This window comes from Staurois parvus, unplaced genomic scaffold, assembly GCF_062004578.1.
Source record: "Staurois parvus isolate SC_StPar_1 unplaced genomic scaffold, SC_StPar_1.0 ptg000014l, whole genome shotgun sequence".
NCBI lineage: Eukaryota > Metazoa > Chordata > Amphibia > Anura > Ranidae > Staurois > Staurois parvus.
In genome coordinates this window covers 14,540,801-14,653,848 of record NW_028317810.1, presented here as the reverse complement: position 1 = coordinate 14,653,848, position 113,048 = coordinate 14,540,801, and the positions used below count along the sequence as shown (strand labels likewise).

At 39.6% G+C, this 113,048-nt stretch overlaps 1 protein-coding gene across 4 annotated transcripts; it reads right to left on the bottom strand.

The window, feature by feature from the left end:
• Window positions 1-9,669: 9,669 nt before the first annotated feature.
• Window positions 9,670-103,447, bottom strand: AIFM3 (AIF family member 3). 4 transcript variants are annotated; one of them, XM_089677645.1, is made up of 22 exons: window positions 103,176-103,447; window positions 81,472-81,697; window positions 75,283-75,496; window positions 72,155-72,264; window positions 70,849-70,958; window positions 69,869-69,913; window positions 68,260-68,356; window positions 68,066-68,178; window positions 66,562-66,648; window positions 64,461-64,552; window positions 59,078-59,208; window positions 53,375-53,490; window positions 52,171-52,242; window positions 50,564-50,627; window positions 47,235-47,311; window positions 32,981-33,098; window positions 32,014-32,112; window positions 31,422-31,497; window positions 28,327-28,386; window positions 22,338-22,442; window positions 20,437-20,457; window positions 9,670-16,746 (listed from the first exon to the last, which is right to left on the bottom strand). In XM_089677645.1, the coding sequence occupies exons 2-22, from the start codon at window positions 81,500-81,502 to the stop codon at window positions 16,707-16,709; spliced, it is 1,878 nt and encodes a 625-aa protein (XP_089533771.1). In that variant the 5' UTR covers window positions 81,503-81,697; window positions 103,176-103,447; the 3' UTR covers window positions 9,670-16,706. The 4 variants fall into 4 exon arrangements, with proteins under 4 accessions (XP_089533771.1, XP_089533777.1, XP_089533784.1 ...); XM_089677651.1 differs by lacking the exon at window positions 20,437-20,457; XM_089677658.1 differs by lacking the exon at window positions 28,327-28,386 and having other exon boundaries at window positions 103,176-103,446.
• Between the last annotated feature and the right edge of the window lie 9,601 nt (window positions 103,448-113,048).

Below are 113,048 nucleotides of genomic sequence, written 5' to 3'. Positions count from 1 at the left end.
ATTCAATAAGCATGGTGCTTTATTACACTGGTAAAAATGGTCAAATGGATCACATAACAGTTCACTAAGTGCATAGTAGCAGTGGCCTCACCTTACAGGAAGCCTGCTTTCCAAGACAACTTCAGTGAAGAAAAATGCATCCGAGGGGCACTGGGAATTCGATGTGAGTTCACACAAAGCAGTGAAAGGACAAAAACATTTGGAGAGCCCACTTGCCCAGGCCAGGCTGCCCAGAACCTACAGGGCTGCCCTCCAGTAGATAGCCCAGCAGGCCACCAGAAAAAAGTATGCACCAATAGAAGGAGTACCAGACCAAAGAATAAAAAAGAGTCCAAATAAATGTATTCATCTATACTAAAAAAAAATCTAACATGATTTTGTAGTCAGAAGAAACTCCCTCTTCATTAGGGGTCAGAAGAAAGGGCCTGATTGTAGCCGTAAAGAAAGGGGTTTCTTCTGAATACCGAAATGCATTTGCTGGTTTTTAGTATAAGCTAAATCATATATTTGGACTCTTTTATCCTCTGGCCTGGCAATCCTTCCATTGGTGCATGCTTTTTTCCAAGACAACTTGGCCTCTCTCTTCTTGCCTGACCCACTGTCACCTAGCAGGATCTACTGAAGATCCTATTTTAAAGGCTTCAGGGAATTTGGTGAGAATCGCCTCCAAACCTGTGATACCACTGGACTTATATTGAACTGTAGTATAGTAATTCCTTCTTCAACCAGAGATTCCTGCTTTGGGTGGAGAGAGGAGGGTGCCTGTGATTATACTGCTTAGAAATGTAAAATTGGAAGTGGTCAACCTTACGTGATGCACAGATTGGCCAGTTCACCCAGATTTTTGTTTAGAGTACCCTATTTGTTGAAAGCTTTTTCACAGAACACCAAGCTCACTTGTCTCTAGATCTACAGCTTTTTGGGAGGGAGTTCAGACACAAAGTAAACTTTATAAAGATTTTACCTTTAGTGTTTTTAAAACATATAAAAGCTGAAAGTAATTCTAACCATTAGTATGCAAATCAAATATGCTTTCAGGTGCATTCAGCTTGTAGGCAAGATCGGTTTGAGATACTTTTGAGATCCTTCACGTTTGCTTCTGAACTTTTTCTAAACCGCAGTTCTCCCCCTGCTAAATTGGTTTTGAATTCCCATTGCATTGTATGGGGGGGACAAGCAGTTCTAACAAAAACAATAGTTTGTGTATAAAAGACAAAACTCATTTCAATTACTCATGTATCTAATTAAAAACTAATGAACACACAGTGAATTGTTGGTAATGCTATATTTTATTGACATTTCAAAAATACATTTAAAGATAATGTCTCAATTTATTCCTATATAGACATAAAAATTCAAAGCTATAGGCACATTCTAATGGAACCTTCACATAGAACATAACAGGTATGTTGCCGTTGTTCCAAGCCTGTTAATTATGCTAATTATTTTATTGTTATAACTAAAGGTAACTCTCTGTCCTGAAATAAATATTTCCTGTGCCCAGACTATGAACATTAAGGCATATTCTTCTGACAAGCAGTAAGATATCTCTAAATCAAGTCCTCACTAACCTGTGTATTGGCAGGTACTGTGAGGCAATTCATCATCAAAGATCACAACAGAGGCACTAAATTAAAAAATATGCTCACCTCCCTTTATCTTCTATGGCTTTTAATATAAACAAACACCATATGCTTTTTAGAAACTCCACTTTGGAATGTTGAAGGATAAATTGCTCCACGGCTCTTTTAGCTACTGAGGTCAGTGAGGGCTTGTTTTAAGGCTCCTTTACTGTGTGTTATGTATTTGTAAATACTTTCATGTGCAAAGTCTGTGTACTTGATGCACTTTAAGCTGAGATTCTAACCCTATTCTAAAAATGATAGGTGCCTGTGTCTCATGTTGATACCCTGACTCCAGTTTGCAATAAAAGACAAGTATGTACCAAGCAAAGCCAGAGTGAGGACACTCACTGATCTGCACACTTGTGTCAAGTTAACAACTCACCAGTGAATCAGCATAATGGTCAAGCAACTACTTTTTTTGAAGGAGATCAGCAATGGCAGTCTAGGTATTTCTCATAAAAATCTCTTCTAACAGTGATGCCACTCAAGTACTAAAATATTTTCTCTTCTCAGTAGCACAATCACACAAATTCAGCACTCTGTGGGGTATATTTACTAAAACGTGTTCATTCATCATCGGGTGCAACTGTGCATGGTAGACAATCACCCTATAACTTAATAAAACCTGGAAGCTGGTTTCTATGCAGATCTGCACCAGATTTTGCACTCTCTGGCTTTAGTAAATAACTGTGTGTCTATATCTTAAAAAAGATATCTGATTTTTTTTAACCCCTCCCCTGTTCCCTTCCCCATTTGTTTTTCATTTTTTTATATTTCCCATTAGGGGAATGCAGTATTTATGATCTAGAATTGTGACATTCTAGAATAAAGCTTTCTATATTCTAAGCAATATTTTACAATCTGTGAATATAATTGATTTTCTTACTATCTCTGTTCCTATTGAAACAGGAACAGGATGTATTATCCCAAATGAGAACAGAGGCACCAAAAAAAATGATAGCTTTCCCTATTCAAAATAATCCATACATATCCACTATTTAAAGGTCCTCTAATCTTGTTATCATGAAATTGTTTCTGTGTTTTTTTATGCCTCCTTGTAATGTCCTCCATGAGCTCCCAAACTCTTTTTCCCCCACTCAATTCCATATGTTTGAATCAATGCACTCTGCTTGCAGTCATGTGCACTACTCTATGTACACTACAAATCCCATAGTCCATAGTCCATCCTGGGAGTGAGAAAGAAAGGGTGGCTACGTTCACCTATACAGTGGGACCATGGACAATGAACATAGGCACCCTCTAACAGGAAGCTGGATCTCCGCAGCAAAAAAAAAAAAAGAATTTGGAGATTTGGAGGAGGTTAAGAGCAACTGAATGTATTTTTTTAAGTTAAAAATGCATACTTTACTGAAGTTTTTAAAACCTGAATTTATTGCCACTTTTAGGTGTTAGAGGAACACTGTGAAATAATGAATGTCAGATATTGGTGTTACAAATGAGTCATTTGTTTCCCACATTTTATTTTCACAGCACCAAAATTCTTGCAGAGAATTACAGGGTATGTGTTCACCATGCACATCCATACCCATGGGAAGTCTATAATGTTCCTAGCACAGACACACACATACATTCTAGGACACTTCAAAACCTAACTCCATGTTTTCGTGAACTTTAAATCATTTGTTTGGACCAAGGTGCTCCAAATTAGCTATTTCCTTCACTAACACATGCAGTGTGCGCTGTATAAATTGTATGTGGCATCAGCTACATAAAGTATACTAAAACTTCATGGTGCAACATCTGGTGCAGCTCTGAATAGAAACCAATCAGCTTCCAGGTTTTAGTGTCAAAACTTAAAGTGGTAGTAAACTCTTCTATAATAATCCTACCTACAGGTAAGCTTTATTGCACCGTTTAGGAGATGTTAGCTCCTTTTCGATAGCTGATGCATGCGCTCTGAAGGGTGAAGATGGAAGCCCCAGGGAGCCGTGACAGCACTCCGCTGGAGGGCTTCATTTTAAGGTAAATTCTTCATAATCTGCTAATATGCAATGCATACTAGCACATTATGCCTTTACCTTGCAGGGGATTTTTTTTCTTTTCTTTTTTTTTTTTTCTGGATACAGTTTACTACTGCTTTAGTTGAACAAGCTGAAATTAGTAGCTGATTGGCTACCATACATAGCTGCACCAGATTCAGAGTGCTCAATTTTTAGTAAATCTCCCCCTGTGTTCCTGCAGCAGTATGTGAACTTTCTATCCCAATCTTCTATCCCAAAGTGGAGTTGCTTAGTCTTTGACAGGAGCTTCCTCTGGTTGGCTGAGGTGGAGATCATGACAACATCATCAACTTGCCTTTATACCTCAGTCAAATAGAAAAACACAGTGTTGTATATTATAGGTAGCTGAGGCCACATACAGTTTATCAGTTTATACAGTGCTGCAGCCAATGCATGCATTATCGAAGGAACTACTTTGTTTGGACCAGCATGATCCAAAGAAACTATTTAAGGTTCACGAAAACTTTAAGTTGGGCTTTAAACACAAATCAGATAATCCTTTTGGAATATGATAAGAAAATTGGAGTACACACACGATACCTAATACAAATATTAGTACAGCACTTCCATTTCATGCAGATGGGGTCAGTCTAAATTTGGAAATGCAATGCTAAACACCGGGGTTGATTTACTACTGGACTGGACTGGAGAATGCAATATCTGGTGCAGATGTGCATGGTAGCCAATCAGCTTCTAACTTCAGCTTGTTCAATTACTGTAAGCTTTGACAAAAAAAAAACTGGAATCTGATTGGTTTCTATGCAGAGCTGCACCTGATTTTTCCCAGTCTGGTTTTAGTAAATGAACCCCATTGTGCCTATCCAGACTGAGGATTAGGAGAAATTGTTTCTCTTAGACTAATGCCATTTTCTCCTTGACGCTAAACTGAGTGGTTCAGGTCAACTTGTCACAAGTCGTGTGAAAATAACCACATTTACCTGAGCGACAGCCCGAGGCTCTAATTACTTTCTCAAGTGAGGGCAAGGTTATACAACATTTTCCAAGCTTTGTTCACTGAGCTTATCATCTGTGTATCCTTGCAGTATAAAAGCTAATGAGACACTCTCTGATCCTGTCAGATAGGCATTAGATATTTTTTGGAAACAACTGTCATTTGACAGCATTGCAGGCATCACAGTAAGGCATCACATATGAAAAGCTTTTCCATCATTAACGTTTTATGATCTTACATTTGTATCTAACCTGTAGCTAGTTTATTAAAAAGGTGTATGACATTCAGTTAACATGGTTTTGAAAGAGAGAGATGGACAGGATTGCAACTTCTGTTTTAAAGGTTTAAATTGCTGTTTCTGTTGACAGTGTCCCCATTGTGGACCTTGCTCTTAGTTTTGGTCCCAAGGACAGGAGGTAAGAGAAAATGCCTACAATAGGGTCACAGACAGGAAAGGAAATACAAAAAACATTGAAATATGGCAGGAGGATGACAGAAAAAGACCAAGTGGTCCATCAAGAATGGTCTTTTTTTAGTATACTGGGGAAAGGTTTTTAGAGCTGTATATCTGCATATGGGGAGTCATTTCCTCAATTCCTGTCCTACAGATTAGTTATTTTATTTATTTTCCATTACTTCCACCTAGTAATCCTGAGAATAGCATATTCCTTTTCATTGCATGGATACGCTTTGGTATGGGGGCAGCCATGCTTTTTGACTAGACTGGACTTCAAATACATCTATCTTTGTTCATCTCCATTACATGGCCGTTGAGGGGATTTTTTTTATTACAAAAGAAAGATAAGGTGACAGTGACAAGGACATCACCAGGTATTTATCTGTACTTGCTAAAAATTTTCTCAGACTGAAAAATAAAAATGAATGCTGCAGCCACATCTTGACTAATAAAGTGCAATGTGTTTTTTTTTTTTCGGTTTTGATATGCTCTAATATTTTTTTGCAAATGTGCACATTATATTTAGTTAACAATAACAACGTTTTACTTGATTTTTTTTGCTTCTTTTTTAAATAAAGCCATATAATATAAACTAGTTCATAACCATAAATGTATACTTTAAGGACCAGTGACAAACTAGTCAAAAATTTAAATTGTGTAGGTGGTAATAAACCTCCTTTTTGGAATAAGCAACAAACATTGCATAACAGATGACTACTATTCTGGCTAACATTTTCTTTTAAAACCAAACTCTAAGTAGATTTAAAAAAAAACACACATTTATACAGGTATGTTTTCATAAAAAGTGAGAATTTAGAGAGATTTTACTTGGCGTTTCAAATTTTGCACAGCAGAGCTCAAACTGGAATAAAGGAGAAGAAACACACGTAACCAATCAGGTATGCTGAAAAGCTTGTGTGCTAACAAGGGACATGCTGACACAAGGAAAGTACAGAGAAATTAAAAGAAGGGCTCATCAGCCTGTTGCTTCTCCTTAACTGTCAAGTAAAAAGTTGGGGGGAGTTACAAAACCTAGTTGTTCTTTATAAATGCAGTAGAGAAAAGTCTGAGCAATGAATGTACAGAAATGTAAAGTGGAACTTCAGTCTCTCAATCAACATTGACTATTTTTAATCCTTATGGTGCTAGCATTAGTAATGGAGTATGGAGTATTGAGACATGGATGGATTAGTGAGTTTGCGTTGAATATTAACTGCTTCCTGACCACCCTATAATAGCACTACTGCTACAGGATGGCAGGGCTTTGCAAAATCATGTGTATATATATATATATATATATATATATATATATATACGTGATTTTGTATTTCCGGGTAGGGAGCCTGTGCGCACCGCCCTACCCATGCGCCATTGGTGGCTACAGCTGTTAATCACCAGGTCACATCCAGGAGATACCCCCGCCGCCACCCAGTGATCGCTGAGGAACACTGACAGAGGAGAGGTCTGTATGTAAACCATACAGCTGTCTCCCCTGTCAGCACCAGTGTGCTGCTTTGTTTTGCTCTGCATAGCAGAGCAATATAAAGCAGCATGCTTACACAGTAAACACACACAGACAAAATAGTAAAACAGCACACAGTTAACCCCAGATGTTAACCCTTTCCTGCCTAGTGTCATTAATACAGTGTCAGTGCTTTTTATTATCACTGTATTAGTGTCACTGGGGATGTCAGTGGCAGTTAGTCAGTTCTCCCCAGTGTCAGAATGCCCACCACAGTCCCACTATAAGTTGCTGATTGCCGCCATTACTAATATAAAACATTTTTTTTAAACTCCAGTATATATATCGCCATTTGTAGACGCTATAACTTTCACATAAACCAAATAATTTATACGTATTGGGATTTTTTTTAAGCAAAGATATGTAGCAGAATACATTTTGGCTTAAAGTTATGATGAAATTTGATTTTTTAAATTTTTTTACTGGATATGTTTTATAGCAAAAAGTAAAAAATATTGTTTTTTTTTTCAAAATTGTCAGTCTTTTTTTGTTTATAGCGCAAAAACTAAAAATCGCAGAGGCAATCAAATACCACTGAAAGAAAGCTCTATTGGTGGGAAAAAAGGGCATAAATTCATTTGGGTGCAGCATTGCATGACTGCGCAATTGTCAGTTAAATAACGCAGCACCGTATCGCAAAAAATGGCCTGGTCAGGAAAGGGGGTAAATCCTCTGGAGGGCAAGTGGTTAAAAATGAATTAAATAAAATTTTTGGTTTGTGTTGCTAAGATACAGTGTAGCTCTACTTTAAATACTTTGTTAGGTGGCCAGATCAGGACTTATGTAATTGGGTCAAGAGATTCTGGGGCCTGGGGGGAGGGGCCTTACCATGGCGCCATGAGGAGTAGGAGCTCCAGATGCCCCAGTCTGGTGCGGTGTCAAATCCCACGGGGACCCCAAGTGCGGGCGGCCCTGGTGGGGCCGATGAGGGGTGCCGGTGGTGACGGGTGCTGACTGGAGGAGCCCTTGGGAGAGTGGCGGTGGTCTGAGAGGAGTGCTGGACTCCCTGGATGCCAACAGACTGGGAGCTGAAGGCTGCGGTGCCAGAGGAGAGGGGGATGCTGAGAACGTCCATGTGCCCGACCATGTGACCATGTGACCACCCATGTGACAGCCCAGGGGACTATGGCGGCAATTTTGAATGTGACAAATTGTCCTAAAGGAATAGGAGAGCAGTGAGACAGCAGTGAGACCCTGAAACACCCCAGGCCATTTTCACACATATAGTTCCCCCATATTGGTCCACCTGGACCCTCCTGGGACCTAATTTGGAGGCATCTGTGGGGACTGAAAATGCAGCAGAATTGAACAATCCTATACGGTCGGCATGGAAGGTAGTGGTGAGTTGCCATAGTTGATGGCAGGGCATTTAATCCTTTCTTGTTCCTGATATAATTGTTGCAATCTAAAATTCACCTGTGCGCTGGGGGGTGGGACTATATGAGGATTACATGAGGCGGGGTGTTTAGTGGTTGGCTGAACTGGCTAGATTATTACTACTTCCAAAGTAACACAATAGAGGTGGTAAAAGCCATCAGAAGAAAGGAAAAAAGGGTCTTTCCTTCTAACAGTAAATCCTTAAACGAAATGAAGAGTAGATCTGTTAAAGTAGGGGGGATAAAAAAAAAAGTACAATAAGAAAAACATGCCTCTGCAGGAGAAAAGCCTAAAGACCCAAACAACAGAGAAACAGCATGAAGGAATTAAAAAAGTATGATGGAGATCAAGCTAGATTGTCAGTTGCGATACTGGATAATCAGACAAAAGAATTTATAAACATGGAAAGTGTAAGAGAACAAGGAAGTATGGAACAGCAAGGAGACATGTCACAAATACCTACAAAAACTGAGATGGCGGAAATGTTCGTGAAACTAGAGATGTCCATGAAAAGTGAGATGAGGACTTTATGCAATGATTTGGGTTGGATACTAACTCGAGTTAAAGAAGTAGAGGGGAAAAAGGAGGCATACACGCAATTAATCAATAAATTAGAAATGCAAGTGGAAGTGATGCATAAAGAACAGAGAAAGCTCTTTAAAGTGGAAAACCAGGAGAATCGCAATAGAAGAAATAACTTAGAGATCAGGGGTCTACCAGAAGAAGAGGAACAGGAAGAGGACTTATGGGAGAAAATAAATAGAGTGTGTAATCCAATAATGGGAAGATCAGCAACAGAAAAGTTAAAAATTGAGAGAGTACATAGGATTATATGGCCAAAAGGAATACCGGCGGAAAGTCCCAGAGACGTGATAGTTCGATTTCATCATTTCGAAGACAGAGAGAGAATATGGAAAAGTTTATGTGACTTTACCTAAATAAAATATGATGAAACAAACTTGCATATTTTTGCGGACATTGCTCCAGAGACACTGGCTAGAAGAACTTTGAAGCCGTTGTTGGAGCATATGAGAAAGAAAAAAGTTTTATATAACTGGGGCTTTCCAGCATGCTTAATCGGGTGGAAAGATGGAAAATCGGCAAGGCTGAGGTTCCCAGAAGATCTCAATGACTTCTGCGAGAAATTAGACTTACAGAAAATAGATCTTGAAGGATGGTCAGAGGGGCTTGTAGAAAGTAGAAGGCAGGGATTAGGAAAATGGCAGTGGGTATCTAAGAAGAAGTAGGGGGGTGTGGTGTGGGGGCAGGGGACTGGATGGTGAGGGTTGGAGATAGAGACCCTTTTTTTTCTTCTCTCTCTTTCTCCTTTCCCTCCGACCCTCCACGGCCGTACCATGGTTCCCTTGCCCCCGGTCTCTTCTTTCCCAGCTTCAGATAATGGGTGGGAGGGACGGATGTGGATGGTAGGAGCTAAGGATTGGGGTCGGTGTGCATGTTCTGAGTCTCACCCCATACTAGGAATCGCTAGTGGTAATATTTCACAACAGATTCCAGGGCAATATGTAGGTGTAAAAAGATGTAGCCAATATATATATATATATATATATACAGTGGGGCAAAAAAGTATTTAGTCGGCCACCAATTGTGCAAGTTCTCCCACTTAAAAAGATGAGAGAGGCCTGTAATCGGCATCATAGGTAGACCTCAACTATGAGAGACAAAATGAGAAAAAACATCCAGACAATCACATTGGCTGATTTGGAAAGAATTTATTTGCAAATTATGGTGGAAAATAAATATTTGGTCAATATCAAAAGTTCATCTCAATACTTTGTAATTTATCCTTTGTTGGCAATGATAGAGGTCAAATGTTTCCTGTAAGTCTTCACAAGGTTGGCACACACTGTTGCTGGTATGTTGGCCCATTCCTCCATGCAGATCTCCTCTAGAGCAGTGATGTTTTGGGGCTGTCACTGGGCAACATGGACTTTCAACTCCCTCCAAAGGTTTTTTATGGGGTTGAGATCCGGAGACTGGCTAGGCCACTCCAGGACCTTGAAATGCTTCTTACGAAGCCACTCCTTCGTTGCCCAGGCGGTATGTTTGGGATCATTGTCATGTTGGAAGACCCAGCCACGTTTCATCTTTAATGCCCTTGCTGATGGAAGGAGGTTTGCACTCAAAATCTCACGATACATGGCCCCATTCATTCTGTCCTGTACATGGATCAGTCGTCCTGGGCACAATTGGTGGCTGACTAAATACTTTTTTGCCCCACTGTATAACCCACGATACAAATGTTAAGTTATACACAAAGTAGTACGCAACATAGTACTATGCAGACTCTCCAGTTAAAAGGACTAAAGGGGTAGCAATTGGGTTTTCAAAAAATGTGAGTTTTATCCTGGAGGGAAGAATGGAGGACCCAGAGGGCTGATTTCTATTTCTGAGGGGAAAATTACAAGGATTTGAATATACACTAGTCAATATCTATTGCCCGAATAAAAATCCAGTAACATTTTTGGAGGGTGTGTTAAGGAAACTTTCTAAATTTAAAAAGGGTAGTTTGGTTGTGGCTGGAGATTTAAATCTGTGTTTGGACCCTCAGCTAGATGTGTCATCTTGTACGCAGAGAGAGGAGGGTAAGAAATGCAAAATTATTGAAGAGATTATTATATCAGTGTCAATTTACCGAGTAAAACATCCAAGAGAAAGAGATTACACCTTCTTCTCCCCGGTACATGGATCGTATTCACGACTAGGTTATATAATGATCGAACATAGACAATTGGAGTCATTGGTTAGTGCCAACATAGAGGTTACGTATATTTCTGATCATGCTTCTGTCACAATCAGACTACGGGTAGGAGAGGATAATGATAAAATAACTATGTGGAGATTAAATGAGATGCTTAGACAGGATTCTGAATTAGAAAAAAGGTTACGGCAGGAAATTGAGCAAATTTTTGAGCTCAGTGAGACTGAGGAGGTGTCGGTGGCCACAATCTGGGAGGCACCTAAAGCATATATCAGAGGAATATTGATTTTGATGGGAGCAGAAAAGAAGAGAGAACGAGGGAAAAAAATAAAGACGGGGATGGAGGAGCTCTACAAGTTAAAACAGTCACACAAAAAGAAGACAGGTACAGACATATATCAGAAGATAATTATTAAGAGAGAATAATTAAAAGATCTTATGGAACAGGAGTCGAGAAGGATATTCAACAGGGTCTCAAAAGAAAGATATCAGTGGGGGAATAGACCTGGGAAATACTTGATGAAGAAACTAAAGGAAAAGAAATCCAAAAACTTTATAGAAAAAAATTAAAGATGACAAAGAAGAAATGGTGTACGCCCCCACTGATATCATTAATAGGTTCCAAAAATATTATAGCTGGCTATACGATGTGAGCCCCAGAAACCAAAAAGAAACGGAGGAGGAAAAGAAGAAAAATAGACAGAAATATTTAAATGAAGTGGAGTTGCCAAGAATAGCAGAAGAAAAATGAAGAGGCCCTAGAGAGACCTAATACCCTGGAGGAAATCACCTTGGTCATAAAAAATACGGCTAAAGGAAAGAGCCCTGGCCCGGACGGATATACTGTGGGTTATTATAAAAAAAGTTAGAGATCTCCTAGTCCCTAAAATGTGTGTTTATATGAATGCAATAGGGGAGGGGCTGGAAATAAGGGAGGAGCCATTGCAGGCACATGAAACGATTATACTTAAAGAAGGGAAATATAGCACACGGTGTGCCAGTTACAGACCCATATCCCTACTAAACACTGACACCAAATTGTACACTAAGGTATTGGCAACCAGACTGAAGGAGTTGATGCCGGAGTGGATACACCTGGATCAGGTAGGATTCATTCCGGGAAGAGAAGGTAGGGGCAATGGGCTGAGATCATTGCTGCTCCTACAAAGAGTAAAAAGAGAGAAACTGCCGACATCATTCCTGTCAATTGATGCTGAAAAGGCTTTTAACAGGTTTAACTGGGGTTTCATGATTAATACGCTAGAGGTCTTAGGAGGGCCTAAAATGTTAAAGTGGATAAAAGGGCTTTATAGAGTTCCATCTGTGGCAGTTAAGGTCAACGGATCCCTCTCTCAATTCTTTAAAATGTATAATGGAACCAGACAAGGATGCCCACTTTCTCCTTTATTATTTGTTTTATCCCTGGAACCTGTCCTGGAGAGGGTAAGAAAATGTGTAGACATAGCAGGAATAAAGATAGGGGAAGTGGAGCATATGGTGGCAGTATACACAGACGACATGTTGTTCTATATTGTAAATCCTAGAATAACATTGCCTAATTTAATGAGCCTATTAAAACAGTATGGTGAGCTATCAAATCTGAAAATAAACCCTTTAAAGTCACAAATCTTAAACATCAATATACCAAAAGTTGAGAAGCCGAGTCTACAAAAAGACTTTCCATTTACTTGGAGGGAAAAGGAAATAGGCTACTTGAGAATAAAACTAACTCCTTAAATAAAAGCCCTGTACCAAGAAAATCATATCCTATTAGTAAACAAAATAAAAGAGGAGCTGGGGAGATTGTCAAAGGGTGGCACTTCCTGGATAGGTCGTATAAACCTGGTAAAGATGGTGATAGTACCAAAAATCCTGTATAAGTTTCACTTGCTCCCAGTACATCTACCAGGATCTTTCTTCGGGATAATAAAGAAGATGATACTTAAGTTTATCTGGGCAAATAAGAAACTGAGAATTAGGTGTGAGGTATTGTGTAGGGAAAAAGGGAATGGGGGTTTGGGTATGCCAAATGTTAAGAAATATTATCAAGAGGTGATATCACAAATAATAGACTGGATATTTCATTCACTAGGGAAAGGTTGGGTGAATATGGAAGGGATTCTGACGAAGGCACAGTTAGGGAAGATGGTTTGGGTACCACATAAATTCCGCACATTAGATGTGAATATTAGTCCACTGACAAAGAAAGTTTTGTGTTTGGGATAGAATGTATAAGCAAATGGAATGATTATGATTTCCTTGGTGGGAACAGAGTATTTCCCCCCCAGGGAAGGATATTATTTCTGAGAAATGGATTAAAGATCAGAATGCACGTTTGAAAGATATACTGAATAAGGGGAAATTGCATTTTTCTGACTTAAAGAAAAAAAAAATATTTTTCACATTAGATGAGTTGCGGTATGGCCAATCAGGTAATTTTTTTTCAATGTTCCCACAACCACTGAGGACGTCGGAGGATCTGTATCCATTTGAAAAACTGTTGAATGTAACTATAGTTCCTTAACAAGACACCTCCAGGATTTCTAAGATTCTTATGGATATGGAGGGTACTGATCCTCCTGAGTTCTTGGAAAAATGGGAATAGGAGATTGCAACAAAACTGAACGAGCAACAAAAGAATAAAATATACTAATTAACACATGAGGTGATGAATATGAGCATAGTTGAAATGAATTATAAATGTTTGACTAGATGGTATATTACCGAGTAAGGCACATAAACAACAAGAAGATGTGTGAAACGTAAAGGTGAACTTTATGTTGGAGAGGAAGTGGGGAAAAGGGAACAATGGTACACCTATGGTGGCATTACCCGAAAATACAGGATTACTGGAAGGGTATATTACAATATATTCAGGAAATATGTGGGATTACTGTACAGAGAGGCCTGTGGACATGTTTATTTTATACATATAAACCTTTAGTAAATTTGCATAAGAACAGGGTACGTTATCATCTAAGCAGTGCGGTTAAGAGCTTGATTCCCAAATTTTGGCTTGCCCCAGACCCACCAAGAATAAATGACTCGGTTAACAGAGTGGAAAATATCTACAGGATGGAGGAGTTGTGTCATACTGAGAAGAGAATAGAAAAATTTAGGAAAACGTAGAGTAGTAGCTGGTTAATTTTCAAAACATCTAAAATATATCTGGAACTGGTGGGAATACAGGTGGAAGAATATCAGAGGGAGTCTTAATGGAGTACCCGACAGAGAGAAGGAGATGGGAGGGAAGGGATACAGATAATCATGAGAAGGATAGAAACTAGGATTCCAGTATGGACTGGGGGAATTGGAGGGGGTAGGAAGGGTGGGGCAGGGGTAAGACAATGCAAATGGAATTTATGTATTGGTGAAGTTCTTTTTATTTTTGTGTGCATTAGATGCTCTTTTTGTATTGGAAAAAAATGTATAAAAGATATAAAAAAAATACTTTGTTAGGTAAATCATATGCATTCAATCTGTGGATTTAACGGTTTACCTGGAGTTCATCTTTAAAGTTTCTTCATACAGCAACATACTACTTCTTTAGAGGCCACTTATTTATTCTTGAAATCTCTCATCTTTGTACAAACTCCATAATGAATATTTTATAGCTTTTTACAAAAACTGACTAAAATAATCAGCTTTCTTTCACAGTTTGTTGTCCCATTTCTGTCATACATATATACATGTTATTGGTTTCCAAACTTAATTCCTTATAAAACATAATCATTAGATACACCCTCTATAATTAAAACTAATATTAGAAAAAAAATAAAACTTTGGCAACTGTATAATTTTGAATTTAACTGTGATCTGTATACAACATAGGGGTCTTTTTTTTAAAGAAAATACTATTAACAATTTTTAATATATATTGCAAAAATATATTTGGACTTTATAAATTACTGTGTGATATACTCTAACTAGTAGAAACATTGCATTCATTGCATTATAATATAATTTGGTTATTTTATTTCTTGTTCTCTTTCATTTCTATGAATATATCCACTTTAAGGTGCATGCACAAAAAGTAGTGGTACAGAGCTACATTCTGTACATCTACTAACAAGCAACCAAGCAAGCCAGCATTTAGGACTTACAAAAAGAGGATCATTAATCTTAGGCTTCATTCACACGGACGCTGAGACCTGCAGTCCATGAATGGGCTGGACCTAGCAGCTCAAGCTGTATAACCACACAGCCCATTTGCGGACTATGGATTTCGGTGCCTATGTGAATGAGGTCAAAGCTTCAAGAGTTGTTCCTGGTTGGCAAGTGGCCAAACATTTGTAACATGGAGGAACCCTTAAAATAAAATAAATTTTTGTGCTCATGGAACCCCTTCTAATAATTATTATATCTATCGCTCACTGTACATGAGTGTGATGGTCACTGGAAAGAATGCTCCTTACATATGTAGACATTGGGAGGAATTCCCTCCTTACAGATAGCTAAAAGAACATTGGGGTTATTGAGACACTATTTGAGAGGCAGAAGTTTCTCAATGAACCTTTAGAAACGTCTGGAGGAAACCTAGGGTTCCACAGATCCCAGGTTGAGAAAGGCTGATTTAGAGAGTGCTTAACAATTTCTGTTTGGGTTTCTTGAAAAATCCATCTGAATACATCTTAGAGAAACTGGATTATTGGAGCAACCAATAATCCCCTATAAATGCTCCTACTAAGATGCCTCCCGCCACCTCAGATATTACTGAAAGAGCACACAGCAGAGGCAGACAGACTGCCCACAAACATGCGCCAAAATTATAACTCTATAAAAGGAAAAAGTTTTATATGCAGACTACATCATTTCTAGGAGCATGCTAAGATTTAGCAGAAAAATAGTCACATTTTGCATTGTTTTGGCTAGAGTAGGGAAAAAGTTATGCTTTTTATTGCTGCCACTTGTAAGATGCGGTTGATTTACTAATAAAAAAAATAGGCTGTACACTTAACACAGTACATTTTGCAAGGGAATGTTCACTTAGCTTAATGAATGAGGTACAGCTATGCTGAATTTAACCCTCCAACACTATGCAAACAAAAAATACTGTTTTTTTTATATTTAGTTGGATGATTGGATATTCTTTGAAAAGTGAATGTTCAGACATATTTACTAAGCTAAGTGAAAATTTACATAGCTAAGTGACTAGCTTAAACTCCTTTAGTAAATCAACCTTGCTGTCTCTATTAGTCTTGGTGACTGCTTTCACCAGGATAGAAAGTCATGGAAAATTTAAAATTTTAGGGCTGGCGCCAGATCAAGTGGTGGGTGTGAATCTTCTAATGGGAAAATCTGTTTGGTAACAACTAAAAAGGGATTTCCCCACACATTTTATCTAGGGATACACTTTAAATTCAGGTAGGGGATCCAAGCTACATTTCCTTGTTCATTTCACGTAAAAGATACTGGTATAATTTACCTTTTTACAATGGCTTAAATTGCAGACCTGAAGTATCTAACAAAGAGCAGCATCATTCTTGAACAATTAACAATACAGATTTTAAAAAAATTAAAATAAGTGCAATTCATACACCTTTCAGTAAATCAGGTTGTAAACTCTGATCCTAATGATTGACACAAATTAGTAAAAAAAAAGAAAGAAAATGTCAGGATGTTTGAATGTTGAATGGCTCATTTTTTGAAGTTAAAAAAATTGTTCCATGAGATGTAGAGAATAAAAGTGGAAATATGCTTCAGTTCAAGGTCATGTTATTCATTTCACATAGTAAAATGAATCAGTGTTCTCAAAAATGTGATGCTTCAGCATTCAAGCAAGTTCGATGAATCAAAAGGAAAATGAGATTTGCAGCATCATTTTTAATCCTTTGTAGCTTGAAGAACTCCGGGCTCTACTTCTCATCAGTGTCTTTCAGAAAGAAGCACACTTTTTTGATTTAGAGTTCATCAAGAAGTATATAAAAGCCAAACAGGGTTCTCATTGTCAGCAAGACCTTATAAGTTAAGCATTTCACCATTCTGCATGCATTATTGTCATTATCTTCTTAATAATGTGCCAGTCTCAATTGGCTATGAGCCCTTCCCTGTGAGCCAGGAAATGTCGCCAGTTCTATAAGAGAAAAAAATGTGGTGGAATTATCATATTATATATTAATATTAATCCCCTTTTTACCAAATGACACTCAGATAATTATTCTATATAGGAATATATATATATATATATATATATATATATATACTGCATATATGTGTGTGTTTGTGTTACAATTCATTACAATAATATTAAGCCTAATAGTTGAAGAAATAAAGTTAAAATTGGATTTGTGACTTGTGAACATGAACACTATGCACAGGGGCGGACTGACCATTTGGAAACTCGGGCCTGGGGTCAGTAGGGGGCCCCATGAGATGCCCCTGGTACCTTTTTCATAGGCTTTTTTGAGTTTGGGCAAGGACACAGGGGCCCCATGATCCCCTATTGCCCGGGGGCCCCATGAGTTGTCAGTCCGCCCCTGACTATGCATTATGTTTTTTGTCTAGGCATCCTAGAAGCATTATTTCTGGTAGGAGCATCCAGAAGCTAAAGTTAGCCCATACACTTTCAGATTTCTCTTGTTCCATCTGTGAGCATAACGAGAGAAAATGAATAGACTCCTCCATCCATGCTAAACAGCGTGGATGGAGGAATCTCTACTGTCAACTATTGTATTCAGAACCACAGCACCCATGGCTTCCTGAATACCTGAACAGTGACTACATCTCGTAGAATGCAGTCACCATTCGGTCGAGAATTTTACACTCGAATAGTAAGATTTCAGCCGATTCAACAAGAATCAGCCGAAATTGCGTCCCTGTATGGCTAGCTTAAAGTGTTACTAAACCCAGGACCCTGCATTCACTGTATCTGGTCTCCCACAGTACATAGAACATGGAAATACAATTAATTTAGTAAATATACCCACATGGAAGAAAAATATATTTTAAAAAATTCTTCCCAAATATGTTGACATATATTTGAAATACTGCAATTGTGACCTTATTCAAAATATTTCAATATATTTCAAAATATATTTCAATATATATATATATATATATATATATACTGTATGTTGAAATGCTTTTTTATATATTACAAAATATATGAAAAATATTTTTAAAAATACATATTCATATATACTGTATGTCTTTAAAAATAAATTTCAGCTACATTTTTGGAATGCATTTACAGATATATTACAAAATATATGTTAAAATTACTTTTTTAATGTTAAACAAAATTTGAAGAGTACATTTAAAAAATATATATTTTTAAAAATATTTTTCATATATTTTGTAATATATAAAATATTAATATATTGTATATATTGAATTGTAGTATTTCAAATATATGTCAATATATTTGGGGAGAATATTTTTAATATATATTTAAAAAATATTTTTCTTCCATGTGGGTAAACTGCAAAATAACTTTTCTCATCAGCAGTTACAGCAGGCTTGTGACTTCTATCAGTGTTCAGCAGAGCACTGGTTAAAGCTTGTAAGAGGAGTTTTCTTTCTGCTATAGGAGGATGCAGAACCCCTGACCTCTGTCTGGACAGTGCAGATTGGCCCTGTGATGATCACATGCACTCTTCCAGTAAAAACAAACCTCTCTCAATACACACCAAACTGAGCATGTGCAGAGTGTCTCCACACATGTCTTATCAGGAGATAAGAGGGGAACACTGGAAAAAGGGGAGGATCAGAGAAGTCAGGATCAAACATCATTTTTACACAGTGCAGAGGACTAACGCCTTAGGTTCCACAGTGAGTATAACAAGCATGCTTAACTGCATATACAGGGTGATTTTACTCTTGTGGGTTTTGTAACATTTTAATTTCGAGGCCATTGCAAAACAATTGTTTCCCTATTACATATATGTTCTCACATTGAAACTGTCACTGTACATTCTTGATTTACAACCATGTTCAGACCATGTACCTGATCGCCTATAAACAAATTTGACATTTATAAATCTGTTAAAGGCCTTCAGTTGGTAACCTTATGTTGAATAGAATTGCTGTACTATTTATTATGTTACAGCAATTGATTGTAGTGCACTTCTTTTGCATCATGACCCTAAAATTAAAAACAATGATGACCACAGTAAATCCTTCCTAAACAGAAGATATTTACATGACATTGCTTCCCTTTCAATCCTAAAAACAAGGATGCATTCATTAACGCTGGTTTACCACATACAGCCTGATATAATTCCACACCGTATAACATTGTTTCAGGCTTAGTGATCATCAATGCAGCACATGGAAACCATGTCTTCTATGAATTATAAGGCTTGGGGACAAACAAATTTAATCAGATTATGGTTAGGTGGGCTTCAATTAACTGGTTCTGGAAGCATAGTTAGTCCAGGAGAAGATAAAAATCGTCTGTATGGCTCTACCCACTTGATTAAAGGAAGGAATAAATGACCTGTTTTTTTTGGACTGTGAGTAAAGCAATGCCATTTATATACCCTTATGTTATAAGTTCCCATTGTTTTTTGCTCTGGGTGGGAAAAGAGCTTTGTTTAAAGAAATCAGGAGTGTGTTGGTGTGGTACAACTTTTACTGGATGTATTTATCAATTAAATTCCTAATAGTAATTCAACCAATTCAAGTGGAATCGGTATGTTAAATACGTTTCACTACTCATCCAAGTAGGTTCTTTAGGTCTAATGAAAATAAGAATGTAAATGCTGGGGTGTCTTCCCAACACTCATAAGAACTTAGGAAGCTACTTGAATGAGTAGCAAAACATCTTCAACATTACAGAACAGGTCCAGGTGAATGTAATAATCTGCTCTCAGGTATATCTAGAAATGGATAAATGAGTAACCTAACAGACACACAAGGGGTGTTCAAGTCAAACTGGGACTTTTAATTTTGCAGGTATACAAAGGGATGCTAGCATGGCGGTACTCCATGTAGTAGTAAGTGGCAAGTACTGATAGGCAGCGCACCTGTCATGGGCCAGTACAGAGACTGTTAATCATTATAACAGACGACGGTGTTAGTGTGTGTATGGAACAGCGTGTGGTGATGGAGTTTCTTGTGAATGAAGGCATAAAACAACCGAATATCTACAGAAGACTTCAAGCACAGTATGCTGATGAGATGTTCAGCTGCAATAAGACATTTGAATAGTGGAAACATTTCAAAGATGGCCGTACACCCATCAGTGATGATCCCGGCCATGGTAGTTCCCAGCCCACAGCAGTCATTCCATTTCCTGTGAACATTCAAGGCAGCAATTGATGCATAACCTGTTGTGAAATGGCACAACAGACAAATCTTTCTGTGGGAACAGTGAACTCAATGATGACAAAATGAAGCAGGCTGTCCTAGGATGGTTCAGGCATACTGAAAAATCTTTCCAAGCATTAGTTAATGCACATTCTGGTGTATAAATGTAGCAGGGGAGTATATAAAAAAATAAATGCCGTTTCCACTCCTTGAATTTTGTTCTTTTATTATATAAACTCAAAAGTCCTGGTTTGACTTGAACGCCCCTCAAATTTCAATTCCCATCCTTTTCATATCATAAGATGTATCCACAGAGGTTGGTCCCAAGAACCCAACATAAGATGCCTTGTCACAAGTTCCCTTAAATGATCATATTTTCCTCCCCTTCCTTTTTAAGGAACTCATCAAGCTTGTTTTCAGACAAACTTCCTCAGACAAAGCATTAAGGATGTTCTAACAGTAATGACAAAAATAAAAGAATATGTGGTATAAAAGGAAGCAATAATGAACATACTTGCCATGACGAATAAACATCCTTTAGTTGAGGGAAGCAATAAAAGAAGAATTTTTATAAATTACTTTTTATACATAGAAAAAGAATAATGGGAGTTTTCCTGGTGCTCATTACATAGTTACATAGTTACTCTGGCTGAAAAAAGACAAAAGTCCATCCAGTTCAACCATAATATTCAGATGGATTTGCCCTCTTAGTGTACACATTCACATAGTAGACACAGAGACTCTTCTAGGGATGGGAATTTGCAGCTTCACTTTGGGGCTTATTTAATAACACTGGAGAGTGCAAACTAAGGTGCAACTCTGCATAGAAACCAATCAGTTTCCAGGTTTTATTAGCAAAGCTTAAAGCAGAGTTCCAGCAAAAAATAAATAAATAAAAGTCAGCAGCTACAAAAACTGTAGCTGCTGACTTTCAAAATACAGCCACTTACCTGTCCCTCGGTCCAGCAGTGTCCTCACATCTGCTGGTTTCACCAGCCGTCTTCTCTCCCTGGCGCCAGCATCTTTAGTGTGAGTACCTGCTTGTGACAGCTTGTGGCTTCACAGCCGGGTGCCCACTTCATATGGGCGAGAAATGCCTCCTTTGTGAATAGTCTTCTGTGACCTGTCACGTGTCCCAGAAGACTACTTGGAGAGAGGGGGGAGGATAACTTCCACTTCCAATCGCCTAGGTGATCGCAGCAGAAGTGGGAGTGGGTACCTGTCAAATTTGGGTACCCGCTCCCCAAAGGTGCCAATCCTTAATAGGGAGCGGGGGACAAAGCATTAATGCGGAACTTCCCTTTTTGGGTGGAGCTCCGCTTTAATTTAACAGGCAGAAGTTAGAAGCTGCTTGGCTACTATGCACAGCTGCACCAGATTCTGAGTGCTCTAGTTTTAGTAAATCTCCCCCTTTACATCTGTCTATGGGGGTGAGAGCAGAAGAGGTGTAATGTACTCTACAGTACTCCAACAATCTCAAATTGTAAGACTCCAGAATGACATTTATTTATGACAGTGAGTAGGAGCATGTACAGTATTTTCACAAAAAAAAATTTAAATAAACTCTTCCTAAATTTCTAGATATAAACAAAGAGGGAACATGTGAAAACTGGCCTACATGCCACTGCCATTCACCAGGGACATCTATAGAAGCTCTTCCGGTAACTTCCTGTCCACATTCGTGGGTAGTTTCTCCAGCTATTGGACAGGAATGTACTCCAGGCAAAGTTCACATCTGAGATATAGGTATGCAGAAAAGAAAAATCTCTTCATTAAGTGCTGTGAGTTGAACTGGATGTATCTTTTTTCAACTAGACTTACTATGTAACTATGACTTAGGCAACTATGCTTACTTTTTCTTGTACTTTTCCCCACAAATGTTCTTAAAGACCAATTGCTAGTTACATAAAAAAAAAAAAACAAGATAGTGCCCCACTGAGGTTAAAATACTTACCTTATCTAGGACACTGTCCTTCACAGACTCAACCGTCCAGTCATCCAGAATTGATTCTCTTCCAGACTGATTGATGCCCAGCATCATTCAACCCATTCTCTGCTAGCTAAGAGAAATAAGGACCTATACTCTCAGGGTATGTCGTCAAGGCACTCTGGGATCACAGAAGAATGCAGTAGGAAATGTGGCAGCATTCAGGACCCGCACCTTCAGAGAATTTAGTGGAAAAATAAGACCCATAACTTCACACTCCCAGACGGAAAAGGTTTTTTTTTAAGTATGTATACAAAGAAAATTTTAAAAATAGGCAGCAGGGGGTGCTTCAAATGGGAAAGTAGTGGAAAACATATTTGAGCTTTAAAGAACTTCAGTACATAATTTTTACTCTATAATTACCATATAGTCCAACTTCTCAATAAATAAAATTTTCAACCATTCCAATGTATTTATTCCCTACTTACTCAACATCACGCTTGCGAATAGATTTTCCAGATGCCATGACTTCTGCCACTTTGGAAACTATTGGATCATAATTCATACTGGCTACAGCAATGACTTCATCATTTCTAGAAAATTAAGAAATACATACAAAACAGTCATGTTTAGTAGATGCATCTTAACAAGTTTTTTTTTCATGATTGTTTCATCACTGTGACCCATTGTAAATCCTAGGAATAGAAGGAAATAGATGAGCAGAAGACAGTCAGCTGGAACAGAATGTGTGAGGTCTTGCAGCTAACATGGGAAGAAATGTCAGACTTCAAGTTACATCTGACACCTGACACACAAGCTGTAGGTAAGCCATTTTGATAACTTAGGACGGAATATTCAGATTTGTGCTCAAATTCAGTCATGAACTGTTACCTCTAATGAAGTTGCATACTCTTTACTAGTCAAATATTAGCCTAGTGCTAGAGCAGTGGCACTAAGCACTATATGATCTCCAAGAAAGTGATTAGTGACTTAGGAGGTCCCCCAAAAAGCCGTTTACAGCTTCTGAGTGCTAGGAAGGGGGATACTAGGATTCTAGTGAACTTTGAAACCCACCCCTATTAAGCACTGCCCTGTTAGCTGCTATTTGTCCCCAAATCCTTGGGATTTGTAGGACTGTTGTCTGTCAGAGCTGTCTGCCTCTCATCTGTTGAGTAATACTACTACAGAAGAACAACAAATGTGGAAAAGAAGAGTTTTCCACAGCAAATAGTCAGGTTTCAGCATTTATTCACATGAATATGAAACAGTTGAATTACTAAAGGCAAATAGGCTGTTCACTTTTTCAGGGAGGTTTCCCTCAGCTTATTGAATGGGGTGAAGATCTCCTTTCCTCCATTATGTGCTAGCAAAAATATTTTTATATAAAATGTTAGTTACTTTGCATGTGATTGGGTATTATTCGGAAAGTACATTTTCACCACATACTAAGCTAAGGGAAAATTCCTTTGTGAAGTGAACATTTTTTTACAAAGTGAACAACCTATTTGCCTTTAGTAAATCAACCCCTAGGTGCCTGTTCTAGGGCTGTGATGGATTTAGTAAGATGCTATGCACACAATTGCTTTCAATTATTTTTACTTTTCTACATCTACTAGTATCTGGTAGTCTTCTGTTTCTATTTTTTAGACTCTCCAATCTTTAGAAACCAAAGGGTTATTGAGACACAGGTAAACCATTCCTGTTTCAGAACCCCTCTTAAGATACCTGCAGTAATAAAACAAAGTAGTCAAAATGTCATCCAGCCAGATTTTATTTTGACATAAATCAAATATCTGTTGTGCACTCAAGATTTTTGAAAGTTCGATTTACCAAAATAAACTGCTTTTCTGGTTAAAATGCAGACAGACAGCTAGAATTAGGTTTTATTATCATTATCTATTATGCTGTTCTTGGTTTTAAGGTTAATTATTTAAGTTGATGTATATTATTATTATTTATTATTATTATACAGTATTTATATAGCGCCGATAGTTCGCTCAGCGCTGTACATTACAAAGGGGGACAGAACATGTGACAGACATTTAATACTTGGAAACATTTTATTATTTATAATGTATAGACATTTAATACCTGAAAACATTTTAACTTAAATAACTAACCAAAAAAAAAGCGATTTCATGATTCTTACTTTAAATTATTGTACATTTTAACTGAAAAATATGCTCATCCTTACCTTCATAAGTGGTGCCTTATTCTATTTACCCAGCAGCAAACCCCTCCACTTAACTTTACTGTTTTTATTATCTAAGGTTACATATCGATAGATAAAAACATACATAAAGAGGAGAAAATTTTGCTCCATTTGATCATTCCTCAGGTAAATCTTATAAATAAATAAAAACAGGCAAATAGTGCTTTATATGTAAGAGGTACAAAAATTATCCCATTGTAATTACTTTATTTTATAGACTACAGCACATTTTTCATTTGTTACTAATATTTTGTGTGATTACAGTTACCCTTTCTACATGGGGTCCTATATGTAGAATATATCATCGCATATATATTTAGAAGCAGCAGTTTCCAATGGCATTCAAAGAAGCAATGCTAAGTTCAAGTTAAAAAAAAAAAAGGTAAAATATGATTGATTTCTATGGCCAACACTTCCACTTTCTATGTATTCTTTTTTGCCATAAAACACCCCTATATATATTTAGGTGTAATCCTTTAAACAGAAAATACAGGACTAGGTCTTTTTAAATAGAACATGTATCTCTTTTGTGTGAAAGACTGGTAATGTGAACAGTCTTTCAATGTCTACTTCCCCTGTATGGCCATCTTCAGTTTCAGTTATGCACAGAAGTAGTAGTAGTAAAAGTAGTAGTAGTAGTAGTAGTAGTAGTAGTAATAATAGTAGTGGTGTTCCTATTGTAGTCTAAAAAATATAGCAATTACATATTTAGCATGCATAAATGAGAGTAATAATTAAATGAAATATAAAACGTTATAATGTCACCTTCATGTTATAAGATCTCTGAAAGGATAAGTGTATAGAGATACCACGTAGAATAAAGGAAGATCCCAACTGAAGAGTCATTATTGAAATACTGGACAAAAGAGCTACTGCCTGAAAATGAATAATCCTAGAGTATTATTTTCTTTTTATAAAATGCACAACATTCCACAATTAAATTGGAATTGGCACAAACACCAGCTTGTGGGTAAAGGACCCACAAGAAAATAAGTCCCAAAGAGAACACTCTGTGGCTAAATACAATATCATGTGCAGCAACACAGCAAATAAATGATATTGTATTTAGCATACATCCAGGAGTCTCGAGTTTTCATAGCCCCTATTCAAGATATGCATAATCCAGTGTGAGTGGTAGGTGTGTCTGAGTGCCCGGGCGGGTGTTTTTATGATATGGCAACGTTGTCAATGTGTTTTATTCTTGTGTAGGGATACTTGTCAAATTGATATTTTGATAGTGTTCAATAAATATTTTTCTAAGCCGCAGATTTTTCTCTTTGGCACTTCCTTTCTTGTGGGTACTTTACCTACAAGCTGGTGTTTGTGCTATATATCTCCTTGGTCTTGAGGACACCACCTTTAAATTTTGGTGAGTCGGTCTAATTATCTACATAATACTATGGCAGTGGTTCCCGATTCTGGTTTTATTATTTTTGTATGGAATTGGAATTAACCTGTAACCCGTTTTAAAGTTTTTTACACTGTATCTACAAAAGGGATTACTAAGCCAGTGAGACTGAGAGGTGACAAAAGGTTGTCAGGCCCCCTAAAGTGTCTAGGTGAAATAAAAATAAACATATTAGATTCAGCTCTTCAAAATATATATGCTTTTTGCCATATTTTGTTTCTTGCTACTTCTGCCAGAAATCCAGTGAGTCTGCATTTTATATTGCATAACAAAAAATGTTAAATGTTCCCTCCAATAGCTATCTGTATTTTATGGCAATGATTTAAGAGGAAATATCAGTAAAACCGCCTTGCAACACTACTAAGCATTAAGTTAATCCTGCATAATTAATGAGTAGTGCCCCTATAAAATATATAATTATGCTTGCAAATTATGAGATTGATTTAACCACTTGCCCTCCAGAGGATTTACCTCCCTTCCTGGCCAGGAGGTGTGTAGAGACGCTTCGGTAAGCGTCTCTACACACCTCCTTCGCTGGCCCGGGCGGCCATGCCCTCCGACTTCATCTCCCTGCTCAGCGCTGACCTTGACCTTGAGTCCCCGAAGTCCCTGTACTCCCGAGGAGGTGGAGTGGAAGTCCTGAGGTTCCTGGCTGAGTTGTCTGGAGAAAGGATTGCCTTTAAGGAGAGTCTTTTGCCTTTTGGCCCTGTGTGGGTCGAGGAGGGGAGGTGAGCAGGCATTGCTGCCGTTGGAGGATTCCTTTCTTGAGCACTAGAAGTGAAGATCACAGAGTGTTTCACATTTTTGCATGGACTATTTGAGTTTATTCTGAAACACTGAGTCTATTTATATATTTTTTTCTTCACTGATTTAAGAAGCAATTTATTTTATTTTATTCTATTTTTATTTTTTGTTATAGGGTTTATCACAAGCCATATGTATTATAGAATTTATTGCAGAATCACTATATATTTTTTTGATTTTTTAGGTTTGTCACAAGTATCACGATTTGTCACATTTTTCATGAATTAGTATTATTATGATAATCGTTTCCATCACTGTTATTTGAGTATTTATTATGAATTTTATATTTGGTATTTTTTATCACAGATCTATTAAGAGGTAATAATATATTGGTATATATGAGAAGTGTTTATGAATTTTTGCCACTAATTGATTTAGTTTATAATGTTTTTTATCACTTTTAATATCAATTAGTTTAAGTTCAGTGGGTATTTATGGTATGAGGGTATATTAGTTTTTTAAATAATTTGGGAGCGCTTCACTATTTAATGCACGGTATTTATTACTTATTGGTTGAGGTTGAGTGATTGCAGCTAGTAGATAGGGACTTACCCATACTAAGCGCAGGAGGATATTCCCCCTTATACTTCACCATTATTGCCATTTTGCCCTTGGCTCGTTATTTGCGAGCCCCATCAAGGTGGAGCGATTTGGAGGAGTACCATTGGGAGAGGACTCCGTTGGACCTGCCGGCGAAACCTGAGATGACCCTGGAGAGTGTTTCCCACCATTCCTGGGGGTCTTACATGGTGACCGGATGCAGTCCTGTTTGCTGACCAGGCACTGATGTCCACCATTATACATACAACGCTCAGTTTGTATGTCTTTGTGGCAAGCGCATTAATTTACCGGATTCTTCCACAAGCCTGACTGGATTTTTAATATACTTATTACCACTGTGGCATTGCCGATCTTTCACCTTTATCTTTTTAGCACATTTGGGACTATTTACGTTTGATTGATGGTTCTCACCGTCTTATCTATTTACCATCACTCTGGTTATACGGATGTTTACTTTACTATTTTGCGCTGCATACCATTTTATTTTATATATATATATATATGTGTGTGTGATTTTGCACAGCCCTGCCACCCTGTAGCAGTAGTTCTACTATAGGGCGGCGGTAAAAACAAATGAAGCTTATGCTTATGTACATGGATTATGAGAAGATAACCAAATTCTAACCTCACAGTGCCCCAGACACACACAGATATGTGAGCATTGGCTCTATTTAATAAAGCATGTGTTTTGCTAAGGCATGTATGCCCCAAAGTAGACCAGTTAAACTGTGGTGTGCCTAAATAATTTATGATTTATTCTAATACATTTGGTTGTATCTGAACATGATGAAAAATTTTGCGAGTGTATATCATGTAGGAACAAAACCACATGAGATTTAAAAACCACAAATTCATAGTGCACATAGTACCACAGGTTTCACAGTGCACATATTAGATTTTATATGTAGCATTCTCTAAACAGGCTTACAATACAATTATATACATGTTGTCTTTTTTGCTCTGACAGCATGGCATATGCATTTTCTAGATCTGCTGCTTTGCTTGGTGTTGTGCATTTTATTGCTTAATTATGTGGTCACATTAGTATTTATGTATTTGCTCTGATTTTCATGTAATATATTGGCACACATTAATTTAACAACAACAAATCGAGTTCTCTTTTACTTTGTTGTCCTCATAATCATGATGAGACCTTTAAACCTACAATTTTGTGATGTGAGTGAATTCAATGGTTCAGCTACAGTAACAGACACAAAGTTCAGGCACTAGAAGTAACATTGTACTATCATATACCACTACAGCTGATAAGGGAGTATATCTATAATGCTTGTGGGTTCAAAGGCAAATGTAGATAAAACTTTAAAAAGGCATTTTGTTCTGAGAAAAATACATTTAACAACAATATGTCAAATAATAATGAATTGTGCTTATTGTTGAACAAGGCTGTTAACTCTATTGTCCAGTCCAATAAGAAACCAGAGAAAGTAGTTATTTTACCCAGGAGCCTCCAGTAAGTGCTCCTAAATATTACCTCAATTGATCTACGAAGGATGTCATCTGACTATTGGGATACATGCTCCTTACGGATCTCCTAAATAGTAAAATAACGCATATCTTTATACATGTGTTTGACATAAGTGAGTGCGACTCAGATGCATGCCTGGAACTTGTGAATATTCAAGTAAACCTGTTAAAGTAGGCATCAGGTATATCGACATAAAAAATAATTAAGTCAGGCAGAGCATAGAAACTTTAAATAGATACTTGCATGTAGACGTACCCATAGATATAAGATAACAGTGGAAACCAGCAGAGGTCAGACAGGGGGTTCAGTTGCAGATGGGAGGCATTTTTCCTGCGTAAATGCTGTTCTGTGATCTCCACTTTAAACTGTCTCCCTGCTAAGCACTGACTTTCTGAAACTTGGGGTAAATGCTGTTCTGTGATCTCTACCTTAAACTGTCTCCCTGCTAAGCACTGACTCTCTGCAAATCTCAGGATAATTAGTACTATATATTTTTGTTTGTGGTGAGTGATTCTCACCTCCTTTGCCTTTCTGTGATCAGAGAATCAACCATCTTTTATGACCCTGGCCTGTGTGTGCAACTGATCTGGTTTTGACCAACCTCCCCCCAAATTCATGTGATCCTTAATAGTTTCTAATTGGGGCGAAGAAGAATTTGATCATCTCCCTATAAATTTAGACCAGTTTATGGGGGAGGTTACAGATGGGGGGGTTCAATCGCAGACAGGGGGCATTTTTCCTGCGTGAGTGCATTTGCTGCTGAAGTGCAAAGCAGCAGTTGAACACAGCAGTTTAACTAAAGCAGGATAACTCAAGCAGCAGGAATATACAACAAAGAACTCTACTGCACACTGGATGGACTGCAAGCAAACACCCTGGGGTCCCTCAAGGTTCTGTCCTTGGACCCCTTCTCTTCTCCACCTACACCTCCTCCCTTGGTCACTTAATAAACTCCAATGGCTTTAAGTACCATCTCTATGCTGATGACGCACAAATCTATCTTTCTACTCCTCACCTCGCCCCTTCAGTCTCCTCTCGCATTACCGACCTAAGTGACATATCAGGATTGATGTCACTCCACTTCCTCAAACTAAATCTTTCCAAAATGGAGCTCATACTGTTCCATCCAGCCCATGCCCCCTCCCCTGACTTCTCCATCAAGATCAATAATACAACCATCAGTCCCTCCCCTCATGCCAGGGTACTAGGTGTAATCCTAGACTTCCATCTGTCCTTTCAGCCCCAAATCCAATTGCTGTCCAAATCTTGTAGACTTCACCTCCACAACATCTCCAAGATATGCCTGTTCTTAACCTCTGAAACCACTAAGCAACTTATTCACTCCCTTGTTATATCTCGCCCTGACTATTGTAACTCCCTCCTCATTGGCCTACCTAATTGCAGGCTATCCCCTCTTCAGTCTATCATGAATGCTGCTTCCAGACTCATCCACCTTACTAACCATTCCATATTTTCCACCCCTCTCTGCCAATCCCTCCACTGGCTTCCCATTTCCCAATGAATAAAATTCAAAACAATAACATATAAAGCCATTTGTAACTCTGCCGCAAATTACATCACCAATCTGGGCTCCAAATATCACCCAAACCATCCTCTCCACTGCTCGCGTGACCTCCTGCTCCCTAGCTCCTTTGTCTCCTCCTCCCATGTTCATCTCCAGGACTTCTCCAGAGCCTCCCCATCCTCTGGAACTCTCTACCCCAATCTATTCGACTATCGCCTACTCTGCGCACGTTTAAACGATCTCTGAAAACCTCTTCAGGGAAGCCTATCCCGCCTTCAGCTAATAACGGAATCTTCTATTCCTCCTATCAGTTCATCCCCCACAATTATTACCTTTTGTACCACCAGCCCCTCCCTTTTAGATTGTAAGCTCCAAGAAGCAGGACCCTCTTAACCCTCTTGTATTGCATTGTATCGTTGCTGTATTGTCTCCCTTTATATTGTAAAGCGCTGAGCAAACTGTTGGCGCTATATAAATCTTGTATAGTAATAATAATAAGTCTAGCAGGCTAAGAGACGTTGGGGTATATATATAGTTACTAAAATCTAAATAGATTGTTAGACTCAGAAATAAAATAATTTTAAATTTGTTTTTGAAAATTGCAACTTTTATTGTAAAAGTCAGGTTTGCTCCGCCTTTTGAATCTCCCTATTAGTCAGCACAGTTGTTAATTACATTAATAGACCAATAAAGATTAGGAAAAGGCAGGAGAAGTGGGGCAAAGTATATTTTTCACAGGAAAAAAGCAATATACATATAAATTCAAATGCCTAAATATAGATCTACTGATCATTAGGTAATCATCTGCTCATGCATGTCAGCTTATGCTCACTTTAAATTGCCCAGGTTTAATGGTGATGCTTGGTGAGTTGAGCATTTATGTTTATGCTACATGTTGGTCCAAAATACATTTGAAGACAGTTTGATTATGCCTGTATTCTTATTGTACTCTGAATTCTATGGGCACCTTTAGCCTCTTTAGACCTAGCATAAAAAATATAGTGAGTATATCCAAATTTAACAAGCATTCAAGCAAGAAAACTCTGCAATGTTCCCTCTGCACATCTTTTTGTCTTGCAGACAGCCACTTAACTTACTGTTATGTCTAATCCTACTGTACTACATTCCAAATCGTTAACACAGCTAGAATAATGTACAGGTCCTAATATGTACACTATAAAACTACACTAAAGCCTCAACAATTGCAAAGTTGTATACTTTAACTTCATGTTAAGGTAACCATTTTTTATGACAGTCCTCACCTTGAGTGTAATAATTATGCCTCCTAATCATGAACTACCTTAGTTTTGGTCTTTGTGACATTGTTCATATTACGGTCACAGAATGGCAAATTCCACTGTCTCTCATGGGCTCTTTAAATAAAAATTAGGTTATGCCAGAAATGAACAGTAACATCACAAGATAAAATTCTCCAAATGTAATGGATTCCTGTGCTTTAGAAGGAGAGGTTTTCATCTACCAAAATCAATATTATGTTCAAAGCGGTATGTACTATAGTAAATAAGTAAATACAATATTTAATATATAAACGGTACTGTATTTTCACAATTCTTACTTTGTGTAAAATGCCACAAATTTTAATTCCTCAATGTCCCCTTGAATGATAACATCATCAAAACCTTCCCCATTGCCTAAAAAAAAAAAGGAAAGTCATCAATATAAAGTCAGTTAATATAATATAAAGATAATATATACATAAAGACAAGTGTATGCTAAGCCAAAATCTTTTGAATAGAACGGGAAAGGGTTAGAATTCTGGTTTTTGCTGCTATCTGGGACTCCTTTTACTTCCAGTTCTGCAGTTACTATTTTACCAGACTGGAAGTGGAGGGGAATTCTCCAATAGCAATACAGACAGAAATAAAGAGTTATGTTCCTGCCTGTGTCCCTGTTGTAGATTTGTCTCTCACTTTCTGTGTGGTAAAACTTTAGTAATAGGAAGAAGGGTCATCCACACACCGGAGGATAGATGAATATAGTGTGTATTTATTGATCCATAGGACACACAAAACACCAGGACATGAATTCAGGACTTGTTCACACGATCTTGTGCTTAATGATTAAGCCCCAGAGGCTTGTATGTATATTACAGATTAACATACAATATGTTTCTTCTTTACAATAGATTAGGTAAATGATTATTTTACCTGCATAACGTATGCTCTTTCCAAACATGGCTGTCCATAGATATGGAATAGTATTGATTTCAGTGCCTTGAGCCAGCATGTTCAGTGCTGCTATGCGACCTATGTCCCCAAAAAATGTGGTTTGCAAGGAAAGGAATTAGAAACATAATTAATACGTTAAATAATAGTCATATTCTCATAATTCTCTCATTATATAGATGCATACTTAGCTAAACTTATCTACTGAAGCCTCCTGTGATCGTTTATATTCTGGTCGTGCCTGCACATTACAGCCCCATAGACTATCATGGGGTTGTCTCTCATCATCTCCCTTCTTCTCTAGCATGGGGACACAGCCTCAAAGACGTCTATGGAGCTGTAATGCACAATTGTGGCCAGGGGAGTGAGACTTGCTGGACTTTGGATGTAAACAATCCTGGAACCCATGGCAGTTGTATTGAGGTAATTATGCATCTATGGGGGGGGTATTTTTTAGGTCAGAGCATAGGAGCAAAATGGATGCAGTGCATTTTGCCCTAAAGTGTACATATCCTTTAAGGTCAAGTAGGACACCAAGCCTATATAATACTGTGATTTTTTTCAAGTACATCAGTCCTTTTGTCACATGTGTTGTATTTTTTGAAGGTTATCAGTTATCAAGGCCATGGTATAGCTATTAGTAGTTAGACACATTCAACTGAACTTGTTCTGTAATATTGAATGCATTTTGTTACTCAATCAAGCAGCTCCTACAGAACTGGAGAAGCATGCTTGGATAAGTAATGAAACACCTTCAACATAGCAGAACATGTCCAGTTGAATGTGTCTGACTACTGTTAGGTTCCTATGCATTTGTTTTTCCTTTCTGTTGGCTTATGTACAGTAAATATTCTGCAGGGAAGTAACAATAAAATATGCTATGTTGTGTTCATTAAAAATGTCAATGATAATGATAATTAATTTTGCATTAATAAAATCACAATGTTACCTTGCATATGTGCCATCTGCCAGTGAGGTACATTGACTTTCTTGTTATTGCGAAAAGCTAATGGGAAAGTCACAACATCCCCTGCAGCAAAGACACCAGGAATGTTCGTCTGCATCATCTGAGAAAAGTAATGATTGGTGTATTTATTGGATTAGTAGGATTTTTACAGGTCCATATGCTGCCTGTTTCATAATACACCAGAATATGTAACAAAATATGAGCTCAATGCCTCTTTATTTTGTAGTGGCCACATTATTGGGTATACCAAAGTGTAACTGTTTTGACTTCTGAGCAGCCATAGCAATTTGTAGTATGCATTCAACAAGATGCTGGAATGTTCTTTAGGGATTTTAGACCTGGTTCACACCGGTGCAACTTGAGGTGCGATGTGCGATTTACAAATCACACCTGAAGTCACATCTAATGTATTTCTATGGCATTGTCTTATTCAGTGTGATTTGTAGTGAGATTTCAAAAATAGTTTCTGAACTACTTTTTTCTGATTTCATTGTGACTTGCATTGAGTTCTGTTAAATGAAGTTGCAAGCCACAGTGAAATTGGAGATACAAATCGCACTGATCTGCAACTTTGAAATCGCACTAGTTGAAGTGAAGATTTCAAAGTTGCCTTCAGTGTGAACCAGGGGTTACTCCATGTTGACTTTAAACCCTGGTTCACACTGAATGCAACTTTGAAATCACTTGACGTAGTGTGATTTCAAAGATGCAGATCAGTGCAATTTGTACCTCCGATTTCACTGTGCCTTGCAACTTCATTTAACAGATGTCAATGCAAATTGCAATGAAATCGGAAAAAAATAGTGTAGGAAATATTTTTGAAATCATGCTACTTCAAATCACACTGATTAACACAGTGCCATAGAAACACATTAGGTATGACTTCAGGTGTGATTTGTAAATCACATGTCGCACCTGAAGTCGCACTGATGTGAAAAAGGGGTTAACAGATTTGTTGACCACATTTATGCTACAAACCTCTGGTTCCATCTCACCCTGTGGCGTGCCTCAAATTTTGGCCGTACAATCTGCATGCCACAGCAGAAATTGGGATTCTTCAGAAGAGGCAACATTTTTCCATTTTTTTTTATGTGTTCTCCTGCTGTAGCCCATCATCTTTAAGGCTTTTGTTACCTCATTTGTTTTAAACTCTAGAGACTGTAGTGCATGATAATACTAGTAGGTCAGCAGTTTCTGAAATGCTGCATTGTAAACAGAGTCAACAAGCTTTTTACGGTCAAAACTTATGATTCTTATTATTTTGTGACCTTGATTTGATTGCACATCTGTCTTAGTTCTATCTTGTCTGTGGTTTGTGCTTTTATCCTCTGTTTTGTTCCCAGTTTGGTTACTTCTTGTGTCTGTTATTCTTTTATGAACTTTATCTACTTTTTTCACCAATGTCTGTCTGCCTGTTTATTCTAATTCTGTAGCTCACAGTTTTGTGTATGTTCAACCCTGCTTCTCCTTGTTAACCTTCTATGTTCTCTGGCTCTGCTTGCATCAGCTAAAATAGACCATACTCCGAGTTATTATTATTATAATACAGGATTTATATAGCGCCAACAGTTTGTGCAGCACTTTACAAAATGAAGGTAGACATTACAGTTACAATACAATTTGGTACAAGAGGAAACAGAGGGCCCTGCTCGTTAGAGCTTACAATCTAGGAGGAAGGTTTCAGTGATGCAAAAGCTAATAGCTGTGGGGGATGAGCTGATGGAAGAAAAAAAAGACAGTTTAGTAGTTAGAAGCAGGATAGGCTTCTTTAAAGAGAAAGATTTTCAGGGATCATCTAAAGGTGGGTAGATTAGGAGATAGCCAGACAGATTGGGGTAGGGAGTTTCATAGGATGGGAAAAACTCGGGAGAAGTCCTGGAGGCGAGCATGGGAGGAGGTGACATGAGAACTAGAGACCAGAAGGTCTTGGGAGGATCGAAGAGAGCGGTTTGGTTGATATTTTGAGACCAGGTTGGTGGTGTAGCTGGGGGCAGAGTTGTGGATGGCTTTGTAAGTTGTTAGTATTTTGAATTTTATTCGTTGGGCGAGTGGAAGCCAGTGGAGGGATTGGCAGAGAGGGGTAGCAGACACTGAACAGTTGGTAAGGTGGATGAGCCTGGCAGCAGTATTCATGATGGACTGGAGGGGGGATAGCCTATGTAAAGGTAAGCTAATGAGGAGGGAGTTGCAGTAGTCGGGACGAGAGATAACCAGGGAGTGAATTAGGAGCTTTACGGTAGCATTGGTTAAAAAGGGGTGTATTCTGGAGATGTTGCAGAGGTTGAGGCGGCATGATTTGGACAGGGATTGGATGTGAGCCTGAAAGGATAGTTCAGAATCCAGGGTTATCCCTAGCACCCTGGCATGCAGGGATGGGTTGATAGTGGTGCTATTGATCCTGACTGAGAAATCAGGAGAATAGGCGCGTGGGGGAGGAAATATTATGAGCTCAGTTTTGGATAGATTGAGTTTTAGGAAGTTGTGTGACATCTAGTCTGATATGTCTGGTAGTAAATCGGTAATACCTGAGGAAACTGATGGGGTGAGCTGATTAGTAGAGTCTGATAGGTCTGTTAGTAAATCATTGATACGTGATACTTTTTTCTATGGTTGAACTGGATGGACTTTTGTCTTTTTTCAGCCAGACTAACTATGTAACTATGAAACTGATGGGGTGAGCTGAGGAGTAGAGAGATAGATTTGTGTGTTATCAGCATAGAAATGGTATTGGAAACCATGGGAAGCTATCAGTTGACCCAAAGAAGAGGTGTAGATCGAGAATAAGAGAGGTCCAAGGACAGAACCTAGGGGGACCATGACAGTAAGAGGAGTAGGAGAGGAGGAAGTAGAGTTGTGACACTGAAGGTGAGATAGGTAAGGTTCAAACCAACGGAGAGTACAGTCACGGAGACCAAGTAAATAGAGTTTTTTGAGGAGAAGGGGGTGGTCAACTATGTCAATGGCAGTGGAGAGGTCCAAGAGTAAGAGTACAGAATAGTGACCATTGCTTTTAGCGGTAAGCAAGCGTGAGTTTTAGGCGAGTTGTTTCTGTGGAGTGTTGTTGGTGAAATCCAGACTGAAGGGGATCAAGAAGGTTATTCTCAATAAGGTGGCAGCTCAGCCAGTTGTAGACTAGACGTTCAAGGAGTTTGGAGGCAAAATGAAGCAAGGAGATGGGTCTTTGGTTGTTAAGATTGGTGGGGTCCAGTGAGGCCTTTTTAAGTATGAGGGTGACTAGCGCATGTTTTAGAGGGTTGGGGAAGATGCCAGTAGAAAAGGAGAGATTGAAGATATGAGTTAAACAGTGAAGGATAGAGCCAGAGGGTGACCGTAGTATTTGCGAGGCAACAGGGGACAAGTGGTAAGGTGGGCTTTAGAAAAAGGTTTACCAACTTCCTCTATAGTAGCTGGGTTAAACAAGGGAAGTATAGATTATGCAGGTGGACAAGGAGTGTAGGGTGAGGAAGATATCATCACAAATTGTATAAATCTTATTTTTGAAGTGATTAGCGATCTCCTGGGCAGTAAGTTAGTAGGTGGAGGTAAAGAAGAACGAAGTAGAGAGTTAAAGGTAGAAAATAATTAACAGGGATTGCATGAAAGGGTGTTAATGAGAGTGATAAATTAGAACTGTTTGGCAGTGTGGAGACAAGAATTGTATTTTTGAAGGGCAGATTTATATTAGTCGAAGTCTTGCTGGGTCTTAGTCTTATACCACAACACTCAAGAGCATGGCTATGGTTTTTGCGGCATCTGGTATTGTCTGTTTGCCAGGGCTGTGGTGGTCAGGGCCTAATTCTGTGTGTTGTGAGGGTGGCCAATCTTTCCACAGTGGATGACAGTGAACTTGTATACAGAAGTGGCCAGGCTGGGGCAGGACAAGGCTGAGATTTTGTCATAGAGACAATCTGTTGCCAAAAAAAGAAGAGAAGGGTTAAGATAGCTAAGGTTTCTACAGGTAACTGTTTGGTAGTTGGAGGACAAGGAGGAAGAAGCCAAAGAGAGAGTGAAGCTAATAAGGGAGTGATCAAAGAGAGGAAAAGGAAAGTTAGTGAGATGCAAGGAGTGCATAGGTAGGAGAATACAAGGTCAAGGCAGTTGCCATTAGAGTGAGTAGAAGCATGTGTCCATTGTTTTAGGTCTAGAGAAGTGGTTAGGCTCAGAAGTTTAGAGGTAGCAGGAGAGTTAAGATTAACAGGAATGTTGAAGTCACAAGAATGATTGTGGGAATTTCAGAAGAGAGAAAGTAAGGCAGCCAGGCAGAGAAGTCATCAAGGAAGCTTGATACTGGTCCAGGAGGCCGATAGATCACAGCAATTCTTAAAGAAACTGGAGAGATCAGACGAATACAGTGAACTTCAAATGAGGAGAGAGACAGAGAGACAGGTGAATGAAGGACCTAAAAAGTGCTTTAAGGGGATAGGAGCATTCCAACTCCCTCTCCTTTACGTCCACTAAGCCTGGGAGAGTGAGTCCAGAGGAGACCACTATGGGAGAGGGCAGCAGGAGAGGGAAAGTCAGATTCATGAAGCCAGGTTTCCATAATTGCAAGTAGGTTAGAGGAGTTTATGATAAAAAGGTCATGGACAGAGGTGAGTTTGTTACATACAGAGCGGGCACAGGAAAAGGGGATGCTGGTTCTAGGAAGAAGAGGAATAGTAACCAGATTGTGTGGATTGCGGCTGCTGTTAGAGGATAGGGGGTGCCAGGTGTGTTGGTCAAAGGAAAAAGATGGCGGCCTAGGATTTGGGGAAATGTCTCCAGATGTTAGAAGCAGAAGGGTGAGAGAGGTAATATAGGAATATGACTTTTATGGAGGGACAGGTGCCAGTGTCCTGGAGGTTTTATTAGTATGTGGGTTCAGAATTAGCAGGAGTTGATGAGTACAGTAATAAGGTGAAGACAGGAGTGAGGGTGATATATATAAGCTGTGGGGTGGAGAAGAGGGTTGAAGGAGAGAGAGTTTGAAGAAAGAGGATACAACTGTGAGAAGGAGGAGTAAAGCGTGCATGTTACAGAGTGGTGAGATGAAGAAGCAGACTGGGTAAGAGATGAAAGAGCTGGATGGGGAAACCTGTAGTCTGCTTAGTATTTGGAGTTGTCTGCTGTGGTTTCTCACTTTGTGCTTTCACTGAAGTGCAGAGCCGAAGTGAAATGCCCAATACTTAACCACCTCCCGCCCGCCATATAGTAATATGACGGACGCAAGGTGGTTCTTTCGTTCTGGGAGGACATCATATGACGTCCTCCCATTCTAACTGCGCATGCGTGGCTCCTGGAGCGCACAGCGCGGTGATTGGCGGGGCGCTGTGTCCCTCGGACACAGCGGATCACCGATCCATGGAAAGAGCCGAAGATGTCGGCTCGGTCATGTGATCAGCTGTGTCCAATCACAGCTGATCACATGTAAACAGGGAAATGCCGGTTAGCAGTATTTCTCTCCTCACAAGCTGTCAGCTCGAGAGGAGAGCCGGTAATCGGCATTCCTCAGAGGGTACATGTACACAGATCATCAGCGCACTGATGATCAGTGTGCCCTTATGAATTGTGTAGCCCCAGCAGCGCCACCTGTCAGTGCCCATCAGTGCCACATTTCAGTGCCCATCAGTGCCACATCAATGCCACACATCACTGCCCATCTGAGCTGCCTTTCAGTGTCACCCATCAGTGCCAGTCAGTGCCACCTATCAGTGTGCATCAGTGCCACCTATCAGTGCCTGTCAGTGCTGCCTATCAGTGCCGCCTAACAGTGCCAGTCAGTGCCAGTCAGTGCCGCCTATCAGTGCCAGTCAGTGCCACCTATCAGTGCCACCTATCAGTGCTGCCAATCAGTGCCGCCTATCAGTGCCAGTCAGTGCCGCCTATCAGTGTGCATCAGTGCTGCCTATCAGTGCCCATCAGTGCTGCCTATCAGTGCCGCCTAACAGTGCCAGTCAGTGCCACCTAACAGTGCCAGTCAGTGCTGATTATCAGTGCCAGTCAGTGCCCCCTATCAGTGCCACCTACCAGTGCCGCCTGTCAGTGCCATATATGAGTGCTGCCTTTCAGTGCCCATCAGTGATGCCTGTCAATGCCCATCAGTGCCACCTACCAGTGTCTCCTCATCAGTGTCCATCAGTGCAGCCTATCAATGCCCATCACTGCAGCCTCATTAGCGCACATCAGTGAAGGAGAAAAATCACTTATTTACAAAATTTTATAACAAAAACTAAGAAAAAAATGTTTTTTTCCAAAATTTTCAGTGGTTTTTGGTTTGTTTAAAAAAAAAATAAAAAACCCAGAGGTGATTAAATACCACTTAAATAAAGCTCTATCTGTCACAAAAAAATGATAAAACTTTCATATGGGTACAGTGTTGCATGACCGGGCAACTGTCATTCAAAGTGTGACAGTGTTGAAAGCTGGAAATTGGCCTGGGCAGGAAGGGGGTATAAGTGCCCTGTAGGCTAGTGGTTAATCCAAGATCAATACTTTATCCAAGATGATAGTTGCCAATGCTACCCCTGGCTGTGCCTCCCTTAAAGAAGGCCTACATTTACACTGAGTTGGGTGGGGGTATTGCTAATTAATCAGTTAATTCCGTTAATACCAGTTTCTTCTGGCTGGTCTCTGCTTCAGTGTCTGTCTGTGCTAGTCACAATTTCCCATCTTGGCAACTGGTTTCCTTAAAATTTTCCTCCACTAATGCTCCCACCTAACCCCAGATGCTGTAATTTTCTGGTTCCATGGGGGTTAAAAGAACTGGGGGAACTGCCATTTCTACTCATCAAGAAGGCTCAACTATACCCACCTTTTCTGCCCAGCACTGCCATTCATAGAAGACGGTACTACAGCTTCTATCAATGAAACACACAGGCTGGATTGATGTGAACTAAGTTTGTTTCTAAGATATTTATCAAGAGCCCCCTCTTTGGAATATATGTGCCTTGATTACTTTAACTTGATTTATGCTGACTTACTTTGGATCTGAATGGTTCCCCATTGGGATTTGGTCCTTCTATTTCAAGATTATGTGTACAAGACTATTGGCTGTTTACTGAATTTCCCACCCGAGAAGCAGTTTCTTCACCTTGGCTTACTCATTTGCACCTCTACGGGCAACATGCACATGCTATGAATTCCAGTCTACCCTACTGGCTGATATTACTCTAGTAAAAGATTAGGAGTGGGTTCCAGTATACAGATTCTGTCACATGTGCTCCTGAAGAAAGATTCCAAAAATGCATCAAGTCCACTTGTGGACTGTAATGAGAATCTTTGCATGTTGTGAACCCCTATGTGGAGAGTAATTTTTAATGTTGTGCAATAGATTTTTAATGTTATATTATAAAGTTGTTTTTACTGTACTCAGTTTCTCTTCAATATGCCCACACAAAGTCTATGACTACATACTCTGTTCATTGTTGTCTATGAATGAAACACGATCAATATATGGAGGACAGGTAGAAGATTGATAAGTCTGACCCTTCCATTCATACATCATGTTTCATTACGCATAAAGGCATTCATGGGCATAAAGGAAAAGCATAATCAGCACTCTCAATGAGTGAAAATGACAGCTTCCCCAGTTCTATTAACCCCTGGCACACTGGAAGATTACAGCAATGTGGGGATGGGGGGAATTTCTGGAGGAAAATTTAAAAAAAGTAATCTTTATATAACTATTGAAACAGACCTGAAGAGTATCAACACGGGCCCTAAAACTAAAGCAGATAGAGCCTCCTCTTGTGGCTAATGTGGCTACTAAAGAACAGTTTGACAAACCTATTTTTTGTGGTAGTATATCAGGCCTGCTTTCATTTCCGTGCATCTGAATGTCTATTTTCTCATCTCAGATTATCCTACTGGTTTATACCGTCACAGTGGCTGAAAACCCACTCCAACTCATAACCCTCAGCTTTCACTTAGATGTTGTAATCTCTTCAGATTCTGTTGAATGTATTGGTAGTCCTTGTAATAAAAGTATCTGACACCTCACCCTCAATCCTCCTCCCTGCTCCTCATCCCCACATCTAACAAATGACAGTTGTAAGTATAGTGATTTCCAAAAATATTTTTAATAAAGTGATTTTCCTTTAATTAATGTTATGCCCTTCATTATTCATATCAGTCGAGCTGCCATAAATTAGCCTAAGGCAGTTTTATGATTTGTACACTAGTGGCACTTGGCTCTGACACATCACAGCACATTGACAAATTAGTATTCAAAGTATCGCTTTGGAAATGCAGTCTTTTATAAGGTTAAGCTCTAAAACAGGCAGTAGTAGTCACTGCAGGAGATATAAAGAAGAGAGACAGGAGTTTTTTGAAGAGTGACCCTTCCAGCTCAACCTTGTAAAACATTAGCACATCTGTGAGCTATTTGTTTTAGGAATTCTTTTACAATGTAGAGCAAATAGCAGCAGGATTTTCCTAACATCCAATACCAGCAGGATTTTCCTAACATCCAATACCAGCAGGATTTTCCTGATATCCGATAGCAGCAGGATTTTCCTGACATCCAGCAACTAGAGAGAAACTATTTATTTCTTTTACCTTTCATGTATGGTATATTACTAGTTGTCTATGTGAGATCATTCTTTTCTTTCGTATTCCTTAGGGCTCGTTCACACTTGACTTTATTTCTAACTCTTGCCAAACGCCCCTATGGCGTTTGACAGGTGTTTGGGAAGCATTTTTAACGCTCCCCAAACGCCCCATGTACAGTTTTGTGGCAGTTGATAGGCGTTTGTCAAGCATTAAAACCGCACCACAAATTCCTATAATGAAGTTAAATGGTATTAACGCTCCACAACCGCTTCGCAACCGCGTCACAACCGCACCGCAAACTCCTGCCAGGCATTTGCGGAGCGGCACCATAGACTTGAATGGGAGGCTTCAACTCCTGACTCCACACGAGGCGTCAGTTTTGCCACAACGCTAATGCTTCAGTGTGAACAGCACTGTGTGGTGCCATGTGCAGAATTTTCATAGGCGTTTGTGAAGCGTTAAAAACGCTTCTCAAACGCCTGTCTGACGCCTGCTGACAAAGCTAGTGTGAACTGAGCCTTAATCATAGAAAAATTCCAAAACATACAAAACATACCTATACAGTTGATATGCCTTTTCTGTGTTGCAACTAATACCATAAATAATAAAGGATTTTTAGTGTTTTTAAAAGTTTCTTTAGTCTAGGTTTACATCCATGCATTTTCCGCTGCATTTTGCAGAAATGCACAACAGTGCATTTATTATTATTATACAGGATTTATATAGCGCCAACAGTTTGCGCAGCGCTTTACAAAATTTAACATGATTTCCTATGGGACACGTTCACATCTCCGCGTTTTCACCTGGTGCATTTTTTGGAAAGGGTCAGGGACTTTTTTAAATGCAAAACGTTGCGTTTTTTGTTCTATAGACTTCAATGGAGATGCTGCAGAAAAGCATGTAGCATGTTTTTGATGCGTTTTTGATGTGTTTTGCATTTTATAAGTTGAAAAAAAACGCAAAACACATAAGAAACGCGGCACAATGGGGCAAAAACACATGTGCAAAAACTCACCGCAAAAAGCACTATAGAAACGGATCAAATGCAAACTGTGTGAACCTAGCCTTATGCAAACACTCCGAAACAGAAAGCATGCACACATATAAATTTATATGTCTTGTAGCTTTCCCAGATGTTTCCCAGCTGCTTTACAGGCACAAAGTAGGACCTGGATTCTGTACAACATATTTTCTTCTGCTTCACATGCTTCAAAGCCCAGAGGTCATAGGATTTTCTCATCTCCCTGTTAGTATGTCATGATGCTCCTATATTTGCATAAGACCATCAGAACAATGTTGCATCACACATTGCTGTCTTCAGTTTCCTCTACTCATTTGTTGAGTTATATTTTACAATTATGTTGTTGCAAACGGCTTAAAAAAAAGAGCAGGAGAGGGGCAGGATTAAGGTGGGGTTAAAATGTCCTTATTACATGCCATGTTTTTTGCTGTTCCTGGTAAAAAAATAAAAACAAAACATTTTTCCTACATAGGACTTCCTGTGAAGAAATGATTTCATTTCCCTCGAACAGTACTACCCCTTCATCACCTCCCACTAATACTGATGAATAACTAGGCAAGATGGCATATGGATCATGTGAAATATGGATAATGCAAAAGATAACATAGATTTGCAAGTATGCAGGCATGCTCAATGTCTAACTTACAATTTTAGATTGTTTAAAAAAAAAATTAGTTCTGCCTTAACTGCATGAACTAGTTGCAAAAAAGGGACAGTGGCACATAATAGTCAAACCATGAAGTCAGAGGTGTGGCTCAAATATCGGCCGGTTCAGCACCTCCCAACTCCATAACAGTTGAGTTGAAGGAGCTAGGTGGAAAACTGCCTGACCAACAGTGATTTCATCCTGTCATATGAAGTCACTGTTGGGGATTTTGACTGCCAAACGTCAGCACACAGTAGCCATCAGGGGGGTTTATTCTACCTAGCTGTTTAGCATGGATGGAGGAATCTAATGGATTCCTTTCTTTCAGTCCATGAGCTGAATAGAATACATTTTTGTATGGCTAGCCTTAGTATGCTTGAAATTACTGAAGCAGAAACTCTCCTGAGATGTGCCCGCGCAATATCTTCTCTTAGCTTGGTATACACTAGTAGAATTTTGTTCTGTATTTTGTATTGCAAGAAGGTTCATTCATTTTTCTAAGCATTACTTGGGTCAAATTGGCATTCATTTTTTAATGCATTGATGAAAAAATTTGAAGGATCAGGGTGGAATTTTTTTTGGTATTTATGAATTTCTAAGAATGTGTGTAGTTATTGTTTGGTAAAGTATATTCATTCCAAAATTGAATGATAAAAGCAAACAAAATATTGAACTACTTTCAAAGAATATTTGAATGTAGTGAGAATTTTCATACTAGTATATACCGAGCTTTAGACCTGCCAAAGACTCACCTTCAGCATACCACTGTGAAGGTACTCATTAGTACCCCCCCCCCTGCTTCTGGAGGTTCATGGAAACGTCTAGAAACTAGTGGGTGGAGGTAAAGAGGCAGGAAATGCATACTTAGGGGCATTTAGACAATCCCCAGGCAGGAGGCCTTGCAAGGTGGCAAGGTCAGCACTTAAATATGAGAGAGCTTGGCCAGCAGTAGTCGGGTGGAAGATGGATTGTTGAGTTATTGTCGTATGGCCTGGGAGGGGGCCACAGGGAAAGGGGACTCTGCTTCTAGGCTGGAGGCTGAAGTCAAGGAAGCTGAAAGAGGGAGCTCCACTATTCCGCAGTCTACTGGAAAAGGGCAGCCTGCTTAGCCTGGAGGAAAACTAGCCCAGCAAAAAGTCTGAAAGCAGTTTTATCCACAGCGGCAGGAAACAAGGGACAGCATGATTACCTGTACACCCCCAGGGCTTACAAGGGAGAGGGCTGCCAGGTGCAATACCCAGCAAGTTCTCCCGGGGACAGTGCTAAGCACTGTTCTGGAATCCCTTGTTCTGGTATACTCTTCATGGCAGCCTAGATGGGTGGTTTCCAGCTGGGGTCTGAAGAGGTTCATCCAAAGGGACTTGGTGCTCCTTTACGTGATATGGTAACTGATCTGTTAAGAAACTGATGCCACTCCAGAGGGAGTAGAGTCCAGGATCCATTCTTTTTTTTTGTACAGAAAATAGGAAGCTGTCCTCAAAGTCTGTTCTACTAGTCAAGTTGGGCATCTATATACCTAGACTGTATCCAAGTTGTTTCCCCTAAATAAAACAACAAAACAAGTCCATGGACTGTTACTGACTGTGAAGGAATTTTGGAAAATACATGTGTCCTGGCTGTGCAGGAAAAAGGGGGACTCAAAATCCAGTGGCTTCTTAGGGGGTAGCGCTACTCTAGTTACATGAAAAAGAAGAGGCAACATGTGATAGGCATGTGACAGCCCATTTATCAAATTCAAGAGCACTCCTGCATGTGGCAGTTAGGCCATGGCTACTCGATAATCACTCTTCTCCCCCTCATCCTTATCCATGGTTGAGATCTTTATACTTTATACTTCATGCACTTAAATCAAAGTAATAATAATTAAAAAAAATCACACTTTAAAAATGTTATACTAAATGTTGTATAGGTATATATGTTTAAAGACATTATTTTTGTGATAGTTGTTTTTTAATTGACTAAAGTTGTTCCAAGCTCTTTAATGTTCTTTTTCAATAGAGACATTTCTTTTAGTCCAGTGTTGTGTGAGAACCAAAAAATAAAATAAAATTGTAGCTGTGGGATTTTCCTGTACAAATGTTTCTCTTGAAAATGACTGAGTTATCCAAGAAAACATGCCAGGTCAGCAGAGCACAACTACTTGCTCCATGAAAGTGAAAGCACATTTCAAGTGTCGTATTAGTCAATACTATTTTCCGCTACAATGCATTTGAATGTTTAGGACGATTGAGATTTGTAAAATAGCTTTGCCCTCCTAGTCTCAAAACAATTATTAGCTTCTTCTGGGCTTATTTCATAACATAAACATTAGCAAGCCATGTCCAATAACCCGTAACGAACAAGCAACATTAATCATCTTTAAGGGCCAGTTCACACTAGGAATCGATTGTGATTCACATGTGGTTCAGTGCAGTGCAATTTGAGCCAATTTATTTTGAATCTGCTCAAATCACACTACATCGCACCAAAAGTAAGGCATGCACTACTTTTGGAAACGCACTGTAACCGAATCGCATGGTTCTTCTGTACCAAGTAATCCGGTGCAGGCAAAAGCAATGCATTTCCAACTTGCGTTTGGTGTGTTGTTAACATTGACACCCATTGCAGATTGCAACTGCAGTGCATTTTGAAAACAGTGGAGAAATGCGCAAAGAACGTGGGTTTCCCGCACCACGTTCCTGTGTAATTGGGACCTATGTTACTCCACCTTTTTGATCTAAAACATATTTATAATCACAGCTATGAACATATTTACATTCCTGTGGTGTTATTTTTCTGTTTAAAGTTTCCTACCTAGCAAAATAGCAACTTCAAAAGGCACAGTAAAAGTATTAGGCAGCCATTCTCCTAATAAAAGGCCATGGTTGAAGATTTAATAAAAGATCCAGTGCAAGACACACAACCTGAACTCTGCTCGTGATGCTTTTCCCTCATATTGAGGTTATTAATGGAGTGTATGGGTATAAGTCAGGGGCGGACTGACCATTTGGAAACTCGGGCACTGCCTGAGGGCCCGGGGTCAGTAGGGGGCCCCATAAGATGCCCCTGGTACCTTTTCCATGGGATTTTTTGAGTTTGGGCAAGGATTCAGGGGCCCCATGATCCCCTATTGCCCGGGGGCCCCATGAGTTGTCAGTCCACCCCTGGTATAAGTACTTAACTTTTGACTTTAAAAAGGTGTTTTTACTGCACTGATATACAGTATGTCTTCAATCTATGTCTTTTTAATGGAGACATCTCCTGCTTCTGCCTGTACTAGGCAAATGATTCGCTGGTCTGTAATCCAAATGTGCTTGTTTAGCTGTAACTTACTGACAGCATCCAGCCTGCAAAACCTCTAATTGTCTGTATTATCTCCAGAACAAAGACAGGTAGGAATCTGAAATAAAACTTGCTAAAGTCATGTAGAAGAGTGGATTGGGAAGGTTTAGTTGAACAAATAGTTTAACTTGAATTGTTTTGACTGCTCTAAACTAATGACAGCTGATATCTGTTTGCTATGAGTTATTGAACACTATTATATGCTAATATACTTACTGAAACCATTATGTAAATTTAAATCTAAGTACAATATAAATATAAATACACATTCAATATAAAATAAATATAAATAAAAATAAAAAACATTAAATATAAATTAAATATAAGTACAAGTATTGCTACAGAAAGTAGCAAAACTTGGGCAGCACAGTGGCTGAATGCGTAGCACTTCTGCCCCACAATACTAGAGTCGTCAGTTTGAATCCCAACCACGGCACCACCAGCCTGGAGTTTGCATGTTCTCCCTGTGCCTGCGTGGGTTTCTTCCCACACTCCAAAGACATGCTGGTAGGTTAATTGGCTCCTGTCTAAATTGTCCCTAGTATGTGTATGTATGAATGTGAGTTAGGGACCTTAGATTGTACGCCCCTTGAGGGTTAGGGACTGATGTGAATGTACAATAAATGTGTAAAGCACTGTGTAAATTGACAGCGTTCTATAAGTACCTGTAATAACAATAACTAAAAAATGTGGCAGATTGTGTACACCATAATTATTACCTTATTAACAGGAATGTATCCTTTGGAATCAATGGTGACCCCACTCTGTTTCAGGAAGCCTGTAGTAGGACTTGCACCTAGGAATACAGTTTTGTTTGCAGTGAACCATTTTTTTTCTCACAGATTCCTATGTTGAATATTTATTACATCAGCAAAGAAAACATCACTGACCAAATCTCCAACCTAATGATGGTTATCAATATTCCTTTGGATTGACAAACCATTTTTCTTGTCTAGATGGGCAAGGTTAGAAGATTTAAGAGACACTGCCCTTACCTCATATTTTTCCTGCTTAACCACTTCAAGTACGGACACTTTCCAGGCCAATTTTCAGCTTTCAATGCTATCACAGTTTGAATGACAGTTGCGTGGTCATGCAACACTGTACCCATATGAATTTTTAAGCATTTTTTTGAGACAGATAAAACTTTATTTTGGTGGTATTTATTCACCACTGGGATTTTTATTTTTTTGCTATATAAATGAAAAAGTCCAAAAATGTTGAAAAAAAAGTGTTTTTCTTATAAAATTTTGCAAATAAATAATCTTTCTTCATAAATCTTGGCCAAAATGTATTCATCTATCTTTTTAGTAAAATAAATTAACCCAAATTAGTTTTTAACCAAAACTTATAATTTTTCTAAATTTTCTTTTACATTTTTATTTTATTTTTTATATTATTATTTTGTTTTTTGTTTTTTTTACATACTGTCACCCTAGCAGTACCGTGTCACCATAGTGACACTGTACTACATGTGGGGGGTGATGAAATTTTTTTTTCTTGTTTTACACGGATTGCTTTCACACCCATAAAGGCTGTAAAAGCAATCATTTCTCCTTCTCTTGCATTCTTGCAGCCATTGAGAAATACTGTGAGAGCTGTGATTGGTCACAGCTTGTCACATGGTACAAGGCTGTTGTGAATAGCCTTGTACCATGTGACCTCTGTGATCATTCACAGATTTCACTAGTAGTAAGCAATGATGTCAGGAAGTGGCATCTTGTTTACTACTATTCATGTGATCACTGATTGACCAATCAGTGATCACATGAATTGGGACCTCACACAAAGGTCCCGTACAGAAATCGGTGTTCCGCTGTGTCCTCCAGATACAGCAGGCACCAATCGTGGTGCCGCACGCTCCCAGGGAGCGCACACAAGCAATGGATAGGGGGGGCTTTTAGAAACGTCCACCCACTCTTGCAGCGCTCCCATCTGGCTGTTTATGTACATGGGCCGGATAGGAAGTGGTTAAACAAAAGTGGTCACTGTTGGCATCACATGTCATACTTTTATTAGGCCCCTGTTCTTTCTCCTCAAAGACACCCAGTGACAGAGGTGAACACTATAGAAAGTCACAAGAATCTTCTAGGTCCACATCCCCTCCTAAACAATGATGAGGCCGGCAGTGAAATCCAGCAAAATGGAAGGCAGGGAAGGTTTACGTGGTTGTGGAGTAAGATGTGAGAGAGTATAAGGTAATATTACCAAAACAAATAAATTGGCCATCTTGCTGGAAAAAAATGAGGAAACGGTTGATTTACTAACGGCAAATAGGCTTTTCACTTTGCAAGAGAGTTTTCTCTTAGCCCAAATGAATGAGGTGAAAGCAGAACTCTACTCTCTTAATCATTATTGACTATTTGTAATCCTTAGGCTGCTAGAATTCGTAAATAGATAGGGAAGTATATCATATTTACTTATTCTAAACTTCTTTTTTAACATTTTTTAGTTACTTCCTGGTTTCCAAACTTTGACAAATTATGTCATACATATCAGGAATCTTCAGGAGGGGAGGAGGGGTTAAATCAGCTAAGCACACCCTCCTGCCTACATACCTGAGCTAAGGGCAGATGGATTCCAGGAAGTAAATGCTACATGAAACATCTGCCCTTACTCAAGACATGCTAAGGGGATATTTTTCAAAGTGAATTCTCAGGAGGCATAGATGGATGGATGAGTTTGCTTTGAATATTAAAAATGAATTAAATAGAGTTTTTGGATGGCGGTGCTCAGATTCAGTGTAGTTCAGCTGACTGCAGTCATCTAATAATGTGCAAAAATACTGTTTATTTTCCTATGATCTGATTGCAAAAGCTTTGCTAGTGAATTTACACCGTATTCACTAAGCTAAGGGAAAATTATTTTGCAAATGGAAAATTCCTTTGCCAAGTGAACAGTCTATTTGCCTTTAGTAAATCAATCCCACCATTGCTATCCATTTATTAAGTACCCCCATCACATAATAAGTACCATCGGAAAAATTGCACAAATACAGGGATAGACTTTGAATGCTGACCAGCAAGCTCAATTATCTCTATAACTTCACAAATCCAACCTAACAAATCTGTGTGTGTTCCAAAAATGCAAAACATATAGCTGGGAAGCATGGTGTATTTAGGAGTTAATGCTATGGCATTTAACACATAGGGGCTGATTTACTAAAGGCTAAGTTAAAGGGAACTACACTGCACTTGAGCACCACAAACCAAAAACACTATTTAATTCATATTTAATAATCAAAGCAAACTCATCCAACCATCCACGTCTCTATGGCTTATTTTGATGAGAAATCACTTTGAAAAACACCCACTAGCATTTCTGGCTGTGGTCATCTTGAGTAAGGTCAAATGACTCAAGTAGCGTTTACTTCCTGAAATCCATCTGCCCTTAGCTCATGCATGCTTATGTGATAAAAACCCTTCTTCCCTCCTGAAGGCACCTGAGATGTATAATGTTATTTGCCTAGGCCAGAAACTTGGAATAACTAAAGACATGTAAAAAAAGTTAAAACAAGTAAATATGATATACTTTCTTATCTGTTTACCAATGTTAGCAGCATAATAAAAATAGTTAATGTTGATTGAGAGAGTGAGGTTCCACTTTAAGGGAAGATTCCCTTGCTAAATGATCAGCATATTTGCCTTTAGTAAATCAGCCCCAATATCTGTCGGTGAATAAAGGTTTTGGCTGGAGCGGATGACAATCTGATGTTTATAAGTGACCAGCCACACCTTAGGTTAGAAAACCTATGTGAAAGAAAGCCATCAATTCAATAATAATTATACCTTTTTACTGTAAAAAAAATATATAGATATACAAAAACAGCAATCAGGCATTATGATGTTTCAAGGGCACACAAGATTTTTCTCAAGGCATAATTACTATCGGAATGCTGGCTTTCCCTTACATTTGCTACTATTGGTGCCAATGCAAGGGACTGGCATGCTTGCAGAATGGACTTTCCTTCAGGTAGGAAAACCCATCCCAATTGCTAGGGGTGTTGATAGCATCCTAAAAGGCCTTTATTCTGTCATACACATCTTACCTATTCCAATCACACATACATCAGCTCTGAGGACCTTTCCACTCTTCAGCACAACTTCTTTCATCTAAAAAGCAAGGTATTTAGTGATTAAAAACTTAAGAATTTTTTCTTTGGATTAAAAAACAAAATGAATTTTCAGTGTAGCATAAATTAACCACTATGGCCTAATTATATGTCAAATACATTATATCACATTCCACATATCTATAAGGAAGGTTGAGTTTTCAAGGGGGAACTTTTGTACAATTGAAGGAAACCTATACTCATGAAATATGTAGCTTGCAGTTGTCGGACCCCTGTCTGGATGTTATGCTAATCCAAAAGCTTCTAAATGAAAAAGAATATAGCCATCTTCCGAATTTAAATTTAGAAAAGAATAGAATAAAACAGAATAGAAAAGAAAAGGAATAGAACAAAATAGAATAAACAGAATAGAATAGACTAGAACAGAATGGAAAAGAATACAGTAAAACAGAAAAGAATAGAATAAAAGAATAGAGTAAAACAGAATAGAAAATAAAAAACTTGAATAAAATAGAATATAAAATAAGGAAATAGAAAAGAATAGAATAGAAACTAAAAGCATAGAATATATTAAAACAGAAAAATATAACCATCTTCCGAAATTCAAATTTCAAATAGAATAAATACAAATTCAAATGCCAATTCGATACTTTTCGACTTGGTCGAATTGAATTAAAAAATAAATAAAGTAAACTAATTCCAAACACAAATTAAACAAATTTAACAAATGCAACTAAACAAAACTATTTGAATAACGAATCGAAACAAAATAATTTTTTGTTCTGCACATGTCTAGTTGCTACAGTAAAAAAGAGAGAGGATGAGTGTGAGAAAGGGTCGTCAGTTCAAATCCCAACCACAGCACTACCTGCCTGCAGTTTGCATGTTCCCCCTCTGCCTACGTGGTTTCCTCCGGGTACTCCAATTTCCTTCTACACTCCAAAAGACATGCTGGTAGGTTAATTGGCTCCTAGCTAAAAGGGCGCTAGTATGTGTATGTATGAATGTGGGACCTTAGATTGTACACTCCTTGAGAGTTAGGGACTGATGTGAATGTACAATATATATATATATATATATATATATATATATATATATAAAGCACTGAATAAATTGACGGCGCTATATAAGCACCTATACTAAAATAAAAAAGTACAATGCTTTGATGAAAAAAATCAGCTGAAACTTTCATCTACAACTACTCACAAAACAAATGGCAGTGTCCTGATAGGAAGATTACCCTATTTCCCTTCTTTTCCTTTCTTGGAGACACAAGATAAGAGAGAAAATCTCCCCAATTTTCACTGAAACATTTCTCCCCATTGGTAGATTGTCCCCTTCTTACTCTCTGGAGAGCTCTAAAATTTTGAGTTTCCTTACTTTTTGTTTTGATGACAACAATCAGCAGGGCAAAGAGCGGTGACTCCAAGAGCAATAAAAACTTTAAAAACACTTTAAAGGTTCTTTAATTCATATAATAATTATGACAGTTTATCATTTTAGTCACAAACTTCTTGTCTTTCTTTTTCGAAGTAGATAAGAAGCAGATATGTAAATAGATAGCGGCCTTATTTAGTATTTACCTTTCCCTCTTGTTCTCTTAGTTCAGAAACTTCAGTCTGCATGTAAAACTTCACCCGGTTACTTTCAAATACCTGAAATAAATAGATACATTATTTTGTAAAGTATATAGGAGTTGCCTGGCAGGTAGTTTATCAAGCTGCCTGACCCAATCTATGGACCCCTTTTACATTGCCCAGCCATTTCACCTTCTACTGTTATGACATACAGTATAATGATCAAACACTATTCTCAGTGTTATTTCCTAAACATTCACAAATGCAATTTGTGCCAACCACAGCACTGCGAAGAAAAACCACCAGCCTATGTTTGTGTGCACTACTGATTAGCCAAACATGGCAATAACAAATGATGAAACTAATTCAGCATCAATGTTTATGTGTTTTGCTACATTGCTTATTCAGCAAAGGTTTATGGCCAAGGAAAGAATGTGTAGACTCTGCAATGAATGTAAGAGATAATCCACCCAAGACTGTTAAGATCTCGTATAAATACATTGTTTAAAACAATTAAAGGAACACTTTTTAATCAGAGTATAGCATCATGTCAATTAAGCTCCTGGGATATTGATCTGGTCAGTTAATTAGCAGAGGGGGTTGTTAATCAGTTTCAGCTGCTTTGGTGTCAATGAAATTAACAGGTGCACTAGATGGGCACCAATGCGACAACCCCCAAAAACAGGAATGGTTTTATAGGAGGAGGCCACTTTTCTGACTGTTTTTCACTAGTTTTGCATTTGGCTAGGGACAGTGTCACTACCGATAGCAGGAGGCGATACCTGGACCCTATAGAAGTTGAATAGGCAGTCCAACTCCTCCAGAATGGCACATCAATACGTCCCATTGCCAGAAGGTTTGCTGTGTCTCCCAGCACAGTCTCAAAAGCATGGAGGAGATTCCAGGAGACAGGCAGTTACTCTAGGAGATCTGGACAGGGCTGTAGAAGGTCCTTAACCCAGCAGCAGGACCGGTATTTGCTCCTTTGTGCAAGGAGGAACAGGATGAGCACTGCCACAGCCCTACAAAATGACCTCCAGCAGGCCACTGGTGTGAATGTCTCTGACCAAACAATCAGAAACAGACTTCATGAGGGTGGCCTGAAGGCCCAAATGCAGTGATCCAATAATCACTGCATTTGCTTTTACGTGTACCACTCTCTATTGACAGTCCCCTACCATATTGGTATTTCTACCTAAACGATTATTACCTTCATAATCGCAAGCCCAACTTTTTCTCCTAGAAACTTCTTAAAAGGAATATTCTCCAATTCCACCACAGACACAGAGTGAGCTTTTTCACAGAGATAGGCTGCAACTTCCATCCCTAGTAAATGTAAAGATTACAATAATAACAAAAGCATGAACTGACATCGACAGGCTTATTCAACAATAATCTTCAACCTACTATAATACATAGCATCTATTTAGGTTTTAGTTTTTTGAACTCAGATAGTTGACTAGTAGATTTCTGATCTGACATCTGACCTATCATTGACAAACCATCAACACAGCCCTTTACTGATTATGGACAATTGGCATGCTACACCGCCCCAAAGCAATAATAATCAGTTTTTTTTAATTTAGCTAACATCAAAAACATAAAAATCAGCACAAGAAACATAACTTACAGGTGTTATGATGTGTCCCTTGTGCTGATTCTACTACTCTAGGATAAATCTTCCTCTGTCCTATCCCCTCCCCCACACAACCCTGCCGCTGTCATCTTTTATTGCAGTCGGGGTTAAAACAACAAAAGGGCTGACAGGAGCTCTCATCAAGAGACCTTGACTATGCCAGCCCCTTCCTGCCAGATTCAGCCTGCCTGGGAGCTATACTAGAGCTTCTATTAATAACATGGGATCAATCATCCATCCATCCATCCCCATTCAGAGATCATTTTTCATTCATAGAATCAGTAGTACAGCTCCTATGAATGGCGGATATGGCAGGAAAGAGTGGGCATAGTCAAATTGTCTTGATGAGAGTTGACAACCCTTTAGTTGAATTAACCCCCTTATCTTGAGAAGAATATGGGGGGGAGGTAAGACAGAGGAGGATTTCTCCTAAAAGAAGAAGAATCAGCATAAGGGACACATTATAATAACTGCAAGTTATGTCTCTCGTGCTGATTTTTATGTTTTTGTTTTTAGCTAAACTTGGGCTTTAAGTATTTTCAGTAATTGATTTAATCAGTCACAGAATAGCTTCTTTATCCCTTAATCCTTTCCTATGTTATAGTTTAAGCTGGTGCCATGACCTCTGCTGCAGGTTTCCTGTTTCAGGGTGGTTCCTTTCTCTTGTAGCGTCCTATGGAACCACCCTTGCAGGCAGGGACTAGAGTCTCACTACAGTGTGAATATCAATAGAAACACACAACCCTGTACCCTAGGATGTCAAGGCACTCTCCTGCTCTCCCCTCCACCACCTCATTTTTCTAAATGAATAGATTTCACTGTGCACTGTATTTCTTTTGTTTGAAGACTGGAAGTTCAGGGAAGCCTCACTGAGATTGCAGGAATCAGACGTATTGAAAGCTGTAAACCATGACGTGCCGGGGTAATAATTTTAACAAATAATTTTTGAGGGAATGTTTATTTTATTGTGCTCAATGTTTAAGTTGAAAAAAACACTGAGGGTTTAACCTGCTGCTGTCCAGCCGCAGTGTTTTTACTGCGACAGGGCGGCACCACTGCACAGAACCATGTTTTAAAACGTCATTCTGCAAAACTGGTAGGGGGCACGTGCGAGGCGCACGACCGTCCTACCCCCACCGCCGATCGTGGCCACGGGTGTCAATCACCGGGTCCTGGCCGGTCATTACCCGCCGGGTCCCGGCGATTACCGGCAATCACTGACAGGGAGCAAGGCTGCAGTGTTTACACTGCAGCTCTGCTCCCTGTCAGTTCCGAGCACAGGAGTTTATCTCTCGGGATCAGTGTGTTCCTGTTAAGCACACACCCCCGCTCCCTTGTAAAACACTCCCCTCACACAGTTAACCCTTTTATTGCCTAAAAAAAGTTAACCCCTTCCTCCCCAGTGCCATTAGTACAGTGTCAGTGTTTCGTTTTTTTTGCACTGATCACTGTATTGGTGTCACTGGGGATGTCAATGACCCCAAGTCAGTTTCCTCCAGTGTCAGAATGTCCACCGCAGTCCTGCAGTCCCGCCATAAGTTGCTGATCGCCGCCATAAGTCGCTGATCGCCGCCATAAGTCGCTCATCGACGCCATTATTAGTAAAAAAAAAAATTAAAATCCAGTACCTATACCGCCATTTGTAGACGCTATAACTTTCACGTAAACCAATTAATTTACATGTATTGGGATTTTTTTTAGCAAAGACATGTCGCAGAATGCATTTTGGCCAAAATTTATGACAACATTTGATTTTCAAATTTTTTTACTGGACATGTTTTATAGCAAAAAGTCCAAAATATTGGTTTTTTTTCTCAAAATTGTCAGCCTTTTTTTTTATAGAGCAAAAAATAAAAACCGCACATGCGATCAAATACCACTGAAAAAAAGCCCAAAAAAAGGACGTAAATTTAATTTGGGTGCCAAGTTGCATGACCGGGCAATTGTCAGTTAAAGTAACGCAGCGATGTAACACAAACCGCTTCTGTAACCTCTTCCTGACAGCCCCACAGCAGAAATACTGCTACAGAGCAGCATGGGTGCACAAAATCACATATATATATATATATATACGTGATTCGCGCTCCCGCAGTGTTCACACCCCTCCCAGATAGCGTCAGATTGCCCGTCAGTACACCAGTCATCACATTTAACCCCTTGATTGCCAGGAACACGCTCATGCACAATAAACCTCCATTGCTAGTATAGTGTCTGAACGGATCAATATCTTTGATCAGATCAGCACTACACCAGCGTTCACATTGGTATAGTGTCCCCAAAAAGCAGCGTTAGTGGGATTAGCCCCGGCACCTGCCAGCACCTGCGTTTAGCCCCTACGCTTTCCCCCCCCCCTTCTCCCCCAGCAAGTGCAGTGTCAGTAGGTCACTGTCACTTGATACCTTGCACACAAAACCGCAGTTTTGGTAGAATCAGGCCTGATCTCTGTTAGCACTTGTCAGTAAATTTTGATGACTCTCATATGCAGCAGAGTGCCAGTACTAGTGCCACGCTACCTTTTGGTGAACTGGCGAGTACTAGTGGCCTAGTACATCCTGGTCTTTCACATACCTCTTAGATTGTAAGCTCCCAGGATCAGGCCCTCCTAACCCTCTTGTATTGAACTATATTGTTCTGTATTGTCTCCCGTTATATTGTAGCGCTGAGCAAACTGTTGGTGCCATAAATCCTGTATAATAATAATACCAGCACTGCAGTATGACTTGGCGACGTGGTGAGTACCATATGTGCAGTACAAGCTGGTGCGGTGGCAAGCACAAGTATTGTCCAGCAACCACCAAGAATTCGGACACAGGCCTTTAGAGCCCCTAATATCTTTCCGGATGTGCTTGCAAATCCCGATTGGCAGCCCACAAATTCTGCAGCACCCGTACTTCCCCCATTCACTGCCCAACCCGGAATTCAGGTGGAAATAGCAAATTTAACTCCTCCCCTTGATTTTTTGAGCTGTTTTTCACGGAATATCTGTATGCGTTGATTGTGGATCAAAGCAATTTATATGCACAAAAATGTATTGCCGCCAACCCAAATTCAAGCCTTGCCAGACCAGTCGCATGGAAACTCATTACAGTTTTCGAATTTACATTTTTTTTGGCCCTAACCCTCAACATGGGCATTACTAAAAGAAATTAATTGCGGTTGTATTGGTACCCGATTCATCATATGCCCATGTTCTCTGCTGCCATGGCCAGGCATAGATATGAGAGTATAATGTGTTTTATGCATTTCAACGACAACACACTCTGGGTGTTGTCCTCGGGGTGTTGTCCTCGGGGTGACCCTGAATTTGACCGGCTCCACAAAATTCAGCCCCTTGCAAATCACCTTAACCAAAAATTTGCAGATGTCTATACTCCCCAGCAAAACATCTGCATTGTTGAGTCCCCGATTCATTTTTCTGGCCGCCTTGCATTCAAACAATTTCTCCCCAGCAAGCGTGCCAGATATGGGGTCAAGATGTAGAAGACCTGTGAGAGGACAACAGGCTATACTTATAAGTTTCGGATTTATGAGGGAAAAGATAGTCACGTGGAGCCCCCCAGATGCCCAGACTACATGGGGAGCAGTGGCAAGATAGTTTGGGACTTGGTGTCATCATTTTTCCATATGGGGTAGCACTTATACGTGGACAATTTTTATTCAAGTGTGCCACTATTTAAACATTTGTTCAATCTTGGAACTGGCGCTTGTGGCAAAGTGTGACCTAATGTGTGCCCACCATTAGAAGTGGGTGGATGCAGGGAGGTATATTCTAATGGTGGGCATACCACACACTTTTTCTGGCAGAGATTTCTTCTCTTTTTTTCATTCGGTCCACAGGCTGCATACATATTTTATGGATATTTTTATTTTAGAAAATATTGGGTTTTTTTTTTTTTTTAATTTTCTTCAAACATTTTCTGTTTATAGCGCCAAAAATAAAAAGTGCACAGGTGATCAAATACCACCAAAAGAAAGCTCTATTTGTGTGGAAAAAAAGGACATACATTTTATTTATGTACCGTATTGCATGACCGCGCAATTGTCCGCTAAACTGACGCAGCGCTGTGTAGCAATAAAATGGCGTAAATTACAGTATCTATACCATAGTTTGTAGACACTATAACTTTCACACAAAGCAATCAATATACACTTATTGGGATTTTTTTACCAAAAACATGTAGCAGAATACATTTTGGCCTAAAGTTATAACTAATTTTGAGTTTACTATATATTCTTTATAGCTGAAAGTAAAAAATATTGTTTTTCTTCAAAACTTTTGGTATTTTTTTGTTTATAGCGTGAAAAATAAAAAGCGCACAGGTGATCAAATACCACCGAAAGAAAGCTCTATTTGTGTGAAAAAAGGACGTAAATTTCATTTGGGTGCAGCATTGCATGGCCGCGCAATTATCAGTTGAATTTGTGCGGCGATGAGTAGCAAAAAGAGGCCTGGTCAGGAAGGGGGGTAAATCCTCAGGAGTGGTTAATACTACAATGTACTTAAATCTAAATACTTTGGGCATTGCAGTACACCCCTCCTCCCCCACAGCTCTCTGGCTGCATTTACTGGCAATTCTTGTTTTATTTACATAGGACCAGACCTTTATGCTCCTATGCAAATTGATACAGAACAGCTTCTTCAGTATCAGGAACTGTTACAATGCAGTAATGTTACATTATAAAAAAAATCCATATCTAAAATGACAGCTCAAATATTGCTGTCCTTACAGATTCACTTTATGACCAATTCCAACAGCTGCAAATAATCTAGTTCTGAAAGTTTCTCTGTCATATTCTTAAAAGAATATGATTAATTGTCATTTTTTATATACTTTATAATTTTATTGTATGACAAAAACAAAGGAAGATCAAAACGATAAAAAACAGAGAAGACACATTGCTCAATTCCGATATTGAACATAGGCAGGGTAGCGTATAGCAAGGAAGTTCATAGACATACATTCATATGGATGATATAATTAAAAGAGAGCTTGGACATGTGGTACCCAAGTATCGAAATGTCTAACAGGTGAAATAAAAGTCCAGGAGCCAATTGACAGGTATTTTAACTGATAAAGGTAAACAGAAGCAACCTAAAGCTGTCAATGTTAGACTGCCAGTGTGACAATCCCGGATCTACATGCCTGTTGAAGGAGTTTCTTCTATTAATACAATATGATATGCAGTAATTGGCACTGTAAAGTGTTTTAAATTAGTATGTCTCTAGCTATAATACTCTTCATACAAACATAATTGGTTAGCCATAGCACAACTCACCTAAGAAAGATGCTCCCACAATTACAACATTCCTGTTACTTGCCAGCTTCACCACTCTGTTGGCATCTTCTGGGGTTCGAATTGTGAAAACATTGTCCAGTTCTTTTCCTTTACATTTCAGAGTTTTAGGGCTGTGGGGAATGAAGCTTTTTACTACCTGAGCTAGAATACCTTTCACATACTCAGCCATTCTGAAGTAACAAAACCTACTAAATAAACCAATAGCATTATCAAGCAAACGCTTTATTTTTACTTCTTTTGGATAGAGTGTTGATGGATTCAAGCCACTGTATGGTTTTTAGTGTTGTCTGTCTCCCGCTGGGGGTGATTCACCTACCCTAATTTTGATGGCCACTTTCACTTGTACTGAAATTGTCAAGAAATCAAAACATTGAGTTGTCAGGAAATAGAGGTGAAATATTCCAATGAGACCCCTGTTCCAGTGACTACTGTCTAAATTTGGTGTGTCTAGGAAGTTGTCAAAAAATAGAAGGATGTCTTCCAATGAGACATCTGTTCTGGTAACCACTGTCTAAGAGAAGATTTTTCTTAAAGTTGGGTTATTTTAATGTGTACATTTATCAATGCCTAAATAGATTAAAATATAGGGATTAAAATTGTTGCATGTGCCTAAAGCTGAATTTAAGGTTTGGATTTTATTGCATAATTACTTTGGCAGGCTTACTTTAGTAGGGTTATAGTTTGCATACATAAATGTAGGCTTCATTCACAGGCTAAAGGATTGATGGTAAATACAGCAAATACGACATCCTGACTTTAAAGGTTTGAGTTGGGGAACTGGGGTACAAGTTGGAATTTGTATTTACCAAGTATCCAATAATACATGAATGGATGCAGAGTAAGACTACGCAGGTAATTTTTTATTTACTTAGGGAAAACAATCTTGGGTGATACATCATATTCTGTCTATCACATTAGGTAAAGTGCTACAAGAGATGAATTGCTAATAGATCTACCATAATCACACAATGGAATAATTACATAGAAAAAAGCATTTGCAATAATTTTCTCCTCGTCAATGTACATAAATGGCATGTATGAATATTAGAATTCAAGAATAATAAGTGTGATTTTAAATTGGTCTGTTCACCTGTGTCCATGTATAATGCATTCACTGCTGCAGTACATGGACCCAACATTGTGCATTGCAAGACTAGTTCCTCCATATCTCTGAAGCCATCTGCACATCAGCAGCAGTGTGATGATGTGAAAACTTGGTTGGAGAAGCCTTTTTTACCTTTTTATTCACTGGTACACAGATCCCTACTGCTCTCTACGATCACCAGCCCTCTTAATTTTTTTAATTGGCATGTAAAATCCATGGCTACTTATGTCTTTCCGCCTAGTTTATGGGCCCACAGTACTCAACTTTCTTCTTTCTGGTACATATACCCACCCACCCCATTTCCAATCTCTCCTTCCCTGCTACATAGACCCACACTGCTCACCTCTCCTCTGATACATAGACCCACACTGCTCACCTCTCCTTCCCTGATACATAGACTCACACTGCTCACCTCTCCTTCCCTAAAACATCAATCCACACTGCTCACCTCTCCCTTTCTGTTACATAGGCTCCCACTTCTCACCTCCCCTTCCCTGCTACATAGGCCCACACTGCTCTCCCTCCCCAGTACATAGACCCACACTGCTCACATCTCCTTCCCTGATACATAGACCCACACTGCTTACCTCTCTTTCCCTGATACGTAGACCCACACTGCTCACATCTCCTTCCCTGATACATAGACCCACACTGCTTACCTCTCTTTCCCTGATACATAGACCCACACTGCTCACCTCTCCTTCCCTGATACGTAGACCCACACTGCTCACCTCTCCTTCCCTGATACATAGACCCACACTGCTCACCTCTCCTTTTCCGATACATAGACCCACACTGCTCACCTCTCCTACCCTGATACGTAGACCCACACTGCTCACCTCTCCTTCCCCGACACATAGACCCACACTGCTCACCTCTCCTTCCCCGACACATAGACCCACACTGCTCACCTCTCCTTCCCTGATACGTAGACCCACACTGCTCACCTCTCCTTCCCTGATACATAGACCCACACTGCTCACCTCTCCTTCCCCGATACATAGACCCACACTGCTCACCTCTCCTTCCCTGATACATAGACCCACACTGCTCACCTCTCCTTCCCCGATACATAGACCCACACTGCTCACCTCTCCTTCCCTGATACGTAGACCCACACTGCTCACCTCTCCTTCCCTGATACATAGACCCACACTGCTCACCTCTCCTTTTCCGATACATAGACCCACACTGCTCACCTCTCCTTCCCTGATACGTAGACCCACACTGCTCACCTCTCCTTCCCCGACACATAGACCCACACTGCTCACCTCTCCTTCCCTGATACGTAGACCCACACTGCTCACCTCTCCTTCCCCGATACATAGACCCACACTGCTCACCTCTCCTTCCCTGATACATAGACCCACACTGCTCACCTCTCCTTCCCCGATACATAGACCCACACTGCTCACCTCTCCTTCCCTGATACATAGACCCACACTGCTCACCTCTCCTTCCCTGATACATAGATCCACACTGCTCACCTCTCCTTCCCCGATACATAGATCCACACTGCTCACCTCTCCTTCCCTGATACATAGACCCACACTGCTCACCTCTCCTTCTCTGATACATAGACCCACACTGCTCACCTCTCTTCCCCGATACATAGATCCACACTGCTCACCTCTCCTTCCCCGACACATAGACCCACACTGCTCACCTCTCCTTCCCCGATACATAGATCCACACTGCTCACCTCTCCTTCCCCGATACATAGATCCACACTGCTCACCTCTCCTTCCCCGACACATAGACCCACACTGCTCACCTCTCCTTCCCTGATACATAGATCCACACTGCTCACCTCTCCTTCCCCGATACATAGATCCACACTGCTCACCTCTCCTTCCCTGATACATAGACCTACACTGCTCACCTCTTCTTCCCTGATACCTAGACCCACACAGCTCACCTCTCCTTCCCTGATACCTAGACCCACACTGCTCACCTCTCCTTCCCCGACACATAGACCCACACTGCTTACCTCTCCTTCCCCGATACATAGATCCACACTGCTCACCTCTCCTTCCCCGATACATAGACCCACACTGCTCACCTCTCCTTCCCTGATACCTAGACCCACACAGCTCACCTCTCCTTTCCCGATACATAGATCCACACTGCTCACCTCTCCTTCCCTGATACATAGACCCACACTGCTCACCTCTCCTTCTCTGATACATAGACCCACACTGCTCACCTCTCTTCCCTGATACATAGATCCACACTGCTCACCTCTCCTTCCCCGACACATAGACCCACACTGCTCACCTCTCCTTCCCCGACACATAGACCCACACTGCTCACCTCTCCTTCCTCGATACATAGATCCACACTGCTCACCTCTCCTTCCCCGACACATAGACCCACACTGCTCACCTCTCCTTCCTCGATACATAGATCCACACTGCTCACCTCTCCTTCCCCGATACATAGATCCACACTGCTCACCTCTCCTTCCCTGATACATAGACCTACACTGCTCACCTCTCCTTCCTTGATACATAGATCCACACTGCTCACCTCTCCTTCCCCGATACATAGATCCACACTGCTCACCTCTCCTTCCCCGATACATAGATCCACACTGCTTACCTCTCCTTCCCCGATAAATAGACCTACACTGCTCACATCTCCTTCCCTGATACCTAGACCCACACAGCTCACCTCTCCTTCCCTGATACATAGACCTACACTGCTCACATCTCCTTCCCTGATACCTAGACCCACACAGCTCACCTCTCCTTCCCTGATACCTAGACCCACACAGCTCACCTCTCCTTCCCCGACACATAGACCCACACTGCTTACCTCTCCTTCCCCGATACATAGATCCACACTGCTCACCTCTCCTTCCCCGACACATAGACCCACACTGCTCACCTCTCCTTCCCTGATACCTAGACCCACACAGCTCACCTCTCCTTCCCCGATACATAGATCCACACTGCTCACCTCTCCTTCCCCGATACATAGATCCACACAGCTCACCTCTCCTTCCCCGATACATAGATCCACACTGCTCACCTCTCCTTCCCTGATACCTAGACCCACACAGCTCACCTCTCCTTCCCCGATACATAGATCCACACTGCTCACCTCTCCTTCCCTGATACATAGACCCACACTGCTCAACTCTCCTTCCCTGATAGATAGATCCACACAACTCAACTCCCCTTATCCAGTACACAGACCCTTGCTGCACTTTCCCTGATAAACAGACCCACACTGCTCTCTTCTCTCGTCTTTTCATGTAGACCAACAAAGCTCCTTCCTACATAGACCCACACTACTCAACTCTCCCCCTCCCTCCAATACATAATCCCACACTGTTTTCCTCACCCTCCTTAGTACATTTACCTACACTGCTCACCTCTCCCTCACAGGTACACAGATAGGGATGGGGAACCTACTGTATTACTGGCACTATGTGCTGCTCCTCAACAACTAATATTAAAGTGTAACTAAACATTTTTTTTTAATGGAGTGCAGAGGGATTAGAACCCCTGTCAGGTTTTTTTTTTTGCTTTCTGTACCATTATCATTGAAAGTGAAAGTAAAAGGAATTCCCCAATTTTAGGTTGTCCCTAGAAAAGTAATAGAGGCAAAATTTTTCAATGGGGGCAATAGTTCTGGTGACCTGGGGATCTCCAAGGAATTCCCTAAATTTTCCAGGATTTCCTCTTACTTCATGTTTGGCTATGGGACAGGAAGTGAAGGGAAATCTCCACAATGGGACATAAATCGCAAAACAAAAATCTGACAGGGGTTATAACCCTTCCTTGCTCTATCCAAAAAATCTTTTTTGGATAGCCTATAGTTTGTATACTATATATAAACTAATAGCAATACTTTTTGAAAGAGAAAAATTCATAGCAAATGGAAGACATTTCTGAGCATTTACTTAGCCTTATAACAGTAGAAGAACACAGTATTTGTTTATGCATGTTGTGTATGTAACACGATAAGAACATTTGAGGGGCTCCATTTAACCCATTGAAATTATATCTAACATGTAACATTACGTTCGCTGACTGTAGCAGTGTAAAAATGTAATCAGTTCCTTCTTGAATAATGACATTACTGTGATCAGGCGGATTCACTATGCACTACCTGGCAGCTGATTACCAGTTGGCACAGCTTAGTGGACTTTGCAACTGCATAGTAAAACTTTGCCTAATACATGAATTACTACTATACTGTTGTGGCTGTTTGCAAAATATAAACAAACTAAATCTATAGTATACTCACGTGCTTCCAGTAGCAATAAGTAGCTTGTTGTATTCCATTCTAAATCCATCCTTAAAGACAACTGTCTTGTTCTTTGTGTCCAAGTTGACAACCTGAAATCATTTCTGTACAATGTGAATTTAGGATGCAGAGAAGAACTTTAAAGTATCAGTCAATAGCTAATATGATTATGCTCACTATGGTGAAAGGTTAACATAAATATTTGTACTGTAGTACTATGCTGCTGAAAGGGGAACTCATATTTAAACAATAGAATAGCACATTTATATAGCCTTTCCAAACAGCTGGAATAAAAACCCTAAATTGGAGTGCTGATAACTGGCAAATTAGCTAATCTCCTAAACCAGATCATGAAAATGAAGGACATGGAATAAATCAGGTAGCAACTGTTGCAGTTGTCACCAGGCTACTGGGGCTCCTTGGTCATATCCAAGACGATTCCCTGTCAACACTGTCTATGTTGATGGGAGAGTCGAGTTTACAGAAATAAAAAATTTGCTCCATCAATGGCCTGCCTAAGGGAAAAAGTGTGTTATGTACATGTTAAGGCCTGCCAGGGTTGAGGGTGTTAGGTACTGTAAGTAATGAGGTAGACATGCTAACTTCAGAGGAAGTCAGAAAGAATGGACATGTTAAAGCCCAAGTGAACTTTCACTTAAAATCAGCTACAGACATTCCAGGTGCATCAGAACAAAAAGTGTACATAGTGGGATCCTTGCTCTCTTGTGCGGTTAGTGGTCTCATTTCCCAAGATCTCCAATCATTATAAGCTTTTTATCGATTGCATAGCTTTAGCGTCACTGTGTAGAGAACATGTATGTAGGACCTCTGCAGAGGGACTAATGCTTCATTACAGAGGAAGGGTCCTACTCTCCAGTTGATGGCAGGGGACAAGATTTTCTGTGCAGATTGAGGCTCTGGAAACCATTGTTTTAGTGCGTTGGAATGTATTTAGACGATTTAAACTGAGGGTTCAAATAGGCTTTGGTCTTGTAAGTGTGGAATCGAAACTCTCAGTTGGTCTATTAATTTTCAAAAAGCCTTACTATAATAAATACTTCTTCCCAATGTGGCAAATACAACATTAACTACAGAACGAAGGTGTATCTACCCACGCACCAATAACTATTAGGGTAAAATGTAGCTTTTATTAGAACTTTATTATAAATGTATTTCAAAGACTGTGTATATGCTTATTACTTATAGGGAGGGGCATATGGACTCCAAAAATGGATAAGAGTTAACTGAGGGTCACTTTATAAAAGCTGTCCAAAAAACTAAACTCCCAACAAAAGCTCAATATTAGGAGTTTTCCACAAATTGGGAATATAGACAGGGAACCACAGACAAAAGACCTGTGTCCCTGACAATCAGTTTCAGAATGCAGATGTAACTGATCCTCCAACAGTGAATAGGGAGAAAACAAGATTAAATATAAAACTCCCTGGGCACTGATCCTGTGACATTCCAGACTTATTATCAATCACTCAAATGGGAACATCAAGAGGAACAAGGTACAATAGTCTTAAAGGGAAATTGTTAAGTCCACTTCCCCCTGTGACGCATCCAGGAGGGTGACCTGGACTATGGGTCCTTCCCCCTGTACTCATGATCTGTTTGGCAGCACTTTTTAATTTATTTTTGGGGCCCACATGGTATTACTGGGGGGCTGGAGCCTCCACATGTCTTTATGGTAGCTATAGCTTAGTCCAGTTCACTTTCATGTTTCTATGCAATATGTACAAGCCACGATAAAATACATGTTCTAATTAATGTAATATGTATGTCTTGCTATTTTTACCAAGTATTAACATATTCTGTATTAAATTACTTTTAATTTGAAAATAGACCTCAGAAAGTTACTCACATTATTCACATAAACATATTCTTTACTAACCACTGATTTGGCCTCCACATTTCTTAGTTTAACTCATAAACCTGAGACTTATATAATAATGAGGGAGAATCTTGTAATTTTATTTTTTATTCAGTTCCTTATAGCTAATAATTGTTTTAGTTTTTGGCATAGCAAACAGTACTCTTTCCTCCCTATATTTAAATTATATTTAAAAAAACATATTATCTCATGCAAACTCCTTACCTGTGTCTCAGTTAGCACTTCAATATCATATATGTGGAAAAATTCCTGGGATCTTAGAAAAATCTGTTCTGCCTGAGAATCCATTGACTGCAAAAATAAGAACATGGGAAATGTAGCATAAATACATTTGTCTAAGGCAGACAGGTGACCTCAAGGTAAAAGCAAATAAAGCTATAAGTAATGGATCCAGATCCCTGGCATCAGCATCTTAAAATTACAGCAGAGAGTTATTAAAATTATGGTGGTGGCTGTGGCTGTGCTCTGCTTTGAGCATAGATGTTCATACATAGCACTACTAACTTACCTGTTAATTTCACCTGTTCAGTTCACATAGAGATGCTGTTTAATTTATGTCACCTAAAACTGAATAAAAGGTGTATTTCTCTACCTAACTAAAGTGGAACCTAACTATAAAATAAAGAAAAAAATTTGCTATGTTATTAAAAAAACAGGCAAATTTTGAAATATTAATTGTGCCAGTAACCTAAAATTGTCTGGAATTCCTTCTGAAAAATAGCAGTGCATTTCCTGGCATATGAGGTTGCCCAGGCAGTAGAGATGAGCTTGGTTTAGTCAATGTAATTTATTAATTTGGGCATGTGTCCATATAAGAGCGCCAATATCACCACCACCATTTCATTTTCTGATAGAGATGAGTTCAGAGGATGCCCAAGTTCATCTCTGCTTATCAAAGAAGCATCAGTTTACCATAAGACATTAAATGAAGCGCAACACACACAGCCACTAGGTACGTATTATACAGATTTATTGATGAATAAATACAACTACACTACATGGAAAACAGATTTAAAAAATTGTCAAGTTGATTCATAATGATTCCATAATACATTTCATACAGGATAAAAATGTTCCAAGTATCAATACATAATAAAGTTGAAAATTGCGTCCAATAAACTAAACGCGTTTCCCTCCTGCATAGAATAGAATAGAATCCCTCCTGCAGCACTATTGTGTTCTGCCAGCAGGGAGCCTATCCTGCTGGCAGAACACAATGATCACTACTGATCATTGTGTTCTGCCGGCAGGGAAGTCTCCCTACTGGCAGAACACAGTAGTGCTGCAGGAGGGATTTCAGCATCAACTGTGACTGTGTTAATGGGGGAATCAAGCAGAAAATCTATTCACTACTTCAGCCACTACTGCTTCCAACTGCTATTTTTAGGTGATTTGGATTGAGATTAAGTGATGCCACCACTGTGGAGCTCTCTGGTCTCATTGCTGGAGGGCCTGACTTGAGAAAGCAAAGTGCTGCTTTTACAAATCACACAGAGACTCAGCGCAGTAAAAGACATTATAAGTTGGTATGTGGAAAGCTCAGCTGTAGGCAGACCACAAGCAATAGTGGTGACCAGTCATTTGCGCTCTGCCTGCCTTTTTTGGTCACAGCTTCCATCTTCATTTTATTGGCTCTTCCCTTTTATACATACACATTTTAATGGTTATTGAGGTTGACACATGTCATACTGGCATTGGACATACGTACTTTGCTTAGCTTGGACCGATCATATGGCAGATACTTCTCTGAAGTACACATTACAATCCTATCTGAGAATCCCTCCTGTCTTAATGTTTCTGCACACACTAATCCAGCCGGCCCTGGAAAGTAAAACACATTTTGTAAGCACATATTGACCCTTACTGATGCTAACAAAGGAGACATCCTAAATATTATTTTACCTGCTCCAATTATGAGAATATTAGTAATTGCTGTACTATAATTACTCAGCGCAATACATTTAGCCATAACTTTGGTCCTTCTTTGTGACTGTAAAGCCTTGAAGAAGCAAGCAAAAAATAAATAAATTCACAGATTGTTAAAAAAAAAAAAAGAAAAAGTGTACAACATTAAAGACCTATGTATTATAGAACTATAAACAGCATAGGCTTTCTATAACAGCCATGGTCAGGGCTTGGAATAAGGCTCTGTTAGGAGGGTACCCATATTTCTATAGCACAAGTATTGTTATAACATATGTTTGTGTCAGTGTCACCTGCAGTTATTATTTGCAAGTATCGTTGTTTCACTAGTTTTCTGCAATTATTGCACCCATAAATAAACTAGAAGAACACTTATCAGATTCAAAAAGCAGTATAAATAAGTGTAAAAGATACAGGGTGCCCTTTACTTGCAATTAGCCTAGGCACTATACAAAAATGAGCATTATCAGAGACCAGTGCATTTGTTCCAACTACCTCTGTTTAGAGTTGGGTCCCTATATGCCCCCCTGCATGCAGAAATAGTGTAGGGAGGTCTCAGATTCATTGGGCACTTTCTAGGGGCATTTGGCATAGATAGGCTCTTGCTATCCTAGAGAATGTATAGGTAGCTGTAACCCTCACATAATCTGTAGTGTGACCTGTTTAGCTTTGGATATACTACAAATAACTGTTGTATATGTGTATAAGTAAGTGCCCTTTCAATCCATAATTGTGACATAAATATCTTTCAGGCATAACCTTAATTCAGTTGTTTTTGAGTAGTTTCTTCTTGAAATTACATGTTTATGGGTTTTCAAAAACAATGGCAAACTGAATGTTATTAAAGATTGTGATAAAAAAGCAACTGCACTATGTGTAAAGTATCCCCAAAAGCCAAAAATAAAAGAAAACGAAGGACAAATACTTGCTGTGTGTTGACCTATGCAAACTCTGTTGTTGCTCGAAAGTGCAAACCCTAGTACACTATAGTGACCAAATTCTGAATTCAAAAGAGCAGTGCTATCATCATTACTAGTGGTTCGTCAAATACTGCAACTGTGGTATAATAAGTTTATCAATGTAAATAATTAAATAAAGACAAATACTGTATATAAACCCAAATCACATATTAAATATTCACGTTTGTCATATGGCACTTTATGGATTAATTTCAGCACTTTACACACACACATACATATATATATATATATATATATATACATATACATAAATATATATATATATGTTTTGATTGCACAGTCGGCACTTTTCGCAAGGCACTGTATGAATATTTTATATGTGATTTCAGTTTATATATTGGGTTTGATTTGCTGATTTATATTTATTTCATTGTTTATATTGATATACTTATACTGCAGTTGCATTTTAGTATTTGATGAACCACCAGTAATAATGATAGCACTGTTCTTTTGAATTCGTAATTTGGTCACTAAACTGAATGTTGTTCCAGAAAAATGGAAAACACTGCAATATGGGGCACCAGATTGGAGACCATGTATGCCATGTATAATATAGACCGGAATTATATAGGTTAAAGTTTTTGGTTATATTTAAGAATGTCACTTACCTGTTTACTGGCACGGATGTATACTCTTTCCTTCTCTATTTTAACCTATATACCATAATAATATGAATTGTTAATATATCAATGTAAAATTAGGATGTGCATGTTTTTATTAAGGCTTCAAACATAATGCGTTATAATTTCTATCAATAATTTCTATATTTCCAAAAACATAATCAAGACCTTGACCATTTGTTGTGTGTGTGTGTGAGAGAGACCACTTTAAAATTCACATGCTCTGCTGTAGTTTTATTCATGAACAACTTGTCCACACATTTTTCAACGCAGCATCATCATACTAAACTGCCATTGTTTTATTGGGTGCATATAATAGATGCCTGAAACCAGTCTCAAGGGACTCTTCATTTGGCTTTTATCTTGTAAAGCAGCAAGTCGCTCTTATCTTTTACTTAACTTATTTATGTTGAGGTAAATTCATCTAATTTATTGAACATCCAATAGCCAATACATTTGAGGATATATTTAATTTGTATCAAGAGATCATAAAGATTGTATCTTTATAATATGTTTATACTATTAACTTAATTATACATTACATTTTTGTGGTCTTCTCACTGAGACTGCAGTGACTGCATATTTCATTTACAACACTGTTCTTAAAAGGCTCCTGAATCTGCTCCTTCCTGTTCAATAACATTAACATTACGATTGAATACTTGGCTGGTACAAAAGAGATTGGAAGTATTGATCCATTTCTGTTCTAGTCCCTCTGGGTTTATTTGCACTTCTGTTGTCAGCATGTACTTAGCATGATAAAATTAGTGGCTTGTTTAACACAACAACAAAAAAAAGGCCACTGATAGGCAGGTAAGTACCAACAGCTATTGTACACAAATGTCTATTTGAACTGTTAATTGCAGTTTCAATTTAATAGTAATTGTATCATTATTTATATTAATACACATCACCCCAAAATAATCTGCTGAACATAATTAATGACATCATGTTTTTTTAGAACTTGCCTGAAATTTTGGCAAACCATCTAATCCTGGGAAATCTTCTATATCACCTGTCGCAATATTAAAACATGCTCCATGCCATGGACAGCGCACTCTTCCTCTAGAAAGCACACCTGTGCAAGGAAAATCACTTTACAGTAATCATAGGAACATAACAAACTATACTGGCACTGATTTGAAAAATACAGTGAGAATGTTGGAAGTTCTTTGTGTCAAGGGAGGGGCTGTATATACAGCAAGTTCATTACTCATTCCTCCCGGCTTCTGGAACCCTTAAAGGGCCGGGAGGCGCCAGCGCCAAGAGGTTAAAAAAGCACAACTGTTCTCGACAACCTTAGCGTATGTCGGCTTGTAATTCTCAATGAACATCCCATAGGGCAAGCAGATATACTGACAGGTCAGAAGGAGACCTGCATGTCACTAGAGATCTGCTGATCACTGGTGCAACACTTTGCAGGCTCTTGCAACCAAAAATAATAAATGCATATTTTTTTACACGCACAAAAATGTGTATGTATTATTTTTGGTCAAAAGGTGAACTTATCCTTTAAGGGACAGATGTAGCACCTGAGTGCCTGCTCCTGTTGCAATGTTACTTTACTTTGTGTAACCCTTTGATAATTTTGTCTGAAGGCTGCTAATGACACCAATCACTGACAAATATTGTCATGTTGGAAAAGTTTCTGTGGCAGTGTTTTTGCACACATTGGGGTTGATTTACTAAAACTGGAGAGTGCAAAATATGGTGCATTTCTGCATAGAAACCAATCAGCTTCCAGGTTTTTTTGTCAAAGTTTAATTGAATAAACTCAAGTTGGAAGCTGATTGGCTACCATGCAAAGCTACACCAGATTTTGCACTCTCCAGTTTTAGTAAATCAACCCCATAGAGTTTAATTTTTGAAATGATCTTCTATACTAACCACACAAATTTAAAACGTAGATAGAGACAGAAGGATACAACAAGGCTCTGTTCTTTTTAAATGCCCAAGTGAAACTGTGCAGGGCAATAAAAACACAGGATTTTGCCTTGAATGTGATTGGTTGAGTTAAGAAACAACATTTACTTTGCTAGGTGAACATTCTCTGCTCTTTTTGTATTTTAAACCCACTGAGTATACAAATATTTTCATGAAAAAAACAGAGTTTATTGATAATTAATGTGATTTTACTATTGGGTTAGTTGACAGACTTACTCAGTACACTGGTATGCTCTCATATGGTACCAAAACAAAATTACTTTTTGTGAGTCCTATTTATTTTTTAATATCATGAAATATCAACTAACAGCAGACTTGAAAGATACCAACCTTTCACTAATGGTGCTCCATAATGAGGGCATTTGTGTCCCATTGCATAGTACTCTCCATTTTGCTTAATGAGCAAAGCTTTGCCACATCCTAAATCAACCTCCCGCATTCTAGAGGTAAATATGAAGTAGCAGTTACTATATGAGTAGATTATTATGGATTATTGTAAATTGTAACATTGAATAGTTTTACAGGTCTGTCTCATATTACTTGCAGCTGGCACACAAGCATTAGTGGACATGGTCACTGACCAACTCTATCTAACTGTAACTGCATATGTCAAAATTGTTTTGTTTAAAGAACATGTACTTCCCTGTAGCAATGTTCCATGTTTAACATATGTGATGAATGCAGGTGTCAATACAATTTGTTTTATTGCCTTCTAGAAAAAAAATTAGCTCAGTATAGCTTAAAATTTCTAACAATTAGAAATTAACTCACTTTAGGCTACATTCACATGGCCATAAAAAAATGCATTTACAAGCATTTTTTATTTAGGGATCTGAACGCAACTACATTGTTTTCAATGAAGACATTTGCACAGGTGCAGTGTTCAGGTCGATAACAAAAAATCTAGAAACCCGCATCTGAGCACATACGTATATACATATACCAGTAATAACAGAACGAGTAAGCGAGCGCTAAAATAATTTCAAATGTATAAGCAGCTGTACACCAAAAAAAGGTACCCATAAACCTTCTAAAACACATATACAAAGAGGGGGTGCAGCGCTACTAAACTCAACAATGACAAAAATGCATATATGAAGTGACAAGGTGCAAATACAGAGGCCATTAGATGGTGGTCAAAGGTGCTAAAGGGTGTTGACTCCGTTAAAAGTCCAGAGAGAAGAAGTGCTGATGAGATTTCAGATGATCTCAGGGTGTCCATTGATATGGATCGTGGATCTTGGTGATAAATAATGAGATTGCGCACTCACCAGATACGCAATTCAAATGCGCATAAATAGTAGTAAGCCTCTGGTCATCCAGATGTCATCCAAATAGGTCTGGTCAGATCAGGTCAGATTGATCCTCATTCCCTGGTGGTGTTATCACTCATGGGGGATCCCCACTCAATGGATACAGCCTGCTCCCCTGGGGTCCCCTCACAAAGAATATGGCTGGTTCTTGCCCAGGGACTTAGGGTTGATTCACACCACAGAAATACAGGCAGGATTAGTGGTTAGAACTGCTGCCTCACAATGTTAGGGTTGTCTGTTTGAATCCCAACCACGGCAATGAATCTGCATGATCTCCGTGTGACTACCCTAATATACATGTGCTGCTGGCAGCATCTTTGCTTTCTGTCTAAATGACCCCCTCAAATGCAAAATGTATTCTGGTATTGAAAAAAACAATAGGACAATTTTATGCATTTAAAAAATGGATCTTAAAAAAGTATCATTTATACAGACCAAGTGAATGTAACCTACTTCACAGTTTGTTGTTTTGTAAATTAGACTCCTTTTCTTTGTAGCCACTACGCACAGAGCTTTATTTGTTTATTTATTTATTTATGTATGTATGTATGTATGTGTAGCACCCTCCTAGTTATGTGCTAGGATGTATATAGCTGTGTTTCTCTGCTTACCAGAGAGGCTGTCAAGTAAATTCAGTATGGTGTTCTGCTTAACAGAGTGCTGTGACTGACGAGTTAGGTCTGCTCATACTGCTCTGGTGCTGTTGGAGTTTGTCTGAGATCTGCCCACCTTCAGGAAGCTATGACAGCCTTCCAGAACATGGATAGGGGCGAGGCAAATGTACCGCATGAATATGGATAAACCCTGGTCAATTGCAGTGGAGGGTTTCCCTATTGAATGCTGGGAGCGGGAGTTATATTCTGAAAGCACATGGGTTCAGAGTCTTTCCCGGGAGTGGATTAAACCAGCCAGGCTGGAGGCAGGCTGCCTAACCTGGAACTTGCTGCCATGTGGCCTCAGGTGGGTCAACCTGAGGGACAGAAGTTAGGGAGAGTGACCCTGGTCCTTCAGTAAGCTGATTGAAGGGAGCTGTCTGCCATAGATCTGTCTGGTATCACTGGAGAGAGTCGCTTGGAAAATTGGAAGAAGGCAACAATTCTGTCCTTGACTTGTGAGTACAGACTCTGAGAGATCTTGTGCTTCTCTGGTGCTTGATAGACAGCATGGGTCTGAGAAAGGGAACACTGGCTAGTGTTCTGAAGAGCTTGTCTGTTGCTTCTGAAAAAGAACTTTGCTCAGCTACCTTGCCTTTGGGCTGTCACAGTCTGTCATAGCTGGCTTATACCTGAGGAGCTCAGCCCTGTATTAACTACTACTGCGAAAGGGACCTTGCTCACTCCTAAAACTACTTGCTGCTATATTTTACAGAAGTCTGCTATCTACTGTCAGACAAGACTTCGTAACTGCTCAACTAAAAGATCAGCTCAGTCCTCAGTGTGAATAGTTCTGATTTGAAGTATCCTAATAAATCTCCCCACCCCTATCCCCAATTCTACAATAAAACTCCAAAACAAAACATCCCCTAGATTGGTCATTAAAGGTAACGAGCGGACGTGTGCGTGAGTGTGTTGGGCTGAAGAAATACACTGTGCCTGACTGCAAGGTGAAGCAAGGGGAGCCCATGGAAAACATACAAGTGGCTCCTTCAGGGGTAGCGCTACATATGATACATGCAGCACCTGGCACAAGTACTGAGAACTTCTAGTTCAGATACTGTCAAATGCCTGGTTAGGTGTTGTGGAGTACTTCATTTGAGCTTATTGTCCTTCTGCCTGCCAATACGTGCCACTTCGAGGCTTCTTGGTGTAGTTTAAGTGTATCCAGGTGATCAGAAGATTGGCCGAGTTTTGACGCCTGCCTTCATTATGCAATCATTGGTATACAGTATGTAGTAAAATATGTATAAAAGCCCTGAAGAAAAACAATCATTAAATAAAAACCACTATGTTATTCAAACATGAATTCTAGCAATATAAATGAATAATGTATAGTAATAATGATTATCATATAAATATTTTCACAAAATTAACTGACAAACAATACCAAAGTAATGATTATTATTAAACTGGGAAGTGGGTGGAAAGCAGTTATGTTTATAAAGCTGATATAATACTGCCAAGTACAGAATAACACATTAGAACATACTGTCCATTCTCTAGGTCCTTTACATGGCAAACTGAGGCTTCCACCATGTCTTTGGGATTGGTGTAAGGATTAAGAACAATGGGTCTTTCTTCATGGTGATAATGTCGAGTTGTCCCATTTGCTTTGTATGCTAGAGGACTGGCCTTCCCATTGGGTGATAATTCTTCTTTTTCCCTTTCTTTCTCTGGTAGAACAACTTCGACTTTGACTTCCACTGCAAAAACCACATGCAACACTTTTAATTTGTGCTTTGCAAATATTATACCATACAAAAAAAGGTTTTAAAATAATTTCAATATGAGGAACAATTTAATAACACATATACCAAGGACTGTAGATTAACAAATACACAAAAAAAACAATGTTCACAGCAGAAGCAGGATGCCAGTTAACCTTACACTTCTGTATGCCCATGACATAGTTTATTATGTTCTCCCAAGGAACAAACAAGGATATTAAAAAAAGCACATATTCTATTCTATTCTGATAACTACATGTGGTTTCTACATATTGCGGTTGATTTACTAAAACTGGAGAGTGAAGAATTTGGTGCAGCTCTGCATAGAAACCGATCAGCTTCCAGGTTTTTTGTTTGTCAAAGCATAATTGAACAAGCTGAAGTTAGAAGTTGATTGGCTACCATGCACAGCTGTACCAGATTTTGCACTCTCCAGTTTTCGTAAAGCAACCCCATAATGTTAATATTTCATCATAACATTTATGTTTTATTTCAAAAACTTTATGTACATTTTTTCATGTTATAATGCAGACCAAGCTGTTCATAAAAATTTCAGTAACAGAGGTTTGTTAAAACTATAATACTGCCAGGGATGTTTAAATAGCTGTGGCAACAGCTTCTGTTAAATAAAAAAGCACTCTGTGCTTTGGCAGTGTTATAGTTGTTTCAGCATGTGGTACTGTCACCTTTGCAGAACAGCTTGCCTGTAGGACGATATATAGAAAATTTTAAAAAAAAGAAATAAATTAAAAAAAATTAATTCCTATGCCAAATACTATCATTACATGTACTATCCCCATTCATGATCAGAATAGTATATTTTGCTATGGTGGAACATTAACCCATCATTTTTGTAGTCTTTTTCTTTTCACGTGTAGGCCCGAAGATTACTTAAAACCCCTAAAACATTATATGGCGTCTGAAAATAAAGACCCACAACTGTGTAATAAACCCATATTTTCAGTAAAACTTACATTCAAATTAATTTTAATGCACACAAAGACACTACAATCCAAAACTTATTCGTAAAATATAAAAGATGAGGCTGTGTTATGTCAAGGCTTACCTGCCACAATCTGTAGAAGTGACAGAATCACTGATACTAAAAAGCCAAGTGAGAAAAGGTAAACAAACTCTCAGCTGCTATAGCAGCCAGGAGCCTGTTTACAGGTCAGTGCTGCTGCTGTTGATGTATGCCTAACTCTGGTGGCCAGAATTAATGCAGCTCTGTAGAGAAAGAAATTAAAGTGAGCTTGTGCCCAGATCATGCACACTAAAGTGTTTCCATATCCTGAACAAGCAGTAAAAGCACTTTAAAACCAGCCCTCAGTTATCTCTGTATCTATAGGCATTGTGAAGAAATGAAAGTCCAATTTCATGCACTAGAAAAAAAATCTTGTAGTGGGGCCTCCCTATACTGCAATGGCTAAAGGCTCACCAGGTCTAGAGGTTGACAAAGAAGCTGTAATATTTACCTTAATCATCACTCCAGCAGCCTTCCTGCACACTGTCCCCTGCAACCTCTTCTCTAAAGTCTTCTGGCCAGTTGTTGCATGCTCACATCATAACATACATTGCAGAACCAATAATCCTGCAAGGTATTTGAGGATGGCAATGGCCCATCCACAGCCCAAACAGCCAGAGAGAAGAGCAGAATACCAGCAGTCTGGGAATCAATGAATAAGGTAAGCTTGACAGCCTTTTCCTTTACCAACTATACTTAAGGAACATTTAACCCTTGCAGTGCATGGGGAAGGACAGCAAGTGTGAAATCTGTATAAACCACCTGAAATCTGACTTTGAAATCTTTATTGTGAACTTTAAAGAACTTATAGAAATAATAGCTTCATATTACAAGCAACTAGACAGGTCAGAGATGACATGTTAAAACTCTTCTACTGCTTGGTAAAAATTTGTAAATATTTTAACCCCTTGCCGCCGACACATATATGCGGCCTCACTGAAGTGGGTCTTCTTGTGAGGATATATGTGTTTGTGCTGGGAGAACACAGAGCTCATGGTGCGCTCCCAGCACAGAGACTGGGTGCACACCAAGAGCCTTGGGTCTTGTACTAACAATCAGGAACACAGAGCCCCAGTTCCTGATCACCTGATTGCTTTGATATCCTCTGGTTGGGTCACTGTTCTGCTCGCCCTGTTTTTTTTTTTTTTCTCCTCTGAATGAGGAGAAAGATGCATCTTTTTTCCTTGCTAGAAAAAAAAGGCTTGAGAAAAATAATTTAATAATAAAGAAAAAAATGGCTAGATCAGTGTTTCATCTTAGTCAGTATCAAGGTTGGGGTTGATGTCAGAGTCAAAGGTCAGGGTCAAAGTTTGGGGTCAATGGTCAGGGTCAGTGTATTTTCGGTAAGATAAAAGAAAAAAAAAATTAGTGTCAGGGTCAGTGTTTTTTAAGTAGGATAAAAAAAAAGCAAAATGCACACTATTGTTTCTGGGCCATACTATGGGTACAAATAACAAATGACATACACATTATCATTAATCATCGTTATTATTACCATTTATCACTAAAGGAAAGCCAAACTTGTCCTGAAAAAAAATTGTATAATCCACCTGGATATGTGATATGTACAGTTTTACCAACACATTTGAATACTTGTATGTACCATAAATTGTCTGTTCCTACTTGTACAGTACCACTGGCCCCCTTTATCTACTACTGGATCCATTTAAATATTCTATGCCAGATATCTAAAAAAGTTGTATATGAGTACCACAAAGATTTAGCATTACTTTGCATGATGACTTTCTGTCAGTATAGGGTTGCTATGAAGCAGAACTCCAGTTAAAATTCACCAATCAGGCTGAAACCTGCTATGGAAAATGACCATTTTTGTACAACAAATGCTTCTAGTACTTTATTATAACACATAATATGTGTGTAGAGATGTGCTGGTTGCTTTAAATCTTAAACAGCAGTTGCAAAGCATTTTTTTTTCTTTTCTCTCTTTGTGAGTGAGAGACAGGAAAAGCAGGACTGTGTTCTAATTGGTTGTTGCTACAGCTGAAAAGGATCCAACCATAGCAGCACTGTTGCAGCTGGACTTATGATTGGCTGTGGAGGAAAGGAGAGAGGAAAAAAAGAAAGAAGCACATGTGGGGAGGCAGACATTTTCAGGGGACCGCATGGAGCAAGGGCTCCTGGTGTAAAGTCACAGAGTCTCACTCTCTGTGCTGCTAGAGCCCATGGGCTGGGCTGGGAGTGTGTAGCAGAGGAATTGTTGCAGGAGGACAGTGTGCAAATCAAGGATTGTCCTGTCTGACACTCAGGATTACAGCCACTCAAGTGCATGTGTCTCTCAAAGTCTGGAGCTGCTGAAAGAGAGGAAGCTGCTGAAAGAGAGGATTTCGACTACTGTCTAATGCTATCTAGAGGACAATCCAGAAACAGTGAGTACTCTGTGATGAAAGGGGATTTTGATATTGCTGCACTTGCTGTTCATCTCTGGAGAATGGTCATGAGAAAGCCTGCTCTCTAATTCTCAGAGTGATAAAGATCTTGGAAAGCCCAAGCTGCTCAGAATTAGCTATTCCTGATGCTGATTGATGAGAGAACTCTGTCACTGTATATTATTGGATTGTCTCCTCAAAACTTGTGCTGTGGCTGAAGAGTGTGTTTAGTTCCAAGTCCTCACAGAAGCTTGCTGCTTTGAATATACTGAACAAGTGTCAGTATATCAGGATTTCACCTGTATGGTAAAGATTTATTGAAGTGTTTTCTTCTATTGCAATGTTCACTGGAAGATTCTGCTTAAAGGAGACTGTGCTATCATGCTACCCCTGGATTACAAATACTCTCCCATGCAGAGAGTGAGCGCTCTTCCATTGATTAAAGGGCCCCAACGTTGAGAGACTTTAAGTTTCATCTCACTGGCCAGTGGTTAGGTAGGACATTTCTGCTCTAGATTCATACTGCTATAGCAAATGTCAATAAGCTGCTAAATCTCATTAACAGTTATTGTTTCATGTGTCAATGTCACTCTCATATGTCACCCTAGTCAGTGTGATACGAGTCAGTTTTTGGAGAATTTGGCGAGTGAATTGTGACTTCTTACTGTGTTATGCAAAGTGGTATCTGTGTTTTATGTACATTACCTGTGTTAAATCAGCTAGTTCTTTTTCAGGGTTTGTCTTCTTCGAGAAAACCCATAAAAAATATTCTCAGAGTGTCGAAGTGTTCTGGGTATAATCGGAGGTGTCCCCAGATTCAGGTGGGAGCTGAACCTATATATCTAGCCAAGCATCACCCAAGGGTGTGCTACATGTGTATATATCATGTTTAAGAATAACTACAAAAGCTTGGACTATAAAGACATCTAGGAAAGTTCTACATATGTGTAGCATCCTCCTAGTTAGCTAGGGTGAGCTCTAGTTCAATCGTTAGCTAGGAGGGCTGAGTAGCAGCCCGGGTGTGATAACTAGCTGGGGCAAATTTGGGTCAGAGTTGAGAGGCTCTGCAGACCAGTCCTCTGGAATTTCCCCCTGTTCTAGAATTTTGGAGAAAGGCCTAGAAGCAGTGGGCAGATTTGAGGAGTGGCTGGTCTGTACTCTTAGAGGACCCTGGCAAATCCCCAACAGGAGGCTTGGCAAGGGACCAGGACAGCCTTTAAGAGTAACTGAGCCTGCTCAGCTACAGGGGAGTTGTTGGAGGAGAAGAGAGGATGTGCGACTGGAGGCAGGAGCCTGTGAGGGGGCTCAGAGGGAGAGGGGCTCACCTACAGGTAGAGGATCGTGGAAGGAGCAAACCTCAGGAATTCACCAGCCCTCTGAGAGGGGATCACCTGTGTGGCATAGAAGGAGCGGCCCAGCTAAAAATCCTGGTAGCAGCCACTGACCAACCAGCAGCACAGGAGAAGGACTGAGTGAGTAGACCTGCACCCCCTGGGCCAGATAGGGGAAGGTGCACTCTGGTGGGAAACCATATTAGCCACCACCTAGGATTGTCTTATTTCTTAAAGAGACAGGCACTGGATCCCCTGCTTAGGGATTCATCCAGGCAGCCATGGGGTGGTACTACAAGAGATGCTGGTTAGCTCTACACAAAGAGGATTTTTTGTGTAAAGACTTGTACATAGTTGAGGAAGTTGTTCTCGATTTCTCCATACCATTGGACATTACATACGCCCCTTACCCCAAGTTCTAAAATCCCCTACGAAAACATCAAAAACAAGCTCAAGGACTGATTACTGATTACTGACTCCTGGATGCAAGTCTGTTAAAATGCGTGTTGCCTGGCTGTGCAGGACTATAGGGGGGACCCAAAACTTCAGCAATTCCTAAGGGGGTAATGCTACATATGGCTTAAGATATTGAATATATTTTACATAAATGTAGCAAAGGGAAATCTGACTTTTGCTCAAAAAACCCAACCAAGCTTCATTGCCTTTTACATGCAGGGGAAATTGAACATGCAATCTAATTGCTTTATGTTGGCAGTTTTTAAGATCCAGTTTTTTTAAATCGGCCTTTAGGCTCTAGAGCAGATGCAAACATATTAAATAATTTCTTCTGGAAACTCTAAAACACTTTAACTGTATTTTCAAATAAATAATTGCTTTTTTTGTATTTATAATGAACAGTCAAAAATCCTCACTTCTTAAACTATCCCCTGCTGTTACAAGAATGAAGGGATTTGGAATTATTTTCATTATTCTGGCATAGGCTTGCTGGGTACAAACTATATTAGACCAAGCTTATTATAGTAAGCATTCTGTGCTCATTTCAACTGAATGTTCTGTACGTGAAAGAAACTGAAGTGTAATTTTCCTTGGATTAATTGTAACCCAGAGCGTTCTTTAATCCTCCCTGCAAGAGTGCAGAATTAACATTCCTTCCAGCAGTCACCCCTGCAGAGTTTTTAAGTCTGACCCAGTTTGTTGTGTGTAGCAGTATGACATATAACATGCAATGTAATATTAATGGGTTCTTACCTGGCTTGGGTTTGGAGAAGCATCCCCCCATGATGGTTTAAGTACAAAAAAAACTATGAAAAACACAAACCATGCAATGGTCCCCCAAAGACAGACGTTAGGTGGGATTCTAAGCCATATTTAGGTTGGGTAGATACTATAAGAGCCTGAAACTTAAAGTAGAGACAAAATGTGTCCAAATGGTTGACAGAATCTTTTTCTTCATGTTGTGAGGTATCCTCATAGCCTGTGTAAGATACAAGACTTTTGTTAAAAAGATGTACATTCAAACCTTTTTATACCACACAACACCAACAGAAAACCATCACTGCTTCTAAAATGATCAAAGATGAAATCAACAGTGAGGTCAGTATATTGACCAGTGACCAGAATATGATTTACCATTTAACAATTTTAAATATTAAAACAAAGGGAGTGCTGGAAGCTCAGTACGAATGGGTCAGAGGGTGGACCACCAAAAGACTCTGTATGGGCAACATGACATGATCCCTTTAAATAAATGTTAATTCATAAGTAATTTGCACTAAATATATTCTGTATTTTATCAATGAGCTTGATATGGTTTTAGATTAAGTAACACAGAGCAGAGAAGCAGTATAATAGTATGGTAAAATGTTACATGGACATGATTCTTGTAGCCAACTTAAGCGGGTGTCATACTTAATCAAAACAACCAGACCCCCTTTCACTTGTCATACACATCCATTATTTAGTACTGGTTTCTTGTACACAGCAAATAATCATTACTTGAATAAAGAACCTATTTTCTAGAAAATCTAATTGATGTTTGTTCTTGCTATATGTCCTTATTGATTCCTCTGTTTATAGCTCAAATTATGGTGCTCCTGAAAGAAGGGAGGAAATTACTATAGTGGCCAGTAAGATTCCAGCACATTTCATAGCGCATGTTAATTTTAGTCACTCTTATCACATATATTTCTTTGATTTTTCAAGGGTTGTAATATTAGACATGAGCAGAATAAAAAAATGTGTTTAGTTTCGGATTGATTAGTTAACTAATTAATTTTGTTGCATTCGTAACGAAATTAGTTTCATTTAGTTTCAATCAATTTTTTAATAGATTCAGAGTATACAAATCAAACTGAAAATCGTTTCAATCCAAATTCATTGCGAAGATTAGTTGATTGTTAAGGAGTGGTCGGCCAGCTGGCCGCAGCGTCCTTAACAACCATGACTCATCTGCTATCAGCGGGATTGCCCTTTGACTGTAGAATGTAAACAAACAAGTGCCGGTTTTAAAAATCCATAAAGAAGAGAATTTGAGCTAGTAGAGAGGATTTGAGGGGTTTGTGATAGAAAAGGTGATACGGTAGGGAGGGTGAAGGGATTTGTGCTAGGAGGGGACTTTTTTGGGTGGCTGATTTGTAGTAGCAGGGATAATTGGGGGTGTATTTGTGCTAGAAGGGGAAATTTGGGGGGGGTAAGGAAATTTGTTCTGGGGCATATGGGTAGAAAGATGATTTGAGCTGGGGGGATGGGGGGGCAAAAATTTGTGCTGGGAGGGGGGATTTCAGTAGGGAGCGGACTTGCTTAGGTGGTAAGCATGCAGATTAGTGCTTACTTTTTTTGAGGGGGGGGATTTTTGCTGACACATAATGCTCATACATCTTGGGGGGGCGCAATTTGGCATGTTTGCCCCGAGGCTCTAGATGGCCTTGTCCTGGCACTGGTGGAGTCTATTTGTCTTTCAAAATGAGAGCAAGGATTGGTTGAGGTTCAGATTGTGGTTGTATTCTAGCCACAGGGACCATACTTTCAGGAATTTAAGGTGTGTGTTGTTTAGTATAGAAGTAAGTTTCTCTAGGATCCTTGTGCCCATAATTTATTGCTTTACCTCCATTTGATTCAGAAAAGGTTGTCCTCAAGTTTTAGCTATAGTTAGATGTGTAGCTAGAAAAATGAACATTGTTAGCATTTGTCCATATTAGTCACTCTTTTTAACATGCAGGTTTTCTCAATGAGGCCTGATCTTAAATCTAAATCTAAAAACAAAAATGTAGTATACTTTTTTTTTTTTTTTTTTGGAGGCTGTTGACCAATTATTTTCACATGGTGGCCCTGCAAGTAATGCACTTCCTGTATAAGTGCACCAATGATCATTCAATGTGATGTTTCTATTTAGGAGAACCACTGTCATTGTCTGTAGGAGACAAAGTGTGTTAATACCTCCCCCTCTCTTCATTTCCATAATAAAGGAGGAAGTGTTTTGTAGTTCCCAGAGGTGAACTGGACAGGTATGACAGTACTGCTTGGGAAACATTGAAGAATACACAGGAACTTACAGACTCACAAGATTTCAGACAGGATGAACAGGTATTTTTTGAGCTTATTGAATAGATATAGCAAAACAATTCAGTGGTATACTGAAAGAGTCAAAATGGAGCAAATAAGAATAGTTCATTGTTAGGGTTTACATACACATTAAATAGTACTATATATAGCTGGTCCAAAAAAATATTATAACCCATCGTTCTAGGTGACAGGTCTGCTCATCAATGGTTACCCTAAGGCAGGCCATACAAGATTAACATTCTATCCTTCAACCAGCGAGTTGAACGACAGAAATTAAATTGATTTTCCCTTCCACACACTCAATGTGGCCTCCCCTGTTAGAATACACTCATCAGCATCACTGGCCATAGCTGACGGCACTGGTCGAGAAAGAATTTTGCAACTGGCTACTTGTACAGAAGTCGATCAAGAGATTGGCATCTGTACAACCAGTCTGCACATAAATTAATAGAAAATTTGGGGTCGAATTAAGCTATATGTAGCACCCTCCTAGGTAGGTACTAGGATTTGTATAGTTAGGTTAAGCAGAGGTGTGTTTCTCTGCTTCACAGAGAGGCTGTCAGGAAAATCAAGTTGTGCTGTGATGGATTAGTTAGGTCTGCTCATGATGCTCTGGTGCTATTTGAGTTCTGCCCACCTTCAGGAAGCTATGAGAGCCTTCCAGAACCTAGGAGGGAACTAGGCAAATGAGCAGCATGAATATGGATACAGCCCTGGCCAGGGGCGGACTGACAACTCACGGGGCCCCCAGGCAATAGGGGATCATGGGGCCCCTGTGTCCTTGCCCAAACTCATAAAAGCCTATGAAAAAAGTACCAAGGGCATCTCATAGGGCCCCCTACTGACCCCGGGCCCTCGGGCAATGCCGAATTTCCAAATGGTCAGTCCGCCCCTGGCCCAGGCCAATTGCTGGGGAGGGCTGTCCCATTGCATGCTGGAAGTGGAATTTATGTTCTGGGAGCACACAGTGTCGGTGTCTTTCCTGGGAAAGGATTGAACCAAGCCAGGCTGGAGGCAGGCTTGCCTCATCTGGCACTGGCTGCCATGCGGGCCTCAGGTGGTCGAGCTGAGGACCTGAAGTTATAGAGACTGACCCTGGTTCTACAGTAGGCTGACTAAGGGGAGCTGTTTGCCAAAGCTCTTTCTGGTATCACTGAAGGGTTTCGCTTGAGAGATTGGAAGGAGACAACAATTCTGTCTTTGGGCCCTATGAGTACAGACATTGAGGAATTTGTGCTTGCTACCCCCCTGGTGCTTGATTGTCAGTGTGGGTCTTAAAAGGAAAGGGAACACCAGCTAGTGTTCTGAAGAGTTTGTCCAACTGCTGCTTTGCTCAGCTACGTTATCTCTGGGCTGTCGCAGTCGGTCATAACTGGCTTGTACCTGAGGAGCTCAGCTCTGTAACTACTACTACTGCTAAAGGGACTTTGCTCACTCCTAAACTACTTGCTGCTGCAATTTAAAGAGAAGTCTGCTACCTAATTTCAGCCAGGACTTCAACAGTGCTCAACTAAGAGATCAGCTAGATGTCCTCTGTGTGAATAGTTCTAATTTTGGAGTATCCTACTAAATTCCCAATCCCTATCACCAATTCTACAATAAAACTCCAAAAACAAACATCCCCTTGACTGGTCATTGAAGACAACGAGCAGAAGTGTGTGTGTACCTGGCTTTGAAAATACCCTGTGCCTGGCTGCGGGGTGAAGAAAGGGAGAAACCTGGGCAGAAATACAAGCAGCCCTTATGAGGATGATGCTACATATACATGAATAAAATCAGCTGGAATTGTATTGTTTCATCATCTCTTTGACAGGAAATGTCAGTACATTTTAGAAAAATGATCAGACTCCTAAAGTACCAGTTACAGCAAAGCTCCAACATTGTCTAACAAGAGTCAGCAAAACCTACCTTAACAAATGAAGGAAACGTGAATGTTAGAAGTGATGAGGAGACATGCACATTATCTGTCTTCCCTAGTACAATGGCAAGAAGCTGGGAAGTCAACATAGCATTGTTTAACTCTATAAAACGTCACCTCCCAGAGGGTTTATTTGCTACAGCAAATGGTACCAAGTATTAAAATCCTTGGCTCAGGGCCGGCAACCTTGGAACCAGGACAATATAATCCCAGCTTTAATTTTGCCTTTCTTAAAAGTGACCTGTCTGCAAGTGACCATTTTTCTAAGTATTTAGTTTTCCAATACTAATCCTCTGGGGGTTGCACAAAGACACACGTACTTATAATGGCTTTACTTGTTCTACTATGCTATTATTGTCTGAGCTGCAGATTTTCCTGTGTTCTTTTGTTGTATCTAGACACCAAGTGGACCTGTTACATTATCTAAACTTAAATCTTAGTGACTAGCATAATTGATGAATACAAGTATGCATTTAGGGCATTTTGAAAAATAATCGCTTCCTTAATAAACGTAAAGAAACTAGTGAGCCATGTGATAACAATGACTATTGTCCTTCAACTTTTAGTATATCAAAAATAGTTTATATGTGCCTTTTTTATGACCTCTAGTACGAGACAGCACCAGGCCACTAATTAGACTAGTTATACTAATCCTTCTGTATTAAACTGTATTCTGACTGTACTGTCTCTGTTTATATTGTAAAGTGTTGTGCAACCTGTTGGTGCTATATAAATCCTTATTATTATTATTATTATTGTTAATAATAATAATAATAATATCTTCAGAGATTAAAAATAAAACTGTTCATAGACACGAGATGACAGTTTCCCAACACAGTGATTTTCTAATGTTTGGGGCACTTCTTGACACAATAGATAAGCAGAATAATTTTACTGAACTTCGTTTTTATGTAAAGTTTGGCAGCCCATAGATGTTAAATATGTTAGAGCTTATATTAGATTTCAGTGTATATGTTTTCATATACTTTAACGACTTGCCCTCCAGAGGATTTACCCCCCCCCCCCCCCCTCCTGACCAGGCCATTTATTGCGATACGGCGTTGCATTAATTTAACTGACGATTGCACGGTCATGCAACACTGCACCCAAATTAAATTTATATCTTTTTTCCCACAAAAAGAGCTTTCTTTTGGTGTTATTTGATCACCTCTATGTTTTTTATTTTTTGCGCTATAAACGAAAAAACAAAGACAATTTCTGAAAAAAAAAACTATACTTTTGGCTTTTTGCTATTAAACATGTCCAGTAAAAAATTTTAAAAAATCTAATTTTGTCAGAAATTTAGGCCAAAATGTATTCAGCTACATGTCTTTGCTAAAAAAAATCCCAATACATGTAAATGAATTGGTTTATGTGAAAGTTATAGCATTTACAAATTGCGGTATATATACTGGAATTTTTTTTTTTTACTTGGAATGGCGGCAATCAGGGACTTATAGCGGGACTGCGGCAGGCATTCTGACACTGGGGGGGAAATGACTTGGTGTCACTGACATCCCCAGTGACACCAATACAGTGATCAGTGCTAATGAAAAGCACTGACACTGTAATAATGGTACTAGGCAGGAAGGGGTTAACATGTGGGGCGATCAAAGGGTTAACTGTGTGCTGTTTTGCTGTGTGTGTATACTGCTTTGAATGGCTCTGCTATGCAGAGCCATGCAAAGCAGTGTGCAGGAGCTGACAGGGGAGAGATCTGTGTTGTTTATACACAGGTCTCTCCCCTGTTGTTAATACTCGGAGATCGCTGGGTGCCAGCGGGGAATCACCGGCCGGGACCCGGTGACTGACAGCCGAGGTAGCGAATTGCTATATACGTGATTTTGCGCACCTGTTCCGCCCTGTAGCAATATTTCTGCTACAGGGCAGCGCAGAAGTGGTCAAGCAATGTGCAATTTCTGCATACATTTCAAAGTTTATCATTCAAAAAATCACATCTGTCAAAAATGTCAAGCATGTCTGAAGGATTTACTATATTATTACTGAAACGATTTCCTACTAAATTTGATAAATCTACAATTCCTGAAATCTGGCAAGTACACACAACAATCCTACTATTTATTAAAATCCTAATAAAAGTTAGGTCATTTTGGTCTTCCCGGAGGTTTTTGGTGTATGAGTATGCGCCCCCCCATTTCCTGTTTAAGTTTATGGATTTACTATATTAGACAATATTCATGCTGAGGTCATCAATGAATGGTCAATTTTAAATTCACCAATTCTTTCGACATCCAATTTATTTTTAAGGCCTCCCCAAGTATTAGTCATAATTTGCTTGCACAAGAACTTTTACATCCTATCCTAAGTTATATTATTTTACAAGTTTGCTTATGAAAAATTTACAGGTGAAAAAAACTTGTATTGTTAGTATTTAAAGTGAAAGAAAAGCATAACTACAAATATTCTTTTAAAAATGTTAAAAGCCCAGCCTGCCCAACCTGTAAAAAAAGAGATCAATATACTTAACTATTTTTAACCTGCTTCAGTCCAATCAGGTGGTCCTGCAGCTCTATGTAAGGAACTGCGCGACAACAGCTCTGAAATCTAGGCGTCGTGACGTCACCCATAGACTCCCACAGCCCAGCTGTTGTTGGCTCTCCCTCCTCTCCAATGCAGCACTGACACAGTGGGATTATGTGAACAGACCAGAGAAGATTAAAGATAGGGACGCACACACATCTTTTTTATACCAGTTAGGCAGGAAAGGTAGTAGGAGGGGGAAGGGAACAATTTTAGGAATAGATATAGTTAGGCTTTTCTTTCACTTTATGTTTCTGTACATTTTCTAATTTAGCTGGGAAAGCAAAAACTCTCAATAGCAACATATCAATAGCATCTTGCATAGAATTTTGTTAATATTCTGAAATTTAGGGAAGCCCACACTACACAGTAGCAGTGAAGCCTTCCAGGCCCTTCTATAAATACTACATAATAATACTGAAGTGTTTTTAACTTATTCAACTGGATCGCAGCTTTTTAGGCATAATACGATAATACAAAAGTGCATATTGCTGTATTACTAAAAAAAGATTATTAAAGTGGTATTAAACCCAAAAGCAAACATTTATAATATTGCAGCTTACCATTTCTTACATTTGATGGTTCCATTCATTTCCTTTTTTAGACTTTTTTCTATTTTCACGTGTTGATCCAGCCAGTAAGTCTGCTGTTTAAAAGACAAAGCTCTCTAGCAGAATGTATCAGTCACAAAGATGAGCCAAACCACTTAACACTTATGGGGGTGCTTACAATGATCAGCTTTTATCCATTTATGTAAAATGTGTTCCCAAAAGGAAAAACTGTTTGCTGTAACGCCTTATAAAATATTAGCCAGAGTTTGGCCTCAATTTGTTAGTGTATTTAAATCTTCTAGTCCATCTAACACGCTCCTCACTGCAGGCTGACAATGCTGTTGTCCAAAGGTGCCCACTGTGCTCATTCATCCAGAGTGGGGGCATTCTAATACAGAAGGTGTGTTACTGGCCAGATCACCAGGTGAAAACAGAGGTAAAAATGACTAAAAAAACAAATGCAGCCACCACATCTAATTGGTACGCTGCAATATATACCATTTTTGGATTTGAATTTAATATGCCTTTACGTAACAATAGTTTGGACCTATACCCATGACTTCCTGTCACCCCACCAGTGGTGGCATCGGTATGGGTATGTTTTCTGGTAAAGGCACAAGGTGTAAGTTAACATCATCATAAAGTATGAATGCACAATTGTCCAATCTATGTCAGCACTCCACTCGGTTTATTGCAGCTTAGATGACATTCTTTCCAGATTTTCCTAAATATTTTGACTGCATGCATATTCACTGCTAAATGCAGGCCATTGCCAGGATAAGTGATATTTTCCAGCTTTCATCAGCACCCCTGAAAATCAGATACAATACTGGAAATCTTGAAATGTATACAACTTAACCCCACTCAAACTATGCTAAATAGAAGGTTCCAGATGCAATGGGAAAGGCCCCAGTAAACCTGTAAACAAAACTCTTAGGTCTGGCTCACACCACAATTTCTGTGTTCCGAATGTTTTTTTACATACACATTTACATGCATTTTTGATGTGTTCCAGTTTGTTTTTTCCCTATTATTTTAATTTTGACATTAAAAAAATCAGGACAAATGTGCATTCTGGTGCGTTTACATGCATTTCAGGGCGGTTTTGGTGTGACAGAAAAAAATGCAGCAGGTTTGTTGATTGCAGTGGTGAGAACTATGGCTATTGGAATACATGGCAAACACTGTGCATGCATTTTAATGCATAATAAAATTGCAGTGAACTGCATCTGGTGTGAACCATCCCTTAAAGCAGAATTAAAGATTAGTCCCCTTCCCCACCAGTTTCTGGGACCACCCACTCTCTCTCCCCACTCCATGACATTCCCCCCGCCCTTTGCTTGTCTACCTAAATTCCAGCTAGTTCAATGATGTCATGGTTCCTTTTATTTATCTCCATAATTGGTGGTATACAGGCTTACGTATGTACAGAACAGAACTTTTGTTACTTGTGGGCACTGTTCTGTGCATCAGTACTATGTGTACTGTGTTGATGAACCCCCAAGGGGTGTCCATCAATTCAAGCAATTTCCAACATAAACAGTCAGTACCAAACACAGTTCTACTGTGAACATGGTTAAATATTAACTTGACTAAGTCTAAAAGGTCTTTACGATGAGTGCTGGACAGACATTAGACTGACCCAACTTCCATTCAAGGGCATAGCCCATTAAGGCAACTTTTGACACTGGCAAGGTCAAAACTACTGAAAAAAGCTGTGGCAAACAACTGTGTACCTCAACTCTGCTGAAGTTGCATTTCCGGAAATCACCTATGGCTTACCTTAGTGTAAAATTTATTAGAGTTCAGACCCTGCCCCTTCACCCCATACATAGGAAGCCAATCATGTGCATGTGTCCAAGCCCAACTCTTAGCCATGCCCCCATCAGTCAAGGCTCCCTTTCCCTATGGGATCAAGGGACCTTCATTATAGGATGTGACACCAAATGCAACACATACAGTAATATTTATATTGTTTTGTTACCCCCAAAAGACAGGAAGATAGAAAATGAACTGTTTGGTTGACATAGTGATATTGGCTCAATGTTCCTCTGTTACGTAGCATCATCATAGAAATTCATTTGGTTTTGTGATTCACATTGTATGAACAGATTATATACACAAGTATACTTACATTTTGGATATTTTCTAAATGCAAAATTAATATTATCCTTAGGTCATGTTAGAGCAAAACAATGTACCCCACCCAAAGTGTTTGCTTCCAGGTTGCAAAATGCCAGCTTCAATGTAATGCCCTAATGTCTATGTATACCACAACACAACACAGTTATATTTTTTAGATACGAAATGTGAATTAAGACACTTCAGCTATATTATCATTTTACAGTCCCCTCTGTGTGACATGCAGAAGAAATGCAGAGCGTGTGACCTAGCTAAATGTCTCATTTCCATAGGGTAATGTATTCAGGTGGGCAAATGCACAGAAATAAGCCAGCATGAAGAATTGTTTCTCTAACAAGCATGACAAAGCATTAAAAAAGGGTAAGTAACAATAAAAGAAATTGATTTTAAATCAATTTCACCTATTTCACATGTATGGCTATTTGCCAACGTACTGTTAAACAGGACAGATTTGGGTAACCGGGTCCCTGTTTACAGTGCAAGGAAAAAAAGAAAAAACTAGAAAGTGAAGACATCGCTAACTAAATTCTGAAAAGGCTTCAACATAAAGATGTCCATATAAAACTAACTTTAACCACATCAATACCGGGCACTTTTACCCCCTTCCTGCCCAGGCCAATTTTCAGCTTTCAGCGTTGTCACACTTTGAATGACAATTGCGCGGTCATACAACACTGTACCCATATGAAATTTGTATCATTTTTTCACACAAATAGAGATTTCTTTTGGTGGTATTTAATCGCCACTGAGTTTTTTATTCTTTACTAAATAAAACAAAAAAGCCTGAAACTTAAAAAAAAAAACGCACTTTTCTTAGTTTCTGTCATAAAATGTAGCAAATAAATAACATTTCCTCATAAATTTAGGTCAAAATGTATTCTGCTACATTTCCTTGGTGAAAATGATAAAAATAATAATAATATTATAATTTGTATTTTTTTTTTAAATTGTTCTATTATTTGTTTATTTTTTATTACATAATTTTTTCTCTTTTTTACTATTTTTTTTTTCAACACACTGTGACCAAAGTAGTACAATGTTACCATAGTAATATTGAACTACTCTGAACAAGTGATCAGTATTTTTCTTTTTTTTTTTTTAACACATTATGATTGCTAATATCAATGTATTTCATTGATATTTGCAGTCATTGTTACTGAATGAAACTGATTCATTCAGTCGTTTGTTGTGATTAGCTGTGATTGGGCAAAGTAGATCATATGATACAGATGGGCTGTGATTGGCCCTGTCTGTATCATGTTACTGCTTTGACCAGTCACAGCTAACAACATATTTGTATACAATGGATGGCATGACAGGAAGCCATCCATTTTATACAATTGACATGTGATCTGCTGTGATTGGTCACAGCAGTCACATGACACTGGCAATGGGCTGGTGTAGGGATATGTCATCGGCTGTGTCCCGTAGACACAGCCGGTGACAGATCGCACCGCTGCACGGCCCCGCCCCGTGAGCGGTTCATTTTTACAGGACGTCATATGACGCACAGTCACAACGGCGAGTGTCCTGCCCGGCCATCAATCTGCAATAGGCAGGGAAGGAAGGTGTTCAGTTCCAGTTCAGACTTTGGCATACATGGTATTTTACCACACCAGAACATTGTGAACCAAGCTCAACACATTTAATTGCTACATAAACATGTAAACAAATGCCATTCTGGCAATAATTTTCAGGTGTATGTGACAAATTTTTAAACAGCAGGATCAGGCTTGGACTAGGTTCACACTTGTGCAGGCAATGTGGCACCATATGGTTTCACATACATAAAACCACCCTGCATTTTCTGATGCATGGGGGTGTGATTAAGAAGAAATGGCACCCTCATACGTTTGATGAAGAGCAGAGTGTTTTGCTTTGGGTAGGGAACATGTATGATTACGTGTGAGTAAGTGTGACCCTAGTAACCCTAGCATTTAAGTAATTATATAGCAATGAATATATAAATGTTGGTGTACATAGGCATAGTTGTGTTGAAGTCTCCTCAGAATTCTCCTTAAATGCCAAGCCAGCTTTTGAAAAAAATAAATAAATGTTAAGAGAGCTGAAGGAAGTGTCAATGTTTCTTTAACTTCTTGTGCTCCAGAGTATTTACCCCAGTTCCTGGCCAGACCATTTTACAGCGCTGCGTTACTTTAACTGACAATTTCACAGTCATGCAACACTGCACTTAAATTAAATTTACATCCTTTTTCCCACAAATAGAGCTTTCTTTTGGTGGTATTTGATCGCCTGTGCGTTTTTTTATTTTTTGCACTATAAAAAAAGCGACAATTTTGAGAGGCAGACTTACTATAACTTTGCAGCTTGTATATTTCTTTCTAAAGTTTTCACAGAGTGTTGTTCCTGTTTGGAACATGCCTCTGGCCAGTTCTATATATGTAATTGTTTGAAGTAAAAAAAATTTTTTTACCAAAGTGAGATAAAAGGTCAGACTTTTAGGTTTGAAGGCACAAAACCAGATATAAGTCATGCAAATTCATTGGAAAATTTAACTGGTTTGCTGTACTCAAAGGACCCTGAGATAAAGCCCCTGCAGTCAATGTACTAAAGTGAAGAGAAGTTTGCTTCAAACAATTCATCACATGCATAATTGCGGGTTATCTGACTTCACTGCACTTTAGTAATTTACTAGTTCTGTTAGTTCTGTGCTAATAAATCATACTTTAGGTCACTGGTTGTGATTACATGGAACGAAGTAACCAGAGGGGCCCTCCAGGTAGTTTAATTTAAAGCTCCCAGGGCAAATACCAACTCAATTGTTTGGAAATGGAATCCTTCCCCTCCCGCCTTCAACACATCATTGGCCAGTACAGTAATGAGCCTAAAGTGGGGTATGGGAAGCTGGAAGGAGCAGAGCCTTAAGCTGGTATTTGCATAACAGAGATCCCCCAGGTATTTCATAGATGTTGTCAGTTTACTTGTTTTACTTTGAGGATAGGTTTATTTTGAGGTGTTACAGGCAAAATCATCTTCATGCCATCATTTCTATACGTGTATAGAAAATCAAATGATTTTACACTCTTTGGGTTAATCAATGGAAGTCCCTGTGTATGCTGGAATTATTTAATATATACTGGCGTTGGAACTTTTCTGGTTATAGCTGTACATTTATGCCTTGGATCAAAGTCATCTCTAAGCCTGTATGATTCTGAAAAGAAATGTATATGGTATTTTTGTTAATACTTTTTCTTTGTTCACTCAGAAAACTGTGTTCTTTTCTGCATGTTCCTTGCACATTATGAACTTTGCACAAAGGACACATATGATCTTTGTGTTGCGGACTACTTGAGAACTGATTTACATTGAAAGTGTGCTACATACAGTAATTGATTATTTATGGATGAAAAGAAGAATAACATTCCTCTAATCAGACTATTATTTAAAAATTCAAAATTCTCCTTTTTTTCATTACATAGGAGACTAAATAGACTAGAATGGAGCCATACGCCAAGATATTTTGTGCTTGAAGGATGTAAATGAAGGCCAGAGCTGTCATGCAAAGGGTAAGGAAGCAGCTGAATGGGGGGTTTCTAAGTTAATTTGGGTTAGCATGGCTAGGGAGGGTAGACTGTTTGGGGTCTACTAGGCCAGGGCTGTAATCCATTAGGGGACCTTTGGATTAACTTTGGTTAGAAGTGGTCTGAAGACTATATCTGAAACCTCGGACTCCCTTTTTACATAGAGACAGAATCATAGGGGGCTTGCAACCCCCATAATAAGCCCAAGCAGCATACACATAGCCCTTTCCTAGCACTCCCCCAGTCTCTCAACACAGGAACTCTATGTCCCAAGTTACGTGTGGTTGTGCCATTCAACACCACCTATTCTTTTTCACAGACATGGGACAGATATCTGCTAGGCCTTCACAAGCTGTGCCCTCAGTGTCCTCTGTCCAGGGTAGCATTACCCTCATCCTTTACAGAGCACATCTTACACACTTTTCTAAGCCAAAAAACAGAATGTCCAGTCACATATAACTACTGTACATAGTTGCATGGTTGGTAAGGTTGAACAAAGACACTAGTCCATACTGGTGCAATGTGTGTGTGTGTCTCTACCAAAATTATACCAAATTATCTACCCTCTCCGTTGACACCAACAACTGTGCAAGAGAATTCCACACCATTACCACTTTACCCCTTAAGCAGTTTAAGATTGAACTTCTTCCAATCCAACTGCCTTGTGTGGCCTTTTGTCTTGCTTACAGGCCTTAGGTGAAATGGTTTTCTATTGCTAGAGTCACCATTCAAATATTTGTATATTGTGGTCATATCCCCTCTTAAGCACCTCTTCTCTAGTAAGAATTTGTTTGTTTGTAGTTCACTGAGGTCCAGAGGCCCCCTTATTAGCTTTCTTCCCTTATCTGGACTCTTTCCAGTAAAGCACATGCTTCCTGAGGATTAGTGACCAGAACTGGATGGCATACCCAAGATGAGGCTGAACCAGGGTTTTGTAAAGTGGTAGAATTATATATTTATCTCTTGAGTAAATACCCTTTTTAATGCGTGATAATAGTCTGCTAGCCTTGCTAGCTGCAGCTTGGCATTGCATGCTATTGCTAAAGCTGAACGTTCTGGCAATCAATCAAATGAAAATAGCTCACATGATTGTGCCATCATTTGTTTAGGTTTCTAAAAAAAAAAAACAGCATTTTGGATCAGGCACTTTCGACTGTGGCCCGAAAATCGCATGTCGCAGCTTGCACACTAATGATGCAAAAAACAAACCATTCGACAATCGACAAATATTTTCATTATTTTTTGGGCTCATCTATGGCTGGCTTAAGTCTGTGATCTACCAGAACCCCCAGATCCTTTTCCATCCTTATTCCTCCAGAGGTTCTCCTCCTTGCAAGTAACTTACATTCATATTTTTAGCTCCAAAGTGCATTACTTTACATTTTTCCTCACTGAACCTCATATGCCATTTAGTTGCCCACTCCTCTATTTTAACTAGGACTTCTTGTAAAATTGCTATTTAAGTTATTGCCCTTCTTAACTTTGTATCCTCAGCAGACATGGAGATTGAGCTATTTATTACAACTTCTAATTTATGAACAAGGTAAACAAAATTGGTCCCAGCACAGAGCTCTGGGGCATACTGCTCACAACGCTAGACCATTCAGAAAATATGCCATTAATCACCACCCTCTGGATGTGCTCCTGTAACCAGTTTTCTACCCAGGTACATATGATCTTATCAATGGAATCGAAATTAAATATTTGTAGGGTACTGTATCAAATGTCTTAGTGATATCCAGATATACATGCCTTCCTCCTATTACTTGATTTGGCATGGTAAACATTTTTCTCTTTAAGAGCATTCAGGTGCTCAGTTATTCTCCTCCAGAGTAAAACAATTTAGCATGAATTTCTCCCAGCTTGTCTTGGGGTGGGCTCTGTCCAGCGGATCTGCCTGCTCAGAAAGGGATCTTTCCGCTGACCAGGCAGGTGACAAGTTAATGTCCACTCCACATGTGCAGAGCAACCTTCTGTTCTTTATGGGGTGGTTGGATGTCCTGTCCATTAACATCCAAATGTCATTCAATCAGATCCACTAGACAGATGGTGAACGTGTCCCCATCTGTCTGATTTTGGCAGACCGGATCAAATGCAGGCAGGTATAAATGGACACATGAACCCAGAACAATGGGTGGTCCAATTGGGTCTGCATGAAAAACAGACAGACCCAATCAGTCTGCTCGTGTGAAAGGGGCCTTAGGGAACGCATCCTCTCCCTGAGGATTTTCCAATCCATCTTTCTCCCTCCTCACAGGAATTCCTTCTTCGCTCAGTCCATGGACCACATTTCTGTCTAGGCTTTAACCACCCATCTATATATTTTCTACCCAGAATGGCAAACAAAAAGGCAGGGACAACCCTAATGAACATTTTTTTAAAGTGCCCTTGTTATTACAATTTGACTTTGCTATTTTTACAAGCATTTACTGACAGTTTTTTTTTTTATAGAGAATTGAGATAAGATACTAGCACTTGCCTTACATTAGATGGCCCATAGACTTGAAAAGAAACTGTGAAGTACAACTATTGTGTTGTATTCCAAACAAGAAGAGTCTGGATTCGTAATAAGTAAAACTGCGTCCAGGTTTGTATTGTTTTACAAAGTGGTAAGATGGATGAGTTCTCAACTACTAATTTTGCTCTATTTTGTCATAAAAATTATACACAGAATAGCAGGCAGCTTTGCTAGTCCTGGGACACCTATATGCAGATCTTATAAAAATGTTTAGGCTGCTGAACCTAAGCAGGAACTGGCACAGTACATTAAGACCCCACATTAATGTTCAACTTTCTGAAGTCCAGCTCCTAATCAGTCCAGCTCCTAATCCACTATTTTCTTCAGCCCTAAAGAAAGGTAGCCCAAAACATGTTGGCTTATCTTTAATTTTGGACTTCCACAAGTGTAGTGATGCTTCTATTTTTTTGTCTTCCTAGGTTTTTATTGTTGACTGTGTCCCTACTAATGAGATTCACTTTTATATACTCCCACTGGCCACTTTATTAGGTACACCTTGCTAGTGCCAAGAAAATATCCCCCACACCATTACACCACCAGCCTGAACTGTTGATGGATCCATGTTTTTATGTTGTTTTTTGAGTTATTTGAGTTACTGTTGCCTTTCTATCATCTCAGACCAGTCTGCCCATTCTCTTCTGACCTCTGACATCAACGAGGCATTTTCATCCACACAACTGCCGGTCACTGGATATTTTCTCTTTTTCCGACCATTCTCTGCACACCCTAGAGATGGTTGTTGTGTGACAATTCCAGTAGATCATCAGTTTTTTAATTACTCAGACCAGTCCGTCTAGCACCAACATGCTAGGTTGAAAGGTTTGAATTTCAGCAAGTAGTCTTCACCACGAATAGATGCCTAAATGCATTGAGTTGCTGCCATTTGATTGGTTGATTAGAGATGTGTGTTACTAAGCAAATAAACAACTGTACCTAATAAAGTGGCCGGTGAGTGTATGTGATCACTCTGAAAAATGAGATGGAGAGGTGAGCAGAAATAAAAAGAGGACAAGACTGGATTTGTAGTTACAGTTAGCAAATTAACCCTCGCGTCTTTTTCTTTTTGGTCTGTACATATACTGTAAAGCAGACAGTATGCTGCCTCTATGTAAGTTCTAAAAGAATGTAGCCACACACTGGGATCTCAAGCATCTCAATCAAGCTTTGTTATGTCAGACAGATCATAGATGGCACCAGGATCCCTGTGTAGCTCATAATCTGTTTAGTACAATAATGGTTGTTTGAAAGGCTGGAGATCTCAATGTGTGGCTGCATTCTTTATGAACTTGAATGTGAGTGAAGAGTGCAGACACTCTCTGGAGCAGCCATTATACTTGGTGGTCGGTGCTTGATGCCAGGCTTACCTTTCTTCCTGTTTGTTGGACTTTGTAGCATTCTGCCTTTAGTTGTACATTCTAGTCTTTGCCAAAACAATAACATGTGCAAATGGTCAACATGGGGCAGAACTTTAGCAAATGGTCAACATTAGTCAGGTATTCCTAGGGTAGCATGATGTTTAAAGTGGAGCTTGCCATCCCAAATAAAAAGCTGAAACAAATTATAAGAAAAACATTAAAAACATTGACGCTGATTTCTGTTGTTTCCTGTCGGTGCCAGTAACATCAATGTGCCCTCCAGCACATATCAGGAACACATTTCGAGTACTAGACTTTTCCAGGAGGCAGCGCTGAGGCACAGTGAGGTCACCAGAACCTAGTAGACAGAAGCTGGGGTCTGACATAAGTTTTTTATTTGTTGCTTCTCATGCTTCTCATGCACCAAAATGCACTGTTCTGAAGGTGGTTAGGGACCCACAGGTAGAATTCTAGGCTAGCATTTCACCTCAGGGCAAAAATCAACCAAAATTCAGACTACATGGGGTCTATTTACTAAAGCTGAAGAGTGCAAAATCAGGCTCACTTCTGCATAGAAACCAATCAACTTCTAACCTCAGCTTGTTCAATTAATTTGTACTGATTTTGTACTCTCCATCTTTAGTAGATAAAACCCAATATCTCTACTTACAGTCAGACCATGTGTTGCTGAGGTTCTTAACCTCCCACGCTTGCTTCTTGAAAAAGGTGTGCTATGCTCCAGAGAAACCCAAGCCTGGGGCCTGTAGCTTCCAACTGTCCTGCTGGAGGAGTAGTGGAACAGTAAGGTGATTATCTGGGCTGGAGCATTAGGGGTAAAACTTTGTCTACTGTAGAGCACCCTGGAAAACTCGGTAGAAGCTACTGCCAGTGGAGATTACACACATACAACTTAGATGAGCCACCAGAACTTCCTGCAATGTCCACCGGCAGTAGTTCTACCCATCTCCCCAGGACATTTATCGGTAGGTGAAGTTTTACCCCTGTTTCTCCAATCAAGGTGATTGCCTTCCTGTTCCAATGTCCAATGAGGACAAGAACCTCAGCAACACACACCTCCTCACCAGGCAGAGCCTGGGAGGCAAGAGAGCTTTCAAGGATCACCCCAAATATTTATATCCTTCTTCATCATGCACCACTGTTACTAAACTTTCTAGCAGTTGGCCAGAGAGGCATTAATGTTCAAAGCTCAGGCTGTTCTGTCCTTTTACACTGGCCATGGATTGATCAAAATTCGGCCGGTTTAACTGGGACCGGCTGAGTTTCGATTCATGTGTGGCTGTCCCTGCTTGACAGAAGTTGATTGTTAGATCCACTTCTGTTGAATGAACAATCTAGAAAACTGTTGTCGATCTGTGGCAGAAGCTGCTGATCAATGTAGTGTGACATCGGAGAGTCCAGCTGTCTGAATACAATGCTCCACTGGCTGAAAAAAAGAACCATCTATGGACAGCTTTACATTACTTCCAGTGTAATAATACCTCTGAGTTTATGAAGGACCTCAGGACAGCAGAACTATCAGTCCATGCTCACAACCCAAATTTTAGTCTAGGCACTCTACTGCTTAGGGTAGAGTCCCTACATTTATTACTTCTTTACATTAAAACCCGAATCAAGACTAAATCAGGACTCAATTGACTCAATTCCCCCATCCAAACACTCAATGTGCATGTCATAATCCTCCCCACTGAGCTATTGTATTCTGACCACCATCAGTAGCCTGCAGCACTGATCAAGAAGGGAAAATCCAACAGGGTGGATATACAGATGTCAATTGGTAGATCAACTTCTGTACAACTGCAGGGACCACACACAGATTTAAATTCAGCTGGTCCCCACTATACCAGCATGAATTTAAATCCATGCATGGCTGGCTTTAGACACTGCTATTGTCTTTCTTTTTTTCACATAAAAAGTAACATTTTAAGTTTGTAGTTCTTTGGTGGAACTGGCATAAAAGCAAGACCATCAAAATATGACATGTTGGCCAACAATGGTGTGCAGGTACTTACTTTGTTACTTTTTTACTCCCTCCAAAAATAACTCACAGAATCAATATATATTACTACATAGCATACAGGTTGATTTCTAAATGTACTTTCTAGTTCAAAGGCCTAAGCTGAATATGGATTGTCAAATAAATATTTGAATATCCAGTGCTTTCCAAAGCATTATTATTTAGTTAATCCAATTACCTTTAATTGTCTGGACAAACCAAAGGTTGGGGTGTTCTGTCTTCTCTTTATGGCCCATTGAAATAATTAAATATAAATGAAATTAACTCCCAGACAGATATATTGATTGTAGGTTTAGATGAGATTCCCATAGGTCAAATTTTACAGATCTGTAGGTTAGATTACCAAAGCCCTGCACCAAGAATCCTATCACCCCAGTTAAATACTTTTCATCTTTCAATGTACAGTCTCTAAAAACAGCTGAAAACAGCCTCTTGTCATTAGACATTTATAAGAAAAACAGATCTTGGTGATGGTTGCCAGTCAATTCTCCTGTGCTGCAGTAAGATAATTAAATATGGCATCTGTTTGGTCGATGTGGAAAATCTGACCAGTTCTGCCTTCAGAGACTTTAGATCATGAGAGGGTCCAGTATTAACAACATGAAACTATGCTAGCATGAAACCATAAATCAATTATGCAATAGAATTTCAAACAAGGTTGATTGAAGGCTTATATGAATTAATACTCTCCATATTCAAGTCTTGTTTGTGCACAAGAGTGCACAAGAGTGTGAGCTGAATCGATATTGAATTCTCATTGTATAAAGCTATTATAAAGAGGAAGTCAGCCAATACATTAATAAAAAAAATTTGAAGACGGGAGAGATCTAGTGCTGCTGTCTTCTGTGAAAGGGTTTACTTAGGGGTGTATTAATAAAACACTCACCAAGCTATCTGTCTTACTAAACAGAATATCCATGTGTTCTGTGTGAATGTGGGCAAAATCCAATGTTCTTAGACAAATGTTATTTTCTCTCCAGGTTGAATCTTACTCATTCATAATAAAAATATAGAATGGTTTGGGAAAATACTGTATTATGTCTGCTAGATGGAGCTAATGATCATAGTAAATAGGATTTTATTTCCTATGATCATCAGTTCCATCTAGTGGCAATAATGCAGTATTTCCTAATTCACTCTATTCTGTATGAATGAATAACACTTGGAAAGAAAATAGCCTACTGGCAGTCAATGTCCCAATTTGCACATGTATTTTCACAGAATGAATAGCCCTCCAAATTTTTATAAATACACATAAACAGCACCTCTTGAATGACCTTCCTATTCACATGAACGTGGAGTATACTGACTCAAGTATTTTTTGTATTTACTATTCATGAACGTGCCTTCTTCTGCTACGCAGGTTAATATGTACTATGCATTATTTTGTATTATTTTACATATGTGTACAGCAGATTTTCATAAAGATATATAGGCATATAATTACAGTAATATACAGAAGTTTAGCTTGAGTTTACATCAAATACCAGCATTCGATTAAAACAATTCTTTGTGCCTGGCTGGGTATTTAGTATAAACTCTGGCAAGGGTGAAAATTACTCTTCTGAATAATAAAAAACCCTTACTATCCAATTTACATATATGCTCACACAAAAAGGCTAATACATAAATCTGAAAAAATATGGAACACAAAAATTGAACTGCAGCCAATAACTTTCACCTTTCATTTTACGGATTGATTGCTATGGGCGTCTACTTCTTTTCTAATGTTTTAGTGAATCAGAACCAATACGATTGTTTTCTGGGTGGTTTAGTATTCTCAGCTGTTCTGTATTGGATTCAGGGCTAAATTACAAGGATGGTTTAATCTAATCATGCTGCTGAGCAATTAAAATTCATGCTGTCAGTCACCTTAATTTCAGTACATTGAAATCAATTTGTTGTGAATGAGGCAATTGACAGTACGTTTTTAAACCACTCAACATGATGATGATAATGGCAATGTAGTTTAGCCAATGTGAAGATGATTGTTAAATACTGTCTTGTCACCTAATATTTTTAACCATTAGAAAGTGTTAAATATTTATACATTGTCACTTAGTTTCATATGTATTGAAAAAATTATTTTAAAATGTTTGAATCTTTCTTTAATTGAATGCGGCACTTTCACCTGTATCTCTGTCTGTATTTGCTCTATATATAGTTCACATGTGCAGTACAGAGTGACAGCTAGCCCTGTGACAGTGGCAGCAGTGCTACAGACCAATGGATGACCCTGTTCTTTCATGTCAATCACAATGTGACACTCTACTACAATAAGTAACTGCGGCAGGTTATATAATAAACATATAATGAAATATTAGACTAGACATCCGTCAATGGTGCTGTACTCCCTAGGAATACATGTCGCAAGTTATGCATTTAAATGCCTTAGTGCGATCAAGTAAGTTTCTCAGTGCAGATGCTAAATGGCCAATGTGCTCAGCCATACGAATTGCACCAATTACTGCTTTTTCAACAGAGAGGATCTGACAGATGCCCCTGGCTTTGCATGCTTCCAGCACAGCAGAACATTTTAGTGTTCAGAACATAGTAATGTTTTATCTAGCCTTTTAATTGCCATGTTCTGGATCATTGTACGAATACAGCAAGTACAGGGTGCACATACCTATCCCATTAGGCATGATGCTTACACCTGCATTCTGTCATATCCCAATCTGCATTGCACAGTGAACCTGTCTTCAGGCTTCTTTCATTTTGGGTCTAGTTACCAAGTTTATCGACATTATGTTGTTATAGTAGTGATGGTAAAAACAGAATTCTCTTACCTTAAAAGAGGGAATATATCTCAGAGCTTGCTCAGAGCTCTTCTTGGCTTTTTCAGAGCATGCAGAAACTGACATTGGCAAGACTGCGAATTCTTTGCATTGTATTCCACTCAGAGTATTTAAGACTGTGATGAAGAGAGGAGGAGGGGGTAGGTGTATTTGAAGGGAGGCTACAGAGAGAGAACTGCTAGTCCTGGGTTTGCAGCAGAGAACACAGCCAGCTCCCTACAGCTGCATGCAGTATTGATGAAGTAAGTCAGGATGCAAGCACAGCAAGAATTGTCAAACACTCTGACCCCTCCCACCCAGTCTATCCCCTAGCGTGAACCAGCTCTACTTCCAAGATAAGAAATCTCTGGAGTAATAAACCTTGTGTCACTCTCCACTTAGGAGAATCACACCTGAGCGGCTGACAAAAAAAGATTGCTTATCTCACCAGAGAATATATTGGGTCACCAACACCATCTTTGTAGTATAAACTGCCTAGGGACATTGGCTAGTGACCCAATAGTACATGATGTAACACACGCAATTGTTTCAGTCGAGTATTCATGTTTATGTAGTGAGTGCACTCACCCAGCACCAGCACCTGCCTTATCTTGAGAGAACTATAACCGGTTGTTAAAACCAGTTCAGATAGTTCAAATTTCCTTTAGAAATGACCAACCAGAAGTATCCTGGAATGTGTAGATGTGCTGCATGCATGGTAAGAGGTTTGTTACTGTTTCAATGTTATGTTATGAGTCAGCCTAGACTAAATCACAATGTCACCTCAGGACAGGCAGGGAGGTTCTACAGGTCAGGGCTTCTGGAGCCCTACCACCTTTCTAGAAACTAGAGAATGTTCTGGAACGGGAGAGGAGGCCCAGATCGGCATGTTTGAGGGACCATGGCCAGTCCCCAGGCAGGAGACTGGGCATGGTGACCAGGGCAACCCTCAAATATGACAGAGCCTGGGGAGAGAGGGGAGTCAGGTGGAAGATGAATTGAGAGAAAACTGGAGTGTGGAGCCTGGGAGGGGGCCCCAGGGAGGGAAGCCTACCTATAGGCTGGTTGCTTGACAGGAGGATCTCCAGTGCCCAAAGTCTCCTAGGGAGGACATTCTAAGTAGCAGGGAAGGAGCCAGCCCAGTGCAAGATCTGAAAGTAGCTAATAACCCACCATGCCGACAAAGCAAGACAGTGTGTGTACTCCTACACCCCCTGGGCCAGATAAGGGGAGAAGGAGAAGGCTGTAATGTACAGCGCTGAGTGAACTGTTGGTGCTTTATAAATACTGTATAATAATAATAATAATTTAAAAAAAGGAGATCAGGTGCAATACCCAACTAATCTTCATTCGGGACTATTTGACTGCAAGCTCTTGGGGCCCCCTTGCTCAGGGAAACCCTCAGCACGGCTGGGTGAAGAGGATGATTCATCTGAGGAGGTACACCAAAAAAGGGACAGTGCTTTATTTTTGGTAATCCACATTGTTTGTACATAGTTGCTGAGAAGTTTGTCCTCAAGTTCTACATTTTCTTGGGCATCCCATATACCCCTAGACCCCATCCAAGTTGTTAACCCCTTAATAAAAACCACTAAAAAAACATCTCAAGGGCTGTTTTACTGGCTGTGAAAGTACATATGTGGAAAAATGTGTTTTGCCTGGCCGTGCAAAGCTTAGAGGGACTTAATCAAATCCAGCTGCATTTATGAAGGTAGTGCTGCAAATAAATGAAAAGTGAAATCGTAGATGGAATTCCCTTGCCCATTCCCTGCCCTCCTCATAATTCACATACCAGACATCTAGTCAGAAAATAATGGCCATCCCTTGTACATGTGCAAAGCATGGTATGGTCAAGCCATTACCTCCAATGGCTGGTCCAAATGCTTTCATGGTGAATGAGATACCATTTGTACTTATGTCTTTGATCAGGAGATTAAGCAGAAGCTAATCTAAGGAATTTGATTAATGATATCAATTTTTAATGTGTGCATATTTATCATATCCATTGTTTAGAAGATTTGAGTAGTTGTCATTAGATTACACCCCCTATAGTCACAAGGGATGGTCTTAAATTACTCAAATTATCAAATTATGTGGCCACGTATAACCTTACACAGAATGTAACCAAATACTTTATGCGCACCCTAAGTGCCAGTGGAAAATAGAAAGCTTGAATCTAATTGGGTGCATCAGACCACACAGACACTGCTTTGTTTTTTTATAATAATAATAAATAATAATAATATTTCATTATTGATATTAGAATTATATTATTAAAGCGCCTACCAAGTTGGTGTTGGGTTCTTTGAAGGATTTGTTATAAGCCTGGGTGAATAGTTTCATGAGTCTACATTTGAAAACACCCAAACAAGGTGCTTTCCTGTCAAAGGATAGCAGTGAGTTTCAGTAGTTGAGTGCTGCATGACAGAATGCACAAAATCCAAAAGATTTTAAGATGACTCTGGTAACATGTAGTTTGCCTTTCTCTGAGGAGTGAAAGGAGCATGGGAGAGTGTGGGTATCAGAAGGTCTGTCAGATAGGCAGGGCCCAAGTTATTTGGGGCTTTATAAGTACAGCTGGCCATACACGTGTAGATTTTTGGACAAGAATATTCGTAAGAAAAGGCGTATGAAAATTGTTTGAACATTCCCTGAAAATTGTCTGTAGCTTTTAACATTTGATTTTAAAATTAATGTAATTTTTGAACGATAACCACATACAATGGCCGAAAATTCATGTGATCGAGAAATGTTTTCCTTCCTGCCCCTTCAAATTTTCCTTTCACTGCTGTCGAAAAAAATATCGATTTGACCCCACTATTGGTTAGAAAATCAAACCAATATTCTTGAAACGAAAATTCTTGAAGAAAAATCTATATGTGTATGGCCAGCTTAAGTGGACCAATCCTAGAAGGATATCTTCCATTTACAGGCATACCTCAGCTTATGAATTTAATGCATTCTCCGGGACGTTTCGTATTGCAAAACATTCGTAAAACGAAACATGGTTTCCCATGGGAATGCATTGAAAACCAATTTATCTGTTCCGGAGGTCAGAAAAAAGTAAAAAAAATGTCTTTCATCTGTTCAAAACTCTTTATAAAGTGCACCTTAAAGGCATAAATACTGTACAGGGACATAATTAAAAATTTTCAGAATGGCTCCAAAACTCGATGAAAAAACCACTCCAACACCTCTAGGCTTGATGCCACATGCTACCCACAGACTTCAGCATGCACCGGCCGGTGCTATAAACCTCTCAGGCGCAATTCACCCTGGGAAAACTTGCTTCGTATTGTGAAAAAAATTTGTAAATGCATTGAAAACCAATTAATCCATTCCGGAGGTCAGAAAAAAGAAAAAAAAGTCTTATCTGTTCAAAACTCTTTATAAAGTGCACTTTAAAGGCACGGGCCAGCACTATAAACCTCCCAGGTGCAATTTATCCCGGGGAAACTTGCTTTTTATTGTGAAAAGAAATTGTAAACCGAGGCATTACTTTCAATGGATTTTCATTCGTAAACCGAAAATTATGGTAACCGTGGCATTGTAAACCGAGGTACGCCTGTACTTGGAATCCAGTGTAGGGAGTGAAGAATTTGGGTGATGTGGCAATGGCAGGGTTGGTGGGTATGTAGCCAGGTTGCTGCATTCTCCACCAGCTGAAAACAGTGTAGTTCTTTCTCAGGAAGACTATAGTAGAGGACCTTGCAGTAATCCAATCTAGATGTTACAATCTGGATGATTAATTCTGCCAGATACTCTGTTGGAATAAGACATTCTTCTAATGCTCCTGAGATGATAGAAGCAGGACTTGATGGCAGGTGATACCTGTTGCTTAAAGCGGAGTTCCAGCTGAAAAATTGAAGTCAGCAGCTACAAAAAATATAGCTGCTGACGTTTAAAATACAGCCACTTACTTGTCCCTCGGTCCAGTGGTGTCCTCACCACCGCTGGTTTCACTGGCCATCTTCTCTCCCTGGTGCCGGTATCTTCAGTGTGGGCACCCGGCTGTGACAGCTTGCGGCTTCACAGCCGGGCGCCCACTGAGTATGTGCAAGAAGTGCTGCGCTTTGTGAATGGTCCTGTAGTCTTCTGGGACCTGTCATGTGTCCCAGAAGACTACGGGGAGGGAGGGGAGGAGGACAACTTCCGCTTCCAATCGCCTAGGTGATCACTGCGGAAGTGGGAGCAGGTACCTGTCAAATTCGGGTACCCGCTCCCCAAAGGTGCCAATCCTTATGTGGAGCGTGGGACAAAGTATTAAAGCGGAGCTTCCCCTTTTGGATGGAGCTCCGCTTTAATGGATAGGTCAGTATCAAGGACAATGGTATAAATCAGGACCTGTAATCAGTCAGTCTAGGAAATGAAACATCTAGTCAAGGGCCAATATGAGGACTACAAACACAAAGGCAATAAGCAGGGAGTGCTGCACCCAGATAACAAAATTAGGATAACTTGATTATATGAGAAACAAAATTGTATATATAAATTACAATCACTAAATAGTGCTTCTTTAATTGTAATGTAAAGTTAGTCTACTGTAATTATATACAGAACAACATGATATCATATAGCTCAGTTTCCAGTAAAGATCAATGTGCACTCCAGAAACTGATAAGGCAATGAGCTGATAGTCCTGCACTAGCCCTTTAGCACATGTAAGAGACAGCTGTCAGAATGAGATTTCTGTTGCAGTATTATTGCACTGATCTATGAAATAACAACTCTGTAAGTCACTATACTTAGGAGCCTTGTTTCAAAGTTCATTCCAATATACAAGATAATGGTAAAGTCTCCAAGTAACCAGAAGAAAACATACATAATGTTACAAATTTTACTCACGTATAAATAAGGAGGTTCGACAATGGAAATGAGGCACTTGCAGACAGCAGGCCACCAATCCACTTGGAAAAATGTCATGGCCTGACTATCATTACATCAACATATTTCAGCCAGACACTGTGGACTTTATAGCCACAATATGTGGATAAAAAGTGCTGGCATAAAGTGTAACTAAAGGCAAAACTATTTTTATTTCTTATCTTGTATAGAGTAAAAGAAGGTTATAAGCCCTATCAGATTTTTTCCCATCTGTGTCCCATTGGAGAGATTTCCCTTCATTTCCTCATTTCCTGACCCATAAAAGGAAGTAAGAGGAGATCTCTACAAAATGAAGGAATCCCAGTGTGTGCACCATGGGCACCAGAACTAATGTCCCCATTGGAATATTTCACCTGTATTAGTTTTCTGATTTCAACCCACAATTTTCTTTTACTTTTGGTGATAACAGTAAACAGGACAAATAGAGGGGTTGAATCTCCCTAATGGGGGCACAGGCAGCAATAAAAACTGGCAGGTGTTCTCTCCCAGGGCCCCACCACTGCTCTGACCTCCACTTCCACCCCACCCTACATTCCTCATACTGAAGCCCCCCCCAACACTCTGCACCTTTGACCTTACTACCATCGAGGAAGTCTCCAAGATTCTCTCTGATGCCCGCCTCACCACCTGCCCCCTCGACCCTATCCCCTCACAACTCCTACGACCTCCCTCCCCCTCCATCCTACGCTCCCTCACCCACATCTTTAATCTCTCCCTCTCCTCCGGCACTTTCCCCTCCCCTCTGAAACATGCACACATCACCCCCATACTTAAAAAGCCCTCCCTGGACCCCAATGACCTGAACAACCTCAGACCCATCTCCCTGCTCCTATTTACATCCAAACTCCTCGAGCTCCTAGTCTACACCCGCCTAAGCTCTCACCTCAATGACAACAACCTCCTAGATCCCATACAGTCCGGCTTCCGTCCCCTACACTTCACCGAAACTGCCTTACTCAAACTCTCCAACGACCTGCTAACCGCCAAAGCTAATGGCCACTATTCAGTGCTCCTACTCCTTGACCTCTTTGCAGCCTTCGACACAGTCGACCACCCCCTCCTCCTCAAAAAACTACACTCCCTTGGCCTCAGAGATTCTGCTCTCTCCTGGCTCTCATCCTACCTGTCACAACGCTCTTTCAGCATTACCTATAATGCTACCACCTCCCCCTCACTCCCCCTCTCTGTTGGGGTCCCTCAAGGCTCTGTCCTCGGGCCCCTTCTCTTCTCCATCTACACCTCCTCCCTTGGCCAACTCATACACTCTCACGGCTTCAACTACCACCTATATGCCAACGACACACAAATCTATCTCTCAACCCCCCACCTCACCACCTCGGTCTCCGCCCGAATCACACACCTACTGAGCGAAATATCAGACTGGATGTCGCTCCACTTCCTTAAACTGAACCTCTCCAAAACCGAGTTTCTTGTCTTCCCCCCCAGCCCGGACACCACCCCCCATTGACTTCTCCATCACATCCAACAACGCCACCATCAAACCCGCCCCGCAGGCCAGAGTACTTGGTGTCATTCTGAACTCCAACCTATTCTTCCAGCCCCAAGTCCAATCTTTAACAAGCTTGTGCAGACTCCACCTCCGCAACATCGCCAAAATCCGCATGTTCCTAACCCCAGAAACTACTAAACAGCTCATCCACTCTCTCATCATATCACAACTCGATTACTGCAACTCCCTCCTTACTGGCCTGCCTCGCTGCTGGCTATCCCCGCTTCAGTCGATCCTGAATACGGCTGCCAGACTCATTCACCTTTCCAACCGCTCTGTTTCCACCACCCCCCTCTGCCAATCCCTCCACTGGCTTCTGATTGCGCAACGGATCAATTTCAAAATCCTAACACTGACGTACAAAGCCGTCCACCATACTGCCCCGTACTACATCACTGACCTAATATCCAAGTACCACCCAGCACGCACACTCCGCTCCTCACAAGACCTCCTTCTCTCTAGTTCCCTGGTCTCCTCCTCCCATGCCCGCCTCCAGGACTTCTCCAGGGTGTCACCCATCCTCTGGAACTCCCTGCCCCAACCCATCAGATTATCACCTACTCTCCTCTCCTTTAGGCGCACTCTGAAAACCCACCTCTTCAGGGAAGCCTACCCCACCCCCTGCTAACTTGCCAACCTCCTCCACTCTTCCTACCACCCCATCCCTCACAGCTAAACCGCCTGTGCCACCATCCCCTCCCTCCTAGATTGTAAGCTCGAAAGAGCAGGGCCCTCAATCCCCTCATGTTTTGCATTGTATTGTTGTTGTTCTGTCACATGTTCTGTCCCCCTTTGTAATGTACAGCGCTGAGCGAACTATTGGTACTTTATAAATACTGTATAATAATAATAATACTCCCTCTCCACTCTATCCAAAACTGAAAAAAAAGTTTTGCCTTTAGTAACAGTTTAGTAACATTAGTAACATTTACATCTGGTGATTGGAGAGTCCGCCAAAGGCATTTAAATCAACCTTAGCGTTCATTATTATCTTTGAGGACAAAACTATAAAGTCTTCAAATGATTGTTGAAGGGCAATAACCACTGTTGGATTTTAAACAGTTTATTTGTCCCACTGAGACTTCACCTCACGTTCTACACCACTATTGCTACCTCACGTTCTGTTGTGCCTGACACCTGTAGCCTGGGCAGGAAATAGGAGAAAATCTCCCTGAGAGGGACACAGATAGCAAACCTGATGGAGGTTCTAAACCCTCTGAACAACAGAAAATGTGTTTTCCTATGGATTACAGGAATGCAGTTCGTTCTGTCAGTCGGCCTAGGTTCAGGATTGATTCCGACTGTAAAGTCCACCAAATGCCTGGACTGGCAGCCGACTCAGCCTCTTAGCATTCTGCTGGGAGCTTGAGCCAGCCCCTCCTGCCCCCTCCACAGCCCGGCACTTCAGTGAGCACTGGAGGGGCAGAGCAGAGAGCTTGTGTCGGACAGTCAGGCTCCATTCACATCTGTTAAAATTAATAAATACATTTTAAATTAATAAACAAATAAATAAAAATAAGCATAAATAAATACTGCGTTTTTAGCCAGTTTTGAGCTTTGGCATTTTTTTATTATCCAATAGAAAAAAATATCATCTGTTGCATCATTTGTTGCTAGGTTTTTCTGCTTCAGGCTTTCAATCAGCTTTTATTTCTTTTATTATTATTATTAATAGACTAACCTGGACTAACTAAATTAAATATTGGTGTCATGCTAAGTTACCCAGTCTGCTCTTTTTCCTGCACCTGAAAAGCATCATGAATCTGCATAAAGAGAAACCATACAGTATAGTTTCAGATATATCATACTGTTGTTGCAATGAATTGAATGTTGACAGCTCTCTGTTTTCCATTAACCGCTTTCCCACTGCCCTATAGAAAAAATACTGCTACAGGGCGGCAGGGGTGCACAAAATCACACATATATATATATATATGTGATTTTGCATTTGACGACCTCAGCTGTCAGTCACCAGGTCCCGGACGGTGGTGACGGTGATTCTCCGGACAGAGAATCACAGATGGAGGAGAGACCTGTATGTATACAATACAGACCTCTCCCCTGTCAGCTCCTGCACACTGCTTTGTATGGCTGTGCTTACAGTGTAAAACACATACAGAGCACACAGTGAAACAGCACACAGTTAACCCTTAGATTGCCCCAGATGTTAACCCCTTCTTGCCCAGTATCATTAGTACAGTGTCGGTGCTTTTTATTAGGACTGATCGCTGTATTGTTGTCACTGGGGATGTCAGTGACAGTTAGTCAGTCCCCCCCAGTGTCAAAAAGCCCGCCACAGTCCCACAGTCCTGCTATAAGTCACTAATCGCTGCCATTATTAGTATTAATTTTTTTTTCTTTTTATAATTCCACTGTATATACCACCATTTGTAGACACTATAACTTTCATATAGACCAATTAATTTACACATATTGGGATTTTTTTTAGCAAAGACATGTAGCAGAATAAATTTTGGCCTAAATTTATGACGAAATTTGAGTTTTTACATTTTTTTACTGGACATGTTTAATAGCAAAAAGTTAAAAAAATTGTTTTTTTCTCAAAATTGGCAGTATTTTTTTTTAATAGCGCAAAAAATAAAAACTGCACAGGTGATCAAATACCACCGGAAGAAAGCTCTATTTGTGGGAAAAAAGGACATAAATTTAATTTGAGTGCAGTGTTGCATGAGTGCGCAATTGTCAGTTAAAGTAACGCATCGCCATATCGTAAAAAATGGCCTGGTCAGAAAGGGGGGAGTGTAAATCCTCTAGAGGGCAAGTGGTTAATTGATGTATTTCCTGAACCTGAAATTTTTACCACCAATGTCCATATTGTGACTTTTTGAGTTCCATAAAATTTTGAATATTCCAGAAAGAGATATATAATATAACTCTCTGCAGTTGACAAGTTTTCCACCATATCTTGTGCATCAAAGTTTAAATAGGCAGGATTTTATTAGACACAGCTAGCATATTATCCTCTAGAGCAGTGGTCTCCAAACTGGCCCTTTGCTTGCTTTTACCTGGCCTTTGGGGCATTATTTCCCCCACTGTCAGCAACAGTGGGGTATATTTCTTGTCACTGACACCAACAATAGGGGACTATTCCGCCCAATGACACCAATGATGTTGCACTATTCCTACCATTGACACCAATGATGGGGCACCATCCCTCCCTCTAACACCAAAGACGGGGCACTACTACTCCCCCTAATACTAATAGGGCATTGTTTACTCCCAAGTCAGGATATTTTCTACTCCCTGACCACAGTCTGGCCCCCCTAAAGTTTGAAGGACAGTAAACTGGCCTTTTGTTTTTAAAGTTTGGAGACCCCTGCTCTAGAGCTTCATATAGATCTGTCTGCAAATGTTTTGTGCAGTGAAACTGGATGAAATAGCTCAAATCCTGGGAGCCATGTTTAGCTGGTTATGCCTAGAGATTGCTTTATGTATGTTGGTACCGGAATGTATAAGTGATTCAACCACCA

Excerpts from the sequence above, each read along its gene's own strand:
- AIFM3 (XM_089677645.1), bottom strand. The coding sequence starts at position 81,502 with ATGGGGGGATGCTTCTCCAAACCCAAGCCAG. Across the intron at positions 72,265-75,282 it reads AAGGACCTAGAGAATGGACA|AATGCGGGAGGTTGATTTAG; the intron begins GTATGTTCTAAT and ends ATTTACCTCTAG. Across the intron at positions 66,649-68,065 it reads ATCGGTCCAAGCTAAGCAAA|TCAATGGATTCTCAGGCAGA; the intron begins GTACGTATGTCC and ends TTATTTTTGCAG.